This window comes from Medicago sativa, chromosome 1 (assembly GCF_051527215.1).
Source record: "Medicago sativa cultivar Bolivia chromosome 1, Bolivia_mono, whole genome shotgun sequence".
Taxonomy (NCBI): domain Eukaryota; kingdom Viridiplantae; phylum Streptophyta; class Magnoliopsida; order Fabales; family Fabaceae; genus Medicago; species Medicago sativa.
Genome location: NC_140749.1, coordinates 73,293,612 through 73,420,767, shown reverse-complemented (window position 1 = coordinate 73,420,767; position 127,156 = coordinate 73,293,612). Strand labels below are relative to the sequence as shown.

Here is a 127,156-nt window from a genome sequence, read left to right as displayed (position 1 = left end):
TTTTCATATTCAAACAATTGTATACTATTATATCAACTTAAAATGCATGAAGAAACTTACCTTGTCCATAATGTTTTGACCACACCAAAGATATGGTGCACAATGATGTCAACATCCTCCTCCTAAAGATTAAGCAAAATGAGGTATGAGTCGAGAAAAAGTAGTATTCATGATTAACAACTCGAGATCCATATTGTGAATCAAATCTTATTATGAATTATAAGATACACTACCAATAAAAATATGATATTTTGTTCGTAAAAACAAGCGATATAGCTAAATTATAAGCTTACATATCATATACGAATCTCAACAATTTAAGATTCAAGTCATGAATCAAATGACAAATGAAAAGTTGTTGACTATACAACGTCAACAACAACAAAAAAAGTGGCAGATTACACTAAACTAGTTTTGGTAGTGATTCACAAAGGTTCGCTTTTGCAGATTTTGAGGTCAGGATCGAGAGTTTTCTACCAGGATCGTACAAAACAAACGATTTGGGCTGGCCATTGGAGTTGTTTCTATGGATTATGTCTTTTGAGCTGCTTATAAGTTATTTTGTTCATGTATTATAGTTTTTATGTGTGTTACGACCCTGTCCTACAAATCGTGTTACGACCCTCGTGTTTACGATCTTTCAACAGCCTACCGCTCCTACTTAAAATCTTGTGTTTGACTGCATTGGTGATACTAGTTATGAAGGAAAAATGCAATCACTAATAATTAGAATAGTACCCAAGAAAATGCAACATAATGGGATGAATCCACATACTATATAACTGGTTAGGATGTAAACAATTTAGACTGACATGAAAGCAAATACACTAACAAGCCACTAATCTGACAAATTAACTAACCTGGGTAAGAGCTTGAATTTCCCGTCTCAACCATGTTTGAAGCCAGTTGTTTGGCTGATTATACTTGTGAGATTTCCAATATTGTGATACATTGAATATGTCTTCCACGCAACCTACTCAGACAAAGGTAAAAATAAAGCATACAGTTAAAACTTAAAAGTATATCAAATATTCGGAAAATACTTCCATGACATTGCTTGGGTGCCATTGGTGCCATTGATGCAATCCTGGCCGTTGATGTGTGTTGATGGGTGTGGGGATGTGTGTGTGATGTGTGTGTGTGTGGTGGAGATGGCACCAATGGCACCAATGGCACACAACTATGGCACCAAAGTGGAACCCCAAATATTCCATACAAATCAAATGACGCAGAGAGCAGTAAGAAATTAGTTAAATGAAAGGTGGTAGGGTAGAAAACCTTGTTGAGTATAATAGCATTGTAATCTATATCTGTGTGCTCTTGACAAAATAAAACTGCAAGGACAAATATAAGTGCAAATTATAAAATGATACTAATAATTTGTACTAACTAAATAGTTTATAAAATAAAAGTAAGTGATAGTGAAACAAACCAATCATCTTGAAGATTGGTATTTATATAATGACGTTGAAAGGAAGTTCCGTCAACTCCATGTATGATAGAAAAATTATCCGTCTGCATAATCATAGAGATTAGTATGATAAATAAATGAAATTAAATTATAATAAGTTGAATGAAGAGTAATGAGAGATAGAGAGAAATAAGCAAACCTTACAAAGGGGGCATTTAACAGAAGAAGGTGGAGGAGTACGGTGGCGTTTGGAAGACACAACTTTGATCCAGCGTAAAATGCAATTGAAGCAAAATTGGTGTAAACAGTGATCGAGGTAGGAAGGTTGAATGAAGGGTCCAAGGCAAATTGGGCAAATGGAATCATGCGAATTGGGAGCTGATGATTCATTTTCCATCGCTTTCTCCTCTAATCCTAATCGGTTTATGCTGCAAAGTTACAATTATCTTGCTCTGTGTCAGTGGGGAATCGTCAATTATTTCACTTCAAATCATATATCGCGCATTTTCTTTTCCTTTTAACAGGAGGAAGATGATGTGGATTGAACCCCTTTACCCCAAATTAATAAATTTGAGGGTTTGGGAGATAAAAAAAAACTATAATAACAATTAACATAATAATAATATTTTTAAAAACAAATTAATAAATTTATTTATTTTTTGGTATTATTCTAAATGTTAGAGATTAAAAGTGCATTTTACTATGATTTAATATTTTATTTTATGCATATATTTCAATTTCAATTTAAATTTATTTTTTTAAAAAAATTGGGTTGTTGAGTGTAATTTTGTCTACAAAAATAATACAATAAAAAAATAGTTAATAATAATTTACTTTTGTATTGTCACCGTATAATGGTATAAATATATAGGGGTCAAACAAGAAGCTGATGACTAGTGAAAAAATTACTATTTAATAATTTTACTTTTTCGTGAAGAGTATAGTGGCTAGAAATACACAAGTGGATTGTCCCGTGAGCTTAAGTTAGTAAGGATAATGCATAATATATACAAGGTCCAGGGTTCGAATCCCAAACACCACCAAAAAAAAAAATACACGTGGATTCTATAACCAAAAAAAAATACACGTAGATTCTATATTATATTTTATATTTTGTTGAGGTGAATAAATGGAGATTCTGAGTTTCAAACTCCGACCATTGCATATCGCAATATACCTACCAACTAAGTCATGTTCCCAGAAACCGTATTCATTCTACCTTTTTTTTTGTCAAGTGGTATAGTGGTTAAAATTCACTTTTTAAGGTGAATAAATGAGGTGTTCCGACCATTGCATATCGCAATATACCTACCAACTAAGTCATGTTCCCATAAACCATATTCATTCTACTTTTTTTTTTTTTTGTCAAGTGGTATAGTGGTTAAAATTCACTTTTTAAGGTGAATAAATGAGGTGTTTGAATAAATTCACTTTTTTTTTATCCACAAGTCCTAGCTCAACTGGCAAAAATGCCGAAATTGTTAGGCCGGATGTCATGACCGGGGTTCGAACCTCAGTACCTCCACTTGTGTGTGTGAGTTTATAATGGCTTTGCCATTTCGTCTATCTACCAAAAAAAATGAGGTGTTTGAAGTTCGAACTTCAGCTCTTGCATATAACAATATATTATCCCTACCAACTAACTACATTGACAGGGACGTATTCATTCTACTTTATTTATTCAATTTATTTTATTTCAGTTCATTTTATGAAATTATTTATAAACTGTTTCTTTTTACTTTTTAAATGTTTTTATATATAGGATAGAGTTAACATTGATGGCGTGGCTTAATCATGATTGGTTGTGGTGTCCTTCATGGAGCTAATGGCCATTGAATTTATGGTTTCTCTGAATCAATGGGTTTTGCATCTGCCTATGTTGCAGAGCTTTGGAGTGCTAACAAAGGGCACAAGTTAGCTAAGGAGATCGGTGGAGCTTCATTTGCATAAGATTGTGGGAAACACACAGATAGTTATTAAGGTTGGTTTAGTAAAAATGCCATCCCTGAATTTTTTATTCTTGGTCATTTAAAAATGTGTGTATTAAAAGAAGAAGATCAATGTAGTTATTTGACCGATAGGAGTTCTACCAAGACCTCAAGAGTAAATATTGTTGTCATTTCTTTTAACATTCACAGAAGGAGGAGGGCAGCCTAAGCTAGTTTTCATTTTGAACTAATCCGTTTACTTTTAACATGAGGGGGTGATAAATTTATATAGCAATCAAATTTCTTAAGAGGCACAACAAAGTAGGCTATCAGAGAGAAAAAGGAATACAGTAGTACCCAATTCCTCACTACACCTAACCTAACATTAGTCTGCAAACTAGTAAGCACTAACAAAACCAAAACCCACCACCCACAATGCACGCCTCAGACCCATGGGAAGCAATAGCAATAAAACCAAAAGTCCACAGAAATTGCTCCATCACCCTATGACCACGCATCCATTCAGGGAGGACTAAACTATATGCAAAGAACCTGCTAAATGACATACAAAAACCAGTGCAGCCAACTAAATCCAATTGCAACCCAGCAACAAACATAACAAGATACTAACACAAGCCTGGTGCCGACAAATGACATGAGATGTGAATGCCAAACTTGAACTCGATAAAAACCGCGATCACCTCCAAAAAACAATTCTAATATGGTCTAAATTTGTGACCGTAGCATTTGCTTAGTCATACAAGTTATATTGATGTAACATAAATGTGGCCTTAAGTACAGCAAATCAAACCAATATGATATTTTCTATTTAAAACCATGCCAAGTAGTTAGTTTATTAACTTGACATTTCCCCAAATAAACTGCAAAGCTCATCACAAACAGAATTTACACAGTCGATAGAGTGTTGAATTTTAACCAGTACCAGGATCAAGAATAGGAAGCCTGCAATGATAGCTGATTGATTTATCAGTCTGACGGGTACCGGGGATGAAGAATTGGAATATCACTGTCAAACAACTGCCCTGGGGAGCAATCCCATAGAAAGCACAATCTGGTTTGGCCAAGTGACACTGCAGACTCTTAGCAAAGTGCTTCACACTCACCTGCACCGATTGAGCATCTCCTCTCAAAATTGACCTTGAGGACCGCGTCTGAGCACTGAGATTTTGATCCTCAGCCGGGGCATTTGCTTGCTCTCCGATCACCAACAGCTTTCGAAACTCAGCTCCAAGGCTGATCAATGTGGTTGAGACCTGCACTGTCAAATCCCCGTACTTACTTATGGACACATTCACTGCATCACCCACATGTTTCATCCGGTCCACTAAGTTAAGCAACTGATTCAAATCAGGCACCTGTATTGGAAGTGAAAATCAACTGAGCAAAATAACTGAATAATTAAACTAACAACTATAGCTAACTGTAACAACCTGAAACAATTTGCTACTAGTGGCTAACTCGGTATATCCAAAAAATATCTAACAAGCAATCAATGCTCACTCAAAAAACAAACTAACTACTAGCTAGCAACTTTTTCAGCCTAAAATCCCTTAGGTAGTTGTTAAACCTTTAGCCATCTCACCAAATCCATAATCATTTCACTCTACTTTTAGCTACTCTAGTTTGTTGAGGAGTATATTTGGCTTTCCGTTAGTGTTGAATTGCATGTTAAAAAGAATCTGCAAGGGGGCACGATATTCTTTGTCTCGGTTTATTTGTAGTGCTTCAATCTTTCAACTACTTTTCTTCTACAAATATCTCGAAACATCACATTCTTCCAATTTCTATTCCTTTTTTAAGTAACTTGGAGTTTCAGACTCAGCAACACTGATTGAAGTTTTGATGATTATTTTTCTAAAAGCAACTTTAATGCAAAAATGAATGTAAATTTTTCAGTTCAAAATAAAATTGGATGTAAATTACTATTCCCAAAATCACATTTTAACTATGTAATTCCAACGCTTCTAATTGAAGGTGTTTATGAGTAACCGACACATGTCAGTGTTCAACAACCGATAGGGACATGTGTAATTACGTATGACCACTTTTCTCAAATTATTACTCGTGTCTACATATCAATGTTGACATCATATCTAACTTTCATGGCTATGTCACTGCTTCTTCATGGCATTAGATAGAGGCAAAATCAGTTCAAACACTTTCTATCATGATAGCAAACACATAATTAGGGCATGTGTGGTGTCCAAACATCCTACATTTGTCCTGATTGAACTCTATAGTTATGTATCACAAACACTTCATAATTAGGTCAGTATAGGACACCGACACGACACATATACATGAGATTGAGATTCCATTTAATGATTTCCATTTTATCAAATTATCACCGGTGTCCGTATCAAACTATATCAGACTATATAGCACTGACACTTGCGATGGATGGCATGTTGTGGTGTCCAACAATGAAACAACACCGACACTGTTCAATTAATTAATTTCTTAAATGTTTTTCTACCAATGTCTGTGTCATGTACGGTGTCTATGTTGGTGTTTCATAGCATTTGATAGCAAATTTCAAATCCACTAATTTCAACGAATATCATACATTAGTCACCATTGAACTCTAGTGTCTGGCGTATATCACTATACTACGCAGAAACATGTGACTACATTCAATTAAATCATTTTCTCAAATTATCACTGGTTTCGACATGTCGATGTCGTATCCAGAGTCAATATATGTACCAGTGCTTAATAGATAGTGAATTTCAAATCCGCTAATTTCCAGTAATGACATTTCAAATCAACATTGCAAAACCAAAACACAACATAAATCAGACCTAATTGAAAATCAAACTCCAAAAAACAATGACTTAATCATGATGATTACCTGAATAAGAGTTTGAGGAATATCCTGAGCCATATCAAGCGCATTCTGAAGTTCAACAACCTGAGCCCTAGACAAAGGTTTAGAAATAGGAATATCTTGAATAACAGCAGATTTAAAACCACGCGTTTCAAATGTCAAAAACGGCATCGCAACAGTACAATTCTGATTAACTTTCTTAACAAGCTTAATCTGAAGACGATTAGGAACAACAGCAGAATAATCAGAACAAACCGCAACAGTACTACGAAGAGCGCGAAGAAGAAGAGAGAGATCAATAAGGAAAGCGATGCGGTCGTCGTTTTGAGAAGAGATTTTGAAATCGTCGAAGAGGAGTTGGTTGGTGAATTGTGCAATGGATTGGATTCCGTCGCCGTTGAGGAGGTTGTGGAGGAAGAGTGTGTGGGTTTTTGTGAAGTAGAGGTGGCAGGTTTTTGAGGTTTTTTCTAGGGATGGGATGAAGCGTTTTTCGAGTAGGTTTACGCCGGTTTCTGTCATGAACGCTTTGAACTTCATTGTGTGGTGGTGGAGATTGAGATTTTGTGAGAGGAAATGGTGTTCGGTGTTGTGATTTGTTTGATTTGGGTTTTGAGAGAGGGAAACTCGATTTTTTGGCTCCCTTTTTTTCATTTTCCCTTTTGCTTCGCTTTGCCTTGGTAGTTTTTTTTTTTTTTTTTTTTTTACGTTAAGAAAAAGGGATAAATTAATCAATAATATTATTTTTTAAAAAAAATATTGGGTGCGTTTGTTTCAGCTTAAAAAAACAAAATAGGTTTGTGTTCGTGAACTTAACTCAGTTGGTATAGATAGTGCAACATTCAGGGTTCAAACTCAGGCCACCACAAAAAAATATTTATATTTTGGATTAAAAGAATCTAGAGATTTAAAAAAAAAAAAAATCTAAAGGTATTTCTATTTGTTTACTAACATAAAAATATTTTTTAAAAAAATTTGAAGCTCTTAGGGTGTGTTTATTTCAAGTTATATTTGTTGATTCCTCGAAATAAAATGATAGGTATATATGTCTATATTTGTTAAAAGTTTAGTAAATTTTATTCCCGGGTATAAAATGTTCCTGGGAATAATAAAAATTTCCCAAAGAAAATGGTGGGAATAAAGTTCCCATGGAGATGAGAATAAATTTATATGTAGTTAGTTATTATAATTTTTATTTTTATGGTTCCTAGGAATATTATAATATGTTCCTCCATATTATAATTTATATGCAGTTAGTTATTATAATTTTTATTTTTAAGTTATGATAAACAATTATTCCTAGTTAACTAAACATATTTTTTCTAAATACCTTTGAATAAAATTCTCATCTTTTTATTCCAAGGAATGTTATTCTTAGAAATAAATTTGGTAAACTTGAAATAAACACACCCTTACATTTTAGTTTCTTGTATTTAGACAAAAATAGTAGATTTTGGAAAAAACCACTTGAAATAGCTTTTCATTTTTGAGGCTTAATTTAACAGAATAGATTTTTTTAAAATCTTAACAAACTCTACAAAAATAAATAAAAAAATTGATTTTAAGTTAACAAAATAGTTTTTTTTCTTAAAAAAAAGTAGATTTTTTTTTTCAAAAATATCTCAAACAAACGGACTCATTGTGCTACAATTTTAGAGATTAAAATTGCATTTCATTATAATTCAGTAACTTATTTTTATTTTATTTTTCCATATTGATCTAATGGGTTACACGTATTCAAATAAACACAGAAAAAATATGATGATTCGAGTTGAAACTAAAATTTTACATAAAATATTTTCACGATCAAACAACTATATCGTTTTGGTAAAAAAAAAAAAAAAACAACTATATCGTAATCTAATAACGTTGCATAACTTTATTTTTTTGATGTTAAAGAATATGGTTGTATTTATTGGACGCATCTTATTTTAATATATCCAAATAACAAACTAATGATTAATAATAAAAAAACAAATATTTTTTTTGAAGGAGTAAAAAAACAAATATATTATTTAATTTATTTCACATTCACTCTACTTTATCTATCTATATTATTTCAACTTATTCTATTTAATTATTAGTAAATTGTTTCTTATAGTAGTGTTTTATATGGATTAATTAGATGGATTAGAGTTAACATTAATGGGGTGGTTTAATATTAAATGGGTTGTTGGTTGTAGGTGTACGTGGGTCAGTTTGGGTTGAGTTTGATCAAACCCAAAACCAGAATTTTATAGAGTACTCGGTTTGGGTGAGGTGAAATGTTCACCCGTTATATTAATGGATGAGTTTGGACAAACCCACTAATTTTCGGTTTGGATTGGATTGGGTAATGGGTTACCCAAATTTATTTATTTTTTTGTTAATATTAAATGGCTAAATGATGAGTCCTCGTATTTTTTTTTATATAAATTGCTCAATTTTTTTATTTTCTTAAAAAAAATTGTGTGACCTATTTTCACTATATTTCAGCGTCATAAAATAATAAATTTTAATATTAAATAACAAATTTCATCATAAAATACTTGCAACAAACTAAAGTTGGATGACGTAAAATTGCTCTAGCATCAAAATAACTATAAAATGCAACATTATAATTTGTAACTCTTAACATGTTTTGATTTTCAATATATATGATGTGTTGTGTCAGTTTTAGAAATTAGACTTGATTTATGATCAAAACCTTTGTTATTCGCTTTCCTCCTATGAAAATGAAAATAAAAGTATAGACATTATTGGGTAAGTGGGTTTATTGGGTCTGGGTCTAGTTTTACCCAAAACTCATTATTTTTTATGGGTTTTTCATTTTTTAAAACCATATCCACCCCAATCACCCAACCCAACCCAACCCACTTTTTTAAATCTTTTTGGGTGGGTTTGAAAGGTTTTTTGGGTTGATGCAACTCATGTACACCCCTAGTTGCGGTGAAGTCCTTCGTGGAACAAATGATCACTGAATACGAGGTTTCTCTAAATCGATGAGTTTTGTCTTTAACTATGTAGCAAATCTTTAGAATACATACTTGAATTAGTTAAGGAGAGAAGCTATAATTTGGCGAAGTTTCATACCGACTCAAAGATTGTGGTAGATTGTTTAAAGGATGTAAATCCATAGCTTTTAGAGGTATAAGTCTTGTTCAACAAATCAAAATGATGATGCCTCAATATTGGGAGGTGAAGGTTGAGCATAAGACAATTGTTGTGTTGATTTACTTGTCAACAGGAATTAACTATTTGGATAAGGTTTAATTCTTGGCTTTCAAGTAACTCGCGTTTGGGGTTAAAATCACGTTTTATGAATTTGATTTTGCAAGTTATCTAAACATCTACAAATTCGTTCAAATGGCATTTTGGGACTGAAACTCGGGGCTACAAAACGCAGTTCCGAACAGACACTTAAACGTTTCAAAATTTATTGTATGGTTCAGCTCAACGAAAAAACTGAACTAATCAAAACCAAAATTAAAAAACCACATTTAATGATTAATAGTTTATGATCTTGAATTGAACCGAACTGTCATAACTATTTAGTGAATAACTCCAGTATTGTCGACCCGAACCGAACTAAAATTGGAAATCGACTCAAATTCGATTTGTAAATAGGCAAATAGGACATCTCCCCTAACAACAAAAAGGTTAATAGGTCAATAGTTTAAAATATTAACTTAATTATAAAGCCAAAATATAGTTAATAGTAACCAAAATAAAGCGTCATGCTCAACATTATATCAAAATACACAATTATCCCACAAAATAATAAAAATATCTTCAAAACAATCCCAAATAAACAAGTTTCACAAGTTTTTAATGTAATTAGTAAAACCGTCAAAAATAAACTAGAGTTAATTGCTTCAAATCGATGTCTTCATGCCAAACTTCATCAAACTCTTCTCTAGATGATTAAAAATCTTCAATGTTAGAACCAGAGTCCAAATTACATGAAGTTGAAGCCGAAGGATTGCTTGAATCGGAAACAAATACCAAATCACATGAAGGTGAAAGGATTGCTTGAAAAATAATTGCAAGAAGTTAAATGAGTTTATGAGACAGAAAGGAAAAAAAATGGCCCAGGAAAAAGTTTTTAAAAGTAAAATCGCTTAGTTTATCCAATTCCATCGATTTTACTGCGAGTTAAATCGTTCAAACTCAATGCAAGCCCCAATTTCCCTCAAAAGAAGAGTTTACGATTGAATTCATACTAAATTCACATCTAAAAATGTAAACTCATATGAGTTAACATTCGAATTTGGGAACACAAATCTCACCGGTATTACTTGACTCAATCATGTTAATATTGCTCTTTTTAATACACCTTAAAAGTAATAACACGTACAAAAAAAAAAATAATTTTTCCATTTACTTTATTAAAACATTTAGTAAAATAATTGTTTGAGTGCTAAAGCTTTATTTTCTGAGATTACCTCAAATTTTGAAACAATGGGGGTTGATGGTTGGTGAAATGCTATTATATTCAATGTGTTAATTGTTTTAAAGAATTTGCGAGCATTTTGTTCAACCATACTTCCCTGATCAGTCAAATATAATGTGCAGAATAATTTCATAAATGTTTAAATGAGCGGTGGAACAATTCTTGCGTGGTCACAACCACAAATATAATTGCTTTAGGCACACATAAAAATAGAAATATATAAAAATAGAAAAAAAAATTAATTTATTGATATTATTATTGAAAACATTGGTTAATGTGTATTGTTGTGTTGTGTGTGTGCTTAAATGATTTGGATTTGTGTTTGTGTCTATTTAAGAATTTCCCATGAGTGGAGAATGTTGTTTTAGGGGGAATGATACCCGTTGGTACCGGATTCAAAAGAATAATGCACCGTTCACGGTCAACGCAATATAACAAAATTACCTTGAAAAAAAAAATTATTCGAAGTAGAAATTCGAAATCTTTTGTTCCATCACAGAAAATTATTTGATATGGGAAAAAGAGTGTCTATGAAACTTTACTCTTTTCAATATGCTCCCTTTTGTGCAACAGGTTCCTCAATTCGTGATTACTTGTATTCGATTCGATGTGTTCAGAGGTGGAGCCCTTCATGGCTAGGGCGGGCCACTGCCCACCCGGAAAAATTAAAATATTAACGACTATAGGTCTACTTTTCGAGATTTTATACAATTGTGTCGGTTTTAGGTTTCGGCTGATCAAAATTTCCACAAAGTGGTGTAGTGGTCCACCCAAAAAATTTAAATAATTCAATTATAGGTCTATTTTGCGAGACTTTAAAAATTCTTCAATGGTTTTAGTTTTCAGCGGTTTCAAAAGTGTACGTGATTTTTGTGATGCTTATACTTGGCATGTTAGCGAAGGCTTATAGACCTTCAAATTTGCATGAGTTTCAAATCTTCTGGATATTGTCATGTCAACTGCAAATTCTCTCATTTAACAGTTGTAGTACAAAAAAGTTTCATAATTTATTGTAGTTGTAAAATATGTAATTATTTAAGTATCCACCTTAGTTTTTTAGTCAAACTTTGTCATTTCAACTATGTGTTTAATGCTTATTACAACTTTAATTTATGTTTATATTATTATATATTATAATTTATTTTAGTGGCCCATCCAAACTTTTTTTCTAGCTCCGCCATCGGATGTGTTAATTGTTTTGAAGAATATTTTTTTTAGGATTTGGCATAGTAATCAACTCTAAGCTTGCGAGGAATGCGTATCCTTTCTCATAGGAATCAATTCTGGTGAGTATTATAGGAGTATTATATTTATTGGCTTCTAATGCTTAAAGAGACAAATATACCAAAAAAGGAATTCATAAAATTCCAAATGAGATGCTTGTATTGTGGTGAAATAAGGTGTCTGCCATCACCCGTTGGCTTAAGTGTCACCATCACTCGCCACTAAGATCACATCTTTCAACAACATTGAAAATGAGTTGATATTCAACGATTTTGAAACATGATACGCATTAAAAGACAATTACAGAATACACGTGCACGCATGCGCGCGCACGCACGCGCACGCACGCTCGCACACATATATATTAATTATTAAATAAAGTTCAAAAGCTTAAACCTCCTGACTCAAGGTCTGTGCAACGCCACTGGATGATGTGGTGGTGGAAGTGTTTAACAAGAAGTGGCGGAGATTGGTGGCAGTGCGTGTAGTTGAGAACCGTGAGAGAGACAAAGGAGTTTTGAGTGGACGTGAAATCCTTTTGTTGAGTTGTATTTAAGGCCTTTTGTTGAGTTGTATTTAAGGTAGAGATCTAGAGAGAAAAGAACTTCAATTATGTATGCCACTTTAAGATTCGAAGTGATTAGGAAAAGAAAGGCACCTTCTAATATTACCACTGTATTCACATGTTTCTTAAAAATACATTCACAAAGTTATGGTGCAAATTCTGTCCAAACAAAATTTTGGAGATTAATGGCAGCACATGTTAAAAAGAGTACGTGGAATGACATTCACTATATTCACTTTTGCATCAAAATTACCATCCTGCCATGACATTGTATGTCTCATCTGCCTCAATACAAGAGAAGAGCTTTTACAATTTGTCAGTGTGTTATGTATAACAGCTTTTACTCATAATCAACCAATATATTTTGTAATAGTGTAATTAGTATGAACCCATGATCTTTCTTACTTTTTCAAATTTATCAGTGATAAATATGTGTCTCATTTTTTTATGTATCTTTAAAAAATACTTCCCTTCGATTTTTTATAATTTATCAGTGACAAATACTTGTCTCATATTTTTTATGTGTCAATGATAAATATTTATCTCATGTTTATTCCATTCATCAATGAGAACCATTTGTCTCATGATTTCAATGATGAATTTTTGTGTTTTTCTTTTTAAATATTTTTTAGTAACAAACTTTCATCCTGTGCTTCTTTTCAACAATATTTTTTCAAAGAAAAGTGTTTCTTTCGTATTTTCTTTATGTATCAGGAACACATATTAATCTTGACTTTTTTATGTATCAATGTTTATCCCGTGTTTTTCTATTCATCAATGACAACTATTTGTCCCATAATTTTTGTATCAATGATGAATATATGTGATGTGCTTCTTTCAATTTTTTTCATAACAATTTTTTGACTTGTGCTTTTTTTAAAACATATTTTCAAAGCAAATTATTTGTTTCATTTTTTACGTATCAGGAGCAAATATTAGTCTTGTATTTTTTATGTATCAACGACAAACACTTCTCTCATGTTTTTTCTATTTATCAACGACAAATATTTATCTCATGTTTTTTATGCATCAACGACATATATCTTATCCCATGATTTTTTTCTTTTTTCATATTTATTTGTGATAAATATGTGTCTTGTTTTTTATTTATCATTGAAAAATGCCTCCCCTCTATGTTTTGTTGTATATTTATTAGTGACAAATATTTGCCTCGTATTTTTATGCATAAATGATAAATATTTATCCCGTGTTTTACTATTCGTCGATGAAAATTTTGCTATTCGTCAATGAAAATTTTGTTGTCCCGTGTTTTGTAACAATGATGAATATTTGTGTCGTGCTTTTTTTTAATATTTTTCAACAACTTTTTTTCATTTTTTTTTAAATAATTTTTCAAAGAAAATTTTTTGTTTCATATTTTCTCATGCATGAGAAACAAATATTAGTCTTGTGTTTTTTTCCTTCATATTTTCAGGGACAAATGTATGTGCCGTGTGTCTATATATAATATCTGTCATGTGTATTTTATATATCAACAATAAATGTTTGTCCTGTTTTTTTATATATTTATCAATGATAAATTCATGTTTCGTAATTTTTTTATGTATCATTTAGTAGTCAAATTCATGGTTTAAAATAAATTATTAAATGGAGTACTCATAGATTCAATTTAACTTTTTTTTGTCAAAGAAAAAAGCAAAAAGATTCAATTCAATTTATCATCACTTGTTTTGAATTTGAATTTTGTATAAGTGGTGGAATAAATTGAAATTCAACATTTATGCTATTTTTCTTCAAATAAAGTCGATGTATATATTTTTTTTTTTATAGTCAAACATATCCTTATTTGTTAATATGAATTGGGGAAATGTAATCAATGTTATGTTTTTCATTTTAAACCTCATTATTATCATTTAATATAGTAAATATATTTGTTTTTCAATGATCCTTTTCAGAATTTTGCATCAATGTCAATGTGGTAGTGTGTGACATATGTGAATAATATTATATTGTGTCACGTGTACTTCTTATATTGTTTACGTATGTATATAACAGATTAGTATAAATTAAGTGTAAATTCAGTTTACCTACGTTCAATCTAGTTCAATCTAGGTTATTGTAAATTCAGTTTACGTATGTTCAATTTGGGTTAATGTAAATTAAGTTTACGTATGTATATAAGAGGTTAGTTAAAATTCAGTTTACGTACTTCGATCTAGGTTAATGTAAATTAAGGTTACTTATGTTCAATTTAGGTTAATGTAGTATGTATATAAGAGCGATAGCTTTCAAAAACACGGTGAGTGTTTGGAAGGAGGGATACGTGAATTAGGATTACATTTCCAGGTTTCAATGATTAAGTGATAGTCTTAAGCAATGGATGAAAGGATTTTAGATTAATTTAAAAAATTTATTTTAGTTTAAGGGATATTAGTCAGTCTGGGGTGTAACTTGTGTTTTTTGGGGTGTGAGTAGCATCAGTCTAAATTATAATACTACTTTTTTAATTTGAAATTATGTCATTTTATATAATTATTTATTGAGATTATTTTTCAAAATTTTGCTGTTGAAATTTTTTATTTGATTGTTAGTTATACTTTGTTACTTTAGTATGTCATAAATGGTGTCATTAAAAAAAAAGTGTCTTAAATGGTGTGATTGGACTGTGATTTGTATGATTCAATCTTACATTGCCACATGTAACTTTTCCTTTGCATTTGATTATGATATGTCATGTGTATTATTCATTTTAAAGATTCTTAAATATATGTAGAGGAAGAGGATCAGATCATTTTTTTTGACAAAAATAAACGATATTCATTCATTCAAATTGATAAATTACATCGATACAATACAAATCCAAATTCGCTAAAAACAAAAAGGATGACTATGAACAAACTCACAACATCCATGTTAATAGCATAAAACGGCAAAGTACCTATGCCTACAAATATGACTAATATGACTATATTCAAGTTTCCAGGATATTCATGTCTCCGGATCTGCAATTTTGACGACGTAAAAGTCATTGTCATTGATCGGATCTGCACTTGCTGAATGCTAATCTTTTAACCTGAATCAAATAAACATCGCACTAAGACGGGAAATCAAAAACACACCGCACAAAGACGGGAAATCAAAACAAACAAAGTCATTCAGAGACGACGAAATCACAAAACATACGAAAGAAAACAGAAAATATGTGAATCACTTATTCAATATTGACCCTAAATCACCCATCTGACAAGAAGATGAAGAAGAAGAAGAAGAAGAAGAAGAGAAGGGTGACGACTTGAGTTTGAGAAGGAGAGGAGAGAGAGGGGAAGAAAGGAGAGGAGAGAGAGAGGGGAAGAAAGGAAAAAAAGATTTTATGAAGAGGATGGGATCATATTTATCATATTGACTTTTGCCTTTATATAAAAGTACCTGTTGTTAAAAATTAATTGGCTCTCTTTGTATTCTCTGTTTTTATTGAGATAGTGCTTCTAAAGATTAATGATATCTTTAAAAAACATTATCTTAATACAAAAAAGAATACTAAATGTATATATATAAAATAAAAAATAAAAAAAGGAATACCGACACAATCGTACTTATTACATTATTGTTATTAAAATTGATTGTGTTGAAACATAACCGACACAAAAAGTCCAAAACACTGCAAATAACAATCAATCCGTCAAGGAAAAAATACTTCGCTTCTTTTTTCTTTTTAAAACAAACATGCACCAAGTTTTAGAAAAAAAATAATTGTCAGAAAACAATAAAAAAATGTAAAATATATATTCTTCAAAACAATTCCTCTAAAAGAATATATTCTTCAAAACAATTGCGATTAAATTAAAAAATACATGTTTGTGAACTGCAAACCTTATTTTACCACAATACAAGCATCTCATTTGGAATTTTATGAATTCTTTTTTTTGGTATATTTGTCTCTTTAAGCATTAGAAGCCAATAAATATTAATACTCCTATAATAATACTCACGAGAATTGTCCCCGTGGACTTGGTAGAGACATGAGGTTCGAACCCATGACACCTCATTTATTCACCTTAAAAATATGAATTCTAGTCATTAGACTACTTGACTAAAAAAATAATAATTAAATTAATACTTACGAGAATTATTGATTCCTATGAGAAAGGATACGCATTCCTTAGAGTTGATTACTATGCCAAATCCTAAAAAGAATATTCTTCAAAACAATTAACACATCGAATCAAATATAAGTAATACACGAATTGAGGAACCTGTTGCACAAAAGGGAATATATCTGAAAAGAGTAAAGTTTCGTAGAAACTCTTTTTCCCATATCACCACTCATTTAAACAATTATGGAATTATTCTACACGTTATATGTGACTGATCAGGGAAGTATAGTTGAACAAAATGCTCGCAAATTCTTTAAAACAATTAACACATTGAATATAAGCATTTCACCAACCATCAACCCCCATTGTTTCAAAATCTGAGATAATCTCAAAAAATAAAGCGTTAGCACTCAAACAATTATTTTACTAAATGTTTTAATAAAGTAAATGGAAAAATTATATTTAATTTTTTTTGTACGTGTTATTACTTTTAACGTGTATTAAAAAAGAGCAATATTAACATGATTGACTCAAGTAATAGTGGTGAGATTTGTGTTCTCAAACTCGAGTGTTAACTCATGAGTTTACATTTTTAGATGTGAATTTAGTATGAATTCAGTAGTAAACTCTTCTTTTGAGGGAAATTGAGGCTTGCATTGAGTTTGAACAATTTAACTCACAGTAAAATCGATGAAATTGGATAAACTTGTCTGATTTTAAGCGATTTTACTTTTAAAAACTTTTTTTCTTGGCCCAATTTGTTTCCTTTATGTCTCATAAACCCATTTAACTTCTTGCAACTTTTTTTCAAGCAATCCTATCACCTTCATGTAATTTGGTCTTTGGTTCCAATTCAAGCAATCCATCGGCTTCAACTTCATGTAATTTGGACTCTGGTTCTAACATTGAAGAACTTTTATCATCTTGAGAAGAGTTTGATGAAGTTGAAGATGAAGACATCGATTTGAAGGATTGAATTTTTGAAGCAATTAACTCTAGTTTGTTTTTTGACGGTTTTACTAATTGCTTTAAAAACTTGTGAAACTTGTTTATTTTGGATTGTTTTGAAGAAATTTTTATTATTTTGTGGGATAATTGTGTATTTTGATACAATATTGAGCATGATGCTTTATTTTGGTTATTATTAACTATATTTTGACTTTATAATTAAGTTAATATTTTAAACTATTGACCTTTTTTTTGAAATAATTTTAAACTATTGACCTATTAACCTTTTTTTGTGAGGGGAGATGACATATTTGCCTATTTACAATATTATATTAGTATATAGGTCATTTATATAATAATTTTAATATTATTTTAATTTATGGTAAACTTTGTATGATTTTACAAATCGAACTTGAGTCGATTTCCAATTTTAGTTCGGTTCGGGTCGACAATACTGGAGTTATTCACTAAATAGTTATGACAGTTTGGTTCAATTCAAGATCATAAACTATTAATCATTAAATGTGGTCCTTTCAAAAATAAAAAAATCAATAAATGTGGTTTTTTTAATTTTGGGTTTGATTAGTTCAATTTTCTCGTTGAGCCGAACCATGAACATTGCCTATTTTAACTGCATTAAATTTTGAAACGTTTAAGTGTTTGTTTGGAACTGCGTTTTGTAGCCCCAAACGTGAGTTTCAGTCCCAAAACGTCATTTGAACCAATTTGTAGATGTTTGGATAACTTGCAAAATCAAATTCATAAAACGTGATTTTAGCCCCAAACGCGAGTTACTTGAAAGCCAAGAATTAAACCTTCTGTGATAAAGGAAAATCAAATCCAAATAGTTAATTTCTGTTGACATGTAAATTTACCTTATTACCCATAATTTCTTGGATATCCTACTCATTAACGGCTTTCTTCTTTTTCACATAGCCCATATTCACCACAACTTTCTTCTTCTTCGCATGATTCATATCTACCACTTAAAATCAAATCCAGATCTATTCCACGTGGCAAAGAGTACACAGACAACCAGTGCCACGTCAACGTCAGACTGCCATCTAGCACTTTAAATGGGCTCAAGGACCTTTTTAAAAAACAAAAAAAATTGCAAGGACGGATTTCAAAAAAAAAAATTATAGGGACGAAATGTCAAACTCACTATATTTGGAGGGATCATTCAAATATTTTAGCCATATAATTATTTGACGCGAGATAAGTGGTAGCAAGACCAAAAAGCGTATTTTATCCCGTTCACGTAAGGACGAAAGGACACCCTATGCTAGTTTTCATTTTGAACTAACCGGTTTCAACATGAGGCTGATAAATACAGCCATCAAATTTCTTACGAGGCACAACAATGCAGGATATTAGAGAGAAAAAAAAAAAACCAAAAAAAAAAGCTCTTGATGTTAAAGTGTCTGTACATAACTTCAACGAGTGCATAACTTCAAATGCTTTTGAAGCTTCATTTTGCAAGTATTTAGTTCCAACAGTTGTGACTTCATCATTTCAACATCTTTTCTCATTACTTTTATCTCTTGATTCATCTGTCTGTTTTCAAAATCTTTGCTTACCCTGATGCTTGTCTTACTCCTTTGGTAATTCGATCCTTTACTTGCCAATGTCCATGACATGTTCACTTGTTCTAGAAGGACAAATCCTGTTGATAATTTCATGGGCAACCTATCATTTTTCATCACATGCTGGCGCGCTTCTTGTGACAATCTATGGTATTCCAATACATTACACACATTTTCTCTATCTTCTTCTGTCAAATATGGATGTGCCTGCAAAATTGAGTTAAGTTTTCAGATTTCAACAACCGTATAATCATTTAGACAAATGCAAAACCACATGGACCATTCAATTAAATAGTTAACTAAACATCTGCAGTCCACACATATAGAACTTGAAGTAGTCATAGCAATGATTTATCCAGGAGTAAAATCGGTAATTTCGCATTTGTCTCAAAGTCTCAGGGGTATTTTGGTTCGTTCACAATTTTTTTGATGAGTCAGCAAGTGAATCAACCAATCAGCAGTGCCACATCACCTAATCAGCCACATCACCTAATCAGTGACGTAGTCGTCATTAACTGGGTTGAAGGACTAAATTTTAAGTGATTAATAACTACAATGGTTGTTTGAAATAATTAGTAATTTCATGGATCAAACTTCAAATGACTCATATTTGCAAGGACTAAAGGTATAAATAAGCCTTTTATTTATTTGTCATCATTTATAATTTAATAAATAAATTACTTTTGTATAATTGTTGTGAATTCGATGAAAACTCACACCAATCTTTAACTTGATGTGTGGAGCAAGGAATAATCAAGCAACCAAAACAAAGTGTATGAAAGTTATAATCACAAACAAAAGTAGAAAACAACGAGAGAAATAAAGAGAGAACACGAAAGAATTTGTTGACCCAGTTCGGTCCAAATTGACCTAGTCTGGAGGAGAGAGCAGCCCTCCGTTTCACTATATGATGAGTAACTTTACAAAAGAGATATCAATGAGTTACAAGAATAAGTCTCCCGCCTAATTCTACCCAAAGCCACAATCTCTTCCCGTGACCAAGAGACTCAATCCTAATAGTGTTTTCCAAGGTGAATCAACCCTCAAACCCTAGTGTTTGTTGCCAAGAGACAAACTCTATACAAACCCTAATTTTGTTGTTGCCTTTCTAAACCCTTGTTTCACCCCCCTCTATCTCAAGGTTTACACTGATACAATGCCTATATTTACAGTAAAAGTAACCCCCATAAAATTGGAACAATAATAATGTAATAAAGTTAGGGATACCTATTTAAAGTTCTCTCTATTGGAGTCCATATTATTGTATTACCATTAGAGTTGTTAGATCCTTAATATGTATTTTTATTAAAAAAATTATAAATAAATGATGTGTACAAGTGAGATCCATTTAAGGGGTTCTCATTATTCCACTACCATCGTAGATGCTCTAATAGGGTGATGTATTTGTTAAGTAAAAGTTTCTCTATTTCCTCGGTAGAGATGCTTTAAGGGTATCTTTGGTAAGACAAAAAAGTTAGCTTAAAACTTATAGATTTTTGTTTGAGTTGGCTCTTTTAAAATTTGCTAAGATATGTCTTTTTTTTTTTATCCTTTTTGTAATAAAATGTTAGCAAATTTATTAATTTAAAAATAATATATAAAGGACATGAACTCACTTGGGTTGGTTTAGTGGTATTGGTTTGGAAACTGAAAGTATGCTCCTCCTCAAGGTCTCAGGTTCGATTCTCTCTGGTGCAAGCAAATTTGAGGGGGCTAGTTTAGTTTCTGATAGTTTAGTTTCTTAATATAATATAAAGGACATGTTAAATTAACAAATTTAAATTATTTTAAATTTTAAATATCTTTTTTTTTTTATGGAAATTTGATTAAGAATTAAAAATGTCTTTATCAAGTAGTGACAGCCCACCTACCTCCTAAAAATATTTGGCATTTTCTTTCACACGTTAATGGAGACATATTACTAAAAAATTAAAATGAAATTGGAGAAGACTTTTGTTTATCCATAGACTTGCATTTTATTCTTGTTATTCTTCTTACAAACTAAGCAACTAATGGATTTTAGAATTGTTCTTGTTATGGCGTTTTTGGACAAGCTTGTTTATTCTGATGATTTGCTGGTCAATTTCCAAAGCACAAAGCTTGACGTTTCACTCTTGACAAAGCTGAAGGCAACACTGTTGAAGGTTTTAACTGTACTTAACAATGATGATGTTGCTGCTGATGTCAAGGATGTGGTGAGATATGCTGTCTTTGAAGTTCACAATTTGTTTGACGAAATCAACACTAAGGCAACTGGAACTTCTTCTCAGGGTATGAATAATCTTTATTCTCCTTTCAAACAGTTTAATAGGGTGCTTATTAATTCTAAACTGCAAAAATTAATTGAAAGATTAGAAGGCTTGAGTTCGGGAGAACAGCTAGGTGAATTAGGTGTTTTCAAATGTGATTGGAATGGAACTCCTCCTACTACAAATTCTGTTTTGGTTGATGAATCTTCTCTACAACTCGTCTCACTCTCAACTTATGTGTCGGTGTTGTTAGACAAGATTGTTTCTGGTGAGTTCCGTGGCACGAAGATTGACGTTTCACTCTTGGAAAAGCTGAACACAACAATTTTGCGGGTTCTAATTGATGCTGGTGATGTCAAGATGACACTGTTGGATCTTCATGATGCGGGGAAGATACTCACTTTAGGCTTTGGCTGTATATGATGGAATATGCTGTCTTTCAACTTTACAATTTGTTTGATGAAATCAACCGTGAGGCGTTTCACTTCATAGTGGAAGCAGCATATGAAACCACAACTCCTCCTCCTCGGGTGCTGAATAATCTTTATCCCATCATTAATTCTAAATTGCAAAAAATAATTCAAAAATTAGAATTCTTGAGTTCACGAGTACAGGGTGAATTTGATGGTTCCAACAGTTTTTGGCATGAAACTCCTTCAAGTTTTATTTTGGATGATGACTATTCTATTTATGGAAGAGACAATGATATTAAAGAACTTAAACATCTTCTGTTGTCTAGTGATGGTGATAGTAAAATAGGAATTATTTCCATTGTGGGCATTGCAGGGATTGGTAAAACAACCCTTGCTAAATTTCTTTACAACGATCCTGAAGTATGTGACAAATTTGAATTAGATCTGTGGGCACATGTTTCAAATGACTTTGATGATTTAAATGTTTTGGAAACCATTCTTGATAACTTGAATACAAACAGAAATGACACAAGTGAGGTGAATAACACTTACCCAAAATGTTTGGTAATATTGGATGATGTATGTGATGCAAGATCTATCAGGAAGTTACTGATCAATATCTCTAATGCTGGCAAAACGGGAAGCAGGATCATCATCACAACACAGGATGAAAAGGTTGCACTATCAATGCAAACGTTTGGACTATCCATGCAAACATTTCTTTCTGTACACTACTTGAGACCTCTAGAAAGTGAAGATTGCTGGTCTTTACTAGCTGGACATGCATTTGGAGCATGTAACGACCAACAACGATCCAATCTAGAGGAAGTTGGCAGAGAAATTGCAAATAAATGTTATGGATCACCGTTTGCTGCAGTAGCACTTGGGGATATACTTCACACCAAATTATCCCCAAATTACTGGAGTTATGTGCTAGAAAGTGACATTCGGCTATTGACAGATCATGATGTGCAACCTTTTATACAATTGAGCTACCACTGTCTTCCGACTCCTTTAAAACGATGCTTTGCATATTGTTCAAATTTTCCAAAGAAGTCCATCATAGAAAAAAAAAATTGTAGTTCAGTTGTGGATTGTAGAAGGCTTATTAGATTCCTCCACAGACCAGGAAAAAGTCGGAGAAGAATACTTTGATATACTAGTGTCAAGGTCGTTGATACATCGACGATCTATTGGTGGTGAAGAAGCAAACTTTGAAATGCATAACCTCGTCCATGATTTAGCTACAAAGGTTTCAATTCCAAATGGTGTCAATATGGACGAACATAATTTATACGATAGGGTACCTAACTTATCATACAATAGAGGTATATATGACTCACATGATAAATTTGATAAATTGTATGGATTAAAAGATCTGCGTACCTTTCTAGCATTACCATTACAAGAACAATTGCCTTTTTGTTTGCTATCAAACAAGGTAGTACATGATTTGCTGCCAACAATGAAACAATTGCGCATGTTGTCTTTGTCAAACTACAAGAGTATCACCGAGGTTCCCAATTCTATTGGAAATTTGTTACACTTGCAGTACTTAATTCTTTCTCACACTAAGATTGAAAGGTTGCCTTCTGAAACATGCAAGCTTTACAATCTGCAATTCTTGTTGTTGTCAGGCTGTAAAAGGCTCACTGAATTGCCAGAGAGCATCGGAAAATTGGTTAATTTGCGCCACCTTGATGTTAGTGACACTGCATTGACAGAGATGCCTGTACAAATAGCCAAACTAGAAAATCTCCATACTCTGTCTGACTTTGTTGTCAGCAAACATACTGATGGGTTGAAGGTTGGAGAGCTGGGAAAATATCCCCACCTACATGGAAAACTTTCCATATCACAGCTACAAAATGTCAATGACCCCTTTGAAGCAGTTCAAGCCAATATGAAGATGAAAAAACAAATAGACAAGTTATCTTTAGAATGGGATTGTGGTATTACCTTTTCAGATTCACAAATTCAAAGTGTTGTACTTGAACATTTGCGACCCTCAACAAATTTGAAAAGTCTCACCATCAAAGGGTATGCTGGAATCAGCTTTCCGAATTGGTTGGGTGATTCGTTATTTAGCAACATGGTGTACTTAAGAATCTCGAATTGTGATGATTGTTTATGGCTTCCACCCCTTGGACAATTGGGTAATCTGAAAGAACTCATTATTGAAGAGATGCAATCAGTACAGACAATTGGTACTGAGTTCTATGGAAGTGATAGTTTTCCTTCATTTCAACCATTTCCCTCCTTGGAGACTCTGCATTTTGAGAATATGCAAGAGTGGGAGGAGTGGAACTTGATTGGAGGTACAAATAAAGACTTTCCTTGTCTAAAAACTTTGTCCCTAAGTAAGTGCCCAAAACTGAGATTAGGAAACATACCTGACAAATTTCCTTCCTTAACTGAACCTGAGTTAAGAGAATGTCCTCTGTTGGTGCAATCAAGGCCATCATCAGTTCATGTATTCAGACAACTGATCATGATCCCTTTGAATTCTCTTCGACAGTTGACCATAGACGGTTTTCCATCTCCGATGTCTTTCCCAACAGACGGTCTCCCAAAAACCTTGAAAATTCTCATTATCAGTAACTGTGAGAATCTAGAATTCCCTTCTCATGAATACTTGCACAATTACACATCGCTCGAGGAATTGAAAATATCTTATAGTTGTAATTCAATGATATCATTTACCTTCGGCGCTCTCCCTGTCCTCAATAGTTTGTTTATTGAGGGTTGTAAAAATTTGAAATCGATATTAATTGCAGAAGACGCGTCGGAAAAGAGTTTATCATTTCTTAGAAGCATTAAAATATGGGACTGTAATGAACTGGAATCATCTCCCTCAGGTGGATTGGCAACTCCAAACCTTGTTTATATTGCATTGTGGAAGTGTGAGAAGCTTCATTCACTGCCAGAAGCAATGAGCAGTCTCATTGGCCTTAAAGAAATGGAAATTGATAATCTATCAAATCTTCAATCTTTTGTCATAGATGATTTGCCTACCAATTTGAAGGAACTGACTGTTGGCTCTGTTGGAGGGATTATGTGGAATATTGAGCCAACTTGGGAACATCTCACTTGTCTTTCAGTGTTGCGAATTAACGGTAATGATACGGTGAACACTCTGATGGCGCCAATGCTGCCTGCATCTCTTGTGACACTATGCATCCGTAGTCTTAGTGATACAAGCTTTGATGGGAAGTGGCTTCAACATCTCACTTCTCTCCAAAACCTAGAGATTGTCAATGCTCCCAAACTTAAGTCGTTGCCAAAAGAGGGGTTGCCTTCTTCTCTTTCCGTGCTAAGTATCACTCATTGTCCATTGCTGGAAGCAAGTTTACGGAGGAAGCGAGGGAAAGAGTGGCGAAAGATTTCTCATATTCCCTCCATAATTATCAATGATGAATTGATCACCTGACTTTTCTGTGCTGGTGAGTCACTGAAATACTTTTTTTCTTGTTTCTTTCTTATTATTTCATCATGAATTAATATTTTTAACTTCAATAGTAACATCACAATACAATATTATAATACTAACTCATTTTTTTAATTATGGCATTATATTCTGTGTCACCCCAGCTTCTGCCCAATCTCGTCATTGTGAAAAGCCAAATTCGCATGCAAGACCTGCAACCAAGTCTAGTAAATGTTTTACTGATGAGGAACAGATGAAAAGAAGAAATAACAACTGACTCCAAATACGTAGGTGCTCTTTTTGTTTATATGACTTGATATATATTTTAAGGAGTTGGTTTTAATGCATTGAATGTATCAAACAAATATCATTTTTTCATTTTCATAATTTTGAGTTTATCTAACTGTCTTGACTTGATATTTTTTCCTTATGTTAGTCAATTAAAAGTTATAACTTTTTCCTTGAGAAGGGTTCATAAAGGGCATTAGTTTTTTACCCTTGTCATGTATAACAGATAAAGATTTAGCTTCTTTCAACCTTTTTCTTCTTTCTCAATTTTTTAAATATATGGAAAAATTTATAAATATCTGAATTGCATCATAGGAATAATTTAGGGTAATCTTGATTACACTACATGTGTTTGTTCAATTGTACGCATCTTTCCCAACAATTGTATTATCCAACCTTTATCTGTCATGGTCCTCTTTCTATAAACCTTTATATTTTATGTCTGTGCATTGATGCATTCATAGTTAGAAGTCTTTGTGTTTTTACCATACACCACCTCAAGTGATAAGAAATGAAGACAAATGCTTTTTTTTTATTTATTCATGTCCAAGCTGGGATTATGACACCTAAGGGAGTTATTTAATCCTAAATTATATATATTGCGGAAGTGCTAGCAACACACTCTTTAACACACACTTTTCAACACACTCTCTTAGGCTATTTGACATAACACAGCAAGGTTGTTTGACCGAATGGCGCCTGTTGTTGAATAGCGCTCATTTTTTTTCTTCTCAAAGAGCCATGCAAGCAAGAGTTTAATCGATTATAGCAACCATCTACCAGAGTTCTGTTTGAGACACAAAACCATCTTTTCATTAATTTCAAAAATACACAGAAGTTTTAACCATTTGCTTGACCTGTAAAGAGGACATGAGTTTAATTAGTAACAATATATCACAATAAAGTCACTACTAAGTGGCTCAAAAACAGAATGAAGGAAACGGCTTATTATTAATACAGTTCCACACCTCATTACATTCAACCTTAAATGCGAGAGAGGCATTTCACCCCACTGCAGCTCTCGGACGGACGGTGACTATGATTTTATATTTTTAAATCATTATTATAAGTTTTTTGTCTTGCATAATTTTTTTTTATCATTTAAAAAATTAAATCAGTTTTAATTTTAAAAAGTTAAAAAAAATAAATAAAGTGATTTGTTGTATTTCATTAAAAAAAAAAACAGGTTAATTAAGTAAATAGTCCCTATATATATGTAGAATTTCGTTTGTAATCCCTACAAAAAAATCACATGTTTTAGTCCTTTGTAACATTTTCCTTAGCATTTTTCAAACGTAGACATATATACATTGTCACCCATGCTTGTGCCAATCTTGCTGTTATGAGAGGCAAACCACAGATGCATGGCCTGCAGCTAGTCCAGTAACTGTTTTCTTCGATCAAGAGTGGATGAAAAGGAGATATAGAAATATTGGCTCAAAATGTATTAGGTACCCTTTCTGTCTCCAATCTATATTAGGTCTTTCATGCAAGAGACTTTTGTTAGCTCTAGACTGCTTTTAGTGGTAGAAGTCTTGTTCAACAAATTAGAAAGATGGCTCAAGGTTGGGAGGTGGATCATAAACAATCGTCGTGTTAATTTTATGGCTAACATGGGATGTTTTTCAGGTTATATTTTGGTGATTTATTACTCTCCTTCTGATCATTTAGATCAGTTGTTGACTTGTGATGTTATGGGAGCCTCTTCTGTTTAGTTGCTTTGTAATTTTCATTTAGTTTTGACCCTGTCATTTCCTAAAAAGATGATCAATATAATTATTTGACACGAGAGAAGAGTTAGCACGACCAAAATAGTATTTTATTGCCCCTCCTCTTCAACATTCACAGAAGGAGGAGAGGACACCCTATGCTAGTTTTCATTTTGAACTAACCGGTTTCAACATGAGGCTGATAAATACAGCCATCAAATTTCTTAAGTAAGAGGCACAACAATGCAGGATATTAGAGAGAGAAAAAAGCTCTTCATGTTAAGGTGTATGTACATAACTTCAACGAGTGCATAACTTCAAATGCTTTTGGAGCTTCATTTTGCAAGTATTTAGTTCCAACAGTTGTGACTTCATCATCTCAACATCTTTTCTCATTACTTTTATCTCTTGATTCATCTGTCTGTTTTCAAAATCTTTGCTTACCCTGATGCTTGTCTTACTCCTTTGGTAATTTGATCCACTACTTGCCATTGTCCATGACATGTTCACTTGTTCTAGAAGGACAAATCCTGTTGATAAGTTCATGGGCAACCTATCATTTTTCATCACATGCTGACGCGCTTCTTGTGACAATCTATGGTATTCCAATACATTACACACATTTTCTCTATCTTCTTCTGTCAAATATGGATGTGCCTGCAAAATTGAGTTAAATTTAAGTTTTCAGATTTCAACAACCGTATAATCATAGAGACATATGCAAACAATATGGATCATTCAATTAAATAGTTAACTAAGCATCTGCAGTCCACACAAATAAAACTTGAAGTACTCATATAGCAATGATATAATCAAAGTTTTATTAATGCATGTTTAGAAGACTATGAGTTTTGCAGAATCATCGCGTGCCACCATGATTTTTACAAAAGCTATACTTTAAAACTTCAATAAAATCACGGTGTCACTCTGATATTGCCAAACTAATTGTTGAACCAAACATGCACTTAAAAACAGGTTTGCGACTTTGACTTGGGTCGCAACATTATAGATTTTTATGTTTGCCAAACTGCTGCACGACCACGATTGAGGTGGATCAGCCACATTTGACTGATTGTATGCAATATCAAAGATCCCAACTCGAATATGACTGTGATTTAAAGCTTCGAAAATAAATTATATAATATTAGTATAACCTTAAGGTACATGTCAATAGCTCTATAGAGATTGTCATCACAATCTCTACAATTTTGTGGCAATACTTCAACAAGCAATTTGAAACTTTCCACTGTGAGCTTCTGATCCCTTGCAACTTGTGATAGATAACCATCCACCAACCTTCCAACATTGTGAACTTTTGCAGCAGAATTACTTGAAATGCCAAGAACATAAGATTGTAACACTCTAACAACAACATCAACATCATACAAAGAATCTTTATCTCCTTGATTCTTAACCAAGATATCTTGAACACAACACTGCTCCAACATCAAAACCACTCTTCTCTCTAGCACACATAACAACTCATGATTGATTTTCAACATCATACCTGCCTTTAACAGGTGAAGTAAAAAATTGCAAGAGACAGAATTTTCTTCAGTTGGAAGCATTTTAATCAAACACTCGGTTGAAACTTTATGTAACTGAATTGCCATGTGTTTATGTGTCACATTAGGATCAAGTCCAAGTGTGACTTTAGAGAACCATTTTGTAGTCCAATTTTCTATACAGGAACCTACAAACTCCGATTTCATTCCACGTTTTTTGATAGATTGAATCACTTCAATAAAATGATCTATACGTAGAAGTGATACATCTTCAAACCACCAACAAGCATCAACTTTGATTTCAAGTTTTGGAATTGCACATGCTTTCCAAGCAATTGCTTCTGAGCAACGTTTCACTAATTGTAACTCCTTGGCCCAATGGGAAATTGATTCACAACTTTTGAGTATACGAAATGTGTCTTTCCATGAAGATAACATTAGAAATGTGAGAAATGATTCTGTTTTGGAAATTAGATTTCCTTGTTCAATATCTTCACTCATTTCTAAGAAATTTGCAGCACAATATAATGAAGCTATGTTGGATGATGTCATATCAAATTTCCAACCGTAACAGAATTTGACAACTAACTCAAATGTTTTTCTACCACCTGGAAGATTGTCTATTTGGATAGTATGATTATTGTCTTCTATGTTACTTCCCCTTTTGAAGACAAGCCTATTCAAATATTCACTTCTTGAGACCATGGCAAGCTGGAAAATCAACGAATTAATCATTAATTTACAGTTAAAAATATCAACAATATTACATGCTATGATATGCTTGAAATTAGGAACATGAGGTGCTTATTGGTGTGAATGAGTAATGTAAAAACAGAGAAAAAAAGTACATAAGTAGATTTAACATGTTATATAACTAAAAGCAATGGCCAATAAGTAGATATAACTAAAAGTAATGGCCAATGGTGATATATAACTTAATAACTAGATTAAAGATCAGATGCATAGCATACAATTTGATAAACATGTTACGATAAAAAAATGATATATATCTTATAATAAAAGGTCCACCTTATGCAAGTGAAAGCTGGAATCACCAACTTGTATGATTAAATCATTAGCAGAACTTGCCCTGGCAAACCTGAATCAAGTAAATGAGACATATAAGTATTTATTTATCAAGCTGATGCAAAAACTAATTAATGAGCATATATATGTTTCAATAATGACATGTTTGGGAAGTTGAAAATGTTTACCAGTTTTGATTTTTCCGTTTTAAGGAATCAGCAACTATAGGAACATTAGCTGGTAGAACAACACATCGGTTACGCTTTCCTCCACTCAAGGCATTTTCACAGTCAAGAATTTTCATGGTCGCTTTATCAACACCAGAAAACTCAAACTTGTTCATCTAATATTTCTTAGAAAATGTTTTAGCGGTGAATATTATTTAGATACAAATTGAATTGAATACTATATATAGACAGAAAAGTGTCCATATTTTAGATAGTATGATCAATATTAATGTAGTCATGGCCTACTGATTATTTTGTATATAGCGTTTGTGGCATGGAAGAGGGTTTGTTGCCTTTTTCCATTATGTGTCATGTCAGTGTAGTTAGTGGAATTAATATGGAGAATTTGAGAGTAGACAGATGGATGCAAGAACACCCTAGCAGATAGTCAACATTACATTCTCATCCACATAGTAGTACTACACATTTCCATCCAGATCGCCTTCATCAATTAAGGTGTTTCCCAAGCTGTACCAAAGTAATAACTCATCTCACCTTAACCAAAATTGATTCTAGCCTTAAGATTTTGTGGTCAGGAAGCTTGCTTTTTTTTTTTTTTTTTTTGACAAACGGTCAGGAAGCTTGCTGTTGCAATAAAAAAATTATAAAAAGATTCCATTGTTTGCTTAAATGCATAATCTGTGTTTGTGTTTGGATGATGAAAGAAATAGGAAAAGATAATAAACAAGAGAAAGTTGATAAATTGTCATCATTTAATTGATTGCGTAAAAATAATAAGATTGAGTAAAAAGAATAAGGGTCCTGCTAACCGGTGCCCCGAGCACCGGTTAAGCATACCATAAAAGGAAACTGTTTTTGACTTTATTATAGATTAATTACACAATTTCAATGCATTAATTACTATATAATTTCCTTTTTCATATCCTTGACCAGTGCCTTGGGGACACCGGTTAGCATTTCCCAAAGAATAATTATCACATAGACATGAAGTACAAACTATTTTGTCTTGTTATTTTTTAGAGCAAAATAGGTTTATTAAAATCTTTAAATTTCCATTTCCTATGGTTGATGTTATGATTAATGTGTTTTTATACTCGCATCATCAATAATCATGGACTAAATGTTAATATATATGGGATAGGATCAAATGACACCAAGGTGTCAAATTAAATTTTGACACCAAATCTCAACCTTTTGTTTTATTTGATCTAAAGGTTTATAATTAGTCACTTAATCCTCATGTGACATGAAAATCTGCACTTGCCTTCAAAAGAATAATATCTCAACCTGCCTAATTTAATCCATAATTTCTCGGCTCTCTCTCCCCCTCTCTCATTTAGCTTTAAAACAAGAAGGAGTGGCGGTAAAAAATACAGCAAACTTTTGCCATTATATACATTTCAGGTTCATAACATAATATCACTATGAACAAATTACTCCTACAATATATGTATGCATGATACATAAACGGTGCTTCTTGCTGCAATCCAAATTTTAAATCCTTACATCCATAGAAATGTATATTCTAAAATAAAAAAAAAAGATGAACTTTTCTCAAGCATATCATGTGAATAATTGCATATGCAAACATATTTTTTAGGACAAGTGACCAACAATATAAAAGCAAAGGCAGTGGTCATTAATTACTCATTATGAAGGTTTTTTTTAGAATATACATGAATTAGGAAAACCTGAAGCTTGAAGAAGACACAAAATTGGAAATAATAATAGTCATGTGAGCTACATTAATGAATTAATATGAGACTTTGATCAAATATTAATAAATGGTTGAGATTTGGTGTCAAGATTAATTTGACACCTTGGTGTCATTTGATCCTATCCCTATATATATATATATATATATATATATATATATATATATATCTATATGAGTCAGGATCCGTTGACACCAGGTGTCAACGGATTCGTTGACACCAAATCTCAACCGTTGATTTTATTTAATCAAGGGATAATAATAGTGCCTATATTCTATTTCCTATGCATCCTCTTTTTTAATCACACACTATTATTGTTTTTCTCTCATATCTACTTTAGTGCAACAAAGACCATCTCAATTACAAAAACATAATCGCACACTATTATTCATGAATTATCACAACAATAATTGATCCAATTTTGCCATGGCATCTCTAAAGAATTACAGATCGAAATAATTGATCCATGAAACACATGATGAAAAAGGGTGAGAGTCCATATTAAACCTACCATCTCGAATGGAATGTCCTTTCAAATTATCCGTCTTCTCTAACCCTATCTCTTGTAAATCCACAATATTGAAAACAGCACAATTTTATTCGTTGTTCAAGGAGTTAAAAACCTAATAGCATCTTTTGAGTCAATTGTTAGTAGATGAAATTTCCAGAAATTTAACTAAAAAAATGAATAAAAAAGTGTCCATTGATCTATGTCTACTAAGTGTTGATTTTATCTATCACAAGATTCAAAAGGCAATCCAACATCATTGTGATCCTCTTTTCAAGTTTATTTCAATTATTCATCATATAATAACTACCATGAATATGAATCTTACAATCTTTTGTCGTTATAAGCATCCATTTATATAACGATTAAAAAAAAACCTCCATTGCCATGGTAATTTGTCTGCTTGAAATACTTCCATTCATCTTTACCAATACAATAATCCATATAATAAACTTGCACTTAGTATCATAAAGAACGAGATCTTTTTCTTTGACTAATCATAAAGAATGAGATTTGTTTTCCAAATATAAAGAGCGAAATTGAAGTATACCAGAAGGGTTCATGATTACTTGATTTGGTTAATTATGAGCCATTGATTAAAATGAAATGGAAGACTACGATTTGGTGTCAACGAATCCGTTGACACCTGGTGTCAACGGATCCTATATATATATATATATATATATATATATATATATATATATATATATATATATATATATATATATATATATATATAAGTGGGGATGCTAACTTACACCCACCTAAAAACACTAAGGTGCAAGTTAGCAAGCTGCACCCACTTATAATTTACTAAAACACCCTTTTGTTTATATTCTAATTAATTTTAAATAGAAGGGCAATTTTGTAACTAGCTTAAAAAAGATCCTTAAAAAAAGAAACAAAAAAGACAATGAAATGTTTAAGGTACAAAACATGTAATAAAGACAAACTTTTAAGTAAACAATATTTGGAATGATGAAAGTGGGTGTAAATTAGTGAAGGTTGCTAACTTGCACCTTAATAATACTTATAAAAATGAGTGTAAATAATCAAGTGGGTGTAGGTTTCTAACTTGCACCTTAATAATTTTAGGTGGGTGTAGCTTGCTAACTTGCACCTTAGTGTTTTCAGGTGGGTGTAAGTTAGCAGCCCATATATAAACATTCATACATCTAATCTAATGCCTTAAAATTTTATGCTGAAATGTGGTATTTCTAAACTTTTGGTGGTCTTAAACGATTAGCTCGTTGTTACTCCATTAGTGTCCTATCATATTTTGTCTAGTTATTTGATATATTCAAATGTCACTTTAGACTTTAGATATTAGTTAATTTAACTCGAGTGGAATGATCATACAAGAGATAAAACATTTTTTTTTAATCAACGAGGATTGAATCTAACGAAAATGGCTAGTATTTGACAATACTGCAAATAGGATTATCTCTAGTAAGGTAAACAATGATGAAAAAAAATTTAAAATAAAAATTGAGGTTAGATTTATACCCATTTCCAAACACTTCCAAAATGAGTTTAGTTAATCAAACTTATATCTACAACCGGTTTTAAAGGATATCAACCATTAATTTGAATTGAGATCGAACAATTTATCTTATATAATCGGTCTCATATAGTTAATCAATCTCAGCCATTAATTTAGATCGGATGGTCAAAACGCAGTAATGCATCTCATCCAAAAATCTTAGTTAGCCGTGCCAACCAAATAGATTCAAAATTTGAGGGACTGGATCCTCTCCTGTGACTGGAGAGTCCAGTGGAATCCTAGCCATTAAATGATAAATACATGTGAGGAATTAAATAAAAATTAAATGTCAAAATGAAGAGAGATAATGTATTTAATGATTTAGATTTAAACGGTAGAAATAAAACATGAGATTAAATAATGAAATTTCACGGGCTTTTGCCCTCTTTTGTACCAAAAAATAATAATAATAATAATAATAATAATGAAATTTCAAGTTTGAAGAAGTGACACCTTTCTTGGTTTCTTTGTTCTACTCTAGCTAACGGTCACAACAGCACAACACAAGCAAACAATGGCGGAACTGAAACCCTGCATCTCCACAACCCAATCCCTTCCTTCAATTCCAATTCCAATTCCAATCTCCAAATTCAACTTCAATTCCCATCTCTTCAACCCTAAATCGTTCCCCATTTCGCATTCCCAATCAACCCCAACACACCTACAAATCGTCTGCGCTAGAAGACCACAATGGCCCCTATCATCGAATCGAAAATTGCTTCAACTAGCTTCCACCCTCGCTTCCAATCTCAAGATCTTGCCGGAACCCTTTAATTCCCTCGTCGGTGAAATCGCTCGAAGCAATTCGAATGAACATCGGATTGTGAACCGTTTCATTGGTGGCTTGAGTAGGAAATCGAACAGAAACAGGAGTAAGAAGAAATTTTTGTTGCCATTGTTTGTGTTGATATGTGTTGCGGGTTTTTGGGCGTTTAGGGTTTCAGAATTGGACCTGTTTCTGAAGTCATTGTTCTTTTGTTTTGTTGGGATTTCTTCCATTTCATTGTTGAGAAATAAAGCCATAAAGGATTGGTTTTTAGGGTTTTTCTTTGGGGCTGTTTTGATGATGAGTTTCAGATTGGGAAAAGAGGATGTGAAATTTTGGGTTGAGAAGTTTAGGACTTGTTCTCCTGTTGCACAACTTGCAATTAGGAAGAAAAATAGAAAATAGAGAGTATCAAAATGAGAACATGGTTATCTTTGTTTGATTCAATTCAACCACTGTTAAAAGATTGTTTTTTTTGTAATTGTTGATTCTTTTATAGTCTACTGTGTATTACGAAATGATGATGATTGAGAATTGATGCAACATTGTTAATTACTGCTATAAAAAATCGAACAGAACTGAAATTGATTTTCTCAATGTGTTAGCAACATTAGCGACCTGCTTGTAGATTCAGAGTAGCATTTTTTTTCTGATGAATAGATTCAGAGTAATATCATCCTTATTAATTATTGCATCAGATACATTACTGATAAGTTTGCTTAATTAATGAGACAAAGTTGTATGCTTGTGTACAAAGGAAGAAGCTCAAGTGGTTAATGAGTTGTTTGATTTGATTCCTGGAACAATTATTGGTCAGAGTCAGACTTTGCTTACCTGCCAGCTAAACTTCCAATTACTAGGGGCTCATTTCCGTTAGAAACCGGAGGGTTATCACAAAAAAAGTTAAATTAAGGCTTAGATGTTAGTGTTATGATAACCTGTAGAAGAGAACAATGGTTGAGAAGAGAAAAACACGAGTTTGAACCTTTTTGAGAGAATAAAATTGATGAGTTATGGGTGATTTCATCACCAAATGCAGGATGAGGATAAATTGGGGTGGTTTCCTACAAGAGGAATAAAATCGTTAGACCAATAATATACTTCCTACAAGAGGAATAAAATCGTTAGACCAATAATATACTACATTGTCAAATAACTAAGGTATGATTCGGGAGCAAATTGAGAAAAATGTCGGTGTGAGAAAATCTCCCCATGTTACAGTATCCCACACAATTGCTTTTACATTGTTATTTAGATTTAACTTTTGCTATTATTTTTTTTTATCTCTGCAGGTATGAATAGAACAAGAGAGTGGGGGGATAAAAGAGAAAAGAGTTCTATAAATCTATTTATAGAAGTTATCCACACCCTCTTTATTTTCATTAATTCAATTTCATTTGTTGATTAGGGCAAAGTTACATAAAATCACCCGCCTTTTTTAAAATATCCTGACTAGTTCTTGTAAGTTGAACACCTTGTTCAAAGTATGTTAATTGTTACGATAGAACTTTTTTCTTTGACATGATTCGAACAATAAACATTTAACTCCTTTACTCTTTTAATCACTTAGTCCAACCAAATGAACTATTCATTCATCCCCGTATATCTCTTGCCTCCAGAAAATTCAAGAAATGCATTTCTTTGATGGATTAACTAATTAATAAAATAAAATCATGAATTTAAGCGTACTATTTTTCTTAATGTATTTCTGTGTACTTTGACATAGAGAAAGTTGAAACTTTTTAAAGTTAATGATCAACTTACACCTCAAATTAAGTTAGTAAATTAAAATGGTATTTAAGATAAAGAGCTTCACATAAAAAAGCCCTACTAGGACATCTAAGAATCCAAGTAAACGCTAATCTTGCAACACGTCAATCTCAAATACATAATCATGCCAACCATCGGGTTACAATTTTAGTCAAGTTTACTAAACTGTCTTTGGAATGAAGAGGTGTGTTTACTTCAAAGTGTAGACCTTACATTAGTTTCAACCAATCAAAGGATGAGTAGTAGGGAGGGTGTCAAAAAGAGAGTGTTCTCAACACTTCTCTTCATTCATTTGAGGCGTGTTTGACATTAAATATAGGTACCTCTCTCGATTGAGATTTCAACTTTGGTTTGTCATGTTGTGGGAGGTCTAGTCCATTCTGCAGGACCAAAACCCATTGGTAGTTATATATTGCATAAGTGTTCTGGACTGGACAAAGACCCAATATAATTACTAATTAGACCGAAATAGATGACCTCTACTCAAGAGACCGCTCAAGCCTACACCAGCATCCCATGGCCAAATAAGGACCCTTTGATCTCCGCCATACGGTGATACGTGATTTGCACTGCTTTTGTAGCAACCACCCAACCAGTTTTAGGTCTTTGAGCTCGGCCCACAACGCCTATATAACAAGGGATCCCCTACGTGAAAGGCATGCTATCTCACTCATTTGAACCTTTTAACTTTCGCAAACCCTTACCCGATCGAGCATTAAAGTCCTTACAGGTGCATCACCCCTCTGATGGATCAACGTCATCTTTCACTGCATTTCAACCGCTCCCTCTGTCTTGATGAATTTCATGATTTAAGGACCATATTTTTATAATTTAGAGATTAAATTGGAGAGATGGATAGTTCATAGACAATGATATTTATGTGTTTTTTTCTTGCCCAACACAAAAATACTTGATTTAATTACCCATTTGGCAATTAATAAATACCATTAATTAACAATACTTAGTGTATGTATGTTTGTATCACAAGTCTTACTCTCTTTCTATGTAAATGTAACGGAAAATTGCTTTTTTGCCAATGAATACTTCCTATTGACACAAGTAAATGACCATTTTACCCCCAACGGCTGTTAACTACCGTTGGGGTATGCGCCGGCTGTTAACAACCGCTGGCTTCCAGCGGCAGTTAACAGCCGCTGGTGTTCGTGATAAGTCCAAGTCAGTAGCCACAATCCAGACACTCACCCATCACACCATCACCATCTTTCTCTCAAATTTTCACTCTCTCTCTAAAAAAAACTCTACCAAATCATCCAAAATTTCTTCCACTAAATCACAAGTAAGTTATCACTTATGCTATTGTCATACATTTTAGTTAGTATATGTGTTTATATGTTTATAATTTTAGTTGTTGTTTAATTATTAAATTTTGAATATTTGTTTTTAATATAGTTATGTTGTAGATCTGAAATGCTATTAACATATATTATGAATACATGTTATAATGAAGTTATATTGCTTAAATTTATAAAAAAAAAATTCGAATTTTATAAATTTTTTAGGGTTTGTTTATGATTTTTAGGGTTTATGTCAAATTTTCACTACAAGTGTTTGAATGAGTTTTTCATTGATTATTTTTAATTTCTATGTGTGTAGATTTGAAACAATGGCCAGGTGGATCGACGTTCATGCAGAATTCAACGGCGGAGAACTTCAGAGGTTGAAGGTTCGGTGCCTTGATGTAACGTTAAGAGGTCTCAAGGATCAACTGAATGAATTCAACCAACGAGTCAACCCCAGAGACACAAGGAGGGTGGAACACGTTCGGTATAAACGTCCAGCGCTCGACGAGGGGAGGGTATCATTCACTTGGGTGGAGTTAAAGAACGACGAAAACGTGACGAGCATGTTTTGGGAGCATACCAAGTTCCAGTGGATCGATATGCGGGTGACGTTGCTGAGATCAACTGAAGATATCATCAACAGCTTGATTCCGCAGGAAGATCGTCATTAGTTAGGGTAACGTGCATTCCAACTACAACAATTGTCTTACCTCTGAAATGGGGTAATTCAAACTTGCCAAACGGCCAGGACTCAAGCATTTCGCTGGGCATTAATGTTTTTCCTTTGAAAAGATTAAATTTTTGTTAGGCTTGCTTAGATGATGGTATTAAGTGTCAAGGAATGGACCTCATTTCGTTGGCACTTGAATACCATCATCTAAATCAAGCCTGACAAAAATTTATTCTTTTCAAAGGAAAGCATGAATGCCCAGTGAAATGCTTGAGTCCTGTTGTTTGGCAAGTTTGAATTTGCCCCATTTCAGAGGTAAGACTCCCGGGAGTGTTTTTTGTTCCATTCTAAATGTTAATTTCTTGTTGGCTTCGTTTAAATGATGGTATCGATGTGTCAAGGTCTGGACCTCATTCTGTTGGCACTTAGATACTATCATTTAAAACCAAGACCAACAAGAATTTAACATTTGAAATGGAACAATAACACTTTTGGACGAATGTAATGTAATGTAATGTTGTAGTTGGAAGGTACATTTCCGAATGTAATGTAATGATAGTTGACGTACATGTCTTTTACGTAATGTAATGTAATGATACCACAATGTAATGTAACGTAGATGAAATTATATCTAAATAAAATTGTCTAAGGATTAATGTTGTGTACTTATCGAATTTATTTATTCAATACGCCAACGCCATTTTTATTTGAATTAATGTTGTGTACTTATTATAATTTACTTATTCGATACGCAATATTTATTCGAATTCACGTTAGATTTTATTCAAATTTTAATTATTTGAATTCACGTTAAATTTTATTCGAATTTTAATTATTTGAATTCACGTTAGATTTCTTTAATACACATTTTTTATTTGAATTTTTGTATTTCATATAAATAAATGAAAATAAAAACTAAAATAAAGGAACACAAGTAATATATATAAAATCACATTTTATTAATATAATAATACATTTACAATGGGGTAAAACTAAATCTGCTTCGTCGTACCAATAACATAAAAAATAACATCTTCGTCGTACATTTATTCCTTAATAGGTGGAGTCATCTTCGTCGTACATTTATTCCTTAATAGGTGGAGTCATCTACGTCGTACATTTATTGACTGAGGATGAGCCTGAGAAATACCAGACTCACTTTAGTGAGTACATTAAGAAAGGAATCGAGGCAGATGGCCTTGAGGAGCTTTACAAGAAGGTTCATGCTGCAATTCGTGTTGTTCCTCACTTGAATATATAACCAATGAACAAGTTCTGGTTGAGTTTCTTTGAGTACTGGACTATGACAAACAAACATTTTGTAGAAGAAAGAGTAAAGAAGTAAAGAGGAAATGAGAGTAAGGAGGAGAGAATGTGAGAAAATGTGAGAATGTGAGGGTTTTTGTAGGGGAAAAATGTAGAAAAAATAGGTTGAATGAATGATGGAAAAAGAGGTTGAATGTAGAAAAAAGAGGTTGAATGTTGAAAGAAAATAGGTTGAATGTGGAAAAAAATGTGGAAAATATATGTTGAATGAATGAAGAAAAAGAGGTTGAATGGTGAAAAGGACGTTGCATCCTAGAACGCACGTAGCGGTAGTTAACTGCCGCTGGTAGCCTCCAGCGGTTGTTAACTGCCGGCGCATTAACCAGTGGCTGTTAACTGCCGCTGGGGGTAAAATCGTCATTTACTTGTGTCAATAGGAAATATTCTATGTCAGAAAAGCAATTTTCAATGTAACGCACGCTTTGTATGATAGCCCAATAGTTCCGAAGCCCAAGCTAAGCCCCATAGAATCACCAACACCAAAAACCATTAACACTACCAGCGGTGCTCTATTTCACCGTCACAAATCCCCTGTTCGGAGCCAAACAGCTTCTCGAATTTCACATTCTCAATTCTCACTGCATGCATGCGATTCATAATTCCATCTTCAAACCTCACATCACATGTAAGTATCTCTCTCTACACTCTTCCGTTCCTATTTTTTCGCCACTCTTCAACAATGTTACTGTTACTTAATTTCATCAACTCTAAAAACAACACCATATATCTTCAATTTAATTCAATATTTCCATTACATTACAATTTCATTCATTTTCATTATTTTTCTTGCAGAATCATGGTTTTAGCGTGACATGTCTAAGTTTCAAAATACAATGGATCCTAACCAATATCAAAAAACCTTGGCACTATTAGAACCCAAACCCAAACCCAAAAACCTAAATACCTATAACCTTAACGATGATCAATGTTTTCTTCTTTACTTCATTATGGGAACATACTTTGGTCCTGATATCAATGGTGACAAAAAATCGGTGTTACAAAGAGTAGCTGAAGGATTACCTTCATATACACGTGATCAATTAACAAATTCTTATATGAAAGTATCTGAATTGGAACGTATTTACTATTATATACTTAGGAATGTTGATAAATCTTTGACCGTAAAGTTAACCTTTTTGCGCCGGTTCTTTCAAGGGCTTGAAGGTTCCTCCAATTGCAATTACCCTCAGTTTACTGATTTGTTCCCACTTGAATTACACCCTCAATCTATGTTCAAAGGTAATAGGTTTAAGATCATTGAAAATATTGTGTTTATTGATAACCCGGAAGTGTTTTTCTTCAATCAAGAGGATATTGAAAGGTTTAAGAGATTGAGTGGATTGGAAGATTTTGTTGTGGACAAAGATGTTGCTAGATTGTATAATTGTATGGATGGTAGTGGTTTGCGTAATAAGTCAGCTGCGAAGGTTGAGCATAATAAAATTATCCCATTGCCTTTGCCTTTGCCTGAGCTTCAATCTTCTACTAGGAAAACTAGTTCTCGAAAAGTGACTGAAAGTGATGATTTTTCTGATCTTAAGTACCAACTGCCACATGCCCGTGCTGTGACCCCTATTAGCTGTGTGCCGTTTAATGGTGCAATGGCTCTTGATGGTGAAGATGAATCTGTTAAAGTTGGTGCTCCGGCTGCGTTATTCCTTCCTTCTCGTCCTACTAAGAAGGAATGGTATAACATTGTGGCTGCTACCAACAGTGGTTTTGCATTGACAGGAAGTGCGGCTATGGGGCAGATTGGACCCATTATGGGACTTGTGGACATAGGAGAGTGTGAAGACTCTTACCTATTTCGTATGTCTCTCCCTGGTGTGAAGAGGGATGATAGTAAGTTTCTTTTCAAATCTTATTAAGTCACATAATTGCTATTTATTTAGTTCTATGTTCTAATCTTCTATGCTATAAGTGCCTGTATTTTAGGATTGTCTAGTTCATGTTTGGGTTGTACATTACACTGCTTTGAGAATTATGTTAATGAAATAAAATTATCTAAAGCTGAAAAGGTGTATATATTGTATGTACACGATGATGGGGCCGTATCACTTCAAATGACAACTATGTTAATTTGATATTTCTCCTTATGGCATGCTCTTACACTACAAAATTGGAAAAAGGAGAAAAAGAATTAAAACGAACAAAGAAACAAGGAAAGAAGGCACTTGCATCTGTTGTTTGATGTTTTGGCAATGTACAATGATTCTGAGTACTATAACCAGATCTTGATCATTGTTAAACATTATATTGTTATGATGGGCTGGCAAGTCTTTCGATCACTTCTGCAGCAGTATAGTGTGTTAAAGAGATCTTAATACGTTAAATCAATGAACTTTGAATTTATGATTGCAGAGGAATTCAGCTGCGAGGTTGACACGGATGGCAAAGTATTTATTCAGGGAATAACCACAACAGGAGAGAAGACTGTATCAATGCGCACTCAGGTGTTTGAAATGCAAACTCAAAACCTCTGCCCACCAGGCCAATTCTCGATCATATTTCAGCTACCAGGCCCTGTAGATCCTCATCAATTCTCAGGTAATTTTGGTACTGATGGGATTCTTGAAGGAATAGTTGTGAAAAGAAAACCTAGGTGATGGCGAGGTTATATGCGATTAGAATCCCTCTATTAATTCCACTTGGTACCAAGTTGATGCAGAATGTCAAAAACAAATGTGGTTTTGATTAGCAGTATTATGTACAGTGTCTATCTTAATGTTAGCTATTTTTTGAGATTCGGTGCTATACATGCTCAGATGCACTCTCCAACATTCTCTTCATGTAGAAGACAAGAAGTAGTCATGACATGACTAATTTTAATCCTTTTTGTGGACATGTAAGAATGCTTCACTGATGAATATAGTATATTATTTTGAGAGGAGTCATTTTAAGTCAATGTACAACTCGTCCCTATTTACTTTGGTTGTTTTCAGTTAGAATATATTTTCCATTTTTGGTGGTGGCTTATGAGTACCACATAAATGCACAATCCTATGATCCGCCATTATTATCTAGGAAAGATTTCATACTGAAGTGTTTATAAGTTTGTTTAAGATGTAATATGCCAAAATAATTTCACATTTTATTTTCATCTCTATCAAGCTTTGGGTCAAAGTTGTAACCCAACCTTCCTTAAGGGTGGGGTTTCCTTGGAGTTCCTATCAATCATCTGCAGCTAGAGCTCAGCTGTTGGATTCATACAAATGCTGAGAGTCTATTGATTATGACCTCTGTCTAAAGAAGTTGTGTTTACTGCAATGGATCCTGTCAGATTTTCTGAGATTAAATTGACTTTGACATTTTCCTGTATTTTTTTTACTTAAACCCATCATCACTCAACTGGTAAGATTCTGTTCCCACCCTTATGGACTTCCCTCATATACTCCCTATCCTTTAGATGGACAGAGACTGATAGGTCGTTAACAAATTACAGTCTTTTAATTTTTAGTTGCTCTCAAGGGTCTCACAACCTTATTCTTTAATGATGTTGTAACTTGTAAACCCCTTCATGCCCATATTAGTTAAAGTTCATTTTGTGGTTATGTTTCCCTTCTTAGACCAATGGCCTTCTAAAAATAAATAATTATCCTCTACGCAACTGCGAAAACTAATTTTTCAACGTAGGTGAGATTCATTCAAGGGTTGATATTTCCTAACATATGTTTTTCATTTGCATTGGCCAGAGATTAAACCGTTAACCATGTTGGCGAATGGTGAAAAATGACCTTTTTTCCATGTGCCAGAGATTAAACCTCTGACAAAATGGTTGACCATGTTGGCAAATGGTGAAAAATGTCCCTTTTTCCACAAAATAATTTGAATATCTATTTTCCAAAACAAGTATAAAATGCCAGTAAAAAAAAATAGGTATACCACGGGAATATTTTCATAATTTGCTCACCTCAAATTATAATTTCATTAGGGCAATCGTGTATGAGTTGATTCCTTGGTAATATTTGAACATTTGTGATTTTCCTTCAATAATTTAAGTGTAGTTGTGTTGAAATTAAGTACACCAATTTTCGATTATCTCTGTGTCCATGACCAAGAAACTTAAGTGCCACGCTCAATTCAAAAAGCTGGCTTTTTTTTACAAGAAAATGTAACTTACCTTTGTTATTTTTTGAATTAGCAAAGAAAGATTTAATATAAAATATAGTATAAAATGCCACAAGAATATTTTCATAATCAATCAAGAAGAGGATAGAAAGATAAAGAGGTCAACTATAAAAATAAGCCCCCAGGGAGAAGTGTGCATCTACTCGCCGCCAATATACCATGTCATTTTCAACATGTTCAATTTCCACTTAACAAGTAAACTTATGTTTGTCAAACAAAACAAAAAAAGTAAACTTATGTTAAGAAGTATAAGATCTTTCACCCATAATGCTCCCTCCATTTTAGGTCTACGCGCATATGACCACTAAAGCAATTTTAGACCGACTTGAGGAACCACCCTTAAGCAAACCTTTGAAAATCGATAACCATTTTCTACACCTTAATCAGCACTTTCAAATAAGATTAGATAGAAAATAGGAATACCACCAACCGCCAAATTAATGAGGACAATTCAAACACCATACATAACAAAGCCAAGTTGACATACTCATACGATGGGACTTGCTTCTATTGGGAGGCCAAGATAAATGAAATCGCCCCAACTCGATAGTGAAAGAACCACTGCCATGCTAAAAAGGATTCATCAACATTCCTCGACATTATTTTACTTACTGCCCTTGTAAAATAGAAAAACTAGATGGGAATAAATAAGTATAGCTCTCAATATTGATATTTGATTGGTAAATTAAGCTTTCAATTAACATCCGTAATTTGTTATTGTTTATTATTAACCAGAAAATGTTAGATTGGTTGTATTTTCTTGAAGGTGGAGATCAAACCATCAACTTTCTAAATCACTTCACTCCTTAACACTCCCTCGCCTCAATCACCTAACCAATATTATATCCCCCAATAATTCTACTAGCTACACTATCATCACGAAGGATCATAACGAATCCAGACCGCTCAGACAAACAGCGTAACTGGTGATGGTTGTGAATCAGTAGTCTGCATAGTGCATAAAAGCGTAAGCAATATCAGACAAACAATGAACTACGATGGATATCAGTACAAGAAAAGGCCTCAATCATTTCAGCTGGTCAAATAAAACACCCTTTGGATGAAACACACTGGGGCTCATTTATAAAAGAGCAGAAAAGAAATGACAAAAGGGCATCTTATGCATAATTATCGTACAGTAGCTTGATTAACTAGTAATAATCTGAAAAGAAAGTGATGAATTTGTGTATATATTAGAAAGTAATAAAGTGGAAAACTCGATGGATGTAGGATAAGCTTTTGTTTTTTTTTTTTGGCAAAAAAGTATATACTAATTAGTCTATTTCACTGCATTGTCACAACCCATCTCAATGTGAAACAAAACAGTTCCATATTCAATCCACAAGAGGACACAAACAGGGCAAGGAAAGATATAAATACTCAATTATAATAACATAGACTTCCTCATGTTCAGTGTGTTCTCAACCATATTAGACACCTAATATAACAGCACATGCTTCCACACAACATGCAAAATTATTATATTACTTCTAATAATGCAAGATCAGATTGGAACCACTACTGCAATATCACAATACAGCATGCGATTGACACCTGTACTTAGAAACATCTTGTGCTAATAACTGATGAATCATCATAAACCATACTTGGTTATTCATCTGTAAATTTCTAATACAGTAACATTAAGTTCCATTAGGAAAAATGACATTGAAATTTAAAAGCAGCAGAATTAAGTTTTACTATGATGTATGGAAATGGTCAGTAGTACAATATAAAACTTCAACTTTCAACCCTTGTAAAACTAATTTATTGCACCAAAGTTCACCTTACTAACCATAACACTTCCATAATAAGAATCTAATGATCTGAAGGCGATTGTTGTTGCTCCGGTGGTTGGGGCCACATTTGAGGTGCCATGTATGGATGAGACTGTGGAGCATACATGTTGGGATTATGCATCATGAGTCCAGGATTTCCAGCTTGCTGTGCATTTTGAGGCGGCATATAGCAATAAGGAATTCCATCAGCAGGTCCTCCAGCAGGCATCGGTCCTCTTGGTAATGCAAGCACTTCATCTTTCAAGTCCTCCCTAGGCACAATGTCAACCAAGAAATCAAAGATATCAGTTCCTGTGATTGCTGCTGCAATGTCATTCTTTTGAAGGGTTCGCCTTTTGTTCTCTTCAGTGTGATTCCAAGAACGCAAGGTTAACTCCAATATGAACATTTCACACGCCCTTGCAAATACAACCGGCGCCTCAGCTGATATCATCTTCACATCCTCATCAGCCTTCATAATCTTCTTGATCCTTGCCAAGGGAAGGCTGTGGTTTTTGAAATCAGTTACCTTCTCAATTTCTTGATACTGATTTCCCCAAAAGGTCTGGAGTTGTTGTTGTTGCTGCTGCTGTTGCTGCTGATGAATGTGCTGATAAGCAAGCTGATGTTGTCCCAGCTGAGTTCCATCAGGTTGACCACCAGGTTGAATAGTCCCAACAGAGGGAACAACCATCCCAGGTGACCCAGTCATTGGGTTTGGCTGGTATGGATTAGAACCGTATGGGGCCATTTGTCCACTACCAACAACACCCATATTTGGGTTTTGGCCATGACCTTGATGATCCATTCTGTTTCAAGTGAAATCAAATAAATCAATTCCTGCACTTCACATGGGGCCAAAACAAAACAATATGCACATGTAACAACAATTACACGTGAACAAAAGGGGAAATCACAAAACTAGTGATGTCAAATCGCAGCTAGAATGCTATAGCATACCAGGACTTGAACAAAATCTTTATTTTTCCAATACACTTTAGTACAAAGTTATGTCGGTGTTTATCATGTAGTGGAATTTGAACAAACATCTATTTCCGCAGTCCACAATTGACACCATTGGCGGAGCTGTGATTTGAACACTATAGCATACCAAACTCGAACAAATCTTAATTGTTTCCAATACACTTGTACAAAGTTATGTCAAACAATGTTTATCGCGTAGCGGGGTTTGAACAAACATCTATTTCCGCAATCCGCAAACGACACCAGTAGGGGGAGCTAGCCATGGCCTACCCAAAATTAATTTTTCTCCTAAATAGCTATTGGCATTAAAATATTTGTGTGTGTGTGTGTGTGTGTGTGTGTGTGTGTGTGTGTGTGTGTGTGTGTGTATCTATATATGTATGTATGTATATGTATATATTATACTTTCCGTAAAATATCATATAACATTTGGTAGCGTAGTGGTAAACCCGCGTTTTGTCCCTCGTAGGTCGCAGGATCGAGTCCTCTTTGCAACATATTAAACATTTCATTTGTACTTTGAGTAAACTTCAAAAATATGCTCAATTTCGTTTGAACCTTCGTCTCGACAATTATACCAATCAAGTCTTACCAACCAACAATTTACAGTATATATTATAACTATATGGCCAACCCTAAAAAAAAAAAAAATCCTAGCTTCACCCCTTCCCAGCACCATGAAAAACACAAAAAAACCTTGAATGGAATAAAAGAAATAAACCTCCAAATCAATCATGTATTTGGAAAATATACACAAGTGCTGGATGGAATGAAAAAACAAGTATCTAGTTATCTCCATATACATCAAGCATAACAAGAACAAAAACAACTATGAAATTCATCAGAAAAATTTCAACTTTACCCTAATTCTCACCATATTCATAAATAAATCTGCTCACAAGTTTATATCTCCGCATAAAAACCACCAAGCAAATATCTAATATTTCATGGCCACAAACACTAAATTCTGGGGTTAATCGGAAGAGAAAAAAAAATTGAATTTATAACCGTAACAAGAAAAACTAAACAATCGAATTACATAATGAAAAGGTATAGAGTACGCGAATTGCAAGAGTTGGTACCTTGTGTTGAGTGGTGATGCTTGCCCTGGAAAATCAATAACCTGATTGCACGAGAGTGTTCGAGTTTTCGAACGCCACAGAAGCACGTTTCGGAATGTTCTCGTACGGTGATGAATTGAACCAATTTCTTTTTTCCCTAATTTATATAGGGGAGAAAAGTTAGGGTTTCATTAAAGTTGGTAAAATGGTAATTTTATTGTTTTCAAAGAAGGGTAAATAAGTAAAGGATCTGAATTCCAAGTGGGTGTGGGTGGGAGTGTTTGCCGTGCAATTTGCTTCGGTTTTGAGTATAAAAGTCATAATAACCGCGAGATAAAAAAGCATATGATTCGGTTTGGTTCGATTAACTTTTAAAAAGTCATCCGAACCAAACCAAACCAAATCAATCCAATGCGGCTTGGATTGGTTCAGTTGGTACGATTTTTTCAACCAATGTTTTCGACAATGTTTTATATTTCATTGGTGGAAAACAAACCTAAAACAATGGTGGTAATAGAGTGTGTTTTAGCTTTGTTAACATTATTTTAATGTTGAAAAACTAAGAAATATGAAAGCATGGACGAAAAGTAATCATATTCTATAAGACACTATATTTATGTGCTAGGAAATATGATTACAAGAATATTGTAATCACGAGGGAAGTATAGTCTTACAAAGAATTATTCCAACAAAAAATCGAACTTGAGTTCGCCCGAATGATTGTAGTTTTGTCTATCCTTTCTTTTTGTTTTTTTTACTATTTCTTTAAACAAATCAAAAATATCTCACAGTAAATATATCATGATTCATAAATTTGAGAGGTAGTCTAGTCTAAGTTAAAAAAATAGATGTTCCACAACCAACTTGATGATTAGTTTCATAACGACACAAAGAGTCTAAATCGTGGGAATATCTTGGAGCACATGTCGGGATCAAGGATCCTAGTTACAATAAATTAGAAAGAAAAAAAATATAATTTAATTATGACTTTTAAAAGAGGTGTAAAATATAAGCTATGCAACTCTTTCAATGATAACGAGTTATAAAATGTGTCACTGTCTAAATTTAGAGCAAAACATTTTAAAAGACAGTCTCATATGGATACCTAGAATTCTTTGTGAATTTCACAACCATCAACTAATACAAACAATGTATTTAAGCGAAGAAGAGAGGGATTTGTTTAGCTAATCTCTTCTCTTCTCTTCTCTTATTATAAAAGCCTATTAGGTATAGCTACAGCATAACCTTACCCTAGCCATTTCCCTCCCTTTTGTTTCCTTAGATTTTCGCCCCTTATCATTAATTACACAACAATTCCCCAAAATATCACCTTCATTTAATATTCATCGCTTCTCATAAACACGTTTTCAAATGTCATTTCTATTATTCTCTTCGCTAAAGTCTAAATTCTGACTCCCATTTAACGTTAATGACACCCAATTTCTCCACTAACTTTGTGTGGGACCTACAATCCCACTACCTCCTCAATAATCTATCCCTCTTGTTCCAATAAATACTGCCTCTTCCAGTTCATTTGGTAACATAATATTTGCCCCTAAGTCATTAAACTCACACACTTATTACCAATAAACATTTTTCCTACCACCACTTTATAAATTGCAACAGTTCTTCATCTTCTTCGTCTCAATCAATGTTCTATATCTATATCTATATCCACAGAGTTGTATTGTTCATTGTGACACTTTAAATCTCAAAATAATATATTTAATATTTATAAGTATTTAAGTTCATAAGACCGTTAAAATTTTGGATTTTTAAATACTTTTTTGTGGACAATGATATAACAACTCGTATATATAATTCATATTATGTTATTTGAAAAAACCATAATAATAAAATAAGGCTTTTTGATTAATATTTGAAAATTACAATGGTTTACCAACTTTGATGAATAAAAAAAGTGGAGAGGTAAATTATAATTCATTTATCTCAATATGATGTCTACTGTCAGAGCTGCCCATTTTCTCAAAATAACAAACATACACTAAAAGATGTCTATGAGCTGACCATTTTCTCAAAATAGCAAACAGACACTAAAAAATGTCTATAAATAAGAATTTGCTTCAAATTCAATCCAAGACTCGTAACCTTAAAAAAAACGTGATTTCATAAACGTAGAGTCAAGCCACACAAACACAAAACAACGGAATGACAAGTTTCGAAAACATGTAATAGTATAAAACAAATGAGAGAGCATGTAAAACATCAGACAAAATTGTATCACATTAGATCAGAGCTAATAAGAGTCATAAAGGTAAAACATTGGTACATTCCATAAAATCAAGGTAAGACAATATAATCCACGACACCCACAAAAGTCAGTACAATTTGTGATTCAAGTAATGGTAAGTATGCTTATAGACTCTAAACTTATTCTTTTTCTTTGATATCAGTCTAGTCCACTACGGATCCATGAATCAAATAAAGGTGTGGTTCTCTCAAGTGATTTTGCATCATGTGGTCACTTTTCTCGAGTGATACTACACCGTAGGGGCGGTTCTAAGGCCTGCGAGCCCGGACACTCGCCCGGGCTCCGGCCCAATTTTTTCGCAATTTCTTATGTAAATCCCCTTGAATTTCTTATATAAACCCCTATAAATTGGGCAATTTCTTTAAATTTTTTATTATTTGTTTGCAATTTCTTATGTAAACCCCTATAAATGTATTGCAAATTTTTTTTCGCCCGGACTTTATAAAAATTCTGGCTCCGCCACTGCTACACTGCGTTCGGTATAATGCTTCTCTATAGTGATATTGCATGATATCAACCCTATGAATCAAATACTTCTCAATTAGTTCTCAATTGCGGACGTGCTTATCTCCAGTAATACTGCACCATGTGGTCGCTTCTAACATTGCATTGAGACACATAATATTATCATTGAGAGATCGAATCGAGAGCCACTTATCACTATAGAATCTAACATTGCAATTCTAATAATATTATAAATTTTTCTGTCAAAATTTTATTCAAAAACATGAATTTACTTAAATGGAGGAATCAAAAGTGAAGATGGAAATTTTTTTTATGAACTAAAAGTCAAAGAACAATTTTAAAAAAACTAAAACTAAAAATTGACATATTTATATGGACAAAAAACATATTTAACCTTAAAATAACCTATACAATTTTTTTTTATAAGAAGAATGGTGAAAATATTGCAGGCAAAATAAAGACGACAAATAATCATTTCCACACTACTTTATTTACATCCATGTTCTTTCTTTCGGTCCTCTTTGCTTTTTTTTATATAACTCATTTGCTTGTTGTCTTTTTCTTTCTTTTTATTTTCTTTTATGTTTACTCTTTATTTTTCGTTTATTTTTCTTACTTTGTTCTCCTAGTTTAACGAGAAAGCCGATACTTTTTCAATATGAATGAACTTTATATGTGATTGATATTTCAAAATATCTAGCATTGCAATGTTTTTTTCCAACTGATTCATTCAAGTTTATGCTTTGCTTCGATCATATCAGTAGTCATTGGGATCATAGACAAGAATTAGTGTTGTCAATTCAAGCAGGTTCATATGTGCATGAGTAAAAGTAACACTAGTGTGTCGGACAGAAAAACAATGTGTTAAATGTTTTTTTTTTTACAACAAAATTTATCAATAATTAAGTTTTAAACAAAACATATAAGATAAAGTAAAATGTTGCATATAGGCGGATCACCGAAAAAAATCATAAAATATGGGTACAAACACCACATTTAACCAAAAGGTTAACACCAATATTGATAAGAAAACTAATCGTCAAAATCAAAGTTAACACTTAAATCAAAGTCAAACCTCCACACTTCCTCACAAATAACATCAAAAACATAATTCGATCACCTGTCATCTGTTGCTCACCATAACTCCTCCAAAAAATCTTCCAACGATCAAAACCTAGAAGCAGAACATTATCTTCCCATCATCATAGTTGAGTCCAATTAAACACCTGAAAATGACATACTCCAACACTCATTCAAATTCCACCACCACTCGACCCTCGGTCTGTCGAAGAAGACATCATAATAAGCCCAAAAACTTGAGTCAAAAAAACAGAGTCCTGATCTCAAATTAAAATTGATCGGTCCACCAGTCCCCATAAAACAAATCTCTAAGGCACATCCCAACTCCAAAAAGAATGTGCTAAATGTGTTTTTTTCATAAAAATACAAGTGGATACAATATTACAAATTTGGAGAACCAAGATATTAGAACTACATTCTCTAAAAATATTTTGGACCATCCATCTTCCGGATTTTATATATACTTCCTCTATGTGTCATACAAAACTATTTCACACAAATGTAAGAGAAATTATAAGTTAAGGAAATAAACAATGATTTTATCAAATTAACCTTATTAATAATTAGTGTATTCACTATAATTACAAATGTAATATAGAGAATAATGACTTGAGAATGATATTTAAAGTACTAATTAAATTATACAAACATACTTAGTAAAATAATTAACTTACAATGAAGATATAAAAATGACAACTTTTTTTATTAAAAAAACTTTGCAAATATAACACTTATTAGAAAAGATAGATAGCATATCATGTAAAAGATGGCTTATTTGATCCATGGCAATTTCAATGGTTTGTATCAGTTACACTGTATAATAACAAGTCCATTTTTTCTGATCAGAAAGTGTCCTTTAAAAAAAAACAATAATAATAGTCTAAAACCAAGCATTGTCATTGTCAAATTTTTGGACATTTTATGCATAAAATTAAACATCAATAAATGAATGTGGTGTTTCATAAAGAAGAAAGTAAAAGAAAGAAAAGCGAGGAAACTATCATATCAAAGGGAATCTGGAAAAAAGAAAGAAAAAATACCACTACTATATGATATAAAGTTGCCTATAATTAATAAGATAAAACGTATTTCTTGGTTTTTGTCTGGATGTAAAATATATTTCAAAGAATGTTAAGGAATCTTTTCAACCTTAGGGCTGTAGTCCCACCATTCCATTGGCTATGTCCGTAAATGGAATAGAGGAATATTATCTTAAGAAGTGTTGTTCACACTTAACACTTATCTCTAAAGTAATCATGTAAAAATATTTGACAAGTTTGGAAATTTTTGTGAAGATAAATGTTAATAGTTAGTTTACCAGGGAAGAAGAGTTTTGTCAAATGGAAAGATTGTGTGCAAAGTGGAGTGGATACCCATCATTTTTTCTCCCTTTTCTCCCTTCAAATGATTTGACACTAGCTTGTGATTGTTAGTGCATTGAATTTTAGAGCACAAAAACAGATGGAAATGGATAATGTATTCCATTATAAATGAGCTAGCTCCACTAGTGAGTACTTGTAGAAAAAATTTGTTAGTTGTAAAATTTATTTGGACTATACTAGTATTATGAAGTTAGATTATTGTTTATTTTTGGACAGCTAATTTAGAGTTTGGGATGTTTTTTTTAATTCTAAATATTTGTGTAGTTCCTATCAAATCATTCGCAACACAAGAATTGTTATTAACTGTTGGTTGATATTGTTCACTTTACACTAAGGAGCCAAATTCTTGCAACAATCAAAACTCCGAGGTTAACTTTTCTTCCCCTAAGTCATTGCACATCCCCTTTTGGTTGTTTACTAGGTTCCTCAAGAGAGGTATAAAATGATAACAAAGTATGAAAGAGTCGGAGTGTTCACAGGTTCGGGCAATTACCAAATGAACCCGCAATTCAAATCATTTGAAGTTGTTTGGGTTGACAGTGTTTTTGTTTGGGTCAAAATACGAACCAAACCTTACAAATCTATCATTCATGCAACGAATATTACAAATTGAACTCGTGAATCGGTATGTCGGCGCATCTAAAATTTTGGTAATTCCTGTTGTCAAGGGCATAATCACATGGTTCGCAATTCCCTTCAATACGTGGTAGAGGTTCAGATAAACAAGGAAATCACAACTCAAAACAAGGTGAAAGGAAGATACTAATTTATCAAGCTATGATTAATAATTAGTTAGAAGAAATCATACAATTTAATGGGTTAAGATAAGTTTTGAGGAGTGAATTAGGCACCACAGGACATGTGATACTCTGTCATTGACTGGCAGTGGCACCATGTCCTGCTCATAAGGTTGTCGTTACACAGGACAAACAACAAAATAAAACAAACATCATATGATATAATCAGATAAATCCTTAAATCTTGCACATTTTCCTACCATTGCAACAAAATTTAATGGACCCCAAAAAAAAAGACAAAATAATAGAACCTGAAACAAACTAGCCACTACTAGTAATTAATTACTTTACATGATGCTACAGCTCTCAGTGTTCTCATCACTGAAAACATGAGTGATTGGATCTGCCATAGGGTGTGATGGCATTGGTGGCGGTCCCATATAGTTCATTGATGGATGTGGCCTTCCTCCTCCATACATCATATGTTGTGGATACATGCTGTTCATATTTCCTTGCTGCATTTGTTGCTGCTGCAGTTGCTGCTGCATTTGTTGCTGCTGTTGCTGCTGCATCATCATAGCCATGTATTGCTGTTGTTGTTGTTGCTGCTGCTGTTGCTGATAAGGATTTGGTTGCATCTGCTGCATTCCTTGATAATAGCCACCATTCATCGCCGCAGCTGCCCCGGCCGGTAACCCTTGCACTGCCGGCATGCTCCTCATTTGGTCCATTGAACCCATCTGACCCATTGGACCCATCTTATTCATTGCTGCCATCTGATTCATTGCACCCATCTGGCCCATTGGACCCATATGGCCCCCATTACCATTATTATTACCATGTCCATTATTGGCATTGCCCTTGGCAGGAGCACCTTTCCCATTTCCATTTCCATTTCCACCCTTACCACTTTTACCATGAGGAGTGATATCAAAGTCTTGGAAATCAAATTCAACTTTATCCAATTTTTCACCTTTCTTACCTTCTTTCCCTTTGCTGTTGTTGTTGCTATTTCCACCTCCTCCATTGTTTTTGTTCTTGTCGGCTGCACCTCCTCCCTTTTTGCTCTTTTTTCCAAGCCCTAGAAACTTAACTAGAAAACCACCACCACCGTTTTTACCTTTACCATTTTTCTTCTTGCTACTATTTTTTTCATCTCCCCAATCTCCCCCACCACCCTTTTGCTTTTCCCCTTTATTCTTCTTACCTCCATCATCACCCCCTTTCTTACCACCTCCATTACCATTTTTTACCTCACCGTAATTTCCACTTTTACCCTTCATCTGCATTTGCATAGGTAGATCCATAATATCTCCTTTTTTGGCTTTTGCATAATTACCACCACCTCCTCCTTTACCATTACCTGGGATGTTCATGGCAGCAGGCCCATTCATCATCATACCATCACCAGGCCCTAGCTGTGGCCCACGACCATTCTGCATCATAGCCATCATCATCTTGTTATTATGCATAGGATGCTGCCCAAATCCATTGCCTGGAGGCCCTTGACCATGGCCATGACCATGTCCGTGACCAAACTCCTCTTCTTCATCCTCATCAAAATCATCGTCATAGTCATCAAAATCACCATCACTCTCATCAAATTCCTCCTCAGACAAATCAAAATTAACATGTTTCTGAGATTTGTTGGGCACTTTCATATCTTTTCCTCCTTTAGGATTTTGAAACTGTGCTACTTGAACACCACCTTTTTGACCCTTTTGATTCTGAGGCTTGTTGTTCTTACCCCCTTTGTTATTATCCATTTGCATGTTCTTAAACTGAGGTTGTTGTTGTTGAAAGTTTTGATTTTGATTAATCATCATAGCTTTCTGTCCACCCCATAGTTCAGCATGTTTCCCTGAACTTTTCAGCTTTTTGAGGAGCTTTGCTGGATCTACATCACCTGTCACCAACACCTTCCCTTGTTCTGCATCTATATTCACAGAATACACCCCTGCATCACAACAACAACAACAACATAAACGTGTAAAAAAACAATCTTTAACTTCATAACTTAAGACATAATCAACTTCAAAACTAAACTAGCACACAACACAAAACCATATAAACATAAAAAAGTTCACAAAAACATCATAAAGTTGGAAACTTTGGATGAATGAAGGGAAAAAACATGAAATTAAGGAGGGTTTAGAAACATGGGAAAATGTTAACCGACATAGTAAAGTTTTTGTTTTTGTTTTTTTGACAGAAACCGACATAGTAAAGTTAACATGTGAACTAAATTCTAACAATTTGAAAAGAAGAAAAACAAGAAAAGAAGAAAGAGACATGGTATAAATGTACCTTCAATTTTCTGAAGCAGTTTCTTAACCTTCTGCTCACAACCTTCACAATGGATATTAACCTTGAGAAGACAATTCTACAGAAGAAACAAACAAACCAAAAACCAGTTAAACATAAGTACAGATTCAACTTTAACTAGGTACTTTAATTAACTTGTGAACACAAGACTAAAAAAAAAAAATAAGTAAGAAGAACAAGGTTGTACCTGAATTTTCATCATATCTTGTTTACTCATGTTTGCAAGTTCAGTTCACACAAGTAAGTGAAGAAGTAGAAGAGAAGAAATAGTTGTTGGAGAGAGAGTAGAAAGATATTTTTTTTTCTATAGAGGCAAAAGGGTATTGTTGGAATGCATTGGATAGTTCTATACTCCCTCCGTCCCGGAATAACTGACCTATTTTCTAAAAAAAAGTGTCCCAAAATAACTGACTCATTTCAATTTTCAATACAATTTTCATCATTCCCAATACAATATAACACTAAATAATACTACTTTTATCATTCCCAATACAATATATTCCACTTTCTCCTTTATTTATACACTTTTCTTAATCTGTGTGAAAAACCAAAGTAGGTCAATTAAACCGGGACGGAGGGAGTATTTGTTATTTTGCTCAAAAATATATCCGTACTACTTAGGCACATTCAGAGTACAGAGAGAAGAAGTGATAAATTGATTGCCGGTGCTGCAAGATAATAAACAGCTACAAACTAGGTTAAGCTTCTCTTTTATGAGTTGGCTTTATCACTATAGTGCTTTATTTATATATAAAAAATATACTAGTGGCTTTTTTATACTCCCTCCGTCCCGGTTTATTTGACCTACTTTGATTTTTCACACAGATTAAGAAAAGTGTATAAATAAAGGGAAAAGTAGAATATATTGTATTGGGAATGATAAAAGTAGTATTATTTAGTGTTATATTGTATTGGGAATGATGAAAGTTGTATTGAAAATTGAAATGGGTCAGTTATTTTGGGACACTTTTTTTTAGAAAATGGGTCAGTTATTCTGGGACGGAGGGAGTAATTTAGACAGAAAATAATAATATAATTTCAAATATTTAAAATAAGATCTTGAATAAAAATAGAGAAATGATATTTGAACAACCACTTTTAAACAACTTTTGTGACAACTTTCTCTCTCATACTCACATTATACTTTTATTCTCTCTCTTCCTTTTTCTCTCTCTATTGTTATTGTCCAATAAGAAGAGAGAAAAAAAGGTTGTCATTAAAGTTGTTTGATTTTGGTTGTCAAAATATCACTCCTCTAAAAATAAGTACTTGAATTGAATCACTTGAAAAAGTAGTCTCACTGACAGCTTAATACTGCCATGGTTGCTTCTAAATAATTCAAAGCAAGTGCTATCTTTTTATATATTTGTTTCACTTTTAAATTACAAAAGACAGTACTGTTTGACTCAAAAATATATTGTAAACTTTTGCAAGCCATCTTCATTTGGGCCTAGCAACAAATTCATATATATTTAATACCTTTTAAAAAATAAATTACCTAAATAAACATTTTTATTCTAAAAAATAGTACTAGTATTTAACTTTAAAAAGAAAAAAGTATAAGAAATCTATGGTATTCCATGATGAGCGAGCGATCATAGTTGTTCATATCTTAGCGAAAGCGGCATGTTCTTGAGATAGTTAACCACATTATAGATTAATGATATAAGTTATGCTTGTTTTAACAAGGAAAAAAAATCTACGGTATCTTTAATGGTCAAAATAAGATAGAATAGGAAATAATTTTTGATAAAAATATGATATGGACGACAGCATGTTCTTGAGATAGTTAACCACATTATAGATTAATGATATAAGTTATGCTTGTTTTAGCAAGGAAAAAAAATCTACGGTATCTTTAATGGTCAAAATAAGATAGAATAGGAAATAATTTTTGATAAAAATATGATATGGACGACATAAGTATGTGACATATAATTTGTTTGATATACAATTTTTTTCCTGTGGTGTCCAAGGTTCGAATCTCGAACCTTGCATATATTATGCATTGTCATTACCAATTGAACTAAGCTCATGGAACTGTTTGATACACACATATAAGATAACAAACACATAATATTATTTTATTACATAATATATTTAAATAAAAAAACTTGATAGCAAATAATATAATTGTTTTATCATAATATTTCTCAAAAAAGAAAAATAGCAAAAAGATTTGTTTTTATTTTATGTTGTTATCTTTTAGTCGGATATTCTAAAAAATTCAAGATTTATTTTAATTTTATATAGTTTTGTTTTCACTCAAGTAATAATTACTTGATCGAAAACATATGTTATATTTATAAGACAAAATTTCTATCCATAGATCATAGATCTCTTAAACAAGTACTAAATTCTCTTATGAGTTATGATGCTTGTGTTGTTATGTGGCCTTGCGTGGAAGCAGAGCACAACCATCGTTCAGACAACCATCATTCGTGATTAATCATTATTGGTTTTTTGTGGGCACACTTGGAACGTGAGTTAAGTGATTACTTGAGAAGTTCAATTAAATTCTTGCAAGAGATAACCTGAGCTGTTTTACGTTTTATATTCCTGCCATTCACGTTAACAATCGAATTCTTTATAACTTGTGTTTTGTTTTGTTTTGTCATTCAATTTTCACGTGAAACCTGGGATTGTCTGGGAGCCTGTGACTTACTGGCATGCTTCATAACCGCCTTGTTTACTCTATGGAATTGTTTTGCATTTTTCTTAACCTTGCTCTTATCCAGCCTAAACAATTAGGGAGTGTTTGGTTTAGAAGAGAAGTTGTGAAGAGAGAAATAGGTAAGAGAGAGTGTGAAAAGAGAGAAAGATGTGAGAAATAGAGTAGATTTGATGTGTTGTTTGGTATAAGAGATAGATAAGAGAAATAGAGAAAAGAGAAGTATTGATTATTTACAAAAGTACCAAAATACCCGTGAATTTTGGTAAAATTCTATTAAGAGTAATTTAATAATTAGTTTGATTAATCTAAACTATTTGTAATGTATGCTTTTATTTTATTTAAAATTAGACTTTTCACCCGTGCTGCCGCACGGGTCATATATATGCCAACTATTTCTTATCAAAAAATAGAAATTGCATAGATCAACATAAAATCAAAAAACTGCATGATGCGCATAGAATGTTCATACATTCACTTAGTGGGTTCAAAAAAAATACAACAGGACATGAGAAAAAGTTCATTTTGATAAATTGTGGAAAATTTCTTTGTAAACCACATTTGAGGTACTATTAATGCAGACACCATCGTCATCAATTATCAAAATCTTCAGGTCACTCCTTGATGTAACTCTCGACATTGCAATATATAATTGACCATGGGAGAACGCAGATTGTTGAAGGTATACACCAACATGTTTGAGAGACTGCCCCTGACTCTTATTAATAGTCATTGCAAAACAAACTGATATGGGAAACAGTCTTTGTTGGAATAAGACAGCCGTCTTTAATTTTTTTTTTTTAAAGCTAAACACAACTTAACACCATTCACAACAATTTATCAAAATTTAGTAAAAATGGTAGGTTCTACACTTGGACTGGTCTGTATTAGACAACCCTTGAATGGAAATAGTCTATAAAGCCTAACTACCAAAATTACATCATGTCCATATTGTTAGGTTGAACACTTTCATTCGTATTCAAGTTTTAGACCTCTCAAGTGTGGATGTGAGTTTAGCTACAAATAAAATAATCTAAATAAAAAATAGTTAGATGTATGTAGAATCCTTAAAAATATTTTTTTATGAAATAATTTAAGAAATACTTTACAATTTTCAAAATAATCTTTCTCTTTGCTAAATTTTCTATATGAATTTTTTCATAAAATATTAGATTAAAAATATATTGATTATGAAGGGAACGCTAATAACATTAGTTTAAAATTTAAATACGGAACAATTTTAACAAATATTTATTCTAGATCAATAAACATTTTGCTTATATAAGTACCCCCTAAAGGAGAAATCATGATTTCTATGATAGCTTTCAACTACTTTCGTCATCATTATAGAATAAAATAAAATATGTTTCTGATTCCAATTGAGAAAATGTACAGTTTTTTTTAATTTACAATTTCTATATCTTCATATGTACTCACGATATTGCAATTTTTTCAATCCTAAATCACTACCATTTCTACTCAATTTTTTCTTTTCTGAAAAAATTGAAATCCTACATTACCACCATTTCTAAGCTGCAACGAAGTAACCGTGGAATCTGGCATCCATTCTCAATTACAAATAATAATGCTTTTCAATAGTCTTGCTTTATGGTTGCTCCTCTCAATCATATGGCAGGGTTGCTCCATAATTGGATATTTAATGTTTACTATCACGAATCCAATCAAAATGAACACAGACAAACAATTACTCTTCTTGGCTGTTGCACCTAAAATTTCAATTTCACAGGATATTAAATGAATTAAATTAAGGAGTTGAAATTACACAATTGCAGCTTATCAGAAAAGAAAAAATAATACAGAACAAAACCTGCCAGAATATAACAATTGAAAACTTGATCCAACAACACTTATAAATACAAAACAGAAAAGTTCAAATGAAATATTGAAATATCTTTTGTTTTAAACGGCAAATATTATTGAAATCAACACTTTTAGGAAGATGCGAAGTGGCGGAAAAGAAACTACATAGATGCCGCATATAGGCATAACATCCACCAAACAAAAAACATCAAATGCCAAAGGCGACGCCCCAACAATAGAGAAAACAACGAAGAGTTATGACGCTGAAATCTACTTAACAACAGCAGATTTCAGTTCTGTAGCTCCTCTCCTACAGTCAAAACACGAAACTGAAGCCGAACACACCAAAAACCCACCATTGCCACACCAGGAAGGACACAAAACAATGCAGCAGCCGCTGCAACCTGCTGAAACAACAGCAGACAGCAGGAAACAGCAGCAGGCAATCGCGGGCAGCTGACAGCAGGAGGCCCAAGCTTTGAACACACAGCCCGCACCAACGCCAAACCGGACAGCAGCTGAAACCAACAATTGGTTAATTCATAACTCAATAATATAGTGGTGTCCTTGATCTCATGGAACCTGTCCTAAGATGCAATCCAAGTGTACCAAGTCAATCCCAAAATGTCACTAAATGAGTAATTTGAAAATCAATTTCTAGTCTGCTGAAGCATTCTATAGCAGACCACCAACCTCAATCACTTAATTAGGACCATCACTTTATGCTTTTAATTCCACAATAGCTAGGGATTCTTCAAGGCAATTAACATCAGACCATATACTTCAATAATCAGATCCTAAAAATCTCAAGATACCAGCTTTGATACCTACAATGGCAGTGGAATTATAAAGAAAAAAGAAAGGAGAGAACAAAAAGTATCAAAGTAGAGACTACTAAAAGATTTGGGTTTGAAGAGGAACAAATTAAAACCATTAGGAGTAATAGATTTGATAAGATATAAAATTAAAATCACAATAAAAAAGTTTGATTAAAAACAATTATCAACAATGAGAGTTTTGAATAGTAATTCTTATCAACTATGAGATATATGAGAAATATAAGCTTACATTTTAAGTATCAAAATGAACACGTCAAGATAGCCACTATTTGAAAGCATAAAAAAATAAACTCATGCTCAAGCAGCCAAAGCCAAACACATAAACGAATCAAAAATTTCTGAAATTTTGTGGTCTCAACATGATGCATATCATAAAAAGAAGGTTAAGAGTTCACACTTATTAGAGCATGATTGCAGGATCAGGTAGATGTAAAGAGGGTAACACCGTAACAATAAATTGCTATTCTTTGAAAATAAAAACACAACTACCCATTATCAGGATTAACTAATCAAAATAAAATAAAAAAATTGAACCTATCATGGTCACAACATGATGCTTAAGAAATAGTTGCAATACTCCATCGCCAAAACAATTGAAGATAGGCCTAACGCATCTCATTGCCCCATATTGCTGCAAAATATACATAAAAGAACTTATATAATCTTAGCACTCTCATCCCAAAACTGCACCAAACTACATATAGTTAATAACATTAGAACAATTAAAACATTATTTTCAACAAAAACATGAAATCTAAATGCTAATAACCTGATTGTATTTACACTATTCAAGCCATGCTTGTAAATTATATACCATTCATTGAAAACCATGTCAGAATACTAACCATCCCTGTACCGTCAAGTTCAAAACCAATTGAGCATTTGAAACCACTTAGTTATGTGGTTTTTAAATGCATTAGAATGTAATTTTAAATACATTGTACAACATGATTGAAGAGTTGAATCTATCAGGGACCTTTATTCAACACCATTCAAAAATAAACAGTGGTCCTTTTATTCAACATTTTGATAGAAATTGGCTTCTTATAACAAAATGGCTTCCTATTACAGATTTTTGAGCAGATCATAAATAACACACTCCAATAAGAGATACCTCCATTGTTCTTTAGGAGAAATGACAGACTTTGTTCACAATTTGGGTATTATTGACGACGGTAGCCCACTCTATGAAATAAAACATGAAAAGTGAATGGCTAAATTAATCGTCATCATCTGAATTACAAACATTGGGAATCACTATCATCAATCCAGATAGGATCTTCTCGGGCAAGATTGTAAAATCTTTCCCCTAAAATGAGAGCCCACAAATCAAGACTCTAATTTTAATTCAAACTTAATCAATCCTACGACATAAATAATTCAAAATTAATGATTCCATATCTCCAATAGATGAAAGAACTACAACAAACACAGCTTCAGTTATTGTAGCAACAACTACTATAGTGAGTTTGTTGTCTCAACTTGAACAATCAACAAATTGATCAATTACCTCTAGATTTGAAAATGAGAAAGCCCATTTATGAGACAAAGAAATCATGTAACTACACAAATAGTCATCAACTCAAATACTGAAAATGAAACACCTAATGAAAAAAAAAAAGACACACATCAAAATGAGTTTATTAAATTGCATACGACACAATCTCATCCCCTCGTAGATACTCTCTTTCACTTCGGTCAAACAACACCTAAACAAACAATCAAACTACGAAATCAAAATTTATATGAGATAATTTTCCAATGTCAAAACCAAACAAAATTAACAATTGAATTAAGCTCAATTTCATAGTGAATAGTCTGATATCATAAGAGAAGCAGATCTAAGCATCACCTCAACGTTTGAAATTGAATTGTCGCTGTAATGCTATCTCGAGGCATGGGAGAATCCAGATGCTCCGCGATTACGTACTCCATTGGAGAAGAACAAACCATAGAACAACATTACATCCACCTCTACCTTTCTCTAGCTGCCTTCACCTGTTCAAAAAATTCAGTGCCTTGGTGTTCCATATACACCAGAAAAATAAGAGCACCAAAAAAACACGAATTATCAATCATCATAAATACTTCAATAGAATAATTGAGATCATATGAACATATTTGAGCAATAATTAATATAAGCCCCTTTCAATATATAAAAAATAATAATCACAGCCAAAACTTCATAATATTAAAACAAAAATGAAGATTGTTAGCAAGTAGAGAGGAAGGAAAAACAAAATGAGGTGATGAAGTTTATATGAATAGCAAAAAAAATGAGGTGCGCTTACAAAAAACCACAACAACAACCCACACAAAAACACAAAGACCAAACAATCCTTAACCAAACACGGATGTGCGACAGAGGACGAACCTGATTACAGAGGCGTACCAATGACGAATCCAGAGAACCTGGTGAAAGGAGAGATACACGACAAACCAACACAAAAGAAGGAGGAACAAACAAAAGCGACACACTGTTGGGAGACCACCGTAGCTGCCGCCGGCTAACAACCCTACATCGGGTTACTATTAACAGAAGCCGTAGCCTGAAGAGAAACATAGAAGTCAAATAATTGAAATTGATCTGGTTAGGGTGTTTCAAATCTGGTTATGGTGTTCTCTGAATCAGCATCGCATGAAATGCAAATACAAATACAAATGTCATTTTTGAGCAGAGAACGGTGTTGATAAGAGCGAAGAACCACCGAAAGCCGGTGTTGAAGAAACACTAAAAGCAGGGATTGAAGAAGGGTACCGAAGCGGTGTTGAAGGCTGGTGTGGAAGACAGAGTGCCGAAAGTTGGAGTGCCAAATGCTGAAGACCAGCGATGGTGGTGATACGGCAGAGCTCCGCGGTGGTTCTGGCGGCGGGAGTGGATAGTGGCGATGAAAGAATGGACCGGAAGTGAAGATAGTGAGGGCGGAGCTCCGCGGTGGTTCTGGCGGCGAGAGTGGATGGTGGGGATGGAAAGTGAAGATAGTGATGGTTGGAGAACAGTGAGGGTCAGAAGTAGTAGAAGCTAAAAGAGGATGGATGTGGTTGAAAGCCACCGTTATATGGTCATTGATATGTGAGATATGGAATATGTTTTCCAATGTATACACGTTTTCCAATGCAGGAGGGATATGAGAGAATTTGAAATTCAAATAGTTGGAGCCAAAAAATTAGGTTTAGGGTTTGGCAATTAGGGTAAGCATGTTTGCAACCATTAGATATAAAGGATGATATTGAAATTAGTTATTTTAATTTTCAATTTTAATTTGAACAATTAATTTTATCATTCATTTTTTTAGGGGGCACTAATCATTCATTTATGTTCCCATCTCCACATGTATATATGTTTTATTTGATTAAAAAGCCTTGTTTTTTTTACAGAATTTGATTTGATTAATAAAAACCTAATTATCTACATCCCATGTCTTATTTTTCTCCTATGATGATTCAAAATAGCAAGCATGGTTGCCTTTGCGTTTAACATCTATTTTTCGTCACCGTCCATGGATGCCTTCAGCTCGTCAGACAATGTTCAATTTTATTAGAACCATTCATCAACCATAATGAAATATAATATTTGGAAACAAGGGTGAAAATGGAACAACAAATACACACTTCTCTCCCCATTCATCGCTGCTATGAAGAGAAAGCAAAAAGTAACGGGTCCCATCATTTTGTAATCTCTCTTCCCTATTTCTCTCCATACCAAACAAGAGAAAACTACAATTTCTTCTCAATTTCTCTCTTCTCTTCCTTCTTTCTCTTCAAACAAACAGACTCTTAAAGATTAATTCCTTGCATTCAAAAGACTAATTTTTTTAAAGTAGAAACAAGTCACACGGTTAGAGCTGAAAATAAATGGAGTCGAGTCGAACTCTTTCACTGTGTTTGGTAGGCGAGAGATTGAGGAAGAGAGAAAGAGACGAGAGAAAGAGAGCAGAGAGTCATAATTTCTCTAGTTTGGCACATTGAAGAAATAAAGAAGAGAGAACAAATATGGCTGGGCCCCACGTGTTTATACTTCTCTCCAAGGATGCGAAGAAAGTGGAGAGAGTGTACTATACAAAATGATTTTCCCTTCTTGTCCCTTTTTTGTTTTCGTCTACTGCAAATAAAATGTTAACATTTATTTTTTTTTTTCAAAAAAATCAAACGGGGTACTTTTTCTTTCTTTCTAATTTTAATTAATACTGCACGTAAATTAGGAAGTGGGTTGTAACAAAAAAAAAAAGGTTTAAATGTGTCATTGGTCCCTGCACTTTTACCAAATTTTGGCATTGGTCCCTGCACTTTTTTTTGTTTGGTTTTAATCCCTGCACTTTGTAAAAGTATTGTTATTGGTCCTTCTGTTACTAACAGAATTGTTATTAATTTGTTTTATAATTATTTTATTAACAAATTATATTATTTAGAATAATAATAATAATAATAATAATAATAATAATAATAATAATAATAATAATAATAAACGGCTGTTTCAAAAAAAAAAAAACAAAATAAAATCTCCTTTAATAAACAAAATAATAATAATTTGACGCACGGAACCAAAGTCTAATCCATCTTCTTCCTCAATTTATCACTACCACCATACAAACATTCCCCAAACACTAATAGAACAGCTAAACATAGAACAGCTTAACATTCCTCAAACACTAATAAGTAAAACCATACAAACAAGCCACTACTCCTCTAGCAACAAAACCAGCAGGTATGATAGAGCAGTATAAAAAGCAACATGAAACATAGGTTCTGCATAGTATAACCACAGCAAAAACAAGGCAACTGTGAAAGATTAAAAGATCTGCAACATAAAAAACATAGTATTCCCCAAAAGCTATTTTATAGAAAAAGTAGCTCAGCGATATAGGAACATAAACGACATCGGAAACATAAAGGGAAACCAGAAACGCGAAATCAATTGATGATGGAGATCGAAATAATGATCGATTGGGATCTCAAACAACAATTTGGGTTGCTGAAAATGAATTGGAGTTCAATTTAAAACCTAAAATCCATTTCCCCTTTCTCAATATTCAATCGCGTTTTTGTTTCATACCCATTTCCTTTTTTTGGTCTAATTTAATAATAAAAATAATAAAACTAATTAAAAATCAATTGTTTTATTTGTTTTATTTTTATTTTTTAATTTTTGTTTTTTCTGTGCCACATGGCGTAACATGATTGGGCCACACGGCATTCTGTTAGTTCTAACTTTTTTTTATTAACAGAAGGACCAATAACAATACTTTTACAAAGTGCAGGGACTAAAACCAAACAAAAAAAAGTGCAGGGACTAATGCCAAAAATTGGTAAAAGTGCAGGGACCAATGACACATATAAGCCAAAAAAAAATTAGGAAGTGGGAATTGACCAAATGAGGTGGATTATGAGTAGTGAGTCAGTTAATTAATAATGAAATCATAATTTAAATTATCTCAATTAATATTTAAATCAAAATGAATATAACAGTATAATTATTTAAATTAACCTTCTTAATTTAACCAATTAAAAATAATTGAAGCAATTTACTAAATTAATAAATATATTCACATACAAATTAAATTGAATTTAATGGATTAGGGGTATTATAGTACTTTTATATATAATCAACACTTCTCTCTCTTCTGTTTCTCTCATCTCTCTTATACCAAACAATACACCAAATCTACTCTATTTCTCACTTATTTCTCTCTTCTCTAACTCTCTCTCACTTATTTCTCTCTTCTGAACTTCTTCTCTAAACCAAACACACCCTTGAGTTCAACTTGATAAAATTGATTCATATCAAAATTCGATTTGAGTTTATAATCAATCATTTTTAACTTGTGTTCAACTCATTTAAATTTTATAAGCAGTTGGTTCAGTTAATTAAGTTCAACTTGTAATTACATTATTCAAAAATCTTTATTTCTTTTTATCAAATAAGTCAAAAAAAAATATCATTGACCTTTTAATTTTTCTTTTAAAACGGCAAAGATTGAGTTAAAATAAAAGTTATTACAAACATATCTTGTTTAAAGGATATACACAAATATAAAGTTCATGTCCGCATTAATATAAAAAAATAAAAATAAGCAATCTACGAACAACAATAAATAATCATACAAAAAAACACAGTAAAACATGTACATAGAACAAAGACAAAACTCAACTTAATTCTACAATTACAATTTAGGTTATCCTTAGAGTGTAACATTTTGGTGACATTGGTCTTAGGTGACATTGTTTCTATCTCTTTCTTAATCAATCACTCTCTCTCATCTAAATAATTTATTTTATTCATTCATCTATCATTCTCTGTCCTCTAAAATACACAAATGTCACCAGGGTTGGGAATAGGTCAGGTTGGACTACAGGGGCCTACGGCCTAGCCTACGTCAGGCCAGACCAAACTTTTTTCTTAAATAGAGGAAGGCTTAAATAGGTTAGGTCACAAACCATTCAAAAAGCCTCTTAGACCGACCTATTTAAGTAAATATGAATAATATTATTTATTATTTTATTATATTTTGTACTTTGACTTAAAATAAAAATGTGTTGACTTTTTCAGTAATTTAAGCTTATTAGTATAAATTAATTTTTTACATATTTAAATGTATTATTATAAACTATAATTGAAATACGATACAATATATTAGTTCGCTAAAAACTCATGTTGTTTATCAAAAGAAAGTTTAATCTAATTGATATATTTGTTCACTAATCTATTTACGTTTAGATCACATTGTTGATTCAAAGATAATCATATGAAATAAGCTTTAAAACAGGCTAGCATGTCGTATCAGGCTTTCAGAAGGTCAGACTCAGGTCTAAAGAGTAAGCCTATGATAGGCCGCAGGCCAGGCTTAGGCCTTCAAAAAAAATTGCAGGCCAAACTCAGACCTTACAAAGTCTAACTCGGCCTAGCCTATTCCCATCCCTAAACGTCACCAATAACCATGTCACCCAAGTATTATCCATCCTTAGAATCTTTTCCATTTTCAAACACACACAATTATATACATGTAAATCTAATTGAGTCGACTTATGAAAAAAACAATGTAAACAATATATAGTTTAAATTCAACTCATTTAATTAACGAATTTAATTTTAGTTTTAGTTCAACTCACTCGGTTCTTGAATCAATATTATACTCGACCGTTGTTTTTAGGGAAACAAATTTACACATCCAAACTTTATTTAAAAATATATATATAAAAAGCATATTCCCCCAAGGGAACGAATGGTTGAAACAAAAAAAACACTTATTTATTTGAAAGAAATTATACAAAATTACACTTTTTTTTCTTTTATAAAATACCTTTTTGTTACATTAATAAAAAAGTTAAGTGCTTGTTAGTTAAATTTAAAATTTAATATTTGACGGTCTAAGATTGAAATTGAGTGACCATTACGATCATTCCACACAAATTTAGAAAAATAGTCCAATGAATAAGAGAGAGTGATATTTTTGCTAAATTATCTTTTATCATGCAATCATCATTATCATAAATATGAAATATATTGCATTAAGGGTGATGAAAGTAATATTAGCAAGATGGTGGAATCGAAAAGTAATTAATATTAGTTAGACTGACCCAACTCGTTTATTGATTTTAAGGGGGTTTAATTTGATTATGTTGGATAAATGATGTTGAAAGATGCACGAGGAGCAGATATGTTTGTGTTTTAAGGTTCTGGCAGCTCGGTATGGGGAGGAAGTTAGGCATGTGAAGGAGGGAGGAAGGATGGAGTTAAGTCCGTGGAAAGAATTAGGCTCTGTTTGAATTGAAGGAACTGAGTGGAACGGAGCGGAATGAAATATAATGGAATGGAGCGGAACGGAATGGAGATTTCATTCCATTGTTTGGGTATTTTATGAAGTGATGGAATAATGTTCCATTCCATTGTTTGGAAAATCAACGGAATGGAACAAATTATGACTTTTTTACTCCATTTTTACCCTCATTTAAAAAGACTATTATTATTTTATTTTTAGGAAAAAAAGACTATTATTATTATTATATAAAACATATTATTACTAAAATCTCATCACCTTCTATTTTATAATATTTGAGGACTTGCAAAACAACAATAGAACAAATTAAAAATCAATTCTTTCCGCATAACAAAAAAAAAATCAATTCTTCCCACCACATAACCAAACACACGTTATGTTTCTCAACGATATGTACACGTGTATATTTGCATTATTGCATATATCCGTGGATATCACAAAATCAACTGAGCAACAACCCGCACATATTTCCAAGCCAAACACACCCATAACCATAAGGCAAGCATAAATAATAGTTTTGTTTAACGGGAGCAAATATCATATTACTACTATTTGTGTTTGTGGATCTCATGTCATTCCAATTAGATTGTGTTATTCCCGTGAGCTGAGCTCATTTGGTAATCTTATTGAATATTATATGCAAGGGTTGAAGTTCGAACCTCAGACACTTCATTTCTCCACAATTAAATTATGTGAGTTCTAGCCACTAAGCTACTTGACAAAAAAAGATTAGATTGTGTCAACGTGGTAATGTACCATGGGAACTTGAGCGCTGTTTTATCTTGGTTTTCGGGTGTCAAACATTGATTACGTTTGAACCTTTTAACCGGTGATATCTTATTTTTTCTTGGGAAGGGAAAAAGTAAGCAAAACCCTTGAGAATCGAGGTCCGGGAGTTGTTTTCGCTACGGGAAGGTGTTAGGCACCCATAACGACTATAGTATCCTATAGGAACCGTCTTTAATCTCTACGCGCGCGCTTTATTTTTAAATGCTATTTTGAAAGAAAATATTAAGCCTAAGAGTTTCTAAGTGAAGAATTGGAGGGAGAAGAATGTTTTTGAATTTTTATTTTAGTTGAATTGAAGGAATTTTGTTCCTTGCCTACGTACCCGTTTAAGGGATCAAATCCACCGTAGTTCTCTTCCAAAAATGTTTTTGTTTTTGTAGGTTGATTTTAAGTTTGAAAATGGGAATTTTGAAGAATGAGAGAAAGAGGCCTCAAGGGCATGAGATTATGAAATTGTGAGGTTGAATTAGTCATTTGCAAAGTGTGGTCTAAACATGATTAGAGTTCATTGAAATTTGATTAAGAAAATAAAGGGAAAATTACAATGGGATTTTGATCCCAAGGTTTATTATGAAAAAGAGTTTGAATGATGTTGTTCACATTTTTTTGGAAAATTGATTTTTCTAAGTTTAAAGCCTAAACATTCATCTAAACATACAATCCTAAACATACATCTAAACATGCATATTCTAGCTATATACTATAGTGATGTGTGTGCATGTGTCGGTGCTCGTGTCGGTGTACATCATTAGAGTCCATTGTCCTTATTACATCACACCCTAGATACATTCTATGGCCCCTTTGCCAAGAAATTAAAATTGCATAAGAAAAAATATTACAAAAATTCCTAATCTTTACATTCTAACTTTTTGCATGAAAATTAAATTGCAAGAAATAAAAGTGCAAGAAATAAGAGATGAATATATGATATGAAATGCTATGGAAATGAGACATGAAACAAGAAAAGGTTAGTAGCATAAGTGAAATAGAACCAACATACTAAAGGCATGGCAAAGTAAATGTAACTTGAAAGTGGAGTAACAAGCCAAATTAACCAAAAGTGATAAAAGGAACTTGGCATTTTAACACAATTCTAAAGCAAGGTTAAAGGCCTAAATCCTCATGATATTAGAGAAGTTTGGAGGGACTTAGTTCAAGGAAAAAAATATGAGGATTAAGGTCATTAACTATACCAAAGATCATGGAATTTTCAAGTTCTTTATGCACTTTATTTCACAAGATACTTCACATTATTTCCCAAACGCAAGATTCACAAAGACTAACTCGGAAACAGCAAGTATACATCACATTTAGAAGGCAAATTTAATCCAAAAAATTACATGCTCAAGGCCACCATTATGTACCAAGAATCCAAGTTCAAAGTCATATCACAATTTCACAAGAATACTAACAAAAAGGAAGGAAAAACAAGAATAATATCCTACACATTTTGGGGATGAATTCTTACATGTAATTGCTTCCCAAAAGATAGGTCTCAAATACTTAAAAATTACTCACACAAACTTTAGAAATTTTCAACAAAACTTTAACAAGAATCAAAACATTACACTAATCAAGTAACCTATATTTTCACCTATATTTTTCTAGTCAATATTAATAGGTAAAAATCACTAGGAACCAACAAAAATATCAAGAAAAAATATTAGGAATTTTTTAGACCTTTTTTACGAAGTTCTTGAAACAAACAGGGGTGCAAAAACAGTTTACGGTGGTGAAAATAGCAACAACAACTTAACAAAAACGGAAAAGACAGCAGGTCAAAAGCCCAGGCCCAAACAAAGTATACAGGAACCGCATGATTTACATCAAAGCACTAAGAAGCTGAGGATCCATGGTGTTACGGTGGGCACACATGCATGTGATTAAATGGAATGAAAGCTTTAAACAAAAACACGTGAGCAAAAGAAACGGTTCCATCTTCTTCTTCTTCCTTGCGATCCTCCCTCTTCGAAATCCAGTGAGAATTCCGGCCAACCAGCGCCTCCGGCGTGGTGGCCGGAAAGAGTTCCAAAGCCTCTTTCGAAAGAACAATAACGGTTTTCAAATTCTCTTCCGTCCTATCAAAAATTCTGGATTCGAATTTTGAAGATGAGGAAGTGAAAGCGTGGATCTAAGCTCCTTGATTCAGAATTTTTGCAGCAAGAACGAAATCAAGAAAGCAAGGAACAGCGAAGGTACGGTGCTTACCTTGTTCCGCGTCTCAGTGTTGAAGCTTCTTGCCGCGGCTTTTCTCGAATTCGCGTACGGTTCCGGTGATGTTATAGCTCCGATTTGCTCCTTCCTTTTGCTCCTTTCCGATCTGCTTCAGCTTCGATTCCAGTTCGAATTTGCTTCCTCCCTCTTCACGTTGCTGTTCTTGATTTGCTCTTTGCGTCGGATTCGGTTCGATTCAAAATTGCGATGTGTTGTTTAATCCGAATTCATGATGTTTGAATGAATTGAATGCGTGTTTGATTCGAACGAATTCGTCGGAGTTGTTTGAAGATTGAATGGAGAATTGTTGAAGGAAAAAGAGGAAGAAAAGATGGATTAAGGATGAAGAAAGTGGTGGTTATGGAGGTTTTTTTGTAGTGATTGAAGGTTGTTATGATGATTGAAGATGAAGATTGATGAAGATGGTGGTGGTTTGTGGTGGTGGAAATTAGTTATGGAGTTTGTTAGGGTGGTTGAAGGTGGAGGAGTGGGTTAGTTATGAATTGGTTGTGGTGGTGATGTTCACGTAAATGGAAAAGAGAGGGAGAGAAAATGAAAGAGTTTTTTTTATTTTTTGTGGAATTTTTTGTGGGAAAAATGATTGAATTAGTAACTTTGACCACAAGTTTGACTTATATAGGTGATGAAAGGGATGCTTGGACCAATGAGGAAATGCCACATGGACTAAGTAGTAACAAACTCTTAAGGACCAATAGCATTTGGACACATGGCACTTGGACTCTAACAAACTTAAAAAGAGGGATTAAAATGTAAATAACAAAAGTACAAGGACCGAAATGAAAATTGAAACTAAAATTGAATTGAAAAAGTAAAAATGAAAATTAACGTAAAGCGAGACGATTAAAACAACAAAGCAGGTTAAAATGAAACAGAAATATTATGTGAAATGACCAAAATGCCCCTAGGGGCTTAAAACGACTAAAAAATGACTCAGATGAAATTTAAAAATGATTTTTTTACAGGGAATTGAAGCAAGAGCTTATTCAAACAAATTAAAAGACTCAGAGACGATTTTTAGAATTTAAACAGGGTTTTGACACATGAAAAGACTAAAATGCCCCTAGGGGCAAAACTGACTCAAAATGACTTCAAATGCGATTTTTGAAATGGATTTTGACATAGAATTGAAACAAGGACTTATTCAAACCACTTGAAAAGACTCAAACAAAATTTTGAAAGACTGAGAGACATTTGACATAGGAAATGACTAAAATACCCTTGCATGTAAATTTTGCAAATAACATTGAAATAAAATGCAGAGAAAGATGCAATTGAACAGAGACAGTTCAAATGATTTATAATGCAAGAAAAGAAGAATTGAATTAGTATTTTTAGGTCCAAAATTAGGGTATGACAGCTGCCCCTATTTAAGTTTCTTTGTCCGGAGAGTCAAGAGACGAAGTCTTAGAGTTGACGGGACGAAGATACTTAAATATTAGCATTTGCACTGCTTTTGGACATAAAAATACGTTTTCAGATTTTCAAAAATATGAATGCCATGCAACACTTTAATTATGAATGCAAGACAAACAGCTGGAGTCCATGGAACATGTCATGTCACTGGGGATTCAGACGGACATTGACAGGGTGGACAAACCAGGGGATAGAAAAAAAGGGTACAAGTTGTTCTTTGGATCGAACTAGCCACTTGACCAAGGAATACAAAGCAAGAGATAGGTGCAAGCTGTTCTTGGGATCGAACTTGGCACTTGACCGGAAACATAGACATATAGGCAGATGCAAGCTGTTCTTTGGATCGAACTTGACACTTGATTGAAAATACAAACAAATAGACAGACACAAACTGTTCTTTGGATCGAACTGGCTGTTTGGCTGGAGATATAGACAAAAGGGTAGATACAAACTGTTCTTTGGATCGAACTTGCCGCTGGATCATCCCCACATCATGTAGGAAGGTGCAAACTGTTCTTTTAGGTCGAACTTGCCGTTTGACCAATAACAAAGCACAAGCCGGGTACAAACTGTTCCTTTTAGATCGAACTTGCCGTTTGACCGATAACAAAGCATAAGCTGGGTACAAACTGTTCTTTGGATCGAACTTGTCGTTTGTCCGGAAGCATAGGTATATAAGCAGGTACAAGTGGTTCTTTTTGGATCGAACCTGGCACTTGACCAGTAACAAGATTCATTGGAAGTCTGGTTTAACAAGATACCAATTGAGGGTAAATTGTCATTGACTTGATTTGAAGGTAGACATGACCATTTTTGTTGGCCCAAAAGCAAATTGAGAGTAAATTGACATTGATTTGAATTGGATTGAGAGTCGACATTGAAAGAGAAATTGAGAATTGAGATTGAGCATAGACATAGACATTGGATTGAGAGTTGAAATTGACATTGAGATTGGATTGGAATTGAATTGAAAGTTGAAATTGACATTGACATTGACATTGGATATTGATATTGACATTGACATTGAAAGTTGACATTGACATTGAAATTGACATTGACATTGACATTGGATATTGACATTGACATTGACATTGGATATTGACATTGACATTGGCATTGAAATTGACATTGACATTGACATTAACATTGACATTGGATATTGACATTGAGATTGCTTCGAATTTGACAGTTGAAATTGAATTGAACTTGACAGTTGAAATTGAATTGAACTTGACAGTTGAAATTGAGATTGACAGTTGCAATTGAAATTGAAATTGGCATTGAATTTGACAGTTGACAGTTGGATATGCAACATGTATGTATGGTATAGCAAGATTATTGGATGTATGAGCACATAAAATGCATGATTATGCATGTATGAATGCTTGAAATGCATGATTGGTTTGTAGTTTGACAGAGAAAGTTTCACAGAGATAGACAAAACATTGGAAGATTGGGCACGTAGTGGCTCGTGCTGCAACATATTCACAGGGGAAAACCTCTTTGGAGAGACCGTCGTTGAGAGACGTATCGAAACCATGGCTGAGGGCAATAAAAACTTGTAAAGGAGAGACCCTTGGAAGGTTCTTGGATACAGGTCGTCGTTGCTAGGCGTGTCAGTGCTGGGTAAACATTGGATGTTCGCATCTGTGGTCAATGCTTTTCAATATTTCATTCTTTCATTTTCAAATCCCATTTTTGCCTGAACCGCCCTTCCGGGTTTTCGATTCACCGGGGAATAGATTCTTTTCATTGCCCCATTTTTGCCTAAATTGCCTTCATAGGTTGTCAATCAGCGGGGTGCTCACTTTTGCCTAAGCCGCCCTTTCGGGTTTTCAACTTAGCGAGCTTTTTATTTTCATTTTTCATTTTTTCATTTTCATTTTCATTCTGTTTTTTTTTATTCTTGCCATTGACCACAGATCATCCTGGGGAGTAACCTGCTTGTAACAAGTATTGAAATAGACATTGACATTCATTTATTCATGCACGTTTCATTGAAATGTACCCTATTGCTCAGGTTTGCTTTCAAAATAGACAGGAAAAGATGTTTTAATTTTCAAAAATGTTTGTTTCGGACATTAACATTATCAAAATAGAAAGAAAATGTTTTGTATATAGCATTGAAAGTAGAAAGAAAAACAGAGTTTCAAACAAAAGCACAGGCTCAAATTGATGTAGAAGAGTGAAAGTCAGCCAAAGGCGTGACTTCACGGATTTACAAAGCTTGGAAAATGGTAATTTTATTGGTTGGTGATACATTGAACACGATGACCGCTACATTTCCTAGAAATTTTGAATTCACAAGTACAGAAGCCTCTGATGAAGACGACCGTTGACAGTTGCAGATGCCCCAAGGGGTGATGGTGATTTGCCAGATATAGTTACCTGTCTTTTATTGACCTCATTTTTGCATGAACCGCCCTTTCGGGTTTTCGGCTCATCGAGGCGCTCATTCTTGCCTGAGTTGCGTACAACCTCAGCGAGCTTTTTCATATTCATTTTTTGTCCCTAACTTTTGCCTGGATCGCCCTTTCGGGTTTTCGATCCACCGGGAAGCGCATTTTTGCCTAGGCCGCCCTTTCGGGTTTTCGACCTACCACGCTGTTCTTTTCTTTTTAGACAAAGTATTTCTTGACTATATCGGCATTAACAGGATTTGGGAGTTCAACACCATCCATGTGTGTAAGAATCAAAGCACCACCAGAGAAAGCCTTCTTGACAACATAAGGACCTTCGTAGTTAGGCGTCCACTTGCCCCTTGGGTCGGGTTGCTGACTTATCCTTCTCTTCAATACAAGTTCGCCTTCCTTGAATTCTCGAGGTCGGACTTTCTTGTCAAAAGCATTCTTCATTCGCACTTGATACAACTGTCCATGAGCCATAGCATCCATACGTTTCTCTTCAATCAAATTCAACTGGTCATACCGACTTTGACACCATTCAGCCTCGGTTAATTTTGCTTCCATGATCACTCGAAGAGATGGAATCTCCACTTCCAGAGGGAGAACTGCTTCCATGCCATACACAAGAGAGAAAGGGGTTGCCCCGGTTGAACTGCGTACCGTAGTACGGTAACCATGCAAGGCAAATGGTAGCATCTCATGCCAATCTTTGTAAGTAGTGACCATCTTCTGAACAATCTTCTTGATGTTCTTGTTAGCGGCCTCAACTGCACCATTCATCTGAGGTCTATAAGGAGAAGAGTTGTGATGTTCAATTTTGAATTCTTCACATAAAGCTTGCATCATACTATTGTTCAGATTGGAACCATTGTCAGTGATGATCTTGTTGGGAACACCATATCGACAGATGATGTTATTCTTGATAAACTTGACGACCACTTGCTTGGTCACATTGGCATAGGAGGCAGCTTCAACCCACTTGGTGAAATAATCAATTGCCACTAGAATGAAACGATGTCCATTGGAAGCCTTTGGCTCAATTCTTCCGATCATGTCAATGCCCCACATGGAGAAAGGCCATGGGGAAGTCATAACATTGAGAGCATGTGGAGGCACATGAATCTTGTCAGCATAAATTTGGCACTTGTGGCATCTCTTAGCATGTTTGTGGCAGTCACGCTCCATAGTTATCCAGTAATAGCCGGCTCTTAGCAGTTTTCTTGACATGGTATGGCCCGAAGCATGGGTCCCAAAAGTACCATCATGTACATCATGCATCAATTTCTCAGCTTCTTGTTTGTCAACACATCTCAACAAGACCATGTCATAGTTCCTCTTGTATAGGGTTTCTCCGTCCAGAAGGAATTTACTAGCCCATCGTCTCAAAGTCTTCTTATCCCTGTTGGAAGCACCAGGTGGATATTCACGATTCTGCAAGAATTGCTTGATATTGTAATACCAAGGCTTTTTACTCTTCACATCTTCATCAGTTTGATCTGGTATATTTTCAACAGTAAACACATGAGCGGGTCTATCAAGACGCTGTACTTTGATTACAGGCACATCATTCCAGTGGTTGACACGAAACATGGAAGACAAAGTAGCGAGAGCATCAGCCATCTGGTTTTCATCCCGAGGGATGTGGTGCAGCTCAACCTTGGTGAAGTATGTCAACAGACGTCTTGCATAGTCACGGTAAGGGATCAGCTTCTCATGATGAGTCTCCCATTCACCTTTTATCTGATTAATAACAAGTGCAGAATCTCCATAGATGTCAAGGTGTTTGATTCTCAGGTCAAGGGCTTCTTCAATGCCCAAGATGCATGCTTCATATTCAGCGATATTGTTCGTGCATTCAAAAGTTATTCGAGCAGTGAAAGGAATGTGGTGTCCCTGTGGAGTTACAATGATGGCCCCAATTCCTTTACCATAAGCATTAACGGCACCATCAAACACCAATCCCCATTTGCTATTGGGATCTGGCCCTTCATTGATCAGTGGCTCTTCACAGTCTTTTGCCTTCAGATACATAACTTCTTCATCAGGGAAATCAAACTTAATTGGCTGGTAATCATCAAGAGGTTGACAAGCAAGATGCTCAGCAAGGATGCTTCCTTTGATTGCTTTCTGAGCTTTGTACACAATATCATATTCAGACAACAACATTTGCCAACGTGCAATCTTTCCAGTAACAGCAGGCTTTTCAAAGATGTACTTGATTGGATCCATTCGGGATATCAACCAAGTTGTATGATTCACCATATAATGACGCAGGCGTTTGGCAGCCCAAGCTAAAGCACAACAGGTCTTTTCAAGCATTGTATACCGAGTCTCACAGTCGGTGAACTTCTTGCTCAGATAGTAGATAGCATGCTCTTTCTTACCAGTCTCATCTTGCTGACCGAGAACACAGCCCACTGAATCATCTAAAACTGACAGATACATAATCAAAGGCCTTCCTTCCACTGGTGGGACAAGGATAGGTGGCTCCAACAGGTATTCTTTAATGCTATCAAAAGCTTCCTGACATTCATCATTCCATACAACAGGCTGATTCTTTCTGAGCAATTTGAAAATTGGTCCACAGGTAGTAGTCATGTGAGATATGAATCTTGAAATATAATTCAGACGTCCGAGGAAACCTCTGACTTGCTTCTCAGTTTGAGGGACTGGCATCTCTCTGATAGCTCGAACTTTGTCAGGATCAACTTCAATGCCTCTTTGGCTGACAATGAAGCCTAGCAACTTTCCAGACCTTACACCAAATGTGCACTTGTTAGGATTCAACCGCAGCTTGTACTTTCTCAGTCTTTCAAACATCTTTTTCAAATACACAACATGCTGCTCTTCGTCACTTGATTTCACAATCATATCATCAACATATACTTTAATCTCTTTGTGAATCATATCATGAAACAGAGTGGTCATACCCCTTTGATAGGTAGCACCAGCGTTTATCAAGCCAAACGGCATTACTTTGTAACAGAACGTTCCCCACGGAGTAATGAAGGCCGTCTTTTCTCTATCTTCAGGAGACATTCGTATCTGATTATAACCAGAGAAACCATCCATAAAGGAGAACACTTTGGATTGAGCAGTACTGTCAACAAGCACATCAATATGAGGCAATGGGAAGTTATCTTTTGGACTGGCTTTATTCAGATCTCTGTAATCAACACACATCCGAACTTTCCCATCTTTCTTTGGTACTGGTACGATGTTGGCAATCCACTCAGGATATTCGGCTGTCATGAGGAAACCCGCATCAATTTGCTTCTGCACCTCAGCCTTGATCTTAAGAGCCATGTCTGGACGAGACCTTCTCAATTTTTGTTTGACAGGAGGACATTCAGGCCTTGTCGGTATCCGATGTTCCACAATCTTGGGATCTAGACCCGGCATATCTTCATAGGACCATGCAAAGACATCTGGATAATCATGGAGAAGCTGAGTGATCTTCTTTTTCACTTCTGGCTCAAGTGCTGCACCAATCTTGATCTCTCGCTTGTTCTCTTCAGTACCCAGGTTGATGAGTTCAATCTCTTCCTGGTGAGGCTGAATGGCCCTTCTTTCTTGCTCAAGCAGTCGAGTGATCTCGTACGGTATCTCTTCATTATCCTCCTCATCTTCAGCTTCATATACAGGGAATTCAAAATTTGGAGGAACCATAGGGTCACTGTGTTCAACGGGTTTATTGTGGTTCAATCTGCATAATATGATTGGGATGATTTTAGAAAAAGTTTTTCATGCAGATTTTTGAAATTAATAAGAAAATATAGATGTTTTGGTTTTTTCTGGCATTACCATTATTTCCAAGGAAAAGGCACTAAAAAGTAAAAAAAACAAAGAGTCGTGAGAAAGACGACAACTTTTATCGATAACGGCAATGCCGAAACGAACACGCCCTTACAATGATATCACTTTCGCCTTGGGCAGAGCGAAAGGATTGTTATTTTGAAAACAAAAAACATGAGCAACAAAACACATTACATGGAAGCATGCATGACTAAAAGAACATCAATGGCCTCCCAATTTCTCACGGTGCCTCCTGGTATAACAAATGTAGGCACATGGCTTCTTTCAGCAGCATCTTCAGCAATAGCATTGATAAACCCAGCACTGTAGAAGGTTCCTGTTGAAACACCAGAGGTTGGAGAGAATCCAAGGCCCTCTTTACGCTTGTTTTCCAGAATCTGAATCACTTTGCCCCAGCCAGCAGCTTGCCCTTCTTGAACAGCCTTCTGGGCGTCTTTCAGTGAAGCCATAGCAGTACCAGCTTTTCGAAGCTCCGCGCCTTCAACAGTCAAGCCTTGAAATGACGTCCCTTCAACGGACCCGTTCCTCTTGAACTTGAGCTTTTGATGCAAAGTAGAAGTTACTGCTCCAGCGTTGTGAATCCACGGTCTTCCGAGGAGGCAACTATAAGAAGCATTGATATCCATGACTTGGAAAATGATCCGAAAGGTCTCAGGACCAATGGTAATTGGCAAGTCTACTTCCCCAAGAACATCCTTGCGAGATCCGTCGAAAGCCTTAACCAGATAGCTACTTCCCCTCAGAGAAATCCCATGATGACTCAACTGTCTTAGTGTAGACTCAGGCATTACATTCAAGGATAATCCAGTGTCCACCAACACATTGGATATCATGTCAGACTTGCAGTGCACTGAGATATGCAGAGCCAAGTTGTGATGTTTCCCTGCTTCGGGGAGTTCATCGTCACCAAACCCCAAGTTGTTGCAAGCGGTAATGTTACCCACTATTCCATCAAACTGATCCACAGAGACTTCATGATCAACATAGGCCTGTTCCAGTACTTTCATCAGCACTTTCCTGTGAGTTTCTGAGCTCAGGAGCAGAGACAAGATGGATATCTTTGATGGAGTCTGCAGCAGCTGGTCAACAATTTTATAATCGCTCTTCTTGATGAGCCTCAAAATCTCGTCCAGATTAGACTCTTCGATGGGCTGGCCCGAGGGGCTGGCATTCTCTTCCTCAAGGTTAGCCATGTTTCTTCTCTTGTACAATCTTGTCTGATAAACTCTATCTGGTTGGTGAATCTTGCGAGCACGAGCCACCTTTCAGACTGCGGCAGAAGAACCAGGAGGCGATGAGCACGGGAAGCCATTTGTGACCGATGAATGATGCATGATATGCAAATGCGAAAAGACACTTTTTTGTCAGAAGACTTTGTCAAAGTGGTTGTGAACATCACAGGGAAACACGGTTTTATTTGAAAATCTTGAGCAAAACTAAAAGTTTAGTTGAGATGGTATCACTTGGTGTTCACATCCGTGATATTCAAAAGATGAATTGTCTAAGTCCTTCGATAAATGCATGGGAAAAAGTTTATGCATGTATGCATGTATGCATGAATGCATGATTATGTTCAAGTTCGGAGAAAACATGGTGGGTTTGAAGTTCAAAGTCGAGGAGTCATGGGTGGACACGGCGTCCGGTGAAACTAGGGCTTTAGGAAATAGTAACCGGGTTCTAAAAAAAGGTTCCCAAGTTGCAACCTCTCCGACGTATATCACGGTGTCACGAGATAACACTCGCTCCATGATTATCCGTAGGAAGGTCTAACTTGAGTGTAGTATCGCGTGACGACTAAAACTCGAGACAACACTCGGTTTAGCCTCCGCACTACGTCCTAGAAAATGGCCATGGATGGGTTTGGTTATCTACGGTTCATAGCGTCATAGAGAAATTAGAAGTAAAGTGCCTAAACGCGACAACACGCGCCGACAACATCACCCCCAAAATGCCTCAGCTATGTGGGATTGATCGCATAATCCAAAACACGAGGCAACCCCCGGAATGAATTGTCGATTATATCCCTCCTAAATCCTAAGTTCACTCAGCCCGGGTGCAGGACTTTTGATATTCTCACCCCACACGTTTGCAAGAAATTAAACATTTATTCACATAGGAAAGCAAGTAAAAGAAGCAAGTAAAAATACAAGCGCAAGCGTGGAAATAAAGACTAGGCGTAACTCTCGAATCTCCCCAGTGAAGTCGCCAGCTGTTTTATCTTGGTTTTCGGGTGTCAAACATTGATTACGTTTGAACCTTTTAACCGGTGATATCTTATTTTTTCTTGGGAAGGGAAAAAGTAAGCAAAACCCTTGAGAATCGAGGTCCGAGAGTTGTTTTCGCTACGGGAAGGTGTTAGGCACCCATAACGACTATAGTATCCTATAGGAACCGTCTTTAATCTCTACGCGCGCGCTTTATTTTTAAATGCTATTTTGAAAGAAAATATTAAGCCTAAGAGTTTCTAAGTGAAGAATTGGAGGGAGAAGAATGTTTTTGAATTTTTATTTTAGTTGAATTGAAGGAATTTTGTTCCTTGCCTACGTACCCGTTTAAGGGATCAAATCCACCGTAGTTCTCTTCCAAAAATGTTTTTGTTTTTGTAGGTTGATTTTAAGTTTGAAAATGGGAATTTTGAAGAATGAGAGAAAGAGGCCTCAAGGGCATGAGATTATGAAATTGTGAGGTTGAATTAGTCATTTGCAAAGTGTGGTCTAAACATGATTAGAGTTCATTGAAATTTGATTAAGAAAATAAAGGGAAAATTACAATGGGATTTTGATCCCAAGGTTTATTATGAAAAAGAGTTTGAATGATGTTGTTCACATTTTTTTGGAAAATTGATTTTTCTAAGTTTAAAGCCTAAACATTCATCTAAACATACAATCCTAAACATACATCTAAACATGCATATTCTAGCTATATACTATAGTGATGTGTGTGCATGTGTCGGTGCTCGTGTCGGTGTACATCATTAGAGTCCATTGTCCTTATTACATCACACCCTAGATACATTCTATGGCCCCTTTGCCAAGAAATTAAAATTGCATAAGAAAAAATATTACAAAAATTCCTAATCTTTACATTCTAACTTTTTGCATGAAAATTAAATTGCAAGAAATAAAAGTGCAAGAAATAAGAGATGAATATATGATATGAAATGCTATGGAAATGAGACATGAAACAAGAAAAGGTTAGTAGCATAAGTGAAATAGAACCAACATACTAAAGGCATGGCAAAGTAAATGTAACTTGAAAGTGGAGTAACAAGCCAAATTAACCAAAAGTGATAAAAGGAACTTGGCATTTTAACACAATTCTAAAGCAAGGTTAAAGGCCTAAATCCTCATGATATTAGAGAAGTTTGGAGGGACTTAGTTCAAGGAAAAAAATATGAGGATTAAGGTCATTAACTATACCAAAGATCATGGAATTTTCAAGTTCTTTATGCACTTTATTTCACAAGATACTTCACATTATTTCCCAAACGCAAGATTCACAAAGACTAACTCGGAAACAGCAAGTATACATCACATTTAGAAGGCAAATTTAATCCAAAAAATTACATGCTCAAGGCCACCATTATGTACCAAGAATCCAAGTTCAAAGTCATATCACAATTTCACAAGAATACTAACAAAAAGGAAGGAAAAACAAGAATAATATCCTACACATTTTGGGGATGAATTCTTACATGTAATTGCTTCCCAAAAGATAGGTCTCAAATACTTAAAAATTACTCACACAAAAACTCACACAAACTTTAGAAATTTTCAACAAAACTTTAACAAGAATCAAAACATTACACTAATCAAGTAACCTATATTTTCACCTATATTTTTCTAGTCAATATTAATAGGTAAAAATCACTAGGAACCAACAAAAATATCAAGAAAAAATATTAGGAATTTTTTAGACCTTTTTTACGAAGTTCTTGAAACAAACAGGGGTGCAAAAACAGTTTACGGTGGTGAAAATAGCAACAACAACTTAACAAAAACGGAAAAGACAGCAGGTCAAAAGCCCAGGCCCAAACAAAGTATACAGGAACCGCATGATTTACATCAAAGCACTAAGAAGCTGAGGATCCATGGTGTTACGGTGGGCACACATGCATGTGATTAAATGGAATGAAAGCTTTAAACAAAAACACGTGAGCAAAAGAAACGGTTCCATCTTCTTCTTCTTCCTTGCGATCCTCCCTCTTCGAAATCCAGTGAGAATTCCGGCCAACCAGCGCCTCCGGCGTGGTGGCCGGAAAGAGTTCCAAAGCCTCTTTCGAAAGAACAATAACGGTTTTCAATTCCGTCCTATCAAAAATTCTGGATTCGAATTTTGAAGATGAGGAAGTGAAAGCGTGGATCTAAGCTCCTTGATTCAGAATTTTTGCAGCAAGAACGAAATCAAGAAAGCAAGGAACAGCGAAGGTACGGTGCTTACCTTGTTCCGCGTCTCAGTGTTGAAGCTTCTTGCCGCGGCTTTTCTCGAATTCGCGTACGGTTCCGGTGATGTTATAGCTCCGATTTGCTCCTTCCTTTTGCTCCTTTCCGATCTGCTTCAGCTTCGATTCCAGTTCGAATTTGCTTCCTCCCTCTTCACGTTGCTGTTCTTGATTTGCTCTTTGCGTCGGATTCGGTTCGATTCAAAATTGCGATGTGTTGTTTAATCCGAATTCATGATGTTTGAATGAATTGAATGCGTGTTTGATTCGAACGAATTCGTCGGAGTTGTTTGAAGATTGAATGGAGAATTGTTGAAGGAAAAAGAGGAAGAAAAGATGGATTAAGGATGAAGAAAGTGGTGGTTATGGAGGTTTTTTTGTAGTGATTGAAGGTTGTTATGATGATTGAAGATGAAGATTGATGAAGATGGTGGTGGTTTGTGGTGGTGGAAATTAGTTATGGAGTTTGTTAGGGTGGTTGAAGGTGGAGGAGTGGGTTAGTTATGAATTGGTTGTGGTGGTGATGTTCACGTAAATGGAAAAGAGAGGGAGAGAAAATGAAAGAGTTTTTTTATTTTTTGTGGAATTTTTTGTGGGAAAAATGATTGAATTAGTAACTTTGACCACAAGTTTGACTTATATAGGTGATGAAAGGGATGCTTGGACCAATGAGGAAATGCCACATGGACTAAGTAGTAACAAACTCTTAAGGACCAATAGCATTTGGACACATGGCACTTGGACTCTAACAAACTTAAAAAGAGGGATTAAAATGTAAATAACAAAAGTACAAGGACCGAAATGAAAATTGAAACTAAAATTGAATTGAAAAAGTAAAAATGAAAATTAACGTAAAGCGAGACGATTAAAACAACAAAGCAGGTTAAAATGAAACAGAAATATTATGTGAAATGACCAAAATGCCCCTAGGGGCTTAAAACGACTAAAAAATGACTCAGATGAAATTTAAAAATGATTTTTTTACAGGGAATTGAAGCAAGAGCTTATTCAAACAAATTAAAAGACTCAGAGACGATTTTTAGAATTTAAACAGGGTTTTGACACATGAAAAGACTAAAATGCCCCTAGGGGCAAAACTGACTCAAAATGACTTCAAATGCGATTTTTGAAATGGATTTTGACATAGAATTGAAACAAGGACTTATTCAAACCACTTGAAAAGACTCAAACAAAATTTTGAAAGACTGAGAGACATTTGACATAGGAAATGACTAAAATACCCTTGCATGTAAATTTTGCAAATAACATTGAAATAAAATGCAGAGAAAGATGCAATTGAACAGAGACAGTTCAAATGATTTATAATGCAAGAAAAGAAGAATTGAATTAGTATTTTTAGGTCCAAAATTAGGGTATGACAAGCGCAACGTGTCATTTGGTAGGAACTTGACCATACTATCCTTCAGGGTGTGTTTGGATCACCAAAGAAAGTAAGAGGGAAGATTGTAAGAGGAAAGATTGTTAAAGGAAAGAAAGTATGGGGAAAGTGAATGAAAAGTGAGATGATTTGTTAGGTTGTTTGATTATAGTGAAAGTGAATAGAAATTGGAAGGAAAGAATAAACTATATTTTGTAAATAACATTTATACCCTTTTATAAAAATGATATATACACATGTATTATTTCATAATAAAATAAAATGATAGTAGGTATTATGGTCTTTTCACTCAAAAAGCAGCAATCTGCCCACTTTCCGTCCTCAGACCGGTGGAAAGTTTTTGAGCGTGGGTCCCACCTCAAAACTTTCTTTCCCTACCCTTTCTTTGTCCTGCCAAACGGTGGAAAAGTACTGTAGCCACTCACTTTCTTTCCCTATCCTTTCTTTCCCTTATCTTTCCATGGATCCAAACATACCCTCAGAGTAAATAGTTGTTGAAGAACATTTTTAGAAGGTTATATAGAATTCATCATAAGTTTTTACTGGTCGCAATATCTCAGCAAAACATAAATAAGTTTACTTGGCATTACAGAACTTTTTAAGCTTTTTTTTAATGAGTTGCGCCACTAAAACTGATTTAAGATCTATTTAGGAAATTGATTATGCTTTTATATTTAATTTTATGTGTTTCTATGTGACATTAATATTAAATCTCATTAATAAATTTAAAAGTAATTTTTTGTTATAATTATGAATGGTAGTGTCTATTCTTGGCCATAGAATTTGTTAGGAATGAATATAAACATGAAGTTATAATGAATGGCAGGAGTACAATGATTCTTAAATTATTATTACTTTTTAGCGTAACGTTTATAAATTCCTTGGGCTCATAAGTTACTCCCTCCGTCCCGGTTTAATTGACCTACTTTGGTTTTTCACACAGATTAAGAAAAGTGTATAAATAAAGGGGAAAGTGGAATATATTGTATTGGGAATGATAAAAGTAGTATTATTTAGTGTTATATTGTATTGGGAATGATGAAAGTTGTATTGAAAATTGAAATGGGTCAATTATTTTGGGACACTTTTTTTTAGAAAATGGGTCAGTTATTCCGGGACGGAGGGAGTAGGAGTGTTTATCGATTAATGTTCTGTTATGAAACTGTAGAATGAGAACATGCCTTGGACTTTCACAAAGGAAGCAAGACAGCATGAAACAGAAGAGTTGTCAGTCAAGGCTAAATAGTTATTCTGAAACTTGGTTTTGTGTGTAATTAAAAAAGCAAGGAAACACAAAGGGACCTCTCAAAAACCCATCCCAATGGTGCTACTGACAAACTAATACATCCAATCGCTAGACTTTAAAACAAAACTGTACAGTATACACACTTACTATTAAAACTAGGCAACAATTAACTTGTGCCCTCAAAGGTAGGTGTACGTGTTAAGGAACTTATATAAAAATATACGTATCAAAAGTCGTACAGTCAACTTCTTAAAAGTTAAATTATCATGTTTTTCAATGCAAAATTGTTTATTTTGGGTTTCTTAAGATGTGTCATTAGGCACAAGTTAACAAGACTCTTAAAAGTATAGGAAAACACTTGTAGAAACTCGGATACGCAGTACGGATGCAAATACGATACGAATATGCGGATGTGTGAAATTTTGTAAAAGAGAAAAAAGGGCAACCTGGTGCACTAAATCTCCCGCATGTGCAGGGTTTGGGAAGGGGTCCCATCATTATTGGTGTATTGTATGCAAATTTTTTATATACTCCCTCCGTTTCAAAATGAGTGTCGCTTTAGCCAAAAAAAATTGTTTCAAAATGAGTGTCACTTTCAGTTTCCAATGCAATAATAACTTTTTCTTTTCAATTGTACCCTCCAATTAATACTCTGCACACTACTTCCAAAGTATTACTTTTAAAACTAACCGATAGTTAATAAGGATAATTTGGTAAAATAATCATTATCTTTCTCTTAATCATTGCATTTCTTAATATGTGTGTAAACACCTAAAACGACACTCATTTTGAAACGGAGAGAGTAATAGACTCTTTCCGGAACTTGAATCCTTGACATTCTAGTCACGTGACAATTACTTTAAAATATTATTTAAACAATCAAAAGAAATAACTTTTATATTTTTACTTTTTATGTGTTTAAATTACATTTAAGATGAAATTTCCTATTAAAGGATCTTTAAATAATATTTTTAAGACAATTGTGAATATAACCTTTAAAATTTTAAGTGAAAATTGTGTCCTCTCTTATCAATCCTGAATCATTTTTTCTTTTCTTTTTAATTTTTTTCAAAATAAAAAATTTACGTAAAGGATATCTGTAATCTTGAAAAGAACCCCACCACCACAATGGGAAACACATTCCATAAAAATCCAAAGTTTATCAAAATGCTTTTAATTTTATATGATACAGGTTCGGTATTATATCATTTCTTTCACTTTTCTCAGTTCTCCTTTCTTTTTCTAACACACCTTTACTTGACTATTCAGCTACTGTATAAGCTAATCAATCTTCGTTTTTGTTGTGCAACAAATGTATTATATGAATTGTAGTTTGTCTTTTTTTACTTTCATGTAGACAACTCCTTTTCATTGTTTGAACATGAACAAATTGTATGAAAGGAATAGAAGATTCGGGGATCACAACTCAAAAGCAATCTATTTCCGTGGGTAGCTATACAATTTGCCTCTTGATCATCCTTTAATTAGGGCGGCTGCCACTCCACCAAGACATACAAACTTCTTTTTGAGTTTTTTATTTAACTCATGTGTTTAGATGGCCAATGATTGAACTTAGTATATATTTATTTTCATCGGTACTGGTCGAGATACCCGTGCTACAGCATAGGTAGCGCGGCTTCGCCGCGCTGTATGGCCGCGGCTCCGCCGCTTGTCGCGTTTCGGCTGCGCTTGGCATAATGATTTTTTTTTTGTCCATGGTGAAAATATGTAAAGTATTTAAAGCATAATAATGTATATATTGATCGGTAGTAATGAAAAATTATAAAATAAATAAATTTTAATATGAACAAATATATATTAAATTTTAGTATTGATGATATTAAAAAAGCTAATAAATAAAAATTATCATAGTTTTTATTTACTAACATGTTTTAGTGTGAAGAATACTAATAAGCATCCCGTGAAAAATCATAATTAATGTATTATATAATATTGTTATCGTAAAATATATTTCATAAACAAACATATGCTAACATATTCCTGTAAAAAAAATCTAATGAGATATATTTTTGTTAATATATAGTCCATACACTCATATATATATTTTATCAATATATATAGTTCTCATTAGATTTCCGAAATAAGAATATACTAATATATTCCCGTAAAACAAACATATACTCATATATATTTTTTATTAATATATAGTTCATACACCCACATATACTTTATTAATATATTAATAAAACTTAGGCAGTCGCGGTGTTTAAATAGAGATATTAAAAAATACTAATTTTTTTTGAAAGATTAAAAAAATACCAATTAAAACTGATCACTCGTTATAGTTACTAAAATGGGTCCCGTGTTACAATTGTACACTTCAACGGGTTTTTTATTGATACCTTTTAAAAAAAAACAACGGAAAAAATTGAAGTATGATTAATCATAGTATATTATAATTTTTCTGTTTGTTTTAGTATTGACGATATTAAAAAAAAATGAAAATACATTTCACAAAGAAAATTGCTAAACTTCCCGACAAAATGTCTCGGGACATATTCACGATGGAAATTGCTTGTTGCAACAAAAAAAAAAAATGGCACCACTACCTCCGTGAATTCCGGACATCAGTTATTTTGATTGGCTGCTGCTTTGTTCGGGACAACCTCGGGATGTTTTCATTCGGGTTAAATAGCATGGCTCTTTCACAAATAAACATATACTAACATATTCCCGTATAAAAACATATAGTGAGATATATTTTTATTAATATATAGTCCATACACTCATATATATTTATCAATATATAGTTCCCATTAGATTTTAGAAATAAGAATATACTAATATATTCCCTTAAAACAAACATATACTCACGTATATATTTTTATTAATATATAGTTCATACACCCACATATATTTTTTGAATATATTAATAAAACTTAGGCAGTCGCGGTGTTTAAATAGAGATATTAAAAAAATATTAATTAAAACTGATCACTCGTTGTAGTTGCTAAAATGGGTCCCGTGTTACAATTGTACACTCCAATGATTTTTTTAGTGATACATTTTCAAAAAAAAAATACAACGGAAAAAATTGAAGTATGATTAATCGTAGTATATTATAATATTGTTCTTGTTTTAGTATTGACGATATTAAAAAAGCTAATAAATGAAAATACATTTCATAAATAAATATATACTAACATATTCCCGTAAAAAAAACATATAGTGAGATATATTTTTGTTAATATATAGTTCGTATACTCATTTGTATTTTATCAATATATAGTTCCCATTAAATTTCAGAAATAAAAATATATTAATATATTCCCATAAAACAAACATATACTCATATATATTTTTATTAATATATAGTCCATACACCCACATATATTTTATAAATATATTAATAAAACTTAGGCAATCGCGGTGTTTAATTCGAGATATTAAAAAAATACTAATTAAAACTGAGCACTCGTTGTAGTTACTAAAATGAGTCTCGTGTTACAATTGTACACTCCAACAGGTTTTTTAGTGATACATTTAAAAAAACAGGAAAAATTGAAGTATAATTAATCATAGTATATTATAATATTGTTCTTGTTTTAGTATTGACGATATGAAAAAAGCTAATAAATAAAAATAATCATAGATTTTATTTACAAATATGTTTGAGTGTGAAAAATATTAATATGCGTCCCATGAAAAAACATAATTAACGTATTATATAAGGTGACATTTAGGGTACACAAATTGTTAAATTTGTGCACCCATACACAAATACTCACCAGAGGGAATAAACTCCCCTTAATATTGCACACAATATTTTTTAGAGTAATGATATTTTGACATCCATTTGATGACAATTTTGTTGACAACCTTGTTTTTCTCACTTCTTATTGGTCAAAAACAATGGAGAGAAAAAAAGGAAGAGAGAGGATAACTATATCATATGAGTATGAAAGACAAAGTTGTCCAAAAGTTGTCAAAAAGTGGTTGTCAAAATATCATTTCTCTATTTTTTATAATAGAAAAGAAACAATACAATACAATATTATATAATTTGATTTATATAACCGACCTCATTTAGGGTATTAAAATTAGGTTTTTGTTTTATAAAGAAAAAGTATAAACAAATAAGCAAATGACATAAAATTGTTTATTATAGATTAAGAAAAGGATTTTTGTAATTTTTACTGTGTTTTGAAAAATGATTTTTTATGAGAATGAACTTAAAACTTCGAAATCATTTCTTAGAAATTAAAAGAGTGATTTTAACATTTATCGGCTAAGATATTTATTGTTCAAAATTTAACATAATAAAATCACATTTTTTATTAGTATGTAAATACAAGTTACAACATAAAAGTTATTTCACGGTGTTGTTTAGACTCCAAGAATACTCTTTTTTTTTTTGAAGGAACTCCAAGAATACTCTTAAAATCTAAGACGAAAATACATTATTATAGCTAGAATAAGAATGAATAAAAAAGAAATGCCTCCTAAGTACACCGTCCGATCACTATAATAAGCAAAAATCTATTTTTTAGGTTCATTCAATAAATGATGTATGTGGTCCACATACATTATTTATTGAATGAACCTAAAAAGTGAAATTTTGCTTATAATAGTGACGGAGGGTGTATCTTCTTTTACGGTTCTTATTTATTGACCTAATGGACATCTCTTTAATTAGTCAATCACTCAGGCCCATTAAATTGTGATCTAAATGATCTTTTTCATCGTTTAGTACGAGTAAGGCCGCACTTGGTTGTTCATACAAGACACATAGAATCAAAGATGCAAAACTTACGTCAGTATGTCATGTGGTAAGTTATGAAACACTTTGAAGGGACCACATCAGGATAAATTGCGCAACCCAGTTGAGAGCAACCTTAACATGGTTGAGGCGGGATTGGTTTGACTTGAACATTCAAATAAGGGTTGAGATAATCAGATAAAGCCTAATTGGACGAGATGAGCTGATATGTTTTAAACAATCAAGTTAGTGCAGAGATAGGATCTAGTCGAACGAGGTGAGCTGACATGACTTGAAAGGTCAAAAAAATGGTGAGATGACATTAGGTTGGGTCATTAAAGTCCCATATTGTTACAATATTTAATTATTTTCTTAATTGATTTGATTTAAATAATTATTGAACCATATTTACATATCAATTGTTCCATTCACACGGTCTCACACACTAAAGCCATTAAAATGGATTAGTACGCATAGCTAATGCAAGTAACATAATCCCTACATAATGCAAGTAACATAGGCTCTGTTTGGCAAGGCAAAAAAATTAACTTACAGCTGATAACTTATAAGCTCGTCTGATAAAAAAAACTCTGTTGGTAACGGTTTTCTACAACGAGCTTATAACTTATTTCACGAGCTTATAAGCTATTTTTCAGACGCTATTCCAAGTAGCGTTTGAGCTTATAGCTTATAGCTTATCACTTTTTATTCCATTATTACCCATATTATTTTAATTAAAACCCACTTTTGCCCTTAATAATAATTTATTACGTATATAATATAAAATGAAACGAGGCTATTTAATTATGGGTACTAGTAAGGTAGCTGAATATAATTGAATAGTTAGGAAAAAAAATCATTCTTTAAGTATTCAGTTTACGTATTTATTCTTAATTTTAACGATTTAGTTTTAAAAAATAATAATAATAATTTAGTTTTTTGGAATATAAAATTTTTTTCTTTAGAAGAAAATGTTATGCAAAATTAAAATTTTAAGTATTCCATATTTTCTTAAATGTACTTCTTTCTCTATGTATCAAACGTGGTTATCATTCTTAATTTTTTTTGTGTGGTGTTATAGTATCTGAGTTTTCCTGAATAAAAATATTTTAAAAAACTTTGAGTTTGGGTAATTCAGAACAAATTATTTCCAAAAGAAAAATAGTGAATTATTGATGAATTCGCTTTTCTCTAAAGATAAGATTGAAAAAACTCAAAATTAGAATTTTTCTAAGAACATTTTTTGTAACGAAAATAAAAAATGTATGTTGGTGTTGTCTTCATAAAAAAATAGGATGGTATAAAAATGTTTTTTTATGTCATTTTACATTGATCAGCTAGTTGAACCGCTAATTTTACAAAACACCTTAAACAGCTTATCAGCTATAAGTCATCAGCTATCAGCTATCAGTCATCAGCTACTCCCTTCGTCCTGGAATATCTGACCCATTTTCTAAAAAAAAGTGTCCCAAAATAACTGAGCCATTTCAATTTTCAATACAACTTTCATCATTCCTAATACAATATAACACTAAATAATACTACTTTTATCATTCCCAATACAATATATTCCACTTTTCCCTTTATTTATACATTTTTCTTAATCTGTGTGAAATGAGCCAAGAGCTCAGATAAATTGGGACGGAGGGAGTATAAGCTATCAGCTAGCTTATCAGTTATCCGCTATTTTTACCAAACAGAACCATAGCCTCTTGTAAAAAGAACATACTCCCTCCGGTTCTATATATAAGAAATTTTTTTTTTAAAATACATTTAATAGTTAATGTATCTGGTCTTCATTTTAAATTAGATACATTAATTATTCAATGTATTTAAAAAAAGAATATTTTCTTATATATAGGACAAGAGGAAGTACATTACATAACCTTGTCGTGTAACCAAAAAAACAAGTTACATTAACCTCACCTCTCACTCTCAGTACCTCACTGCACAGACAATATCAAAATTCTTGATATTTGAGGTGAAGGAAAGAAGGAGGATAGTTACTGTCTGAGACTGAGTGAGTGGTTTTGAAGTCTCCAATGGAGAGTTTCAGACATTGATATTTGAGACAATGGATTTGACTAATCTACTTTCGATACCTTTATTTATTTATTTTGAGACTGAGGGAGGTTTGGATCCAAAGGCAACTTTAAAGTTAAAGTGAAAATGGCAAACAAAGATACACTTACTTGTCGCGGCTAATATTCTCAATTCTCACTTTTCTTTATTCTTTTGGGAGTGTGTGTGGTGTGGGGAACATAGCTACCTAGCTACATACATTTTGTTTATTTCATGTAAGATTTCATACTGTATACACATACGAAGTACTATCACAAAATTAAAGAAAGAAAAGCATAAAACATTCACATTAATTAAAATGCTCCCTCATCACAGTCCATTTTGACTGATGTGTTTGTTTACACTTTACTACCTTGCTTGCTTTTCTCGATCACTACGTTGCTTGCAATGCACCATAAAAAACATTACTATAGGTGACCAACGTTTTTTAAATTTATTTTAGTAGATTACTCTAGATTCTTGAAAATATTCCCCAGGAACACAGTTCATATTCAAGTTCTATTCTTGTGAATATTTTATACAAGAAGCGTACAAATGTTCCTTTTCAAGAAAAATTGGGAAAGTTTTATCAATGGTTGGAGGAAAAATTCCCCTTGCCAATGCAATTGTAAAAGCTCTGTAGCAATTAATTACTAGCACCCACCGACTGATCTAAGACTTCTTGCAGTACTAGTACTACTGCATTCCTTTGGGACACATCCGAATGAAACTAATGTACTCCCTCCGTCCCGGAATAACTGACTCATTTTCTAAAAAAAAGTGTCCCAAAATAATTGACCCATTTCAATTTTCAATACAACTTTCATCATTCCCAATACAATATAACACTAAATAATACTACTTTTATCATTCCCAATACAATATATTCCACTTTCCCCTTTATTTATACACTTTTCTTAATCTGTGTGAAAAACCAAAGTAGGTCAATTAAACCGGGACGGAGGGAGTATTTTCTTGTTGATAGTTGCATTTCCAAAATTTACATGGTCACAAACTTTCTTGTCATTTTCTCACCCTTAAGAAGTAACACGATTTGCCAACGTGGGGGCATCTGTAAAAATGTAACAATAATTAAATGGCAAAGTCAGTTATCATAAAATACAAAGTTAGCACTGTGGTGGGGGATATTTTCATTATTTTTCTACTATACCTCAAGAGAGATTATTGTATATTGTGTGTATATTTTGACTGTCATTAAACTAATTCTGTGCACAATAGCACAAACTCTTAACCCAAAATAAGATACAGTACATAGCATTATCTACCATTTAATGCAAGACAGGACACAAACGAACAAACTGCAATAACTGGGCAGCTCCCCTCCACTCGGGTAATCACACATTCACATATTGGAGACATCGACAACGGTTCAATCAAGATCATTCGATTCAAGTTCATACTCGGTATTTGAAGTTATAAAATTATTCATTTTCTTTTTAATTGTTCGATCTTGATCACACAATTATAGATGTCCCGAATACGTTAATGCACAATCTAATCTAGACACGATAAACAAACGTGTCATGCTAACAAGACACTTGTTAAGTTAACCAAAATTATTAGTTTTACATTAGAAACAACAAATTTTAAACTTTTAAAAAGTTGAATTGACCACCTTTTATTATTTTCTAATACAATATTTTTATTTTTATTCTTTTAACCAATGTCCTAAAAATACTTGTTAGCATTACCCTAAACAAATAATTCTAATCGTAATCCACGATTAGGAACCGGATAAATAATGCCAAGTCTAATTGTCAATATTAGTAAAAAAAAGAAGTCAATTTGTCAACAGGAGAATATGTTGGAAACACAAATGAGAGTGGGTATGACTATATTATAAAATCAAAGTGAGAGTTTCAATTGGATAGATTAGAGAAGGAGAAGTATATTTTGTAAGTTTGGATGGAGCTGCATGTGTCAAATTTGTTCGAATCTAAGCATGATGAGTGCATAATATTTCAACCTAATAATCCTCGAGATCCATTAAAATATTCTGTCTCAACATTTTTGTCACATTGGTCTTCTATTGTTTTATGGGAGATTCCCGTTTCTTAATTTATACAGGGGCATGTGATGTACATTTGGCAATGGAGCTTCATGCAGTTTGACATCTCCAATATGTCCGACAATTGAGTTGGTTCCCATAAAGGTCAACTGCTGGGTCTTTTTTTTTTATTTATTTATTAAAAAAAAACCAAAGTTATTTTTTCAAAGGCAGTTAAAGAAATTAATCCTTCTAAATTACCGAAATTCATTTAAAAAAAATTATGTTTTTGAACATATGTTTTTCATACGCTCTAGCCATGTATCGAACTCTGAATAAAAAAATTAATAAATCTAAACATCCATGTTGAGCCGAATGTTCAACTCTTGTGTAGGGTGACTAATGACCTATGAAGCCTGGATACGGAAACAGATACAGATACGGGTGCGAGTACGATACGATACGGGTATGCGGATACACGAATTTTTTAAAATTTAGGATACGATACGGCTAAGATACGTTAACAAAATTTTTATATTAAAACTTATATGTATGTAAAATAATTGAAGAAAATAAACATTGATTAAAAGAACTCAGCCCAAATTTTATCTAATGTTGATTAACTGAATCACCTCTCTCGTTATCTTCGTCCACAAGAAGTATAATTTTAAGTGATTCATCGAGAAACAATTCTAGTGATGCATATCTAAAATTGAATCATATACATCTCTATTGAATGTTTACAACATTGTCTCATTTTTTTACTCTTCATCTTTTTCTAGGATACGTATCTGCGAAGTATCTTATAAATATCCTTGTGTATCTGTGAAGTATCATATAAATATCTGTTAAAATATTTTTGAAAAATTTAAATAATTAATTCTGATACTTCGTAGGTGCGTATCCACGAGTATCCGTGGACTATCGGTATCCGATACGGGTACGTCTCCGTTTTGGAGTATCCGGGCTTCATAGCTAATGACTATACACTTTCATGGAGGCCTCTTTGAATCTATACAAATTTCAATTTCAAACAGACTAAGAGCCTTTTTTTTTCTTTTACAAAGACTAAGAGCATATTTGGATTTAGTATTAAGAGACCAAAAAATAATTCCGAGGATTTAAAATTATTATTTTTGTATGTTTTTCATTTCTCAAACATAATTGATTTTGTATTTAAATTGATTCTGATTAAAATTAAAATATGTATCTTTTGTCGTCAAAGATGATAATTACAGTCAAATGTATATTTCAACTTTTGGGCGAAGGATAGTGCAACAATGGGGTATCCTTTGATACCCAACATTCAAATTATAAAATTCAAAGTATTTTTTTCTTCGGATTTTATAATCTAAAGACCCCCTATCCATGCTACAAACCCCTCTTATGCTAAAAAAATCATGGGAAATTTAATTTTGAAATAGCGGGTATTCATATTATAAAATCTGAAGTGCTAATTAATTTGGATTTTAAAATCTTAATCGGTGAAAAAAACATTTTTTTTTCACTTTGAAAATAGGGAAAAACTTTATTTTGGATTTTCAAAACTGAAAAGTGAAAATTCAAGGGCCTTTTTGAAATTTAAGAAGGCATGTGAAAAACATGGAGGGTGGGAAAAGAAATTCCCTTTTATTTTCCAACATTGTGATATTGCATAAGGAATGGGCAAGGCCTAAAAACTATTACAATATATTGCATAACGGGTCTACTTTTTACCCCTCTAAATTGCTTAAACACTGTAGATGTGTGTGAAAGCCAAAAGTCCACACTTTGGAAACAAAATTTATTTCTAATTGGCTTTTTAATAAAACATCCTTTCTATCGAGTCCAACAACATTGTCGTATGTATTTTATCAACCTTTTTTATAATACAAAGCTCTAATATTATATTTACTTTGGAAATGTATAATTGTACACAAATAATAATAACAAATGTAAGATACTTTTATTCTTATAATATTTTGGCAGGGTGATCCATCTCATGATTTACCAAATGAGATCGTACAATTGGTTGGTACCGAGTTATTGTTTAAGGTTGACGTGAGTGTTAGATTCAACTCTATGTATGAGACTAGCTATCGTGTTATGAAGCTTAGCAACTAACCAAACATCCTTTTAAAGTTTAAAAAAGTTGAGACACTTGAGGTATCGTAACACTCTAATTGTTTGAAACAATTTTTGTGGACATTAGTTTCCTTAATGTAATACAAAATTGTAATTTTTATTGTTTGTGTGCATATTTAAACAAATAAGATGATTTGGTTGAACCTGCAATTCTCGAAAACAGTTGGTCTCGAGAAAGACAATGTTGTCATGATATTTAATAACTATTTGAAGTTTATTTTATTTGATTTTTTGGAAGAAAAGTAAATGGCAGTTGTAATTATAATATATACTTATTTTACTCTAAATTGACATATTTTTCATTATAGGACTTAATGGATAAGGTTTCTGAAATAAGTCCCACAACTCCATCATTTGTGGACCCGAAAGGTGTTATTGAATTGAATTGTGAATCATTTGCACCTCCTAAGAAGAGAATGTTACCAACAAATGAAGATTGTTGAACAACTGACGCATTGTTCAACCGGTTAAAAAATTGTGAAGATAGAGAAATAGTGTCTTCAAGTGACTTTGTTTTGTTGCGTTCAAGTTGTTTGTCCATTATATCAATGTTCCATGTCTGTTCTTACTGTACCAAAATAAGGTCCATGTCATTGACAATGAAATTACTATTTTCAATTGAATAAATCGATATTGTTCCATGTATTGACCCTTCAACTAAAAAATATTTCAATTTTCATATTATCAATTTACAATTTACTTGTGTCTTAAACTTTACATAAATTCTAAAATATATATAAAAATTAAAGACCGTTTTTTATATCTACCATCTAGGCCAGATATGTAACTCAAGACCACCAAAGCAATCCTGACCCAATATATACCTTCTCTTTGTCAAAAGACCCGCACTGTGACCTCGAACCACCAAGTGAGAACGACGAAACCGTGTTGTGAAACAAGTCACGGGGTGCAGCACCAGTGACTATGAACGAGCCCAAATCGACTAGTGGCAACGTGGGCACCAAATCCACTCTATCCTCATATTTCAAGTGGTGCAACAGTGAAGCGACCACACCACTCACACGACAATTAAATGACGACCTTGAAGGAGAGGACACAACAGGGAAAGTAGTGGGCGGCAGCTAGGGTATTGTGTTTGAGAGAGATGAGTGAAAAAAGAGAACTCCCATAATATATTAATTATTCATAGTATTTTTATATTTTAAGCATAATTGTACTTTTGCCCACTATTTTATCATTCTCACAAAAATAATTATATCTTTATAAATTTTAACTTTTTAATTTCCAATAAACGGTGATTTATGTTTTATCTTGGTTTTCGGGTGTCAAACATTGATTACGTTTGAACCTTTTTAACCTTTGATATCTCATTTTTCTTGGGAAGGGAAAAAATAAGCAAAACCCTTGAGAATCGAGGTCCGGGAGTTGTTTTCGCTACGGGAAGGTGTTAGGCACCCATAACGACTATAGTATCCTATAGGAACCGTCTTTATTTTCTACGCGCGCGCTTTATTTTTAAATGCTATTTTGAAAGTGTTATTTACACCTAAAGGTTTACTAAGTGAAGAATTGGAGGGAGAAGAAGATGTTTGAATTTTTATTTTATTTGAATTGAAGGAATATTAGTTCCTTGCCTACGTACCCTTTTAAGGGATCAAATCCACCGTAGTTCTCTTCCAAAAATGTTTTTGTTTTTGTGGGTTGATTTTAAGTTTTGGAAAATGGAATTTGAAAGAATGGAGATTGAGAGGCTTCATGAGCATTGGGATTTAAGAAAAAGTGGGGTTTGATTAGTGATTTTGGAAAAAAGTCAAGTATGATTAATTTTCATTGAAATTTGATTAAGAAAATAAAGAGAAAATGCAAAGGAGTTTTGACTCCTATATTTTTGGAAAAGGTTTTCAAGTGATGTTGTTCAAGCTTTTTTTGGAAAATCGATTTTTCTAAATGTGAAACCTAAGCATTCATCTAAACATTCAATCCTAAACATACATCTAAACATGCATATCCTAGCCATACATTTAAAGTAACCAAGTGAGGTGTGTGCTAGTGTCGGTGTGAGTGTCGGTGTACATATTTAGAGTCCATCGTCCATATTACATCATTTCCCTACATACACACTACTTCCTTGTGGGAACTTAATCCCACATAAATGAAATTTAAAGCAACATAAAAGTGTAAAGGGAAAGAAATGAAGAATTGAGATGAAGATGAAAGTGATGGAAGATGCTTATGAAACAATGAACAAATGGTTAGTAATAATAGGCATAGGATAGTAGAAAAATTGGCAAGGAAATAAAGCATAAAACATGGTAAAAATGCAAGAAAAAGTAGCAAAAATGCACTTAATAAAACATCAAGATTCCAAGGCAAATGCAAGAGACTCATAACTCTCCATTTTGGCATTTTTCAAAGGGTTTAGGTTCAGCCCCAATGTGAGAGTTATGAGAAAATTACAAGTCAAGAAACTATGGTATGATATTAAGCCTATTTTTGCATTAATTCACACATTTAAACATCAAGCAACTTGCTATGTAAGTAACCAATTATCACATATTCAAAACAGCCCCAAACACTACTTATCAAGCATCAAACAACACTCCAAGATCATTCAACAAAACACAATCATTATGAGCCAAAAGATTGGAATTAGAAAGTGCAAAAAACTTCATAAAATTTGGACAAAACAACACAAAATCACAACAAATCCTACAAGTATATTTTCCTAACAAATTTCAGCATACAAAAATTCACATGCAACAATCCTAAATCAATCAACACAAATGCAAAAAGAACTCACCAAATTTTACAAGCTTTTCATCAAGATTTTTCAACAAAAAAAAGTAAAAGAAAAAGCATTAAACCAAGGCAAAATAATTTTCTAGTATTTCTTGATCAATCTTGACATGCAATATATCAAAATTGATCAAAATATACTAGAAAAATTATAGGAGTTTTCTTAGAATTTTTCAAAGAGATTTTAGGCATGCAAAGGTGTATTCAGCAAGAAATAGTGTGCATATAGCAAGAAAATAAGGAGAAAGTAGTAACAAAAATCCAGGCCCAAACACACAAGATTCACATCCAACAGAAAGCATCAGGGACCGTAGGATTGATCCAATTGGATCAACCCTTGATCCAACGATCAAGAAGGCAAAGGAACATGGAATGAATATGGTCATGCACATAGGATAAAAAATGGAACAAGAGGTGAATAAAAGTCTTTCACGTGAAAGACAAAACAACAACAACACACCTTTCTCTCTCTAAAGCCAAAGCATGCATAAACTCTCTCTTCTCTCTCTAAAATGTTCATCTTCAACCTTATGAATGTCACCGGAAAGTTCAACAAACTCGCCGGAATCTTCAAAGGTTCGCCGGAAAATTCATAACTCCGGCGACACTTCCGGATTCCGGCGAGCTCCGATTCGAATTTTTTTACACTTTTAAAACCGGATCGTTATCCTCTTTTCGAATATGAACCCGGAAACATCCAAAACACAATCAATCCACCTACATCTAAAGCTAACAGCCGCGCTAATGGAGGAAAAAGAATGGAGTAAAAAAGCTTGGATCAAGAACAATACCGTGATGCTTGACGACGCTTTGAATGGCTCCGGATTCTTCTTATGTATTCGGATTTGGTGCTGTTTTTTTCTCTCCCTTTGCTTCGATTGTATTCCTTTCCTTCGTCCGATTCCGGTTCGTCGTTGTTGAATTCGGTCATAATGGAATTGATTGAAGATTGTTGTTCATGGATGTGATTTTTGTGGAATTGAAGGTTTGTGTTGATGAATGTTTTTGATGAATCCGTGAATTTGGTAATGGATTTGTGGAGATTTGAGGTTAATTGTGGTGGTTGTAGTTTGTTAGAGATGAAGGTTGTGGTGGTTATGGAGGTTTTGTGGTGAATTTTAATGGTGGATGAAGAAGATTGTGGTGGTTGGAGAGAGGTTAGAGATGAAGATTGTGGTGGAAGAAGTTAGTTAGAGATGAAGATTGTAGTGGAAAGAGTTTGTTATGGTGGTTTGAGGTGGTGAAGAAAGTTTGTTGTGGTGGTGGAAATGGTGATGATGGCCGCGGCCTAAGAGAAGAAAGAGGGAAAGAAAATTGATTTTTTTTTTGTGATTTTTGTGTATTTGTGAAAAATGATTAGTGTGTTGACTCTTTGACCATGTGACCCATTATATAGGTGATGTGTGAATTTTTGGGCCAATAGGAGTAGGACATGTGGCGTACCTAACTTCTTGGACAAAAAATGAACTAAAATGCAATTTTGACAACTTGAGGACTAAAATGCAAAATTAACTAAAGTTGCATAAAAAAGTAATTTGAAAATTAACGTAAAGTGAAAAAATAACAAAACGGACTAAAATGAACCAATTACTGAAATGAGGTACTTCAAAGTAACCTCTATCCGTCAAAATTTTGTGTGAAATGACCAAAATGCCCCTAGGGACTAAAATGACTCAAAACGACTCAAATGCAATTTTTAAAACGGTTTTTTAACAGGGAAATAAAGCAAGAGTTTATACAAGCAAATTAAAAGACTCAGAGACAATTTTTAGGGATTAAAAGGAATTTTAACACAGTAAATGACTAAAATGCCCCTTGGGGCTAAACTGACTCAAAATGACCCAGATGCAAATTCTTGAAATGGATTTTAACATGGAATTAAACAAAAAAAATCATTCAAACCAATTGAAAGGACTTAGGGACAATTTTTCGAAGATTGAAAGAAATTTTAACATAGGAAATGACTAAAATGCCCCTAGGGGCTAAACTGACTCAAAATGACTTTAAACGTAATTTTTGAAATGGATTTTGACATGAGATTGAAACAAGGACTTATACAAATCAAATGAAAAGACACAAACAATTTTCAAGGACTAAAATGAATTTGAATGCAGGAAATGACTAAAATACCCTTTTTCATGAATTTTGCAAATAACATTGAAATAAGATGCAGATGAAGGTGCAATTGATCAAGGACAAATTCAAATGACTTGAAATGCAAGAAAAGAAGAATTGAGCTAGTATTTTTAGGTCCAAAATTAGGGTATAACAGCTGCCCCTATTTAAGTTTCTTTGTCCGGAGAGTCAAGAGACGAAGTCTTTGCTTGACGAGACGAAGATACTTAAATATCAGACATGACGCTATTTTGGACCTAAAAATATGCTTTCACATTTTCAAACACTATGAATGCCATGCAACATTTCATTTATGAATGCAAGACAATCGAACCGGAATCTACGGGCTGTGTCACACCACCAAGGGATTTATAGACATCAAGGTAGAAAGAACGGGCAACAAATAGGCAGGTACAAGCTGTTCTTTGGATCGAACTTGCTACTTGACCGGGAATACAAACAAAAGACAAGTAGATACAAGATGTTCTTTGGATCGAACTTGCTACTTGATCGAAAACACAAACAGATAGGCAGGTACAAGCTGTTCTTTGGATCGAACTCGCCACTTGATCTGGAGACATAGACAAAAGGCTGATACAAGCTGTTCTTTGGATCGAACTTGCTGCTTGACTGGGAATAGAAATACAAGATAGGTACAAGCTGTTCTTTGGATCGAACTTGCTACTTGACCGGAAACATAGACATATAAGGAGATATAAGCTGTTCTTTGGATCGAACTTGCCACTTGATTGAAAACACAAACAGATAGGTAGGTACAAACTTTTCTTTGGATGGAACTTGCTGTTTGACCTAGAAATATAGACAAAAGACTGATACAAGCTGTTCTTTGGATCGAACTTTCCGCTTGATCAGTATCACAGCATGTAGGTAGGGACAAACTGTTCTTTGGATCGAACTTGCCGTTTGACCGATAACCAAACATAAGCAGGGTACAAACTGTTCTTTGGATCGAACTTGCTATTTGACCTGAAGACATAGACATATAGGTAGATACAAGCTGTTCTTTGGATCGAACTTGCCGCTTGATTGATGATACAAACAGATAGACAGGTACAAACTGTTCTTTGGATCGAACTTGCTGTTTGACCGGAGATATAGACAAAAGGATAGATACAAGTTGTTCTTTGGATCGAACTTGCTGCTTGATCAATATCACAACATTTAGGCAGGTGCAAACTGTTCTTTGGATCGAACTTGCCGTTTGACCGATAACAAAACATAAGCGAGGGTACAAACTGTTCTTTGGATCGAACTTGCCGTTTGACCGGAAACGTAGGCATATAAACAGGTACAAGCTGTTCTTTGGATCGAACTAGCCACTTGACCCATAACAAGATACAAATTGGAAGTTTGATTTAACAAGATACAAATTGAGGGTAAATTGATATTGACCTGATTTGAAAATAGACATGACCATTATTGTTGGCCCAAAAGCAAATTGAGAGTGAATTGACATTGTTTTGAATTGAATTGAAAGTTGACAATGAAAGAGGTATTGAAAGTCGAAAGTAATCAGAAACAAATGCATTGACATGGTATTGAATAGAGAGATTAACAGAGACACAGACATAGACATATACATTGACATTGATATTGATATTTGATTTGAGAGTTGGAATTGAATTGAATTGGGAGTTGAAATTGAATTGAATTGAACCTGGGGATTGAGTTGAATTTGAAAGTTTGAGATTGAGTTGAATTGACAGTTGAAATTGGGTTAAATTGAAAGTTGAGATTGGAAATGCAACATGTATGTATGGTATAACAACATCGTTGAATGTATGATCACGTAAAATGCATGCTTATGCATGTATGAATGCTTGGAAATGCATGATTGGTTTACAATTTGGCAAGAAAGTTTCACAGAGATAGACAAAACATTGGAAGATTGGGCACGTAGTGACTTGAGCTACAACATACACACTCGGTTATCTTCAAAGGAGATGACGTCATTGAAAGACGTATCAAAACCATAACTGAGAGAACCTGATCATATCATACTTGCAATAGTACATGCTTCTTGGGGGAAGCCATTTGATCAAAACCTTGGTAGAAGTCGCAAGCTGGATAAACTTTGAAAATTGCCCCTGAAAATCCTTCGAACAAACTCGGGCGGAAGTCGCCATTTCTCAGGAATTAGTAATGGATATACATTGGATGTTTCACATGGAAGTCCTTTAGACAAGGCTTTGGCAGAGGTCGCCAGTTCTTCAGAACCAGCATTGGATAGACTTTGAATGTCACACCTGTGGTCAATGCTTTCATTTACATTTTTCATTCTTTCATTTTTCAATCCCATTTTTGCCTGAACCGCCCTTTCGGGCTTTCGATTTATCGGGAATAAATTCTTTTCATTGCCCCATTTTTGCCTGAATTGCCTTCATAGATTGTCAACCAGCGGGGTGCTCATTTTTGCCTAAGCCGCCCTTTCGGGTTTTCGACTTAGCGAGCTTTTCATTTGCAATTTTCCATTTTCCATTTTTCCATTTTTCATTCTGTTTTTTCATTCTTGCCATTGACCACAGTTTGTCCTGGAGAGATTGTATATACATATTGCATGTTGAGATGGATGTTGATGCATGTTTCACCTGTTCATAAGTTCAAAGATAGTGCATGTTTGTTGTTTGCATAAAAAGATTTTTTTTTTGAAAAAAGATTTTTTGAAATTTTGCTTTAAGTATTAGCATCACAAATAGAAGAAATTTTGCAAGTAGAAGAAATGAGAGTTCCAAATAAATGGGCACAGGCTCAAATGGATGTAGAAGGGTGGTAACCGGCCGAGGGCGCAGCTCCACTGATCTAAAAAGTTTGGAAGATGGTAATCATATTTGAAAGGATACGTTGAACACAATAACATTGTTCTCACTGGCAACTTTGAATTCCTCTGTTCGAATGCTTGAATGGTAGACACTTCCGGATTGCAGATGCTTTGAAACACAGATGTTTTGGAGTTGTAAGTACGTTGAACTGGAGATGCTTTGAATTTACAGATACATTGAACCACAGAGACTTTGCATTGGAGATATCTTGAATTTGATACGCCTTGCATAGCAGAGACTTTATATTAGAGGTATTCCGAACTGGAGTCCTCTGATAGATGACGTTTTGAATCGGGGTCCTTTGATAGCTGAGATGCCCCAAGTGAGTCGTGACTGACTGATACAGTTACTTGTCTTTTCATTTCAATCTCATTTTTGCATGAACCGCCCTTTCGGGTTTTCGGTTCATCGAGACGCTCATTCTTGCCTGAGTTGCGTACAATCTCAGCGAGCTTTTCATATTCATTTTTTTGTCCCTAATTTTTGCCTGGATCGCCCTTTCGGGTTTTCGATCCACCGGGAAGCGCATTTTTGCCTAGGCCGCCCTTTCGGGTTTTCAACCTACCACGCTGTTCTTTTCATTATTTTTGACAAAGTATTTCTTGACTGCATCAGTATTCACAAGGCGAGAAAGTTCAACACCATTCATGATTGCACGAGTCAATACACCACTGGAGAAAATCATCTTGACGACATATGAGCCTTCATAGCTCAGCCTCCACTTGCCCTTGGAGTGGGCTTGAAAATATAAGACCATACTTGAACATGAGATCTCTTTCTTGAAAAGCACCGAGATGGACTTTCTTGTCGAAAGTTTGATCCATCCTCCTCTTGATATAATTGACCATGGCACAAAACATTAACATTCGAATTTAGCAGATCGCATTTGTTGGAGCATCATTTAAACATAGACTTGCCTTCCATGAGAATTTTCATTGACATGATCATGACTTCCCCTAGGAGTACTGATTTCATTCCATATACCAGAGATAAATGGATTGCCTCAGGTGAATCTTGTCGGACCCGATGCAGTTGCTTTGTCATAAATCCTTAATTTTTGCATAGATCGCCCTTGCGGGTCTTCGATCTATCAGGATACACTTTTTGTGTCTCTAAATTTTGCATGGACTGCTTTAGTCCATCGAGACGCTCTTTTTTTGCCCAAGCCACATTTTAGGTGTGTGACTTGTCGAGCTTTTTGAATTTTTATTTTTATTTTTCTTTCTCTTTTTTTTGACAAAGCATTCATTGACTGCATTGGGGTTCATAGACATGCGAACCTGTCATTATCATTTGGAACTAGGCATCCCTTTGCTCCTGTTGATGTGTATTGAAGTACGATATCCATGCCAGACTAGTGGTAGCTCCCTGAATCAATTTTTTTGTAAGCAAATGTCCCTGCGGGACAATCCTCTTGATGCTCATATTTGTAGCTCAGATGACTAGAATGCCCCAGTGGACGAGAGACCTTATTGGAAAACTTCTCATCTCCAGCTCCTTCAGCTTCGAACATAGGAACTCAAAGTCGAGAGAGGGCACAGTGTTACAGTGTTCAACGGGTTTATCAATGCATGCTTTGATTTTGAATAGAAATTATGATTATGCAGGTATTCAGAAATGATCAAAGTGAAGTAAAAAATTTTACGGTTTTTTGGTATTACCATTTTTTCCAAAGAAAGCACAAAGTAAAAAAAACAAAGCCGCGATAGAAACGACTTTTTATTAGTGATGCAAACACATGAAGCAAAGTGCCCTAAATAAGTTCACTTTCGTCTTCGGGCGAGACGAAAGGTTTTTTTATTTTTGAGAAACAGCAAACAAACACAATTATCAAACAAACAACCAGTAGAAAACATCAACAAAACATCTCAGTTGTGGGTGAATATCCCATGTATCAGCAGTAGGCGCCATGCCCCTGGTTCCAAATTGACTTCCACATATGGACAGAAAGATGTTATCCTCAATCAATTTCTGGACTTCCATTTTCATAGAAAAAAAACAATGCTCGAGCTCAAGGCTTCGTGCTCCTTGGTGCAAGGTGTAGTAATGGTCGTGTCTTGCCAACAACAGGTGCATGATTTGAAAGAGAATTGTCTCGGACATTAGAAGTATTATTTTCAAAAGTTAACTCTCCCTTGTCTATCAGCTTCTTCAAAATATACCTCAGAGCATAGCATTCCTCAACATCATGGCCCCTAGCACCTTGGTGAAAAACACACTTGAGATCGGTACGGAATTCGGGATGCATAGGATTGGGTGGAGGCTTGCCCATCCTAGTCTGACAATGCCCTTTAGCAATAAGAAATGGGAGCAGTGTAGCATATTGCATTGGTATAGGAGGAAAGATTTGCTTAGGTTGGGGACCCTGATGTTGCCGTTGAGGCTGTTGAGATTGTTGGAGATTCTGTTGTCCTCGACGCTGGTAAAGTTGAAACTCGGTCTGATAACTGGGACTTTGAGCAACTTTGATTACAGGTGTAACAGTAGCAACATGTTTCTGAGCAGCATGGAAGACAGGTATCACAGTTGCAGTAGATTGATGACCCAGGTTTTGGGCAGCCTTGATAATAGGTATAACAGTAGCAACATTGAAGTTCACCATACTCGCTCTTTGTTCTTTCTCTTCGGGACCATCAGTGGGATCACTTCTTCTGACCAGGTGCGTAGGCATTGGAACCTCAGAGACATGGGGAAGAGGTACTTCATCAAGACCATAGAGCACAGGCATATGTTGGGGAGTATTGGCAACCTTCGTCAGAATCGGAACAGTAACATCAGGTATTTGAGCTTGAAAGATGGCTGGTGATGAGGGTGTCGGCTGACCCTGTGCGGCTACCAATATTGTCACCAAGGCGCTTAACCTCTCCACCTCCCCACGGAGTGTTGTTACTTCTTCGCGAAGCTCCTGGATTTCTTGTTCTAATGGACTCATTCTAACTTCTTGTTTAGCCCGAGCGTTTTGCAGTTGTAGCTTGACTTTAGGCGGCAGAGACGACCCTTTTGTAGGAAAGAGAACACGTGAGACACGGACGAGAAACTATGAATGTAAAATGATGCATGATATGTACAGATGCATATGCAAAAGACTCTTTTTGTGTTATCGAAGGGTTTTAGACAAATTAGAGCTTTTGTAAACATTATTAGGAATAAAAAAGTTCCGGATTGTAGTTGATTCCACCCCGGGTACCAAGAAGAGGTACATTAAGAAACTTCCCACCACCGAAGATAATCTCTTTGACTCTAGCAGCAGGAGTGAGCCAAACCACGTCATTAGGAGTGAGAGCCATGATCTGCTGTGAAATAGTCCAATTCCCTGGATTATCATGGAAAGACTTTGGAAGGTGCGAAATAAACCACCTATAGAGGAGAGGTACACATCAGAGAATATATCCACGACCCTTACCGGATCGATCATGAATAGCATGGTATGTGTCAGCTAGTAAAGTAGGAACCAGATTCTTGGAGCAGAAGATCACAATAGCATTCACATCCATGAAGTCATCAAGGTGTGGAAAGAGAATAAGCCCATAGATGAGTAGTGCAAGAATAACCTCAAGAGTGTCTTGACAAGTGGTTTTGAGATTGGCTTTCTCAAGTAAATACTTTGAAGTGAACCCTCGGATGTGAGCCTTAGTGACAAGTTTCTTGGAAACATCAGTGGTCTTGAGATAGAGATCTTTAGCAATAGTCAATGGGGTGGGAGCATTCTCAAGTCCCGCAAAAGGTGTCCCTTTGGCTATGGGTAAGCCAGTCAAGGAAGAATAAGCCTCTAGGGTAGGCATCAGCTGAAAGTCGGGAAAAGTGAAGCACCGATAGTCCCGATCATAGAATTGCACTAGAGTGTGCACAAGCTTCTCATCCACATTAGTCTGGAGAAGAGTAAGTAAAGCCCCGTAACGATGTCGGAAACCAGTCGGATCCTCGATCTTGAGTGCCAAATCTCTCAAACTAGCCAAATCTACTTCCTTGAACTTGTAGGATTTAGTCTTCCCCATTCCTACAATGTTTACAAATTCAATTCGTCTAAGCCCTTCGATAAATGCATGGAAAAAGGGTTATGCATGTATGCATGATCATGTTCAAGTACGGAGAAAACATGGGTGGGTTGAAATTCAAAGTCAAGGAGTCATGGGTGGACACGGTGTCCGGTGAATCTAGGGCTTTAGGAGATAGTAACCGGGTTCTAAAAAGCTCCCAAGTCGCAACCTCTCCGACGTATATCATGGTGTCACGAGACAAACACTCGCTCCATGATTATACGTAAGAAGGTCTAACTTGAGTGTAGTATCGCGTGACAACTAAAATTTGAGACAACACTCGGTTTAGCCTCCGAACTACATCCTAGAAAATGGCCATGGATGGGTTTGGTTATCTACGGTTCATAGCGTCATAAAACAATTAGAAGTAAAGTGCCTAAATGCGACAACACGCGTCGACAACATCACCCCCAAAATGCCTCAGCTATGTGGGATTGATCGCATAATCCAATACACGAGGCAACCCTCGGAATGAATTGTCGATTATATCCCTCCTAAATCCTAAGTTCACTCAGCCCAGGTGTAGGACTTTTGATATTCTCACCCCACACGTTTGCAAGGAATTAAACATTTATTCACATAAGAAAACAAAAAGAAGCAAGTAAAAACAAAAGCGCAAGCGTGGAAATAAAGACTAGGCGTAACTCTCGAATCTCCCCAGTGAAGTCGCCAACTATTTTATCTTGGTTTTCGGGTGTCAAACATTGATTACGTTTGAACCTTTTTAACCTTTGATATCTCATTTTTTCTTGGGAAGGAAAAAAAAATAAGCAAAACCCTTGAGAATCGAGGTCCGAGAGTTGTTTTCGCCACGGGAAGGTGTTAGGCACCCATAACGACTATAGTATCCTATAGGAACCGTCTTTATTTTCTACGCGCACGCTTTATTTTTAAATGCTATTTTGAAAGTGTTATTTACACCTAAAGGTTTACTAAGTGAAGAATTGGAGGGAGAAGAAGATGTTTGAATTTTTATTTTATTTGAATTGAAGGAATATTAGTTCCTTGCCTACGTACCCTTTTAAGGGATCAAATCCACCGTAGTTCTCTTCCAAAAATGTTTTTGTTTTTGTGGGTTGATTTTAAGTTTTGGAAAATGGAATTTGAAAGAATGGAGATTGAGAGGCTTCATGAGCATTGGGATTTAAGAAAAAGTAGGGTTTGATTAGTGATTTTGGAAAAAAGTCAAGTATGATTAATTTTCATTGAAATTTGATTAAGAAAATAAAGAGAAAATGCAAAGGAGTTTTGACTCCTATATTTTTGGAAAAGGTTTTCAAGTGATGTTGTTCAAGCTTTTTTTGGAAAATCGATTTTTCTAAATGTGAACCTAAGCATTCATCTAAACATTCAATCCTAAACATACATCTAAACATGCATATCCTAGCCATACATTTAAAGTAACCAAGTGAGGTGTGTGCTAGTGTCGGTGTGAGTGTCGGTGTACATATTTAGAGTCCATCGTCCATATTACATCATTTCCCTACATACACACTACTTCCTTGTGGGAACTTAATCCCACATAAATGAAATTTAAAGCAACATAAAAGTGTAAAGGGAAAGAAATGAAGAATTGAGATGAAGATGAAAGTGATGGAAGATGCTTATGAAACAATGAACAAATGGTTAGTAATAATAGGCATAGGATAGTAGAAAAATTGGCAAGGAAATAAAGCATAAAACATGGTAAAAATGCAAGAAAAAGTAGCAAAAATGCACTTAATAAAACATCAAGATTCCAAGGCAAATGCAAGAGACTCATAACTCTCCATTTTGGCATTTTTCAAAGGGTTTAGGTTCAGCCCCAATGTGAGAGTTATGAGAAAATTACAAGTCAAGAAACTATGGTATGATATTAAGCCTATTTTTGCATTAATTCACACATTTAAACATCAAGCAACTTGCTATGTAAGTAACCAATTATCACATATTCAAAACAGCCTCAAACACTACTTATCAAGCATCAAACAACACTCCAAGATCATTCAACAAAACACAATCATTATGAGCCAAAAGATTGGAATTAGAAAGTGCAAAAAACTTCATAAAATTTGGACAAAACACAAAATCACAACAAATCCTACAAGTATATTTTCCTAACAAATTTCAGCATACAAAAATTCACATGCAACAATCCTAAATCAATCAACACAAATGCAAAAAGAACTCACCAAATTTTACAAGCTTTTCATCAAGATTTTTCAACAAAAAAAAGTAAAAGAAAAAGCATTAAACCAAGGCAAAATAATTTTCTAGTATTTCTTGATCAATCTTGACATGCAATATATCAAAATTGATCAAAATATACTAGAAAAATTATAGGAGTTTTCTTAGAATTTTTCAAAGAGATTTTAGGCATGCAAAGGTGTATTCAGCAAGAAATAGTGTGCATATAGCAAGAAAATAAGGAGAAAGTAGTAACAAAAATCCAGGCCCAAACACACAAGATCCACATCCAACAGAAAGCATCAGGGACCGTAGGATTGATCCAATTGGATCAACCCTTGATCCAACGATCAAGAAGGCAAAGGAACATGGAATGAATATGGTCATGCACATAGGATAAAAAATGGAACAAGAGGTGAATAAAAGTCTTTCACGTGAAAGACAAAACAACAACAACACACCTTTCTCTCTCTAAAGCCAAAGCATGCATAAACTCTCTCTTCTCTCTCTAAAATGTTCATCTTCAACCTTATGAATGTCACCGGAAAGTTCAACAAACTCGCCGGAATCTTCAAAGGTTCGCCGGAAAATTCATAACTCCGGCGACACTTCCGGATTCCGGCGAGCTCCGATTCGAATTTTTTTTACACTTTTAAAACCGGATCGTTATCCTCTTTTCAAATATGAACCCGGAAACATCCAAAACACAATCAATCCACCTACATCTAAATCTAACAGCCGCGCTAATGGAGGAAAAAGAATGGAGTAAAAAAGCTTGGATCAAGAACAATACCGTGATGTTTGACGACGCTTTGAATGACTCCGGATTCTTCTTATGTATTCGGATTTGGTGCTGTTTTTTTCTCTCCCTTTGCTTTGATTGTATTCCTTTCCTTCGTCCGATTCCGGTTCGTCGTTGTTGAATTCGGTCACAATGGAATTGATTGAAGATTGTTGTTCATGGATGTGATTTTTGTGGAATTGAAGGTTTGTGTTGATGAATGTTTTTGATGAATCCGTGAATTTGGTAATGGATTTGTGGAGATTTGAGGTTAATTGTGGTGGTTGTAGTTTGTTAGAGATGAAGGTTGTGGTGGTTATGGAGGTTTTGTGGTGAATTTTAATGGTGGATGAAGAAGATTGTGGTGGTTGGAGAGAGGTTAGAGATGAAGATTGTGGTGGAAGAAGTTAGTTAGAGATGAAGATTGTAGTGGAAAGAGTTTGTTATGGTGGTTTGAGGTGGTGGAGAAAGTTTGTTGTGGTGGTGGAAATGGTGATGATGGCCGCGGCCTAAGAGAAGAAAGAGGGAAAGAAAATTGATTTTTTTTTTTGTGATTTTTGTGTATTTGTGAAAAATGATTAGTGTGTTGACTCTTTGACCATGGGACCCATTATATAGGTGATGTGTGAATTTTTGGACCAATAAGAGTAGGACATGTGGCGTACCTAACTTCTTGGACAAAAAATGAACTAAAATGCAATTTTGACAACTTGAGGACTAAAATGCAAAATTAACTAAAGTTGCATAAAAAAGTAATTTGAAAATTAACGTAAAGTGAAAAAATAACAAAACGGACTAAAATGAACCAATTACTGAAATGAGGTACTTCAAAGTAACCTCTATCCGTCAAAATTTCGTGTGAAATGACCAAAATGCCCCTAGGGACTAAAATGACTCAAATGCAATTTTTAAAACGGTTTTTTAACAGGGAAATAAAGCAAGAGTTTATACAAGCAAATTAAAAGAATCAGAGACAATTTTTAGGGATTAAAAGGAATTTTAACACAGGAAATGACTAAAATGCCCCTAGGGGCTAAACTGACTCAAAATGACCCAGATGCAAATTCTTGAAATGGATTTTAACATGGAATTAAACAAAAAAAATCATTCAAACCAATTGAAAGGACTTAGGGACAATTTTTCGAAGATTGAAAGAAATTTTAACATAGGAAATGACTAAAATGCCCCTAGGGGCTAAACTGACTCAAAATGACTTTAAACGTAATTTTTGAAATGGATTTTGACATGAGATTGAAACAAGGACTTATACAAATCAAATGAAAAGACACAAACAATTTTCAAGGACTAAAATGAATTTGAATGCAGGAAATGACTAAAATACCCTTTTTCATGAATTTTGCAAATAACATTGAAATAAGATGCAGAGGAAGGTGCAATTGATCAAGGACAAATTCAAGTGACTTGAAATGCAAGAAAAGAAGAATTGAGTTAGTATTTTTAGGTCCAAAATTAGGGTATAACAATTTATTCTTTCAATTTTAAATATGAGGATAATGTACCACATAATGTCAAAATTCTGGAATGAAATCAAACTAAAAAAAATCAAATAATATCTAAAAAAACTTATTTATGTGTAAAACCCATTAAAAAATTTAAATAAAATGTAACCCGTGCTTAGCATGGGACGTTACACTAGTAAGTTTACATGGCTACGCTCAACGTATATGTAGCATTATTCGTGTAGTAACGTGTACATAGTGGAGTTAAGGCAATTTATTTTCAGGATTGCGTTTTGCTTGAGATAAAGGTTTCACGCTAATGGAGTTGAGCTAGATTTTGAAGCTGTTATTTGTGGTATCTGGAGTAAAGGTTTCACACTTATGGTTCGAAGGATCATGGTTTACTGAACTTAGACTTATTTGTGAGGACCAGATAGATAACTAGGTTTACTGAGCTTTTTTGTTTGCTTATTATCTTATTCTTATCATTAGGTATTTATTATGGATCGAAGGATCATGGCTCATTGGGTGTCCATATATACTTAAAAGTTTTCATGTGATAATGTAGACCATCTTAGATTAGCATATGTTGTGATCAATATCAATCACGCTCAAGTCTACTCTTTGAAATCTCGTCTTTTGTACGCTTCTAAAAAGGTCGTTTATCTGCAATCTTATGTAGTGAGTGTTAGTCGTGTCCTTTTCCTTTACAACAAATTTGGATGAAAAAATCATTGGTTCATTAGTAGCTGGATGCATGTGTACTTAGAATCAAATGTTTGAGGGAGCAAGGTTAAATAAGACAATTATGAGTGGCAACTATCATGCCTAGGGCAGGATAAATGCCAACTTTCTTGAAAGCGATTGGTAACTGAGTTTAATTAATTTACTCTTACTCCATCAAGCTCATGTGTTGAGTAAAAAAGTAAATAAATAATCAAGCTCGTGTGATGTCAGAAAATATTCTATTACATTTTCAAGAAAATACTGGATCATATAATGATTACGTGGATTAGTATACATTTGTAACTTAATTCAGTAATTGCATTTAGTGTAGGAATTTTCGTAAAACAATATGCTTACTTTCCACTGCACCTGCCAAATAAAAGGGAAATGATTACAAAGTTATTCAAAAGATTGCAGTCATAAGTTCACCGGCTCAACTAACCAAAATGTTGAAATTGATATGTCGGATATTGTGCTTAGGGTTTTAACTTCGAATCCGTTATTTGTGTAAATTTTCAATTATCACTGTCATTTTAAAAGAAAAAAATTATTTTATTCATAATAATGTGATTGGATGTGTTGCTGCTAAGTTTTTATGCATCAAGTCTATCCACCGAAAAGGGTCGATGTAAGGTTAAGATCACCACCAAAACAATAGTCTTAAACCTAATTTTTTTTGTCTTGAAGTGTCACGTGGCGGGAAATAATTGGGCCATGTGGCACTCAGTTAGTTTTGTTTTTTTTAACCGTGGATTAACAGAGGGACCAATAACAAATTACTCCCTCCGGTCCTATTTATAAGAGAAATTTGGGTCAACAAAAGTGAATGTATTTGGTCCAATTTTTTAACCAGATACATTAACTTTTGTCGAGTGCAGTCAAAAACTGATGAAAGTGCAAGGACTAATTACATATTTAAGCCTAAAATAAAAATCAGGGCATCAACACTTCACTGTTGCTCACTTATGAGATTATTGGTTTTCAATACTATCTAGGCAAATTTTATCACAATAAAAAAAAACTACAACGGTCCATTAGTCATAACTCAACTTGTAAAAATACTAAAATTGTTAGGTCCTACATCATGACTAAGATTCGAACCCCAACTCCTTCACTTATATGCGTGAGTTTATAATAGTTCTGTTATTTTGTCTATCTACAAAAAAAACTATCGTGTATCTCCGTTGTTACAACCTAGTGATTTGATCGGAAAGAAATTTCATGTGAAATTATATATTTGAATCCCGAGAGGGTGAAATGCGGTGAACCAGGAGCCATCTAGTTGTCTCCGTTGTTCAAGCTCTTGGCATGTCCGAAGATTCTCAAAATCAACCCAGACATCATAACCATGATTCAATTAACAACAACAGAGAAACCATAAGACATGTTAATAACCACAATCGAGCTTCCATACTCCAAAGTTCATCTAGAAGGAGAAACGAGAGTTTTGAGGGACTCTCCCATACACAAAACACCTTCACAAAAGGGTAACTGTGATGAAGGCTCGAAACGACGAGATGGTACACCCCAGTGGCGGATCTCTATTGAGACCCCCAGGTGCCACTGCACCCCCAACTTCTCTATAAATATCATATTAGTAATAATATATCACAGTTTAACGGCTGTTGTAGTGGTCAAACATCCCCTCATCCATCTCCTGGCCGTGAGTTCGAATCTCTCACACCTTGTTTTTTTTATATTTTCATTTGTATTTTTAAAGTTTTATATTCAAAAAACAGTCCTGGTGGGAGTTGATTAAAGTTTTATATTCAAAAAACAGTCCTGGTGGGAGTTGAACTTTTCAGCAGTGTAAAATTCGAAGACATGCACCATATTGCACAAACGAGATGGAAACACAAATAAGAAAACTCAAAGAAAGAGTAGCAGCGTCCCATAAAAACAAGAGGAATCAACCTTGTATGCCTAGCAAAGATAACAAATGAAAGCTATGATGACACTTCCAACTCGGAAGCATAAAGTTGGTTATGCTATCAATTGGTTTGGTTTATTTTGAGGGATAAATTTGTAACAAGTTTAAATCTTAGTAAATTTTAGTTTGAGGTGTAGTGTTTTGAGTTTATACTATTTGATATGTTTTTCGTTTTTTGTTTGAAAAACTCTCGATGTTCCCGTTGTTGTGTCATGAGTTGGAGGCAAGGTGTTAAATAACAAGTCATTGAGCTCATGTTGTTGGGTCTTTTAAATTTATAAAAGCATCTCCAACCCTAGAACAAGATTTGTGTTCTTGACATATTTTTGTGGGACCAAAGATGCCAAGTAGGATTTAAGAACATCAATTGCATATTTTTGTGGGACCAAAGATGCCAAGTAGGATTTAAGAACATCAATTGAGTTTTACTCCAATGTAAAGTGTTCTTAATGTATTTCACATGGTCCCACAACTTTTCCTCTATTTAATATATATGTAGGCTTGTTTTGCTTCTCATTTCATAAGGTCCCACATCACTATATATGTGGTACAGCTTTTTCAGTCCTAGAACGTGTTCTTCCTGTAGAACCGTTCTCCAGCCAAGCTAACACGTCACTGTTCTCCAATGCTTAAGAATAACAAGAACAGTTCTTGCTTGTTCTTATTTCTGTAGAACATAGCATTGGAGATGCTCTAAGAGTCTAACCTTTTTTTATTATACTATATAGGGTTAATTATGTTTTTGGTCCCTACAAAATTGCAACCTTGTAAGTTTAGTCCTTACTTAATTTTAATAGCATTTTTAATCCCTACAAAAAAAATTTACTTATAATTTTAGTCCCTGCTAAAATAAATTTTGTTTAATTATCCTTAAACTCTTAAATTTTTTAACGATTCTTTTTATACAAGTTTAGAACACTATGAATGGTTCATTTACTAAAATCTATAATTTTTTAACATGAAATAAATTAAATATGAATTTTTTAAAACGACAAAAGTTTAAGATATAAGTAACAAAAATATGGACGTAAAAATCAAATTTTTGCGTTATTTTTTTCGGAGGACCTTTTAATAACGCTCTTAACACGCCTGTAAAAAATTGTTGAAAAACTTAAGAGTTTAAGCATAATTAAACAAATTTGGATTGAGTAAGGACTAATATTGAGTGCAGAAATTTTTTGTAGGGATTAAAAATGCTATTAAAATTAAGTAAGGACTAAACTTACAAGGTCGCCATTTTGTAGGGACCAAAAACATAATTAACCCTACTATATATTAGCCTGTAGCAATTATTTTAATATGTTAAGTCATTGTCATTCAAAAAAAAAAAACTAATCGTCTTTATTGTGTTATTTTCTCGTTTTCTCTAGAACCTACTCCCTCCATTTCAAAATGAGTGTCGCTTTAACCAATTGCACAAAGATTAAGGAATGAAATAAAGTAGTCAAATGTCATAGCAATTTTACTAAAATAACCTTACTTTATAAGAATAAGACAAACTTAAAGTTGCATTGAAAATTGTGTGATAGAGAAAAGTTTGAGTATTTATTGAGGGTAAAGTTGGAAGAAAAAAATTAAAGTTGTATTGAAAATGTAAAGTGACATTCATTTTGAAACAATTTTTTTTTGCTAAAGTGACACTTATTTTGAAACGGAGGGAGTATATTATTAACAATGATTTCATGCACTGAGATATGTATATTGAATAAGATAGCATTGATTTGAGGGGTAATATACTGAGGATGATTTTTTTTTTTTTTTACAGGAATATATTAGGGATGCCTGATATTTATGTTTGCTTGTGTTTGACATATTTTTTTTGGGTACAAACTTGTGTTTGACATATTATTTATGTATTTTAAAATCTTATATCCCATTTATGTTGTAAATATAATTTTAGCCCCTATGTGTTTTTGTCTTGTATTTTTAATTTATGTTTTTTTATCCCATCACTCAGAGTTCAGAGCAAAAGCATGATGTTTCACTCTTTACTCCGAATTCAGCCAACAATGGAAGTTATTACAAGGATTAATATCTTATTTTGGATAGCTAGGGTGTTTTTTGTAGTTTTTTCTTTGGGTCTTGTTAACTAGTGCCCCAGGGGGCACTAGTTATTGAAACAAAAAAGGAAATATTTGCATTAAAAACATCATTTTTTTACACTTTTTAAACTTTGACTACACAAAGTCCAAAGTACTTATACTATATTTGGTTTCCTTAACCAGTGCCCCGGGGGCACTAGTTAACATTTTCCTTTGATTCATTTGTTAAGTTATTTATTCTCGATATTTGGTTTCACGTGTATCACACGGTATCCTATATATCGGCAACCAACTTTGACTTTATGATAGAAATGTATATGTTTTGAATTATTTCCTTATTGTTTGTAGGGTTAAATATGTTTTTGGGACCTATAAATATATCAATTTTTTATTTTAGCCTCTCTAAAATTTTCCTTCAACTTTTAGTCCCTATAAAATTTTCAATCATTACTTTTGGTCCATATATTAAAGTAAACTCATATGTAGAATTCATATTTTTGAATGAAATTTTGCAGAAAAATTCATAATATTATAAGAATCTCTCCCAAAAAATTTAGAATTTTTTAACAAAACATGAATTTAATATGAATTTTTATATTTTTGATGGTTAAAAATTCATATTAAATTTATGTTTTGTTAAAAAATTCTATTTTTTTTTTGGGATTTTTTTTTACAATATTCTACACATTTCTGCACAATTTCATTAAAAAATACAAAATTTAACTTTAAAAAAGGGACCAAAAGTAGTAATTGAAAATTTTATAGGGACTAAAAGTTGAAGGAAAATTTTAGAGGGACTAAAACGAAAAGTTGATATATTTATAGGGACCAAAAACATATTTAACCCTTGTTTGTATGTTAATGATTAAATTTGGAAAGTGCACCAAATTAATTTAAGTAATAAGTGATAAGTAAAATCGTCTTTACATGGATTGTCGTTTCAACTAGGCTACTAGCTAAAATTTTTAACAACAGGAAATTAAAAATCAAATAAAATGAAGAGAGTTTGCAAGTTTGATTTGATTGTGCAAAACAATGATTTGATTGCAAAAAATTAAATGGTTTTGATTACGGAATTTAGTGGTGGTTAGGATTCCTCGAATTCCCTCTATTCCCTTGTTTGATTAAAGACAAATAATTATCAATTATGAGATAAGAGTTCTATTTAAGTGATGGGTTCGTGTGGCTTTTATGTCCCTCCAACGAGGTTATACATGCAAATACAATGTATAGGGTCGTCATTCCTACAAGGTTTGTATGTCTTCGCAAGGTTATTAAAGTGGGGTCTTACTCTCAGAGGTAATTGAAACATAAACAGAGTTGGTACTCCTAAGTTGTCATCTAAAAGATTCACATACGTATATGAATCTTAGAAGTACATCAAATATCATGAATGATACTTAATAGATTAAATGGATAGGTCTAACCCTATCTTACCAAGGGGTTAAAATAATGTTTGTAATGCAATATTCGGAAAAGTTGACCAAAATATCTTTTGCATCCCCCTGTTTCTATGTTCAGTTAAGAGTCTCTAGGTATGTCACACTCCCTAAAATTTGTAAAAACATTAAGATCTTTGCATATAAAATTAAATAAATCTCAAAACATAACTGAATAAAAAGACTTGAATTAAATTTATCTAAGTGACAAATAGAGGATTGTCTTAAAATACTACCCAGTTAGGGTAAAGTTACTCTTGGTAACTAAAAACAAATTACAAAAGAAATAAAACATACTCTAAGGACAAAATTTGAGGAGAGACTCATCCCTTGATGCTCCTAGTGCATGTCTTTCTCTTGAACCGCTTCGTTCTGAATGAGAAATTTTGAATGAAGCCTCTTGTATTTATAGACTGATTTCCAAGTGGGTATGGGTTGACAAACTAGGATTTTCCCCCCAACTTGTATGAGAAAAACAACAAAATGTTGTTATTTCCCAGAATTGCACGCGCCTAGCTTGTGTGCCTTAAAGTAGTGTTTTCAGCACAGTTTTGCACACCCGAGGCGCATAACACTTTCGTTCAATGCAATTTTTCCCTTTTATTCATCTTTTTGAGTGTTCCTTCCTACAAACTTGTCTTAAGACTTGAGATAGAATTTCCTGAACTTGTAATATCTTCAAAGGTCTCTTGAAACATAATCCACGGCTTCCCAGTTCTTCATGAGGTGTCTTACTTTACCGAATTACATGATTTTCAATGAAATACAAAAAAAAAAACACCTAAGGACTGCTTGGTTTTGGGAAGAACAAGAATTACTTGACTCGGTATGAAAACATAACAAAATGTCCCTTAAACCATAAAATAATAATCTAAACTCCTCTTATATGGGTCAAAACATGACTAAAATGACTAAAAAAATATGCTAAAAATAATGTATGATGACTTGTCTTCGCTACCCCCAAACTGAAACTGTTGCTTATCCTCAAGTAACAAAAAGAATTTGAATTATAAGTTTGCATATTTTTCAGAGAACATACCTTTATGAATGGGTTGCTTAGATCATTATTTATTCCACTTTCAGGCTTGACTAACTTACCACTTCCATGCAAGTGAGACAGTCTTAGAGAGGATAATTCATGCTTTCAAGCATACTCTTTTCCAAGATACATGTTTGTACCTTCTAAAGCCAGTGGGCTGCTCACGACATTTGTCCACTCTAGTCATCATGTGAATGCATCTTGCTATGACCTTGAAACACTTCTAAACATACATTCAAGATCATACTATTTGCACACTTTAGAGGTCTTTAAGAGTTGTAACAAGGCTTAAGTTAAGGTGAGATATATTTGGGAAAGTATGAGTTTTTCCCTTGTCTTCCATGCAATGCGAAAAGAGAAATAAAAAATAATATAATATATTTATATATGTATATTATATATAAAGAAAATAACCTCTTTTAGCTCTTTTGGACTGATTTTATCTTTTTCCAAAAATGCCATTAATTTTCAAAGTGTATCTATACTTACTTTTTCATTATCCCAAATATACCCTTAAACAACAACTTTTTCTATAATAAAGATTGTTGTTGATTTGTTATAATTTGAAAGCAAAAAACATGTATATTTTTACTTTTAATCAAAATTAAAATTTCATAAAAAAACATCATTTATAATTTTCAAACGTTATGGCAATAAAAAGAGGGGAAAAACATGTGCCCGTCTTTTCGCTAGTACCAAGATTTTTATACGAATTCTTTATTATGGTTTAAGTGATCGACTCCGTGAGTTTAAGAGTGAGTATGACAATTTGATATATCTTAGAGGCATTTAATAAACAATTTAATTTTATTATTGGCTTCTTGTATCACCAAAGTGCTACGAACTATTTAATTTTATTTAATAAACTATATAATTTTTATATATAAAGTGATCAAACAATTTTCAAATTATTACATGCAAAGGTTGATAGTATGACTGAAATTTCCAAATTTATTTATGCTTTGATAATCTTTATTTCGTTGTTTGTTGTTATAACTTGTTATAGTAAGTCATTTCGTCATAATTAGTATGCACCAACAATGTAAATGTATTTTACAAACGCATCCAATGATGTATTACCACATCATTTTTTGTGTTTAAAAATACGTGAAGTGTCATATTTATTAATTGATGTGGCAACATATCATTTGATGCATGTGTAAAATAACTTTATATTATAAGTGTATACTAACTAAACTCTTCAAATTTTCTTTTATATCATATACACATTATTTGACCACTTTTCCGTAACAAACTTTATTTTTTATTTCTCATGCAGATATAATCGATTGTGAAACTATTGCCGATTGTAAATATAAAGCATGTCATCATCCTTTAACAAGAAAGTGCATTGATTATGAATGTAAGTGTGTGCCTAGGGGCCGCTTCTAGAGTTTTAGGGGCCTTAGGCATAATATGAGAAAATGACCCCTTACATAATACATCATAAAATTTGTTAGCTCCTTGTTATGATTTTATCAACTCTTCATTTTTTTTCCTCCTTTCCACTACTAAAAAAATATTTTTTTAGGCAACATATGAAATAAATCAAATACGCATAACAATAGCACACACAAAGTAAAATATCGTAGAAGTATATAACAATAGCGCACACAAAACAATCGTAGAAGCATATAACAATAGCACACACAAAGTAGATTGAAATTTTAGCATTTAAGAATAATAACACCAAAAAAGTAAAAGTATATCAACACGTAATTAACTAACTTTTAAACTTTTGGATGCAAAAATTTTCAATGTTAAACTCATAACAACAATAATACAAGATACAGAATTAGTGTTAGAATTTTTTGAGGAATCATAGATACAAGAACTCCTTTGTATACTAGAAGTACATCATTCTTCTTTTTATAAGTTACAAGTATCTCTAACAAGTTCATTATGATTATACATGAATGTGTCTCTCATGATCTTCCATTATGAAATTTAACTATGCAATCCTTTCAATCAATTCAAAAAAGTTGACATTACTATAATGATGTAATTTATTTTTTTGGAACCTTTGAAAGACAAGATTGAAATTCTGGCACGCAGTAAATGACGTCGAGCATGATGTCAAGACACAAGGAATGTCGAGTACAATGTCAAGACATCGTTATAACACAAATAACAAACTAAAGATAAAAGTTGAAAGAAAATGACACAAGTTATTTGTTAATCCAGTTTGGTGCAACGTCACCTACATCTGGGGGCTCCAAGCTAGGAAGGAAATCCACTATAATATTATTAGTTTGAATCCTGCATAAACAACCTCCGGTTTACTAGCTTCGCACCTAATCACTACCCGTGATATTTTTATCTTTATCTAAGACACTCCTAGATATGAGACCCCTCTCACTTCCCCTCAATCACTCACCATTGATAACATCAAATACAATCAAAATGGAGACACACTCCAAGAAACATAATCCACTCTTGCTTAAAAGCTTATGAGTGATTCACAAAATACAACTCAACTATCAGTCCAACTAAATGCATCAAGGTGATACAAAGAGAGACTTACAAATAACAAGGACTCAAAACCCTAATAAAACTCTTTTCTTAAATGACAACTTTGATCAAATACAATTCAACTAAAACAAACCATCACTTTACTTTGATAATCAGTGGCAACACCTACATAGGTATACAAAATAAAGCACAAGACTTAGCAACGAAACGATAAAAGACTCAATTCAATAATATTGAATTGGTGAATAAAACTTGGGTGTTAGTCTTCCTTATATAATCATTCAGCAGCTTGGGCTTTCTCTTCACATGCTAAACAATCAGCAGACCAAATCATATATTCAGTCTTCACAATATTCTAGGAGCAAATATATTATTTTCTAAAATGTGTTGACATCCAACTTAGGAAACACGACAATGGCTAAACCGACCTCTGCAACTTCTAGAAACACACGCCTCTTGGACCACAAGTCACGTGAATAAAATCTTCAAGGATTTCACGCAAAAATATAATCTTCGAAGATTGTGAAACAAGGCATGCTACGATGTCGCACCAACATGTCAAGACATCTTGCCCAACATCTTGCTAGAACACTTGTTTTAACAAAATACGGCCAATCACAATATACAAACCTAACAAAGATTAAGATTAATTTATCTGGTAGGTCAATTTTCAACTAAAATATAATTTGTTTTGTTATGAAAATTATCCCAATTTATTGGATAATAAATATCATCAATATTTTTAATATCAGTGAAACACATTATTAGGAAGAAAGAGCCCAAAACAATATCACCAATTTCTTCAATAATAATTTTTTTGGCACATTATTAAGAACAACCAATTTTTTTATAGGGAGGGTACATATAGCAAATCGCGCCAAAAGGGTCAAAAAACATTAACGGACTTCAGCCCAACCCTTCATCAAGTCAATGTTTGGGGCCTGTATGTGAACTTTGCTATATATACCCCATAAACGAAATATTTCTATATACACTCCCTACCATTGTTTTTTTTGGACCCTCTACCGACAAGAGCCCTAGGCCGTCACACCTCCGGTCTAGGGCCGGCCCTGTGCAGAGGGGGACTATTAATTTGATGAATAATTATAGATTAATGATAAACGTATAATTTTATTTGTACGTTATAATATTGATACTTTTATAAAAAAAATTACAATTATGTTTCTTTGATCTTTTTATTTCTTCGACAATCATAAAAATGTCTTATTATATGATAAAAGTAATTTTACATTCCTTAGATAGAAGATAATGTAAACAATATTGTCGCTATATAATTATATAGCAACTTTTTCTAATAAAGTTTTGTCATTTTTTTTTTTACTAATAAAGTCAATACTTCACATTAACAAATTATTTATTAACTTTTTGAATTAAGCATAAGATTGTAGAGTGATATAAACTATAAATATTGTATGTATTTAACATTCATTAACTATAGATAGATAATGTCCTCGTGAGCATAGCTCAGTTGGTATGGACAATGCATAAAAATGTGCAAGGTCCGGGGTTCAAATCCCGGCCACCACCAAAAACAAAAAAAAATTGGCTGAAATCGAGACTTATGCGCTAATGTCATCCATACGGCAAAATCACACTTAATCGAGACTTATGCGCTAATGTCATCCATACGGCAAAATCACACTTAAGGGCATGACACCACTCACTTTTTTATTTTATTTTATTTTATTAAGGGCATGACACCACTCACTTTTTTATTTTATTTTATTTTATTTATAAATGTCATCCATACGGCAAAATCACACTTAAGGGCATGACACCACTCACTTTTTTATTTTATTTTATTTTATTAAGGGCATGACACCACTCACTTTTTTATTTTATTTTATTTTATTTATAAAAGCAATAGAGTGTTAAGGCATCATGTGATAGCAATGACATCCCAACTATGTTTGCAACTCATAACTAACACTATTTATTTGCCCACACTCTAAGATTTATTAATAAAAAGAAATTAAAGTACAAATTTAGGGGGGACTAATTCAATTCCGAAGACAACACACAAGATGTATAAAAATTTATGCTACATTAAAAACCTTACTACCAATAATTCAATGAGATAAAACTTTGATGAAGGGAAAAAGATTGCAAAGTTAACAAACATAGATTCCAAAATTAAATCAACAAAATTTTGAATGTGAAAAAAACATAGGAAAGGGAGGTTGAATTGTGTTGGAGTTATAAAACAAAACAGAGCAAGTCAAGATAAACAAAGAAAAATGATAAAGCAACACAAGTAATTATCCTGGTTTACCCCATAATTCGAGGCTAGTTTAGTCCCCTTCATGTTCCAACGGATTTTCTATTATAATCACACAAGATTACAATTACCTAGACACACAAGTCTAAGATTTCTTGCCTCTCCTAGAGGACTTCTTAAAATCGGAGTTTGCAACTAAAATTGTTTTATGTTTACACTTAAGACATAGAGAGTGGTAAACTAACTTAAAGCTCAATAGACTTTAAAACACTTAAGAAATCTTAACCTAGAAAATATATAAGAATTGTCTAAGTGTGTGTGCTATATAATTTATCAAAGTTTTGACATTGTTTTTAAACGTGAAGTCTCTCTCTCTCTCTCTCTCTCTCTCTCTCTTAAACTGCTCGTGGTTCTCTTATAAGTGAAAAAGTGAAAATAATAGAATCATTGTTGAAAAATTGCTAGCGCATAAGTCTTCCTTGAGAAGTTTTGATTAGATTTGAAAGCTCTGCTTCTAATGGATGACTCTATTGAATAGTACTAGAGGTTTCTTTTGCTTCTTTTGGAATAATCTGTTGCATTCTATTTGCCTTTGAAAAGCTTTGTTCTGCAAGTGGTCAGAAAAAGACAAACAATATTGCAGAACTTGGAAAGCGACATCTCTTTAGAAGAAAACAAAACTGATCAATATCCATCAGAGTGTTGACCAATGACATGTCCATTAGAGTCTGCTTCCATCATAATCTTCAAGGCTTGATGCATCTTCCGATTAGAGCTTTGAATTTTGTTGAACTTTCTTCATAACATAGTTTTAGTCATCAAAGCTTCTTCTTGAGTACCAAATGCATTCAAAGCTTGGTGTTTTAGAACCAACAAGTTGAATTCAGAGTCATAATATAATTTTATGATCTTGCTCACTTGAACACACGTTATAGTATCCAATTGTTCTTTCATACATTGTTATCATCAAAACTTTAGAGACATTGCTCTAAAACCCACTTTGGTTCAAAAATCTCCCCCTTTTCGATTGTTACAAACTTATGTATTTTAAAAAAGTTGTTGAATGTTGTCTAGCATGGAATTCATTTCAGCTTGATTCTCTGACTGTTCTTGGGTTTGGGGTTGCATCTGAACTTGAGTAACTCTCTCATAAGCTAATTCAACCATAACTTCGGTCTTTAAGTTCTTGAACTCAGAAGGATACACATATTTAGAGGATGCAAGAGCAGTAATCGACATGCCTTCTACTCTGAGAGGGGCCAATGAAACATCAGATACCACAGCTGGAAAATCATATTCAGGAATTTCATCAACTAGTGGAGGTAGGTTTTTTTTTTTCTTTTCTAAATGTATAGGTTATTAATTATTATAGATTGGTGGGAAAAAGAAGTTTTTTTTTTTTGGTCAAGTAGCTTAGTGGTTAGAACTCACACATATTAAATGTGGAGAAGTGGGGTGTCCAGAATTTGAACATCGATCCTTGCATATAATATGCAATATCCATGTCAATTGAGCTAAGCTCACGGGATAGAAAAAGAAGTTATTTATTTTAGATGGATTATAGATTGATTATTTTTTCTTAATCAATTATTACGAATATACCATAGAGTGATAGAGGTGCATGTGGATATAATTTAAGTAGCATAACTGTTTATTTGTCATGCTTGTCTTGTCCGTACTTGAGTGAAGAGAAGAGTAATCTCGTGACATGAGAATGGATACTAGTTATGTATTATGGAT

The 127,156-nt window shown here is 33.7% G+C and overlaps 6 protein-coding genes, 1 long non-coding RNA gene and 1 pseudogene across 9 annotated transcripts in view; 3 read left to right on the top strand and 5 right to left on the bottom strand.

The window, feature by feature from the left end:
* LOC146957217 (RING/U-box superfamily protein) overlaps positions 1 to 1,983 on the bottom strand; it is a 2,559-nt gene extending 576 nt beyond the window's left edge. The window contains exons 1-5 of one of the 2 annotated variants that reach the window (XM_085741183.1): positions 1,616 to 1,983; positions 1,433 to 1,515; positions 1,279 to 1,334; positions 861 to 973; positions 61 to 122 (exon numbers count right to left, since the gene is read on the bottom strand). In XM_085741183.1, the coding sequence (XP_085597309.1) occupies positions 61 to 122; positions 861 to 973; positions 1,279 to 1,334; positions 1,433 to 1,515; positions 1,616 to 1,801 (500 nt within the window). In that variant the 5' untranslated portion in view covers positions 1,802 to 1,983. Of the gene's footprint in view, positions 1 to 60; positions 123 to 860; positions 974 to 1,278; positions 1,335 to 1,432; positions 1,516 to 1,610 lie in introns of both variants that reach the window. The other variant, XM_085741182.1, reaches the window with a different exon arrangement.
* Positions 1,984 to 3,995: 2,012 nt separating this feature from the next.
* Positions 3,996 to 6,855, bottom strand: LOC146957216 (Hus1-like protein). Its single transcript, XM_085741179.1, has 2 exons — positions 6,212 to 6,855; positions 3,996 to 4,715 (listed from the first exon to the last, which is right to left on the bottom strand). Exons 1-2 carry the CDS (start codon positions 6,836 to 6,838, stop codon positions 4,272 to 4,274), a joined length of 1,071 nt encoding a protein of 356 aa, XP_085597305.1. The 5' UTR covers positions 6,839 to 6,855; the 3' UTR covers positions 3,996 to 4,271.
* Positions 6,856 to 18,821: 11,966 nt separating this feature from the next.
* Positions 18,822 to 30,159, bottom strand: LOC146957214 (root phototropism protein 3-like). 2 transcript variants are annotated; one of them, XM_085741178.1, is made up of 4 exons: positions 29,800 to 30,077; positions 29,615 to 29,684; positions 28,235 to 29,296; positions 18,822 to 19,201 (listed from the first exon to the last, which is right to left on the bottom strand). In XM_085741178.1, the coding sequence occupies exons 1-4, from the start codon at positions 29,952 to 29,954 to the stop codon at positions 18,845 to 18,847; spliced, it is 1,644 nt and encodes a 547-aa protein (XP_085597304.1). In that variant the 5' UTR covers positions 29,955 to 30,077; the 3' UTR covers positions 18,822 to 18,844. The 2 variants fall into 2 exon arrangements, with proteins under 2 accessions (XP_085597304.1, XP_085597303.1); XM_085741177.1 differs by lacking the exon at positions 18,822 to 19,201 and adding an exon at positions 27,169 to 27,737 and having other exon boundaries at positions 29,800 to 30,159.
* On the top strand, positions 20,941 to 25,094 carry LOC146957215 (putative disease resistance RPP13-like protein 1; annotated as a pseudogene).
* A 9,663-nt stretch (positions 30,160 to 39,822) lies between the features above and the next one.
* On the top strand, positions 39,823 to 42,303 carry LOC146957213 (increased DNA methylation 2-like). The gene is made up of 3 exons (XM_085741176.1): positions 39,823 to 40,023; positions 40,191 to 41,240; positions 41,760 to 42,303. Exons 2-3 carry the CDS (start codon positions 40,211 to 40,213, stop codon positions 42,002 to 42,004), a joined length of 1,275 nt encoding a protein of 424 aa, XP_085597302.1. The 5' UTR covers positions 39,823 to 40,023; positions 40,191 to 40,210; the 3' UTR covers positions 42,005 to 42,303.
* A 2,810-nt stretch (positions 42,304 to 45,113) lies between these two features.
* On the bottom strand, positions 45,114 to 47,487 carry LOC146957212 (nuclear transcription factor Y subunit C-3-like). Its single transcript, XM_085741175.1, has 2 exons — positions 47,371 to 47,487; positions 45,114 to 46,113 (listed from the first exon to the last, which is right to left on the bottom strand). The coding sequence occupies exon 2, from the start codon at positions 46,110 to 46,112 to the stop codon at positions 45,345 to 45,347; it is 768 nt and encodes a 255-aa protein (XP_085597301.1). The 5' UTR covers position 46,113; positions 47,371 to 47,487; the 3' UTR covers positions 45,114 to 45,344.
* Positions 47,488 to 53,486: 5,999 nt separating this feature from the next.
* On the bottom strand, positions 53,487 to 55,932 carry LOC146957211 (Heavy metal transport/detoxification superfamily protein). The gene is made up of 3 exons (XM_085741174.1): positions 55,798 to 55,932; positions 55,593 to 55,668; positions 53,487 to 55,242 (listed from the first exon to the last, which is right to left on the bottom strand). The coding sequence occupies exons 1-3, from the start codon at positions 55,825 to 55,827 to the stop codon at positions 53,633 to 53,635; spliced, it is 1,716 nt and encodes a 571-aa protein (XP_085597300.1). The 5' UTR covers positions 55,828 to 55,932; the 3' UTR covers positions 53,487 to 53,632.
* A 65,667-nt stretch (positions 55,933 to 121,599) lies between these two features.
* LOC146957210 (uncharacterized) lies at positions 121,600 to 122,203 on the top strand. The gene is made up of 2 exons (XR_015022409.1): positions 121,600 to 121,710; positions 121,985 to 122,203. It is a non-coding gene; the product is annotated as an uncharacterized LOC146957210 (long non-coding RNA).
* The last annotated feature ends 4,953 nt before the right edge of the window (positions 122,204 to 127,156 follow it).

Coding starts and splice junctions, on each gene's coding strand:
- LOC146957214 (XM_085741177.1), bottom strand. CDS start 29,954: ATGAACAAGTTTGAGTTTTCTGGTGTTGATAAAGCGACCATGAAAATT. Junction 29,685..29,799: donor AAACGGAAAAATCAAAACTG/GTAAACATTTTC, acceptor TACTTGATTCAG/GTTTGCCAGGGCAAGTTCTG. Junction 27,738..28,234: donor CTATTGACATGTACCTTAAG/GTTATACTAATA, acceptor TCAATTTTGCAG/GCACATCCATATTTGACAGA.
- LOC146957212 (XM_085741175.1), bottom strand. CDS start 46,112: ATGGATCATCAAGGTCATGGCCAAAACCCAAATATGGGTGTTGTTGGT.
- LOC146957216 (XM_085741179.1), bottom strand. CDS start 6,838: ATGAAAAAAAGGGAGCCAAAAAATCGAGTTTCCCTCTCTCAAAACCCA. Junction 4,716..6,211: donor TTCCTCAAACTCTTATTCAG/GTAATCATCATG, acceptor CTTCCAATACAG/GTGCCTGATTTGAATCAGTT.
- LOC146957211 (XM_085741174.1), bottom strand. CDS start 55,827: ATGAGTAAACAAGATATGATGAAAATTCAG. Junction 55,669..55,797: donor AAGATATGATGAAAATTCAG/GTACAACCTTGT, acceptor TTTCTTCTGTAG/AATTGTCTTCTCAAGGTTAA. Junction 55,243..55,592: donor ACTGCTTCAGAAAATTGAAG/GTACATTTATAC, acceptor GTTGTGATGCAG/GGGTGTATTCTGTGAATATA.
- LOC146957213 (XM_085741176.1), top strand. CDS start 40,211: ATGTCTAAGTTTCAAAATACAATGGATCCTAACCAATATCAAAAAACC. Junction 41,241..41,759: donor TGGTGTGAAGAGGGATGATA/GTAAGTTTCTTT, acceptor TTATGATTGCAG/AGGAATTCAGCTGCGAGGTT.